General features: G+C 39.5%; 2 protein-coding genes across 2 annotated transcripts; both read right to left on the bottom strand.

The window, feature by feature from the left end:
- Positions 31,022 to 42,947, bottom strand: TWISTNB (TWIST neighbor). Its single transcript, XM_005679024.3, is given in 5 exon segments — positions 31,022 to 32,762; positions 32,764 to 33,154; positions 34,589 to 34,797; positions 37,051 to 37,192; positions 42,672 to 42,947. Coding segments are annotated over 5 exon segments (1,080 nt in total). The 5' UTR covers positions 42,914 to 42,947; the 3' UTR covers positions 31,022 to 32,666.
- Positions 59,293 to 126,182, bottom strand: TMEM196 (transmembrane protein 196). The gene is made up of 4 exons (XM_005679025.3): positions 125,169 to 126,182; positions 68,156 to 68,212; positions 64,019 to 64,273; positions 59,293 to 59,831 (listed from the first exon to the last, which is right to left on the bottom strand). The coding sequence occupies exons 1-4, from the start codon at positions 125,313 to 125,315 to the stop codon at positions 59,772 to 59,774; spliced, it is 519 nt and encodes a 172-aa protein (XP_005679082.1). The 5' UTR covers positions 125,316 to 126,182; the 3' UTR covers positions 59,293 to 59,771.

Here is a 144,179-nt window from a genome sequence, read left to right as displayed (position 1 = left end):
GCGTGCACTTCCCCGGTCCAAGCCGCTCAGGTTTGGCGCTCAGGCAGCCCTCAGAGGCACAGATTCGGCTGGGACTGCGCTTTGTGCCCTTCCCAGGTCCGAGTAGCTCAGGAGTTTGGCGAGCACGATCGCCCCGGCTTGTCACCTTTTCCGCCGCTGCCGCTCAGCTCTCTGGGTGGACCGTTGGCGCACCCCGTGAGGCAGACTGTGACTGTCCAGCACCCCCAGAAGTCTTAGCAAAGGAGCCTGCTTGCAGTTAGGTACGTAAAGTCTCTCCGGGTCTGCAATTGCCCCTTTCCAGTCCTTACGGCTCTGGCTGCCTGTCCCCGGCGGGGGATGGTCTGCAGCCGGCTTTTCCCGTTCCGTCCTTTGTTCTGTGCTCGGTCCTGGCGGTGTCTTATGTTTGAGCTTTTCGCGTGGTAGCTATCCCACAGTCTGGTTTGCTAGCCCAAGTTAGATCGTTCTGGGTGCGCGTGGGGCGTTCCTGCCCGATTCTTACAAAGCTCTGCAGCCCGCGCCTCCCGCGCGTCCCTGCCCTGCCCCCACTTCCCAGTGGCGGATGCAGGCGTCTGTGCTGCTTTTCCGCTGGGGGAGTTACTGTTGGGCTTGTAATCTGTTGGTTTTAATTATTTATCTATTTTTCCTTCCTGTTATGTTGCCCTCTGTGTTTCCAAGGCTCGCCACAGACTCGGCAGGGAGAGTGTTTCCTGGTGTTTGGAAACCTCTCTTCTTAAAATTCCCTTCCCGGGATGGGCTTCCCTTCCCGGGACGGAGCTCCCTCCCCACCTCCTTTGTCTCCTTTTTCGTCTTTTATATTTTTCCCTACCTGTTTTTGAAGACAATGGTCTGCTTTTCTGGTTGCCTGATGTCCTCTGCCAGCCTACAGAAGTTGTTTTGTGAAGTTTGCTCGGCGTTGAAATGTTCTTTTGAGGAATTTGTGAGGGAGAAAGTGGTCTTCCCATCCTATTCCTCTGCCATCTTTCCCTCTCCCTCTCTCTTTTTAAGTTTTAAACCTATTATTCTTTTTTTTACATTTATTCCTTTTTTACTTTTCCTACTCTTTTCCCCTTGCAGTTAATCTTTAATGTATATAAATCTTTTTTATCTACCTACGTTTAACTTTGCGTACCTTTTCTTTCTCTCCTTTCCTCTCAACATATTTGTTAGTTTTATTTTCATTGCTCTATTCCTCAATTGGCACCTTGCTTTAGTTTTTTTTTTTTCCAGTTTGTGCTTTAATTAGTTTTGTTCAGGTAGGTATAATTTTTGGTTTCCTTTGTTCACCAGGTCAATCTATTATACTTTTTTTTTTTTTTGGACTGTTTTTATTTTGCTTATGGGTGTATATGTATATGTGTATATTCAGTCACACTTTCTATTGTTGTTATAAACCTCTGCCTCTACATTGGGCTGTTGCAGTTCTGTGTTTTCCTGTTTTTCCTTTTTTCTTTCTTCTTCCGTTTTGCTTCTTTTCTCTTTTTTATAATTTTAATTTTTTTAAACTTATTATATTTTTTCTAAATTTATTCCTTTGTTTGCTTTTCCCCTTGCAGTTAATTTTTAATGTATATAAATCTTCTTCATCCACCTCTGTTTAACTTTGCATATCTATTCTTTCTTTTCTTTCTTTCCTTTCCTCTCAAAGTATTTGTTAGTTTTCTTTTCATTCCTTGATTCCCGACTTGGTACCTTGGTTTAGTTTTGTTTTCCAGTTTGTGCTCAAGTTAGTTTTGTTATTAACTGGGAAATATAATTTTTTATTTCCTTTGTTCGCTGGGTCAATCTATGGTACTTTATTTTTGTTTGACTGTTTTCACTTGGCTCATGGGTGTTCCCTGATAGCTCAGTTGGTAAAGAATCCACCTGCAATGCAGGAGACCCTGGTTCGTGGGTTGGGAAGATCTGCTGGAGAATGGAAAACTCTACCCAAACCAGTATTCTGGCCTGGAGAATTCCATGGACTGTATAGATGCAAAAAGTTGGACAGGACTGAGCGACTTTCACTTTCATGTTTTGGGCTTCCCTGGTAGCTCAGACGGTAAAGAATCTACCTGCAATGTAGGAGATCATGGTATGATTCCTGGGTCAGGAAGATTCCCCTGGAGAAGGGATAGGCTACCCACCCCAGTATTCTTGAGCTTCCCTGGTGTTTCAGCTGGTAAAGAATCTGCCTGCAATGTGGAAGACCTGGGTTTGATCCCTGGGTTGGGAAGATCCCCTGGAGAAGGGAAAGGCTACCCATGCCAGTATTCTGGCCTGGAGAACTCCATGGACTGTATAGTTCATGGGGTCACAAAGAGTTAGACATGACTGAGCAACTTTTCACTTTTTACATGTGTATATATGTGTATGTGTATATTCCCTTATTTTAATTATTATTTGCCTGATTTTGTAACTGCCATTTGGGGTTCATCTTTTTTGTTTTTGTTTTTGGATATTTGTTTTAATCTCACTTAAAACATAACAAACCACTTGTGGAATATTTGTTCCTGACCAGAGGTCAAGCCCTGAGCCTTTAGAGTGGGAGCATTGGCTCCAAGACCCTAGACTACCAGAGAACTAACCCTAGGGAGTATCAAATAGGGAGAAATCCTACAAAGAAAACCACTTGAATACAAGACCTGACATCAGTCAACCACCAGTAGCACCCTGTGTAGCACCATGTAAACAACAAACAAACAAAAAAAAATACAAACCCAATCATCAGCAGACAGGATAACCACCTCACTCAGCCCTGCCCAGAGGAAAAGCAAACAAACAAACAAAACTCAGCACAAATCCCACACTATAGGAAGCTCACACAAACCACTTGACCAAACTTAGGAGGGCAGAAACCAAAAGAAAGAAAAAGAAATAAAAGGCATCCATATCAGAAAAGGAGAAAAGCTCTCACTGTTTGCAGATGATATGATACTGTACATACAAAACCCTAAAGATAGTATCAGAAAATTACTAGAGCTAATCAGTGAATTTAGCAAAGTTGCATGATATAAAATCAAAACAAAGAAATCATTTGCATTTTAATATACTAACAATGAAAAATCAGAAAGAGAAATTATGGAATCAATCCCATTCACCATTGCAACAAAAAAAAATTAAATCTCTAGGAATAAACTTACCTAAGGAGACAAAAGAACTGTACACAGAATATTATAATACACTTATGAAAGAATTCAAAGATGACATAAACATACCATCTTTGGAGAGATATTCCATGTTTCTGGGTAGGAAGAATCAATATTGTGAAAATAACTATACTACCAAACTCAATCTACAGATTCAATGCAATCCCTATCAAATTACCAATGGCATTTTTTCACAGAACTAGAATAAAAAATTTCACAATTCAGATGGAAATACAAAAGACGTCGAATAGCCAAAGCAGTCTTGAGAAAGAAGAATGGAGCTGGAGGAATCAACCTTCCTGACTTCAGATTATACTACAAATCTACAGTCATCAAAACAGTATGGTGCTCACACAAAAACAGAAATATAGACCAATGGAACAAGATAGAAAGCCCAGAAATAAACCTATGCACCTATGGGTACCTTATTTTTGACAAAGGAGGCAATAATATACAATGGGGCAAAGACAGCCTCTTCAATAAATGGTGCTGGGAAAACTGGACAACTGCATGTAAAAGAATGAAATTAGAACACTTCCTAACACCACACACAAAGGTAAACTCAGAATGGATTAAAGACCTAAATGTAAGGCCCAAAACTATAAAACACTTTAGAGGAAAACATAGAACACTTGAAAATAACATAAATCAAAGCAAGATCCTCTATGACCCTCCTCCTAGAGTAAGGAAATAAAAACAAAAGTAAACAAGTGGGATCTGATTAAACTTTAAAGCTTTTGAACAGCAAAGGAATCTATAAGCAGGGTGAAAAGACAACCCTCAGAATGGGAGAAAATAATAGCAAATGAAACTTCTGATAAAGGATTAATTTCCAAAATATACAAGCAGCTCATACCTCAGTATCAGAAAAACAAACAACCCAATCAAAAAGTGGAAAAAGACCTAAACAGACATTTTTCCAAAGAAGACATACAGCTGGCTAAAAAACACATGAAAAGATGCTCAACATCACTCATTATTAGAGAAATGCAAATCAAAACTACAATGAGTTATCACCTCACACCAATCAGAACAGCCCTCATCAAAAAGTCTATAAACAATAAATGCTGGAGATGGTGTGAGGAAAAGGGGACACTCTTGCCCTGTTGGTGGGAATGTAAATTGATACAGCCAGTATGGAAGATGGTATGGAGATTCCTTAAAAAACTAGGAATAAAGCCACCGTATGACCCCACAATCCCACTCCTGGACATATACCCTGAGGAAACCAAAACTGAAAGAGACACGTGTATCCCATTGCTCACTGCAGCACTATTTACAATAGCTAGAACACGGACGCAAACTAGATGTCCATTGACAGATGAATGGATAAAGAACTCATGGTACACATACACAATGGAATATTACTCAGCAATAAAAAGAAACTCATTTGAGTCAGTTCTAATGAGGTGGATGAACCTGGAACCTATTATACAGAGTGAAGGGAGTCAGAAAGAGAAAGATAAATACTGTATTCAAATGTATATGTATGGAATCTAGAAAAATGGGACTGAGGAATTTATTTACCAGGCAACAGTGTAGAAGCAGACATAGAGAACAGACTTATGGACTTGGGGAGAGGGGAGGAGAGGGTGAGCTGTATCAAAACAGTAACATGGGAACTTACATTACCATATGTAAAATAGATAGCCAACGGGAATTTGCTGTATGGCTTAGGAAACTCAAACAGGGGCTCTGTATCAACCTAGAGTGGTGGGATGGGAGGGAGTTTCAAAAGGAAGAAGATGTATGTATACCTATGGCTGATTCATATTGAGGTTTAATAGAAAAGAGCAAAATTCTGTAAAGCAAGTATCCTTCAATAAAAAAAATTAATTAAAAATTTTGAATGTAATGTAGTTTGAATATCTTAGAATATGAGGTATTGAAATATTTTTATATAATCATTCATTTTGGGTGATTAGTATTTTTTCAGGGTTCCTTGCACATATATGTGAATACTCACCCAAAATATGCTTCTTGATGTAAGAATCTTCCTTGGTGATCTGGCCTGCAAGCAACCAAATTTGAAAGTCACTGGACTGTAACAAAATATGGTGGGATAGAGGATTAACAGGAACTTCCTTTAGTGTCCTAAAGACATTGTGTTTAGATTTCTTTCCTTTCTTGTTCATGATCTCATAAATATATAGTTAATTTTATTTACTAATACATTCTAATTTTAAATTCTAATTTATGGTCCTTTTTAATGGATGAATTACCTTGTATTTCCAATTGCTTACTAAGGCAAGAATTGGTAAAATATTTCATTTGTCCTGGTTTCTCCTTGAGTTAATAAGTACCAGAGGATATTTAATAATTACCTACAGCTATTGAGACTGCAGTTTATTAGCTATTGAAATCCTGGTTGCAAATTTATATTTGCTGATTTTGCTTCTATTCTTAATTATTGTTTCTTATGATATACTACAGACTGGTTCCAAATTGGAAAAGGAGTACATCAAGGCTGTATACTGTCACCCTACTTATTTAACTTATATGCAGAGTAAATCATGAGAAACGCTGAGCTGGAAGAAGCACGAGCTGGAATCAAGATTGCGGGGAGAAATATCAAGAACATCAGATAGGCAGATGACACCACCCTTATGGCAGAAAGTGAAGAGGAACTAAAAAGCCTCTTGATGAAAGTGAAAGTAGAGAGTGAAAAAGTTGGCTTAAAGCTCAACATTCAGAAAACGAAGATCATGGCATCTGGTCCCATCACTTCATGGGAAATAGATGGGGAAACAGTGGAAACAGTGTCAGACTTTATTTTTTGGGGCTCCAAAATCACTGCAGATGGTGACTGCAGCCACGAAATTAAAAGACGCTTACTCCTTGGGAGGAAAGTTATGAGCAACCTAGATAGCATATTGAAAAGCAGAGACGTTGCTTTGCCAACAAAGGTCCATCTAGTCAAGGCTATGGTTTTTCCAGTAGTCATGAATGGATGTGAGAGTTGGACTGTGAAGAAAGCTGAGCGCCGAAGAACTGATGCTTCTGAACTGTGGTGTTGGAGACTTTTGAGAGTCCCTTGGATTGCAAGGAGATCCAACCAGTCCATTCTAAAGGAGATCAGCCCTGGGTGTTCTTTAGAAGGAATGATGCTAAACCTGAAACTCCAGTACTTTGGCCACCTCATGCGAAGAGTTGGCTCATTGCAAAAGACTCTGATGCTGGGAGGGATTGGGGGCAGGAGGAAAAGGGGTCAACAGAGGATGAGATGGCTGGATGGCATCACTGACTTGATGAACGTGAGTGTGAGTGAACTCCGGGAGTTGGTGATGGACAGGGAGGCCTGGTGTGCTGCGATTCATGGGGATGCAAAGAGTCGGACATGACTGAGCAACTGAAATGAACTGAACTGATGATATACTAAATTTTTGCATTATAAAAACTTTCAAATAAGTTGAAGGCAAGTTACAAAATTAATATAAATGGGAACAAGTTTATCAGTCTAATGTCTGAGAAAAAGCATGTGGGCTTTAAGATGATCCAGTGTACAAATTATTTATTTGAAAATAGAGGAAAAACAATACCATGAGGTCATTTACTGCTGCCAAGTCAAATGTTTGAGAGAAAAAACAGTTTAGATCAAATATTTGAGCATTTTTTTAGTGTCTGTTATTTTTATTTAAAAAATTTTAGAGATAAAATTCATATAACTAAAATCATCATTTAAAATAATACAAATAAGTGAGTATTTTTGTATGTTCATATATTGTGTAACCACGATGTTGTCTAGAACATTTCCATTATCCCAAAGAGAAATTTCGCACCCTTTAGCTGTCAGTGGCAGTTGCTTCCTCTTCCGCATCCCGGCAACCACTAGGCTGCTTTCTGTCTCTGTGTTTTGCCTACTGGGAACATTTTGCATAACTGGGATCATACAGCAATACAGCTTTTTGTGTCTGGCTTCTTCCACTTAGTATAATGTTTTGAGGTTCATCCATGTTGTAGCCTGAATCAATGCATCATTCCTGTTAATGGCTGAACAATATTTTACTGTCTGAAGCACGACAGGCAGTGCATCAGAAAACACAGAGCAAAAAAAAAAAAAAAAATCAGGATGGTCTTATTGCAATTTCTAAAGATCTTATAATAAATGTGGACATTTATGATTTACAAATATTTCATTGTATGCATACACAACTCATCATTTGATAGACATCTGGATGGCTTCCACTTTTTGGCTATTGTGAATGGTGCTTCTGTTAGTATTCATGTACATTTTTGTATGGACATATGTTTTCACTTTTCTTGGCTGTATATATATATGTAAGAGTGGAATTGCAGGGACTTCGAGCAACTATGTTCCTCTGTCCATGAGATTTCCCAGGCAGGAATACTGGAGTGGGTGGCCATTTCCTTCTCCAGGGGATCTTCCTGACCCGGGGATCCAACCTGGGTTTCCTGCATTGCAGGTGGATTCATTTCTATCATACTTCCACATGTAAATGATATCATCTGATATTTTCTTCTTTCTGACTTAATTCACTTATCATGATAATCTCTAAGTCCCTCCATGTTTCTGCAGATGGAGTTACTTTATTATTTTTATTGCTGAGTAGTATTCTATTATATGTATACCACATCATCTTTATCCGTTCATCTGTCCATGGACACTTAGCTTGCTTCAATATCTTAGCTATTGTGAATGGTGCAGCAAAGACTGTTGGGGTGCAGGTGTCATTTACAGTTATAGCTTTCTCCAGATGTACATTCAGGAGTGGGATTTCTGGATTGTATGGTATCTGTGTTTTTAGGTTGAGGAACCTCCACAGTGGCTGTTACCAGTTTATATTCCCCCAAGTGGCATAGGAAGGTTCCCTTTTCTCCAGACCCTCTCCACCATTGACTATTTATAGCCTTTCTGATGATGTTCACTCCGAGTGGTGGGAGGTGATCCCTCATTTAGTTTTGATTTGCAATTATCTAATAGTGTGCTATGGTGAGGAACTTTGTATGTGCATTTTCCGCAAACAATCTGAGTAAAATATACCCTGTTGAAATTGGCTTCTTGAAAGCCTACCCTGTTTCCAGGTTCTGTCCAATTACCTACCCCAGGGCTTTTCTTAAAGGCAGATGTCATTTACAGCCCCTCAGGCCTCGTCAACATTGTTTCCATAAGCACTGGTTTTAAAATTGTTGTTATGGGAAATGGCCACAGGGAGCAGACTTCATTTCCAACTCTTAATCCAGCACCACAGCCTTCCTGAAAGCCTGGTTCCTAGATTGTCAGTGAGAGTGGAATATGCATAACATCCAAGGGCTTGTGTACTGTGCCTTCCTCCCCAATACTATCACCGCCCCAAAGCAGTCTCCCCACACAACAAAGCCCTGTAGATCTGCAACGCTGAAGGTGCTGTCTTCCACACATGCAGGACTCTCAGGAAACAGGCTGGAGCTAGGCACCACGTCATCTGGACAGGTGAAGACCAAGTGACTCTTCACATCTTCCATCCCAAAGGTCCTGCATTGTTTGGTTGCAAGAGGGTTGGTATAGACCTGGACAGTTGAAGTGGGTTTGGAGGTTGTGGTTTCATCCCGAGGGGAAAAACACTACAGTTCAGCAGGCGGTCAACAGACTGTTTCAAAATTGGGAAAGGAGTACGTCAAGGCTGTTTATTGTCAGCCTGCTTATTTAACTTATATGCAGAGTAAATCTTGAAAAATGCCAGACTGGATGAAGCACAAGCTGGAGATTGCCAGGAGAAATATAAATAACCTCAGATATGCAGATGACACCACCCTTATGGCAGAAAAACAAAGAGTAACTTAAAGAGTCTCTTGTTGAATGTAAAAGGGGAAAGTGAAAAAGCTGGCTTAAAATTCAACATTCAAAAAACTAAGATCATGGCATCTGGTCCCATTACTTCATGGCAAATATATGGGGAAACAGTGGAAACACTGACAGACTTAATTTTCTTGGGCTCCAAAATCACTGCAGATGGCGACTGCAGCCATGAAATTGAAAGATGCTCCTTGGAAGGAAAGCTATGACCAACCTAGACAGCATATTAAAAAGCAGAGACATTCCTTTCCCAGCAAAGGTCCATATAGTCAAAGCTATGGTTTTTCCAGCAGTCATGTACGGATGTGAGAGTTGGAACATAAAGAAGGCTGAGCGCTGAAGAATTGGTGCTTACAAACTGTGGTATTGGAGAAGACTCTAGAGTCCCTTGGAAATCAACCCTGAATAGTCATTGGAAGTACTGATGCTGACGCTCCAGTACTTTGGCCACCTGATGTGAGGAGCCGACTCATTAGGAAAGACCCTGATGCTGGAAAAGATTGAAGGCAGGAGAATAAGGGGATGACAGAGTGTGAGACGGTTGGATGGGATGGCATCACCGACTCAATGGACGTGAGTTTGAGCAAGCTCTGAGAGATGGCAAAGTACAGGGAAGCCTGGTGTGCTGCAGTCCCTGGGGTCGCAAACAGTCAGACACAACTGAGTGACTGAACACAACAACAGTGGTGTCTCATCTGTTGTATAACCTTCTCAACTCCCTCAAGCCCAAGACAATCCAGACTTAAGCCCCAAGGTTCCTCAGGCTCCAGGGATGTAACAGGAGCCCAGGTCATCGAGGTCTGAAGGGAATATAACAGTTATTTAAATTTAATTGGCAAATTCATGTTTAATTGTATTGGAGAACACTTGATTTCCAGTGTTGAGTTTGTCATAGGTGTCTAGCAATTTAATTCAGGCATATATAGATAAATATCAAGTCTTTCCTGGGGGCTTTGCCCCAGTAGGGTTTTACAGGGTGTTGACTTCAGTTCCCTGTGCTAGATGGTAGGTCCTTGTTGATGATCTAGGCTCATATATTGAAGACTGCACGTGTTAATCCCGCGCATGCTGCGTGCTAGATTGCTTCAGTCCTGCCTATCTCTGTGCAACTCTTTGGACTGTAGCCCACCAGGCTCTTCTGTCAGTGGGATTCTCTAGGCAAGAATACTAGAGTGGGTCACCATGCCTTCCTCCAGACATCTTCTCCACCCAGATTTAACTGGTATCTCTTACGTCTCCTGCACTGGCGGGCGGGGTCTTTACCACTAGCACCACCTGTTAACCCCAAGGTCTGTATTTAACCCTTCTTCCCAGTGTGACCCCTTCCATAATACTAAGTGACTTTTCTTAGTCTGTATCTGTCTTGGAAACAAGTCCTTGTATATCACTGTTTAAAACTGTACCTACTACTGATATTATATGATATTTGATTCCTCTGTCTGAATTATTTCACGTACTATCATCATGGCTAGGTCCTCCTTTGCTGCTGAAAATGGCATAATTTCATACTTTGGGATGGCTGAGTAACATTCCCTTGAATATGTGTACCACATCCTCTTTTTTCTTTCATAACTCCAGGGACATTTTGGTTGCTTCTGTGTCTTGGCTCCTGGAAGCAGAGCTTCAAAGAAAGCTGGGTGCATGTATATTTTCCAAATACTGTTTGATCTGAATGCACACTCCAGTGTGGGAATGCTGGATCATAGCATCTTTAGGTTTTTAAGAAAGCTCCATGCTGTGCTCCACAGTAACTGTTAGCTGTCTGCATTCCCAGCACTGCAGGAGGAGGGGTCCTGTTTTGCAGGCCCTCTGCAGCACTGACTAGACTTTTTGATGATGGCCATTCTGGTGGATGGAAGGTGATACACCTCATAGTTTTCATTTCCTTTTACTAAGAATGTGCAATATGAGCACTTTTTGTATGTGCATTTTTTTCTTTTTAAACAGTGTGAGTAAAATTTACCTGCTGAAATTGGCTTCTTAAAAGCCTGCCCAGTTTCAAATTCTTATTTGATTACTCACCCCAGGCTGTTTAGGGATGGCAGGAGTCACCTATACCCATGAACTCGGATTTTACACTTGTTACAAGCAACAGCCACCAGGCAGCAGCATTTCTGTATGCCACACACTGGTTTCTGGGCAAGGAAGCTGAGTGCAAGTGCTGTTCCTGAGTTGTCAATGGGCAAGGGTTGTGCCAGAACAGACACCCATTGGCTTGTATTTCAATACTTCTTCCTGATCATTCTTCACTTCCCCACCCCAGACAAATCCCAAGCCCTCCAAAACTGCCCTTCTAGGGTGCTGTCATCGCAAGTGGGGTGACTCTGGGAAGGAGGCTGGTGGTATGAATCCCAACAATAGGAGATGTGCAGATTCGATGCCTTTTTAAGGTATTTTAGCCCAAGGGGACATCCTCCTTGGTGTTCAGTAGGCTTGCTGCAGCTGTGCAGGGCCAGCCCAGATCTGGAGAATGAGGTTTGATCCAGAGAGGACACACTTCAGGGCCAAAGGAGGCTCATCTGCTGGCACTTCCTTCTCAACTCCCTCAGATGCAGGATGATCTAGCCAGGATGATCAGGCTCCAAGGCTGCTCAGGCTCCAGGTTTGTGACAGCACCCCGGGTGACCGAGGTCTGAGGTGAATACAGCAGTTATTTCATTTTATCTGTCAAATTATTTTTTTTTTAATTTTATTTTTGACTATGGTTGATGTCCAAGGTCGAGTTTGTTACACGTGTCCAGCAACTTGATTCTGGTATATATAGATGAATATCCATTCTTTATTGGGGGCTTTGTCCCTATAGCATTTTACATAACATTTTACAACACAGCTTCCCCAGTGGCTCAGTGGAAAAGAATCCGCCTGGCTATGCAGGGGACACAGCAGATGTGGGCTCAATCCCTGGGTCAGGAAGATCCCCTGGAACAGGAAATGGCAACCCACTCCAGTATTCTTGCCTGGAAAATGCCATGAACAGAGGATCCTGGTGGGCTACAGTCCATGGGGTCACAGAGAGTTGGACACGACTAAGCAACTGAGCAGCATCGTGTTGAGTCAGGTTCCCTCTGCTATATACTACTGCTACTACTAAGTCGCTTCAGTCGTGTCCGACTCTGTGCGACCCCATAGACAGCAGCCCACCAGGCTCCCCCGTCCCTGGGATTCTCCAGGCAACAACACTGGAGTGGGTTGCCATTTCCTTCTCCAATGCATGAAAGTGAAAAGTCAAAGTGAAGTCGGTCAGTCGTGTCCGACTCTTAGCGACCCCATGGACTGCAGCCCACCAGGCTCCTCCACCTATGGGATTTCCCAGGCAAGAGTACTGGAGTGGGGTGCCACTGCCTTCTCCCTCTGCTATATAATAGGTCCTAAATGGCAATCCACCCCAGTACTCTTGCCTGGAGAATCCCATGGACGGAGGAGCTTGGTGGGCTGCAGTCCACGGGTCGCAAAGAGTCGGACACGACTGAGCGACTTCACTCACTTTTCACATTGATGCTCTAGGTTTCTGATAAAGAGTGTATATGTTAATCTCAGCTTCCTGATCTAACTCTTCCTCATGATGTGACCCCTTCTGTAGCCCTAAGTGACTTTTCAAAGTCTGTGAATCTATTTCCTCTTTGGAAATGAGTTCCTTTCTGGCACTTTTTAGATTCCACCCATCAGTGACACTATACGATATGTGTCCTCCTCTGTCTGACTTAATTCACCTGCTATGATCATGGCGAGGTCCGTCTTTGTTGCTGCAAATGGCTTTGGTCCCTTCTGTTTGGTGGCTGAGGAACATTCCTTTGCTTATGTGTACCACACCCACTTTTCCCTTTCATCTCTCCAAGAACTTTCTGGTTGCCTACAAGTTTGGCTTTAAAATGGTGCTGCAGTGAAGGTTGGGGTTCACGTGCCTTCTCCAACTACAGTTGGATCCGGATGTAGCCCAAGGCTGGGTCACAGGATAGCTACATCTTCAGGATTTTAAGGAACCTCCATTCTGTGCTCCTCAGTGTCTGTAGCAATTTCCATTCCCTGCACTGGCAGAGGAGGGTTCCCTTTTCTGAGGCCCTCTCCAGCGTTGACTGTTTGTAGACTTTTTGATGATGGTCACTGTGGTGGGTGGAAGGGAATACATCTCATAGATTTCTTTTTCCTGTCTGTAATAATGTACGATATGAGGAAACATGTATGTGCGGTTTTTGTTTTGAAGAGTGGGAGTAAAATGTACCTGCTAAAACTGTCTTGTTGAAAGCCTGACCTTTTCCAATTCTCATGCAATTACTGCCCCCTCCCCCAGGACATTTCCTGAGGGCAGGAGATTTTACAGTCCACAGGCCTTGTGAGTTTTAAGCGTCCCTGAACCCTCCTAGTTTTATAGTTGTTACACAACATGGCCACAAGGCGGCAGCATTTCTTTGTGCCTCACTGTTTCTTCAGGAACCACAGAGGAGTGTAAGTGCCGCTCCTGGGCTGTAACTGGACATGGGACGTGAGTTTGTTTGCTTTTAGGAATTGAGTTACTTTCTGGCACATTTTAGATTCCACCTATCAGTGCTACTATAAATTTATCTTCCTCTATCTGACCTAATTCAAATGGCATTGTTTCATGGTTTTGATGGCTGACTAACCTGCCATTGCATATGTGCGCCACATCTACTTTTTCCTTTCAACTCTCCAAACCATTCTGGTTGCTTCCAAGTCTTGGATCTTGGAAACTGTGCTACAGAAGGTCTGGGTACATGTGTCGTCTCCAGCAGTAGTCTGATCTGGATGTGGCCCTAGTGTGGGAATCCTGGGTCATAGGATATCTGCGTCTTCAGGGCTTTAAGGAACTTCCATGCTGCGCTCCGCAGTGTCTGCAGTAACTTCCGTTCCCAGCACTGCTGGGGGAGGATTCCCTTTTCTGAAGGCCCTCTCCATCCCTGACTGTTTGCAGACTTTTTGATGATGGCCATTGTGATGGGTGGAAGGGCATATGTCTCATTGTAGATTTCATTTTCCTTTCTCTGATAATGTACAATATGAAGAATTTTGCATGTGCATTATTTGTTTTTGAAGAGTGTGTGTAAAATGTACCTGATGAAACGGCTTTCTGAAGGCCTGCTTGTTTTCATATTCTTATTCGATTTTCACCCCAAAATTGTTTCTTGAGGGCAGGAGTCATTTACAGTCCCTAGGGCGTTGTGAATGCAATGGCACCCCACTCGAGTACTCTTGCCTGGAAAATCCCATGGATGGAGGAGCCTGGTGGGCTGCAGTCCATGGGGTCGCTAAGAGTCGGACACAACTGAGCGACTTCACTTTGACTTTTCACTTTCATGCATTGGAGAAGGAAATGGCAACCCACCCCAGTGTTCTTGCCTAGAGAATCCCAGGGACGAGGGAGCCTGGTGGGCTGCCGTCTATGGGGTCGCACAGAGTCGGACACGACTGAAGTGACTTAGCAGCAGCAGCGTGTTGTGAGTGTAAAGTTCCTTTGAGCCCTAGTTTTAGAGTTGTTACACAAAATGGCTACAAGGCGGCAGCATTTCTGTGTGCCCCACTCTGGCTCTTGGGGCAACCAAGCTGAGTGCAAGTCCTGTTCTTGGGTTGTAAATGGTTGTGGAATGTGCCGGAACAGACTCCTGGGGCTTGTGCCTCATTGCTTCTTCATCATTCTTCACTTCCCCACCTTAAACAAATCCCAAGCCCTCCAAGTCCTTCCTGGGATGCTGTTATCTGCAAGTGGGGTGACTCTAAGGAAGGAGGATGAAAGTAAGCGCCCTAGCACCGCAAGATGCACAAGCCCTATGACTGTTCAAAGGCCTTCCAGCCCAGAGTGTCCACCCTCCTTAGTGCACTAGGCCTGCAGTAGCTGGACGGGGACAGCCAGGTTCTCGAGAATGTGGTTTCATCCAGAGGGAACAAACCCTTCAGGTCCAGTGGGGGACCATCAGCTGGCACGTCGTTCACAGCTCACTCATCCCAGGAGATTTCAGCCGTGGGCTTCGAGACTGCTCAGGCTCCAGTTTGCAACAAGAGCTTGGGTCACTGAGAGAAGAGGGTGATATAGCTGTTCTTTCATTTTATTTGAAAAATTAATGTTTATTTTCTCATGGCATATAGATGATTTCCAATGTTGAGTTTGTTGCAGGGATCCAGCAACTTGGTTCAGGTATATATAGATGAATAGCCAATCTTTCTCGGGAGCTTTGCCCCTGTAAGATTTTACAGTGTTGAGTAGGGTCCCCTGTGCTATACACTGGGTCCTTGTTGATGGTGTAGGTTCATATACCGAACAGTGCATATGTTAATCCCAGTGTCCTCACTGAAGCCTTCCTCCTGATATGGCCTCTTTTGTAATACAAAGTGGCTTCTCATTGTCTGAGATTGTTTTTATTTTGGAAATGAGTTCCCTTGTGTCACTACCTGGATTCAGGTTATCAGTGATCCTGTATTTCTCTTCTCCTGTCTGACTTACTTCCCTTAGTATGATCATGGCTAGGTCCTTTTGTCTTGCTGCAAATGACATCATTTTATGCTTTTTGATGGCTGAGTAACATTCCCTCCAATACGTGTGCCTCATTTTCCTTTCATCTCTCCGTGGACATTCTGGTTGTTTCCATATCTTGGCTCTTAGAAACAGTGCTTCAGTGAAGGTTGGGGTGCATATGTCCTTATCACTATTGTTTGATCTGGACGTGTGCCCACGAGTGGGATTTCTGGATCACAGGGTAATGCATCTTCAGGTTTTTAAGGAACCTCCATGCTCAACTCCAGCTGGCTGTTAGCAATTCCTTGACCAGCACCTGCACGGGACGGTTTCCTTCTCTGTAGCACTGACTGTTTCTATGCTTTTTGATTATGACCACTGTGATGGGTGGAGGATGCTATATCTCGTAGATTTCATTCTCCATTCTATAAAATGTATGATAAGAGTATCTTTATAGGAAGGTTCTTGTTTTTAAAGAGTGTGAGTAAAAGGTACCTTCTGAAATGATTTTGTGAACGTCTGTCTGTTTTCAATCTCTTATTCCATTCCCCAGCCTATGGCTGTTTCCTGAGGGCAGAGGTCATTTACAGCTCCCCGGGCCCTGTGAGTGTTAATTTCTTCTGAGCCTGTTTTACAGTTGTTTTTACATGAAACAGCCAGAAAGCAGCAGCATTTCTGTATGCCCCACTCTGGTTCTTTGGGCAACAAAGCTAGGTGCAATTCCTGTTCCTGGGCTGTAAATGGGCATGGTATGTGCCAGAATAGGCCCATGGACTTGTGTCTCAATACTTCTTCCCCATCATTCTTCCCTTTCCCACTGGAAAAAAGTCTCAAGCCCTCCATATCTGCCCTAACTAGGGTGCTCTCATCTGCAAGTGTAGTTCAGCCTCTAAGTCACATCCCACTCAATGTGACCTAATGAACTACAGCACACCAGGCTTGCCTGTCCTTCATTTCTCTCCCAGAGTTTGCTCAAGCTTCTGTCCGTTGAGTCAGTGTTGCCATCCAACCGTCTTATTCTCTGTTACCTGCTTCTCCTCCCGCCTTCAATCTTTCCCCAGCATCAGGGTCTTTTCCAGTGAGTCAGCTCCTCACATCAGGTGGCCAAACTATTGGACCTTCAGCTTCAGCATCAGTCCTTCCAGTGAATATCCATGGTTGATTTTCTTTAGGATGAACTGGTTTGATTTCCTTGCAGTCCAAAGGACTCTCAAGAGTCTTCTCCAGCACCACAATTCAAAAGCATCAGTTCTTCAGCACTCAGCCTTCTTTATGGTCCAAATCTCACAACTGTACATGACTACTGGAAAAACCATAGATTTGACTATATGGACATTTGTCTGCAATGTGATGTCTCTGCTTTCTAATATGCCACCTAAGTTTGCCATAGCTTTCCTTCCAAGAAACAAGCATCTTTTAATTTGATGACTGCAGTCACTATAGTGATTTTGGAGCAAAGGAAAGTAAAATCTGTCCCTGCTTCCACTTTTTCCCCTTCTATTTGCCACAAAGTGATGGGACGGATGCCATGATCTTAGTTTTCTGAATGCTGAGTTTTAGGCCAGCTATTTCACTCTCCTCTATCACCCTCATAAAGAGGCTCTTTGCCTTCTGCCATTAGCGTTGCATCAGCTGCATACCTGAGGTTGTTATTTCTCCCAGCAGTCTTGATTATAGCTGGTGAGTCATCCAGCCTGGCATTTTGCATGATGTTCTCTGCATATAAGTTAAATTAGCAGAGTGACAATATACAGCCTTGATATACTGCTTTCTGAATTTTGAACCAGTACATGTTCTATGTTCGATTCTAACTGTTGCTTCTTATCCTGTATTCAGGTTTCTCAGGAGACAGGTAAGGTGGTCTGGTATTCTAATCTCTTTAAGAATTTTCCATAGTTTGTTGTGATCCAAACAGAGGCTTTAGCATAGTCAGTGAAGCAGAAATAGATATATTTTTGGAATTCTCTTGCTTTTCTATGATCCAGCAGATGTTGGCTCTTTGATCTCTGGTTCCTCTGCCTTTTATAAATCAAGCTTAGCTTATATATTTGCAAGTTCTGGGTTCAGTCTTGAGGCTAGCCTGAAATATTTTGAACATTACCTTGTTGGCATGTGAGATGAGTGCAGTTGTGCAGTAGTTTGAGCATTCTTTGGCATTGCGTTTCTTTGGGATTGTAATGAAAACTGACCTTTTCCAGTCTTGTGCCACTGCTGAGTTTTCCAAATTTGCTGGCATATTGAGTGCAACACTTTAACATCATCATCTTTTAGGATTTTAAATAGATCACCTGGAATTCCATTACCTGAACTAGCTTTATTCATAGTGATGCTTCCTAAGGCCCAGTTGACTTCGCACTCCAAGATGTCTGGCTCTAGGTGACTGACCACACCATTGTGGTTATCTGGGACATTAAGACCTTTTTTGTACAGATCTTCTGTGTATTCTTGCCACCTCTTCTTAGTCTCTTCTGCTTCTGTTGGGTTCTTGAACCCTGTTTATCCTTTATTGTGCATATCTTTATATGAAATGTTCCCTTGGTATCTCTAATTTTCTTGAAGAGGTCTCTAGTCTTTCTAATTCTATTCTTTTCCTCTCTTTCTCTGCATTGCTCACTTAAGGCTCTCTTACCTCTCCTTGCTATTCTCAGAAACTCTGCATTAGTTGGGTGTATCCTTCCCTTTCTCCTTTGGCCTTTTGCTTCTCCTCTCTTCTCAACTATTTGTGAGGCCCTCCTCAGACAACAACTTTGCCTTGCATTTGTTTTTCTTGAGGTTTTGGTCACTGCCTCCTGTACAATGTTATGAATGTCTGTCCATTGTTCTTCAAGCACTCTGTCTACCAGATCTAATCCCTTGAGTCTCTTCATCACCTCCACTATATAATCATAAGGGGTTTGATCTAGGTCATATCTGAATGGTCTCATGGTTTTCCCTACTTTTTTCAATTTAAGCCTGAATTTTGCAATAAGGAGATCATGTTTGAGCCACAGTCAGCTCCAAGTCTTATTTTTGTGACTGTATAGAGCTTCTTCACTCTCCTCTTTCACTTTCATCAAGAGGCTTTTTAGTTCCTCTTCACTTTCTGCCATAAGGGTGGTGTCATCTGCATATCTGAGGTTATCGATATTTCTCCCAGCAATCTTGATTCCAGCTTGTGCTTTCTCCAGCCCAGCGTTTCTCATAATATAGTCTGCATATAAATTAAATAAGCAGGGTGACAATATGCAGCCTTGACGTATTCCTCTTCCTGTTTGGAACCAGTCTGTTGTTCCATGTTCAGTTCTAACTGTTGCTTCCTGACCTGCATATAGGTTTCTCAAGAGGCAGGTCAGGTGGTCTGGTATTCCCATCTCCTTCAGAATTTTCCACAGTTTATTGTGATCCACACAGTCAAAGGCTTTGGCATAGTCAATAAAGCAGAAATAGATGTTTTTCTGGAACTCTCTGGGTTGTTTGATCATCTTACGGATGTTGGCAATTTGATCTCTGGTTCTTCTGCCTTTTCTAAAACTGGCTTGAACATCTGGAAGTTCATGGTTCACGTACTGCTGAAGCCTGGCTTGAAGAATTTTGAGCATTAATTTACTAGCATGTGAGACTAAAAAGTTTCTTGATGAAAGTGAAAGAGGAGACTGAAAAAGTTGGCTTAAAGCTCAACATTCAGAAAACGAAGATCATGGCATCCGGCCCCATCACTTCATGGGAAATAGATGGGGAAACAGTGGAAACAGTGTCAGACTTTTGGGCTCCAAAATCACTGCAGATGGTGACTGCAGCCATGAAATTAAAAGATGCTTGCTCCTTGGAAGGAAAGTTATGACCAACCTAGATAGCATATTCAAAAGTAGAGACATTGCTTTGCCAACAAAGGTCCATCTAGTCAAGGCGATGGTTTTTCCAGTGGTCATGTATGGATGTGAGAGTTGAACTGTGAAGAAAGCTAAGCGCCAAAGAATTTATGCTTTTGAACTGTGGTGTTGGAGAAGACTCCTGAGAGTCCCTTGGACTGCAATGAGATCCAACCAGCCCATTCTAAAGGAGATCAGTCCTGGGTGTTCTTTGGAAGGAATGATGCTAAAGCTGAAACTCCAGTACTTTGGCCACCTCATGCGAAGAGTTGACTCATTGGAAAAGACTCTGATGCTGGGAGGGATTGGGGGCAAGAGGAGAAGGGGACAACAGAGGATGAGATGGCTGGATGGCATTACTGACTTGATGGACATGAGTTTGAGTGAACTCCAGGAGTTGGTGATGGACAGGGAGGCCTGGCGTGCTGCAGTTCATGGGGTATCAAAGAGTAGGACACGACTGAGCGACTGAACTGAACTGAACTGAACTGAGAGGTTCTCCATCTTTGGCTGTAAAGAATATAATCGATCTGATTTTGGTATTGACCATCTGGTTATGTCCATGTGTAGAGTCATCTCTTGTGTTGCTGGAAGAGGGTTTGACTGCTATGACCATTGCGTACGCTTGGCAACACTTTGTTAGCCTTTGCCCTGCTTCATTTTGTACTCCAAGGCCAAAGTTGCCTATTACCCCAGGTATTTCTTGACTTCCTACTTTTGCATCCAATCCAAGATGATGAAAAGAACATCTTTTTTTGGTGTTAGTTCTAGGAGGTCTTGTAGGTCTTCATAGGATCATTCAACTTCAGCTTCTTCAGCATTCATGGTTGGGGCATTGATTTGGATTACTGTGATATTGAATGATTTGCCCTGGAAACCAATGGAGATCATTCTGTTCTTTTTGAGATTGTACCCAAGTACTGCATAGCAACCCACTCCAATATTCTTGCCTGGAAAATCCCTTGGACAGAGGTGCCTGGCAGGCTACAGTCCATGGGGTTGCAAGAGTTGGACACAACTTAGAGAGCAAACCACCACTGCATTTCAGTCTTTTGTTGACTATGAGGGCTATTCCATGTCTTCTAAGGGATTCTTGCCCACAGTAGTAGATATAATGGTCATCTGAATTAAATTCACCCACAGCCATACATTTAAGTCCACTGATTCGTAAAATGTCAGTGTTCCCCTTGCCATCTCTTGCTTGACCACTTCCAATTTACCTTGATTCATGGACCTAACATTCCAGGTTCCTATGCAGTATTGTCCTTTATAACATTGGAGTTTACTCTTACCACCAGATACATCCACAACTGGGCTTCATTTTCGTTTTGGCTCGACCTCTTCACTCCGTCTAGAGCTATTTCTCTGATCTTCCCCAGTAGCATTTGGACACATGCTGACCTGGGGGGTCACCTTGCAGTGTCATATCCTTTTGCCTTTTAATACTGTGCGTGGGCTTTTTGAGGCAAGAATACTGAAATGGTTTGTCATTCCCTTCTCCAGTGGACGTTTTGTCAGGTGGGGCAACTCTAAAAATCAGGTCTAGAGGTAAGCACCCCAGCCCTGGGAGACATGCAGATATGATGACTTTTCACAGGTCCTCCAGCCCAAAAGGAACCCCTTCTTGTGAGCACTAGGCTTGCTGGAGCTCTGCAGGGATGGCCAGGGTCTAGAGAATGCAGTTGGTCCATAGGAGTCAGACACTCCAGGTCCTGTGGGGGCCCACCTGCTGGCACATCTTATTAGCTCCCTCATCCCCATGACAATCAGCTATGGGGCCCAAGGCTCCAGTTTGCAAGAGGAGTCCCAGTCACTGAGCGCAGAAGGGAATATAGCAGTTATTTCATTTGAAAAATTAATGTTTGTTTTCTATTAGTGTATAGCAGACTTCCAGTGTTGAGTTTGTTACAGGTGCCCAGCTACTTGATTCAGGCGTGTGTAGATGAATATCCAGTCTTTATGGGAGCTTTACCTCTATAGGGTTTTACAGAGTGTTTAGTAGGTTTCCTATGCTATACAGAAGGTCAATTTTGATGCTCTAGTTTTCTGTATTGAAGAATGTATATGTAAATTGCAGCATCCTGAGTTAACCATTTCTCCTGATGTTACCCCTTCTGTAACACTAAGTGGCTCTTCTAAATCTGAGTCTCTTACCATTCTGGAGATGAGTTCCTTTGTGTCCCTTTTATTTTCCACCTAAAATCTGTGTTACTTTTTAGATTCTACTTATCAATGATATTGCATATTTGTCTTCTTCTTTCTTACTTCATCTAATACAATCATGGCTAAGTCCTTCTTTGTTCCTGCAAATGGAATCACTTGCTTCTTTTTGATGGCTGAGTTACATTCCCTTCAATATTCCCTTCAAAAAGTGTACCTCGTTTCCTCTCGTCTTTCCCTGGACATTCTGGTTTCTTCCATGTCTTGGCTCTTGGAAACGGTGACACAGGTTTGTGTACATGTGTCTTCTCCAACAACAGTCTGACTTGGATGTGGCCCTAGTGTGGGACCGCTGGGTCATAGGCTATCTGCATCTTCAGGGCTTTAAGGACCCTCCAGCTGTGCTCCACAGTGTCTGCAGTGACTTCTATTCTCAGTACTGCTGGCGGAGGGTTCCCTTTTCTGAATTTCATTGACTGTTTGTTGACCTTTTGATGGTGGCCATCGTGATGTGTGAGGGTGATACGCTGAAAATTTCATTTTCATTTCTCTAATAGCATGTGATATGAGGCTCTTTGTATATGTGGTTTTTTGTATTTTAAAGAGCGTGTATACAATATACCTGCTGAAACTGATGACTGGAAAGCTTGCCTGATTTCAAATCCGTATTAAGTCACCCACTCCAAGGTTATTTCTTGAAGGCAGGAGTCCTTTACGGGCTGCTGGGCCTCGTGAGTCTGAAGCACACCTGAACACCAGTCTTGCAGCTGCTGTTACATGAACGGCCATAAGGCAGCAGCATTTGTATGTCCCACTCTGGTTTTGAGGGCAAAAGGCCGACTAAAAGTTGTTTTCTTGGGTTGTAAGTGGGCATGGAATGTGCCAGAACAGACACCTGTAGGCTTGTCTCGATATTTCTTTCCCATCTTTCTTCACTCCTCCACCCTAGACAAGTCCCAGGCAGCCCTCCACCTCAGTCGTGCCTGGGTTGCTGTCATCTGCAGGTAGGGCGACGCTGAGGAAGGAGACTGGAAGTAAGCACCCCAGCGTCGGGTGGTCTGCAGGATCCCGTGACTTTTCAAGGATCTTCCAGCCGAAAGGGAACGCCCCCTGCTCATGTGCACAACACTTGCAGGAGCTGTGCAGGGGCAGCCAGGCTCTCGAGACTGTGGTTTGATCTAGGGGGGGACAGACGCTTCAGGTCCAGTGGGGACCATCTGCTGCCGCATCCTTCTCAGCTCATCCCGCAGACGACCCAGACGTGGTCCCCAAGGCTGCTCAGTCTCCAGCTTTGCAACAGGAGCCCTGGCCACCAGGAGCATAGGGAATATAGCAGTTATTTTATTTTAGTTGGAAAATTAATGTTTATTTTCTATTGGTGTATAGTTGAATTTCAGTGCTGAATTTGTTGCAGGTGTTCAGCAACTTGATTCAGGTATATATAGATGAATATCCAGTCTTTTCAAGAGCTTTGCCCCATAAGCGTTTACAGAGTGTTGAGTAGCTTTCCTTGTGCTTAATGATGCTCTAGGTTTATGTATTGAAGAATGTGTATGTTAATCCCAGCATCCTGATCTAACTTCTCTTGATGTGACCCAGTCTGTAGCCCTAAGTGACTTTTCAAAGTTTGTGAATCTGTTTCCTCTTTGAAAATGAGTTCCTTTCTGGCACTTTTTAGATTCCACCTATCAGTGATACTGTACGATATGTGTCTTCCTCTGTCTGACTTAATTCACCTTCTATTTTCATGGCTAGGTCCTTCTGCTGCTGCTGCTGCTAAGTTGCTTCAGTCGTGTCCGACTCTGTGTGATCCCATCAACAGCAGCCCACCAGGCTCCTCCATCCCTGGGACTCTCCAGGCAAGAACACTGGAGTGGGGTGCCATTGCCTTCTCCAGTGCATGAAAGTGAAAAGTGAAAGGGAAGTCGATCAGTCGTGTCCAACCCTTAGCACGGACTGCGGCCCACCAGGCTCCCCCATCCCTGGGATTCTCCAGGCGAGAGTGCTGGAGTGGGGTGCCATCGCCTTCTCCGCTAGGTCCTTCTATGCTGCTGCAAAGGGCAGTTCCCTTCTGTTTGGCGGCTGAGGAACATTCCCTTCCTTATGTGCGCCTCATCTACTTTTCCCTTTCATCTCTCCAAGAACTTTCCATGTCTTGGCTTGGAAACAGTGCTGCAGTGAAGGTTGGGGTTCACGTGCCTTCTCCAACTACAGTTTGATCCGGATGTAGCCCTAGTGTGGGATCACTGGGTCACAGGATAGCTGCATCTTCAGGATTTTAAGGAACGTGCATTCTGTGCTCCTCAGTGTCTGTAGCAATTTCCTTTCCCCACACTGGCAGAGGAGGGTTCCCTTTTCTCCAGGCCCTCTCCAGCACTGTCTGTTTAGACTTTTTGATGATCACTGTGGTGGGTGGAAGGGGATCTATCTCACTGCAGATTTCATTTTCCTTTTTCTAATAATGTGCAATTGAGGAAATGTGTATCTGCACTATTTGTTTTTAGAGCATGTGTAAAATGTACCTGGGAGAAGGCAATGGCACCCCGCTCCAGTACTCTTGCCTAGAAAATCCCATGGATGGAGGAGTCTGGTAGACTGCGGTCCATGGGGTCACTAAGAGTCGGAGACGACTGAGCAACTTCCCTTTCACTTTTCACTTTCATGCACTGGAGAAGGACATGGCAACCCACTCCAGTATTGTTGCCTGGAGAATCCCAGGGACGGGGGAGCCTGGTGGGCTGCCATCTATGGCGTCGCACAGAGTCGGACACGACGGAAGCGACTCAGCAGCAGCAAAATGTACCTGCTGAAATGGCTTCTGGTAGGCCTGCCTGTTTTCAAATTCTTTTCGATTACTCACCCCAAAGCTATTTCTTGAAGGCAGCAGTGGTTTACATTCCCTAGGGCCTTGTGTGTATAAAATTCCTCTGAAAGTGAAAGTCTCTCAGTTCAGTTCAGTCGCTCAGTCATGTCCGACTCTTTGCGACCCTACGAACCACAACAGGCCAGGCCTCCCTTTCCATCACCAACTCCAGGTGTTTACCCAAACTCATGTCCATTGAGTCAGTGATGCCATCCAAGCATCTCATCCTCTGTCGTCCCCTTCTCCTCCTGCCCTCAATCTTTCCCAGCATCAAGGTCTTTTCAAATGAGTCAGCTCGTCACATGAGGTGGCCAAAGTACTGGAGTTTTAGCTTCAGCATCAGTCCTTCCAATGAACACCCAGGATTGATCTCCTTTAGAATGGACTGGTTGGATCTCCTTGCAGTCCAAGGGACTCTTAAGAGTCTTCTCCAACACTACAGTTCAAAAGCATCAGTTCTTCCATGCTCAGCTTTCTTCACAGTCCAACTCTCACACTCATACATAACTACTGGAAAAACCATAGCCTTGACTAGATGGACTTGGTTGGCAAAGTAATGTCTCTGCTTTTCAATCTGCTATCTAGGTTGGTTATAACTTTCCTTCCAAGGAGTAAGCATCTTTTAATTTCATGGCTGCAGTCAACATCTGCAGTGATTTTGGAGACCAAAGTCAGCCACTCTTTCCCCATGTATTTGCCGTGAAGAGATGGGACCAGATGCCATGATCTTCGTTTTCTGAATGTTGAGCTTTAAACCAACTTTTTCACTCTCCTCTTTAACTTTCTTCAAGAGGCTTTTGAGTTCCTCTTCACTTTCTGCCATAAGGGTGGTGTCATCTGCATATCTGAGGCTATTCATATTTCTCCCAGCAATCTAGATTCCAGCTTGTGCTTCTTCCAGCCCAGTGTTTCTCATGATGTACTCTGCATAGAAGTTAAATAAGCAGGGTGACAATATAGAGCCTTGACATACTCCTTTTCCTATTTGGAACCAGTCTGTTGTTCCATGTCCAGTTCTAACTGTTGCTTCCTGACCTGCATATAGGTTTCTCAAGACACAGGTCAGGTGGTCTGGTATTCCCATCTCTTTCAGAATTTTCCACAGTTGATTGTGATCCACACAGTCAAAGGCTTTGACATAGTCCATAAAGCAGAAATAGATGTTTTTCTGGAACTCTCTTGCTTTTTTTTGATGATCCAGCAGATGTTGGCAATTTGATCTCTGGTTCTTCTGCCTTTTCTGAAACCAGCTTGAACATCTGGAAGTTCACGGTTCACATATTACTGAAGCCTGGCTTGGAGAATTTTGAGCATTACTTTACTAATGTGTGAGATGACTGCAATTGTGCAGTAGTTTGAGCATTCTTTGGCATGGCCTTTCTTTGGGATTGGAATGAAAACTGACCTTTTCCAGTCCTCTCAGCTGTGTTCAACTGTTTGTGACCCCACGGACTATACAGTCCATGGAGTTCTCCAGGCCAGAATACTGGAGTGCGTAGCCTTTCCCTTCTCCAGGGGATCTTCCCAACCCAGGAATCAAACCCAGGTATCCTGCATTGCAGGAGGACTATTTACCAGCTGGGCCACAAGGAAAGCCCAATAATACTGGAGTGGGCAATCTATCCCTTCTCTGACCCAGGAATCAAACCAGGGTCTCCTGCATTGCAGGCGGATTCTTGATTCCCTGAGCTATCAGGGAAGCCCGAAATTCCTCTGAACCCCAGTTGAAGAGTTGTTGTTACACAGAATGACCACCAGGCAGCAGCATTTCTGTATGCCCCACTCTGATTCTTGGGGCAACAAAGCTGAGTGCAAGTCCTGTGCCTGGATTGTAGATGGGTATGGAATCTGCCAGAACAGATACCCAGGGCTTGTGTCTCATTATTTCTTCATCATTCTTCACTTCCCCACCCCAAACAAATCCCAGGTCCTCCAGATCAGCCCTCTCTTGGGTGCTGTCATCTGCAAGCGGGTCGAATCTGAGGCAGGAGGCTGGAGGTAAGCACTGCAGCACTGGGAGGCCTGCAGGATCCCGTGACCCTTCACGTCTTCCAGCCCGTAGTGTCCACCCTCCTTGTGTGCACTAGACTTGCTGTAGCTGTGCGGGAATGGCCAGGGTCTCGAGAATGCGATTTGATCCAGAGGGGACAAACGCTTCAGGTCCTGTGGGGGCCCATATGCTGGCACATCCTTCTCAATTCCCTCAGACTCAGGACAATCCAGCTGTGGGCTCCAAGGCTGCTTAGGCTCAGGATTTACGACAGTAGCCCAGGTCACCACGTGCAAAGGGGAATATAGCAGTTATTTCATTTTATTTGGAAAATTAATGTTTATTTTTTATTGGCGTATAGTTGACGCCCAGTGTTGAGTTTGTTGCAGGGGTCCAGCAACTTGTTTCAGGCATATTTAGGTGAATATCCAGTCTTTTGGGGAGCTTTGCAGCTAGAGGATTTTACAGAGGGTTGAGTAGGCTTCCCTGTGCTATACACTAGGTCCTTGTTGATGCTATAGGTTCGTATATTCAAGACTGCATAGTGCTCACTTCAGCAGCACATATACTAGGTAAGTGTGCTTATGTCAATCTTGGAAAAAGCGTGTGAAAGTGTCAGTTGCTCAGTCATGTCCCAGTTTTTGCAACTCCAAGAAAGATAGCCCACGAGGCTGCTCTGTCTATGGGATTCTCCAGGCAAGAATACTAGAGTGGGTTGCCATTTCCTCCTCCAGGGGATCTTCCCTACCCAGGGATTGAACCCAGGTCTCCTGCATTGCAGTTGGATTCTTTACTGTCTGCCCACCAGGGATGTCCATGTTAATCCCAGCATCCTGATTTAATCCTTCTTTACAGTGTGACTCCTTTTGTAAAACCAAGTGCCTTTTCAAAGTCTGAGATTCTGTGTGTGTTTTAGAAATGAGTTCCTTTGTGTCACTTTTTAGAATTAACTTCTCAGTGATCTCATATATTTGTCTTCCTCTGTCTGACTTACTTTCCCTAACATAATTATGGTTAGTCCCTTCTATGTTGCTGTAAATGGCATTACTTCCTACTTTTTGATGGCTGAGTAACATTCCCTTCAATATGTGTACCAAACCTTTTTCATCTCTCAATGAATATTCTGTTTTTTCCATAGTTTAGCTCTTGGAAACAATGCTGCAGTGAAGGCGGGCTGCGTATGTCTTTCCCAACCACAGTTTAGTCCGGATGCATGCCCAAGTGTGGCATTTCAGATCACGGATCTGCAGCTTCAAGTTTTTAAGGAAACTCCATACTCAAGTCCAGCTGGCTGTCAGCAATTTCCACTCCCAGCATCAGGGCAGGAGGATTCCCTTTTCTGCAGGCCTTCTGCAGCACTGACTGTAGACTTTTTGATGATGGCCGTTATGATGGGTGGAGGTGATACCCCTCATAGATTTCATTTTCCATTCTCTAATGTTTGATACCAGGATCTTTGTAGGTATGATTGTCTTTAAAGAGTGTGTATAAAATATGCTTGTCCCTTTTTGAATTCTTATTCGATTACCCACTCCAAGGCTATTTCTTGAGGGCAGGAGTCATTTACAGGTCCTCGCATCTTGAGAGCATGAAGTTCTTCTCAGACCATTTTACAGTTGTTGTTACACAGAATGGCCACTAGGCAGCAGCATTTCTGTGTGCCCCACTCTGGTTCTTAGGGCAACAAAGCTGAGTGCAAGTTCTGTTTCTGGGTTACAAATGGACGTGGAACGTAGCTGTGCACCGGTGGGAATGTATCTGGGCTTGCGACAGGAGCCCGGATCATAGACGGCAGAGGGGAATATAGCTGTTATTTTCACTTATTTGACAATTAACATTTATTTTCTATTGGGATATAGTCGATATCCAGTGTTGAGTTTATTACAAGTGTCCAGCAACTTGGTTCAGGTATTCATAGGTGAATATCCAGTCTGTATTAGGAGCTTTGCCCCTACAAGGTGTTATGCAATGTTGAATAGGGTCCCTGGTGCTATATACTAAGTACTTTTTGACGCTGTAGGTTCATATACTAAAGAGTTAATCTCAGGGTCCTCGTCGACCCCCTCCTCCTGATGTGACCTCTTTTGTAACACAAAGTGGCTTTTTAAAGTCTGAGATTCTGTTGCTGTGGAAATGAGTGCCTTTGTGTCACATTTTAGACTCCACCTAACATATGTGATCCCATATGACATTTCTCTTCCTCTCTGACTTACTTCCCCTAGTATCACCACGGCTAGGTCCTTCTGGGTTGCTGCAAATGGCATTCTATTTTTTTGGATGGCTGAGTAACATTCCTTTCAATATATGGGCGGTATCTTCTTTTTCATCTCTCCATGGACATTCTGATTGCTTCCCTGTCTTGGTTCTTGAAAACAGTACTGTAGTGTAGGTTGGGGTGGATGTCTTTTCCAACTATAGTTCGATCCGGATGTATGGCCAAGAGTAAGATTTCTGGATCACACAATATCTGCATCTTCAGATTTTTAGGGAACCTCCATGCGCAATTCCATATGGCTGTTGGCCATTTCCATTCCCACTCTGGCAGAGGATTCCCTTCGCTGCAGGCCCTCTGCAGCACTGACTGTTCGCAGACTTTTTGATGACCATCTGATGGGTAGAGGGGGATGTATCTCCTTGTAGGCTTCCTTTCCCTTTCTCTAATAATGTGTGACAAGGGGATCTTTGGATCTTTTTGGTTAAAGTGTTGTGAGTAAATTCACCTGCTGCAATTGGCTTCTTGAAAGGCTATCCGTTTTCTGATTCTTACTCAATTACCCATCCCAAGGCTGTTTCTTAAGGGCAAGAGTCATTTACATTCTCACTTTCACTTTTCACTTTCCTGCATTGGAGAAGGAAATGGCAACCCACTCCAGTGTTCTTGCCTGGAGAATCCCAGGGATGGGGGAGCCTGGTGAGCTGCCGTCTATGGGGTCGCACAGAGTCAGACACGACTGAAGCGACTCAGCAGCAGCAGCAGCAGGGCCTTCTGAGTGCAAAGCCCTAGTTTGAGAGTTGTTACACACAATGGCCACAAGGCGGCAGCGTTTCTATATGCCCCACTCTGCTTCTTGGTGCAGCAAAGTGAAGTGCAGGTCCTGTTCCTGCACTGTAAATGGGTGTGGAATATGTCAGGACACACACCCAGGGCTTGTGTCTCATTACTTCATCATTCTTCACTTCCTCACTCAAGGCAAATCCCAAGCCTTCCACACGTGTTCTGCCTGGAGTGGTATCATCTACGAATGAGTGACTAAGATGCTGGCGTAAGAACCCCAGCACGAGGAGGCATGGCTATCAGATGACTTTTCCAAGCTGTTCAGCACAGTTGCTCTCCCGAGTCCCTGTGTGCTGACTGTTTTAGTCATGGATAACCAGCCCTGGTATGGAGAGGGCTGCTTCTTCTAGAACGGACAAACACTAGAGGACCTTAGGGGCCTCATTTCTCCGTCATTGCCCTCAGCTCCCTCAGCCCCAGGAGGGTCCAGCCTTGACAGGCAAGGCTGTTCAAACTCCAGGAATGTGTCACCATCCCAGGTCACCGAGGCCTGAGGGGACTATGGTAGGCATTTCCTCCAGTTGTCAAATTTATGTGTATTTCGTGTTGGAGTACAGGTGATATACCATGTTTGTTGGAGGTGCACATCATCTTGATTTAGGTATATGTAGACGTACATATCCCCTCTGATCCTGATGCTTTGGCCATACAGGTTACTACAGTGTGTTGACGAGTAGAGTTCCCTGGGCTGTACAGGAGCTCCTTGCTGGTGACCTAGTTTTATATATGTAAGTGTGTATACGTTAAGGCCAACCTCCTGACATATTCCCTCCCCTGATGATGTCCCTTCTGTAACACTCAGTGGGTTTTTGAAGTCTGTTCTTCGTGCGTCCCTGCATCTCAATTGCTGATTCCACCTATCATCAGTGATACCGTGCGGTTTGTCTTTCTCTGCCTTACTTAGTTTAATCACTCAGTAACATTCCCTTGTATATAGGTATAGCAGCTCCTTTACCCACTCACAGATGTGGATGGACATCTAAGACGCTTCCCCATCTTGGGTATTGTGTATAAGACCGCCCTGAGCATGTTGCCTTTTCGATTTATGGTTTTCTCTGGGTATATGCCCGGTAGCGGGATTCCTGGGTCATACGGTAGTTTCGGTTTTTTAAGGAACCTCCATACTGTTCTCCACAGCAGCTGCACCAATTTAAATCCTTACCCACAGTGCAGGGGTTTTCTCTTTTCTCCACACTTTCTCAGCATTTATCATTTCTAGACTTCTTAATGATGACCTCTGTGAAGTGACACCTCACTGTCGTTCTGATTTGTACTCCATCTGTATGCTTTGTTTGGAAAAATGTCTACCAGGTTTTCTGCCCATATTTTGATTGTGTTGTTTGGCTTTTTTTCATATTGAGTTGTATGAAGTGTTTGTATGATGGGGGGTGTGACTGGGGTTGTGGGAAGCATAGCTCTAAATACATTTCAAACTTCTATTTCCAGTGATTATAAGGAACTGAAGCGAGGGTAAGAGGTTTAGGCTAGGCTAGAGGATTTTAATAAGCAAATTCCAAGACAGAAAAGGAAAAACCTAGATTAGTGTAGCATGTAAGAAATGTTTTGAAGGATATGTGGATGATACCATAATCAGAGGTTTCCGTATCAGGTAAAATCTGTCACTGTTAGAGGCAAAAGCAAATGACCGGTTCTGCTCCTATCATTGTGAAAAACCATGGATAAATTTAGTTTCAAGTTCAGCATACTTTTTTCTTAAAAAATGTAAAAATAATATGTAGGAATTTATTTTGGTAAGCCAGGATGTATTTTGCTATGAATAGCATTAATTTAACAGCTTGCTTGGCCATTACCATCAGGAATTTAGAACTGTTTCACTAAACGTTAACTTTTAATATTAAGTCAGACATTATAAATCTTTTTCAAATCATCCTTCAAACCAGTGCTCTACAAAACAAAGACAATACAGGCCTCAGATACAATTTTTAAATTAAAAAGCAAAAACCGAAAAAGCCAATTGAATATTTATTTACTCCACTATACCAAAATATTATAGTCTCACCAATATACAAAACTGAGGTATTCTGCACTCTTTCTTTGTACGCCTTCACAGTCTGATGTGTGTTTTATACTGACACCTCATCTCAAACCTCATCTCAATCTGGACTAGCTTCATTGTGAGGACTAAATATCCACATGAACTTACTGGTAAGGAAGGACACCGGCGCAGCCCTTCTCACTGTCTGGCACATGTGTTTACAGACAAACGCCACGAACGACTCTCCCACTCCATCCTCTGTTGGCGCAGGCAGGAAACAGTAAGGGTGGTACTGCGTCTGACATGAGATAAATGGCAACTGAAAGGGGCCACCATGCATCACAGCAGTGGGAAGACAGAACCTTCTTTTTCCTTTTAGAACTTTCCAGAATGAGTCATTCTCTGTCTTACTTGCATTGTACATGCGCATCTGCTCCTCCTGTGACACTCCACGAGGGAAGGAACCATTCCTGCCTTGTTTGCCATTATACCCCCGACCTTAGGAGAATGACGGTCTACTACGCGTAACACAAGTACACTGAATTTTGCTGAATGAATGAACACAACCTTGCACTGATTATCAGGCCACACTCACCTGTCAGTTCCTTCTTCAGTGTTTTCCAATAGTTAAGACATATTCCACACTTTCTCAGTGAAAGCAGTGTATAGCTGTTTTCCTAATAGTTTCTAGTAGCTTAACTCAAGTTATGAAAAATAGGGAAATTCCCCACTAGTCAGAATCACCTTTATCCTGTCTTCATCAAACTCTTCCTCCAACACACAACCAGAGCAGAATGGTTGAGACAGAAAGAAAAGAGAACACCACACACGCACAGAGAAGGAAAGAACAGTCAGCACTGTTTCCTAACTCATGATCCACAGGTAGGGCTACGGTTCAAAGAGGGCAGTTTCTAAAGAGCTCTGAAAACTGCAGAAATACCTCTGACACACCATCCCAAGGTAAACAACAAAACTACTGCAGCAGCCATGATTAAAACAAACAAACAAAAAACCTAAAACTGGTAAATGACTTAAATTTTAAACAAAACCTAATGACATGGCATGTAACATTATGACTAAATTCAAAACTTATAACCACCACCCCCCAAGCTCAAAACTCATTCTTTATGATATACATGATATCACTGCATTACACAAGCCCTTTTGTTAGTCTCAGGACTGCGGAGACCATTTTATTTAGAACGTGTCCACTGGAAGCATGAGAGAATGAAGGCAGTTCTTACCTTTCTATTCTGTATACAAGAAGTGGCACTTTAATAATACTGGTATTTTCCAAATTAATTTTAGTACCAAAAACTCAACTAATCAAAATGTTCCCTGTTATGCAAAATACTGCAATACAAAACATTTCTTAATTTAAACTTTCGTCATCTACTGTGTATAAATCTTTAACAAACCAAATCGTATTTAAAACGCACAAAAGAAAGTTACTTCTCCCTTTTCTTTTTAGGTGCACGTTCCACAAGTGGCGTAGACTCAGCCTCCTCACGCTTTCTTTTCTTTTTCTTCTTTGTGTGGTCACTCTGGTAACCACTGGAGTCACTGCCTTGGTAGACAGGCTCTTGGTCCTGATCTTCCTGGTGCTTCCTTTTCTTCTTCTTCTTCTTCTTCGGCGGCTCTTCCTCCCAGAGGCCATTCACACTGTTACTAACGTGCAGGTCTGTCTCGTCCTTCATGGTAGCATCTGCAAGTTCTGCTGGCTCAGTGCTACCGCCTTGCACTTCACATGGCTCTAGGTCTTTCTTCTTTTTCTTCTTCTTCTTTGGAGGTTTTTCGACAGGCTCATCCACGCCAGTTTCTGGTGCTTCTTCAGGAACTGCAGAGCACTTGGTTTGTAAACTGTAAGAATCAGAAAAATTCATAGAGCATTAAGCAAAAATAAAAGAACTAAGTAAGATCAAGAATACTCCAACATGGTAAGGTCTTTCTAAATTATGACAGTAGCACAAAATAACATGACTGTCACAGAACATTGGTAGTCTTAGAAATGTTAAATTTTTTGTTTTCCGAGTATTTTTCCCAGATGTTTCACACATAAAAATGACATAAAAGTTTTGTCAAAACAGGGTTTCTGAATTTTAATATGGTTCAGAAAATGCTGAACCCTAAACATCACCACCCAGCCATATTAGCCAAACCAGTAACATCTGATAGGGAGAAAACATACTTCTGGTATTTATCAAAATGTTGGAGTTCCCCATCTACTATCCCAATCCTTGTTCCATTGTTTTTCTTAAACTACACTGAAGCAGTATTAGATTCCCAGGTGGCGCTAGTTGTAAAGAATCTGCCTGCCAATGCAGGAGACTGGAAGCGACATAGGTTTGACCCCTGGGTCGGGAAGCTCCCCTGGAGGAGGGCATGGCAACCCACTCCAGGATTCTTGTCTGGAGAACCACACGGGCAGAGGAGTTTCATGGGCCAGTCTGTGGGGTTGCAAAGAGTTGACATGACCGAGTGAGCACTCATGAAGCAGTATTATGCTGCAAAGCTCTGAGTATTTTATATAAGTAAATAAAGATCAGTGAAGTAGGTCTCTATAGAACTGCTGTCCCTTGAATTAGCAACAGCCACATAGAACTATTTAAATTTAAGTAATTTCAATAAGGTAACGTTAAAAACCCACTTCCTCAGTGACATACTAGTCACACATTTCAATTCCTCAAGAGTGAAGCTACTATACTGCACGCATACAGCATACTTCTATCATTACAGAAAGTTCTTTTGGTCAGCTGCTCTAAAACTTCAGTCCACATTCTCATTTCTTAGCAACTTTTTCTAGATTCTGCCTTGATAACAGAGGAAGTATGACCCCTCAACTAGGCCCTGCCATGAAACCAGGGTCAGGATCAGAGTATTTCCTAAAAGAACTCCAAACAAGAAAAATATAGAAATTAAATGATCTACCTGGTATAATGACAATAATCAAATAATTTTTGTTTCCAACTGTGTAAAAACAAAACACTGTTAATATCATTAAGCTTCTAGTAGTCTCAAGTTCAAGGATTAACTTTAAAAAAAAAAAGATTAACAACAACATGACAATACTTTGAAAAATTGAATTATTACAATGTAGACCACTTAGATGCAAAGCTTTAGAATGTTCAGTGCACTGTCATAACACTTAAGATTCGTATTTACATTGACTCTGTGGTTTGGAAGTACAAATAGTCTAATATATTAACTTTTAAAAGAGGGACTCATGTTTCTAAATTCAGAATTAAGTAGAAATGATTAAGTATCAAAATGGTAATAATGTGCTTAGGAACTGACCTAGTGATACTTAGTTTTCCCCGAATGCAGAATACTCCAGCAGCATCTGAGTCTAAACGAAACACTTCAAATTCTAGTTCATCACCCACGTTTATCTGCAGCGTCTGCCACTGGTCAGCTGGCATCTGCTCAGGTTTAGGGATGGAGGCATTGAAGCACCTATGGACCAAGCAGCCAATGTGGCTCGAGGACACTTTATTAACTGTTCCCTGAGAAGAGGGAAAAAATGAGTATTACATTAAGAAGAGCGCCAAAAAGATGAAACGAACCTTACAATCTTTAAACTGATCCTCATAGAAAATACCAAAATAATGGTATGATGTGATATCAAAAAAGCTGATCTTCTTTTGAAGCTTACCACATGTCACACTAAAATATCAATTTAGGAACACGAGAATTTTTTAGAAAGCTCCCCTTGAGCATGGCTATTTTAACTAAAGCTTAACGTTATTAGAAGCTTTAAAAAAGTAAAATAACAATACATTCTATATGATTTTAAGGTTAAAATTTCCAAGTTTCCTATTCCCTTAAGAATCAACAAATATAAACTAGATGAATGAAAACCTGAAGCTTTTTTAAAAATCACCTTTTGAATTACAGAACTGTAAATAACATATATACACACAATGTGGTTTAATATCATCAGCACCTCCTTCCACGTGTGACAGAGTAAAACCTGTCTGTCATCATAAGGAGTCTGGAGTTCAGAATGGTACCTTCCAGGTGGTCCATACAAACTGGTACATCTATACAATGGAATATTATTCTGCAACAAAAATAAGCTATCAAGAAAAAGACATGGAGGAACCTTAAACATATAGTGCCAAGTGAAAGAAACCAATCTGGAAAAGTTACATACTCTATGATTCCACTATATGCTATTCTGGAAAAGGCAAAACTATGGAGACAATAAAAAAAAAGTAGTTGCCATGGTTTCCAGGGGAGAGAGGGAGCAATGAATAGGCAGACCACACAGGATTTTTAGAGCAGTGACCAATTCTTCCACAGGACTACTATAATGTTGGATCCATGTCATTCTACCTTTGTCAAAACCCACAGAAGGTACAATAGAAACAGGGAACCCTACTATAAACCATGGACTGTACTTAATGTATCACTGGCTCAACAATTAAAATGCACCACATCTTATCAATAAGAGAAACATTATGTGTGGTTTTTTGGGGGTGGGTAGAGTGAGATGTATATAAGAACATTATACTTTCCATTCAATTTTTCTCTAAAACTGCTGTAAAAGACAAAGTTTATCAATTAAATACTCAATGAGGAAAGGAAAAACTATCAAAATTTTAGAATCGTATAGAATAATATCTTCACAACCAAGAGGGAGCCAAGTTTCTTTGGTGGGATCTAGAAAGCAGTAAGTATGAGAGTATAATATGATAAATTAGAGAAAAGTACCAATACAAGATAGCAGCAATGCCTCTGAAATGAAAAGACCAGTAACCTAAAACAGTGTTGCACATACATGGACATAGATGCCAAAAGGCCCACGAAGACGCTCAACATGGCTGACTCCTAGAAAAATGCACAGACGCCAATGCGACTGTCACTGCACAGATATCAGAACAGCCTCACCACCAAGTCCACAAACAATAAATGCCGGAGAGCACATGGAGGAAAGGGAGCCCTCCTCCACTGTCGCTGGGAATAAAAACTGGTGCAACCACTATGGAGAACAGTAGGGAGGTTCCTTAAAAAATTAAAAACAGAGTCCCATATGATCCAGCAATTCCACTCCTGGGCATATATCTAGAAAAGACAAAACTCTACTTGAAAGAGAGACATGCTTCCAATATTCACAGTAGCACAGTCACCAAGACATGGAAGCAACTGAAGTGCCCATCCACAGACGAATGGATAAGGATGTGTTATATGTGCTGAATACACTCAGCCATGAAATGCCATTGACAGCCACGTGCCTGGACCTAGAGATGATCATCCTAAGTGAAGTTAAGTGAGACAGAGAAGAGCAGAGAAACACATGATATCACTTATATGTGGAATTTAAAACCACGACACAAATAAACTTATTTATAGAACAGAAATAGATCCACAAAGGACAAACTTATGGTTACCAAAGGGGAAGGGGAGAGGGGATAAATTAGGAGGTTAGGATTAACAGAATAACAACAGGGATCTACTGTGTGGCACAGGAACTATACTCAGTATCTTGTAATAATCTATAACAGAAAAGAATTTGAAATACATATATATACACACGTGCCTAAACTGAATCACTTTCCAGTTGAAACAGAACAATGCAAACCAACTACACTTCAATAAAAATTAAAAGCCTAAACTGAAAAGTTTTCTTTAAAAATGACTTTTAGTTACCTGAAATAACAATCCTTGTAAAATCCCAAAGTGCACAGTCTCTTAAATTTTTCCAAATTACATAATTTAATAATTGTACAAAGAACTATAGGAAAAAAGATACATACCATAAGTTTTTGCCCTGGTTCAGGGCAGAAAATAACAAAATCTGCTTCAATGTTAAGATGAATGTGTCCTTGATCATCATAAATATCTCCTAATTCACCCACTACTTTGATGTTATCATAAGCAATGGGTACACCTAAAAGGCTATTAAAAAAAAAGGAAAGGAAAATGTTATTTATCCTCTTTTAAACTAGGCCACTATACAGATTCCAAGTCCAGAAAGTATACATCTCCTAATATAATCACACCCATGGTGAAAATATATACATATACAATAATATATGATTAGCCTGTAACAACTTTAGTGGTTCAATTTCACCCAAGGGTTCCAAAATAATGGCTAACTTAAAAATAATTATTCAAGGTAAATACCCAGAAACAAAATGTCCATTATACAAGAGCAATAAGTTGATCCTTCTTCCCTATTTGCTATCCATTTGAATTCTAGTTATGCTAGAATGGGAGGTAAAAAATGAGACTTAGTAAGAAAAATGTTGTTATGTGACTATTACTGAACCACGGCAATTTTGGTATTACCCACCATTACTGAATATCTGTACTAGAGGGCATGTAGCAGGAGTGTTAGGATTCAAATCGAAGCCCTGAATTGTTAAAGCCAATAACTTGATGGAGAAAAATCCCCGAACTGCAACTGTTGCTAGTGTAAAGTGAGGTCGTGTCCGACTCTTTGTGACCCCATGGACTGGAGCCTACCAGGCTCCTCTGTCCATGGGATTTTCCAGGCAAGAGTACTGGAGTGGGGTGCCATCTCCTTCTCCAGGGGATCTTCCCGACCCAGGGATCGAACCCGGGTCTCCCGCGTTGTAGACAGATGCTTTACCGTCTAAGCCAAGGAAGTAAGAAATAACAATTAGATTAGCTTTCGAGAACTGACTCTGACACTGTAATCCGGAGCGTGACAGTCAGGATTAGGGGGCACTACTATTTCCAAAGACAGGGAGGCCTGCTGTGCTGCAGTCCATGGGCCCGCAGGGAGTCTGACACGACTGAGGGACTGGACAACGACTATTTCCAAATGCCATTTCCAAGTTATTAAAAATTATAACTAGTTAAGGAGGCTGAGCTGGTGGCTTCACTGCCACAGCCATTACCTGTTTCAGCAAGCTTCCCTGGCTCCCCAGGCAAGGCTGAAGCCACGCTGCCTCTACTCCTACAGGACTCTCAGGAAAGCGTGCACCTAAGCCACTTCAGTCATGTCGGACTCTGCGGCCCCATGGACAGTAGCCTCCCAGGCCTACAACAGTCTGTCCCTGGGATTCTCCAGGCAAGAATACCGGACGGGGTTGCCATACACTCCTCCAGGGCATCTGTCCTGACCCAGGGGTCACACTTGCATCTCTGTCTACTGCACTGGCAGGTGGGTTCTTTACCACTAGCGCCACCTGGGAACCCTGAGAAAGCTTATCGCTGTTCTTATTTATCTTTGCTTATATGTTTGGATTCTAGAGAGGACTCTTAGGTCTTTGAGAGCAGAGAACAGTTTTGGTGAACTCAAACTTCTAGAATGGTTCACACAGAATAAATGAAAGACTTTATACCTAGGAGCAGTTGTTTTAAAACAGCCAGGAGTCACTAGAATGCAACTTAATTATCCAATTAGGAAATCCATGCTGCTGCTGCTGCTGCTGCTAAGTCGCTTCAGTCGTGTCTGACTCTGTGCGACCCCACAGACGGCAGCCCACCAGGCTCCCCCATCCCTGGGATTCTCCAGGCAAGAACACTGGAGTGGGTTGCCATTTCCTTCTCCAATGCATGAAAGTGAAAAGTGAAAGTGAAGTCGCTCAGTCGCGTCCGACTCTTAGCGACCCCATGGACTGCAGCCTATCAGGCTCCTCCACCCACGGGATTTTCCAGGCAAGAGTACTGGAGTGGGGTGCCATCGCCTTCTCCGAGGAAATCCATAAACACTGAGATTTAGTCCAGAAAGGCTTTCTTTGAATTACTAATTTCTGCATGTAGCTTTCCTAAACAGGAACTATACATCACTAAGACAATATTAGAAGCCCATAAAACAGAGAGCAAGGAGGGGTTAAAAATAACTGCCATATCAGACAAAAAACAAAAACAAGACTTTGTTTCCCCAAATCAGTTTCCAGTGGGGGAATACTGCTGTCCCCGTTGGTGGCATTTGGGAGTTTGTGGGATAAATCATAGTTGTCATACCTGTGAAGGCCAGGGATGGGAGACATTCTGCCATATAAAAACAGCCCTACACAATGAAAAACTGTCCCCGGGTCTGCATGATTTAAATGAGTGGACAAGCCTCATTTTATAAATATTTATAAATAATTGATTATAGTACCTAACTTAATGTGTATACGTATGAACATAAAATGATCTTTGCATGGTTTCAATGTCAATTAAAATTTTCAGGAATATAACTAATATATAAATTCAAGAGTAGATTGTTTTGTGTGGCACTTTACTGAGAATTGCACATGATTTCAGAGGAGCATTTTACCACCACAGACACTGTATGTGATGTGAGTTGTCAGCTTAAAACCCCTGCATCACTCTACATTTGCAACTAATACTTTCACACGGATTCAAGGTATTGCTTCAGGAGGCATCTAATTACTTTATTCCTTCTGAGTAGCCATGCTTGAGCGTTATCACACTGAAATACATTTTATTGTATTCGAGTTCTAAATGAAATTTTTTTTTTTCCCAATTGTGTTGGTAGATCATATTGGGTTGACCAGAAGGTCCATTTGGGTTTTTCTGTAATATTTTACATACAGAAAAACCCAAATGAATCTTGTGGCCAATCCAATATTATCTTTAATCTCAGTACAGTAAAGCATGTTTCAAGAGAATGAATGGAGTTCTGCAGGGTTCAGAACTGCTACCTATGGCTTGTGTGAATTTTGGGCAGCAACTCATTGCATAAAATATAGTAAAAATTATCAGAGAGACAGATACCTCAACATTACATCTTTTCCTCTTTTGCTTTTCTGAAACCATCCTAAGTATGTTTCCAGGCAGAGTGGTAGCCTCACTTGAGATATTGAGAGAACAATCATATCAAGTTTAAGGGATCAGCAGATTGCACGCACACTTAAGACTTTTATATATTATACATGAGAATAAAGGGCCTCTGTACTGAAGATGGAGAAGGAAATGGCAACCCACTCCAGTATTCTTGCCTGGAGAATCCCATGGACAGAGGAACCTGGCAGGCTACAGTCCATGGGGTCACAAGAGTCGGACACAACTTAGCAACTAAACTACCACCTATACTGAAAAAGTTGAGTCAACACTGACTCTTCATGGAAACTGGTAGTTCATTTGTTCTTTGAGACATTTTAAATTAATAAACTGGAACTACTGGGAGGGAACGTATTTGCCATTTTCAAATAACTCAAGAGCTGTCATTAATGACCTCTTAAAGATAGAAATTTTAATGTGATTTTTAGAAACTACTTTCTCTAAGCAGATTTTTCAAAACTGAAATGTGATCATCTTTTAAAAAATTGTCACTGGGGAAAAGAAGGTGGACAATCTGTCAAATAGGGCTGCTGCTGAGATGACTAATGTAAGAGCCATTCTCAACTCTTTCCTTTCCTCATTTCTTAACCTGAGAAGCAGGTCCTCTCTGATGGTACAGGATGGCCCCAAAGTCTGGAAACAAACTATATATGATAAATGGTTGATCAGTATTACAATTATTGATATGTTCAAATGTTTTGTCCCTCATTATTAATCGATGGTACCCCTTTTGCATAGAATAAACTGGAGTTTTCAGCACACCCCAAAAATAATGGGGTAAGGTGGGCAGTTCAGATTTGTTCAGAGTGCAATTGAGGCCACAGGGCCACACTATCCCAATTCTGTTACAGAAATTATCATTATCCAATCAGCTCTTCATCTTTCTGGGGGTAATGGCTCCTATTCCCCTAGCCTGTCAAGTGGAACCATTAACTGGTTACGGATCAAAGATTTGTTTATGTTTCCAGATTTTATGACTACTTTCCATATCCTTAAATCTCCCAAATGCAAACTCTCATCAATTTTCTCTACACTTTGTAACAGTCTCTTAATTATAAACATGTTCTCCATGCTTACTGCCTCACCCTCCTTAAACCACCACCAAACTCTATCAAGTGGTTTCTTAAACTACAAATCTGATTATATCCCAGAGATACCACTGTCTCAAGAGTATGTCTAGTGTTTTCTGAATTGGAGGCTACCTAGAGGTAGCGACTGAGCGACTTCCCTTTCACTTTTCACTTTCATGCATTGAAGAAGGAGATGGCAACCCACTCTGGTGTTCCTGCCTGGAGAATCCCAGGGACGGTGGAGCCTGGTGGGCTTCGGTCTCTGGGGTCGCACAGAGTCAGAAAAGACTGAAGCAACTTAGCAGCTGAGGATGAAGCGGTAACCCAGTTTCCGGCTTAAGCACACAGAAAAACAAGCAAAAAACCCAAAACACCTGGCAAAGGCAGGAAAGAAAGAGCAAAATACATCCTCTGAATTATCCTCCACCCCATCTCTGATCCACTCAACCCCTAACTGCCCAGCTTTTCAGCTGTACCCAATGTTTTTCTCCTGATATATAAACTTTAGTTATAAAGTGCTCACAATTATCTGGTCAAAGTATTCTATTTCACAACCAGTATCCATTTGTTTATGCCACTCTTTTTGCCCAGAATGCTACTATCTCAGAAGTACCCTCCTCCTATCAAGTTGTTCTCAAAGGTCCTAAGATCCAATTCACCACTCGTGACTATAACTTAATTTGTCAGATTTTAACATTTCATTGGATTTATCTGGACTACATCTCTTTTACTAGCGCTTATAGCTCCTGAAATAAGGGTCTTGTTTGTTTCTTTGGTTTTATTCCCCAATTCTCTAGTATTCAAAATAGACCCACAAGTGAAAGTGTGTGCAGGTGCTTGGAGGAAGCTGTAAATTCTAAATTCTTAATCTGTGTAGGGTTCAGGATCCCTTGAGAAACTGCCCAAGTCATTTTCCAATATCTTACTTTAAATGTACTAGGTGTTTTCTTCAACTTCAAAAGCATCAGGCTTTCCTATTCTTAAAAAGGAAACACGGTTAATAGTATTTCTTCATCCCTGATCAGGTCCAGGAGAAAAAAACCATGGGAAAGAACCAGGGTCAAAACAAAACCAACCTTAGTGGTTTATAAATAATTAAACGAAGTATTAACGCTTCGCGTATAGTTTTCCATATAGTGAGAATGTTTTTAACTATTGCATTCCAAACTTTCATCTTAAAATGAGAAAACACAGAACTAGCCGGTCTCCAGACCCCTGGTCTATTTTTACCTTTACCTGTCTTGCAGCGAGCTTCTTTACCCCCTCCGCTGACACAATTCCTGTCACCTTAACGTTTTCTTTCCTGTCTACGAAACGGACTCGGCACAGATCTTGACCAGGGAGGCACTAGTCTCCCGAGGTGGACTGCGACTCCAGAATGCCCCGCGGCTAAACTCGCGGTAGCTGGTGCGACCTCGCTCTGTTGCCACTAAACGTCCCCCTGCTGCCCCGTCCCATGCCCCAAAGGAGCGACAGGCAACGTTAAGATTATTAACGTTAACATTATGTCCGCTCTGGGAACAAAAAATGTAAGAGACCAGTACCTCTCGGAATAGCGCAGGAGCTCTGCATTGAGCTGTTCTCGAATACCGGTGCGTTTCTTGTTAAGATAGCGCGGCGATAAGGCGATGTGTCTTCGGTGCGGCCCCGCCACCAGGCAGGAGTAGCGGCTATTCACAAGCGCACAAGCAGCCGCGTACGTAGGTAATTCTAGGCAAGGCAAGACGCCGGCCGGCCCTTCTGAGGCCGCCTTCGGCCGCGGAGCCACTGAGCAACCCTCAGCCATGAGGCTAGCTAGGTTTCCCACGGCGCGCACTAATGACGCAGTCAATAACCGCCTATCCGGACGCCGCCTTTTACGTCATCCACCAGCTACCACGCCCCTAGGAAGTTTCCTCTCCCGGGGCTGCAGTATTCAGTTCTTACCAGCAGGGGGCAACCGTTCCCCCACAACTTGAACCACCGTGAAGCTAGGAACCTGTGGTTAAGGATTGAGCATTCTTTAACCATCACCTCATCTCTTCAGGGAGCACAGCCTATGTTTTAGCTAACGCCCTCAATAGATTTAGAATGTAGATTTAATAAGGGTTCACACTGATCATATCCAGTAGTGAGGTGGTTTGGTAGATTTACAAGGTTAGACTGTGCAATTATAAATTAAAAAATATTTATGGAATGTATTTCCTGCAGAGAATCCAATCCTAAAAAACAATCCAGATGTCTCTAATGCAACCCTTCTGAAAACGAACCCTCCGTCTCTCTCCAGATCAGTTTCTCTCCTCATTCTGTAATCACTAATTCGGGAAATGATACATACCCCTCTTTCCAAAGGGCTCTGTCCAGCTGTCATCTTTGGGGCCTCTCTGGTACCTTCAAACATCACACAAGCCCAAACACCTGTGGGACCCAAAGCTGAAACGTCCCTCTGTTCGGACATTTCTCTCAGTCCGTGCTTCCAAAACTACAGAGTTGCGTGCGGAAGCTTTGTTTCATGGCCAAGAATTGCAACCAGATCTCTGAAACACAAATACGACCATGACTTGCCTTGTTTAAAGCCCCACACAGGCGCCTCATTTTCCAGCGGATAACCCAAACTCCTTAATCTGGCTAATAAATTACCAAGCCATTTTATGATTTGCACCCAGCATTTTCATTACCCACTCCTCACTTTACACACTCAGCTAGCCACACCCACGTTCAGTGACCCACTTTCAACCCATCTCTGCCCCTCCCCACACCTCTCTCATCCTTTCCCCTCCTCCCCCTCTTCCTCTCCTGCTCTTCAGTCTGACGCTGCTCCTTCTATCTGGGAATAGGGTAGCTTCTCTCACTGGGGAAGTTTCAGCCTAGGTTTTACATTCGTTTCCTCTGCATAGCTTGTTGTTGTGTTGCTAACCACATGGACTGTAGCCCTTCAGGCTCCTCTGTCCATGGGATTTCCCAGGTAAGAATACTGGAGTGGGGTGCCATTCCCTTCTCCAGGGAATCTTCCCAACTTTCAAACCCAGGGATCAAACTGGAGTCGCCGGCATTGGCAGGAGATTCCTTTACCACTGAGCCACCAGGGAAACAGCAACACCCCACCCCACTCCACCCCCGCCCCCTGCAGAGTTTGCTACCACAGTTCTCTTCCCCACCTAAAGATAAGGTAGCTCTCCATCTTTGTAAATTACCACCTTCAAGCTCTTGTTTTATGTTAATTTTATGTTAATTGCCTGGCCTTCTTCCCGTGCCTTCCATAGACCGCAGCTCACTAAGATTGGGACCCTGATATCAGTCTAGTTCACCACTGCAGCCCCCTTATGACTCAAAAAAAAAAAAAAAAAAAGAAAGAAAGAAAGAAAATTCATACTTTATGGCAAGACAAGAAAAATTTAAACGGAAGAATGTTCTCTGCTGGTTTGGGCTCCCCCCCTCCCCTTTAGTGTGTATTGCGCATGCCCAGTAACCAGACCTCCGTAGGAGATAACCTTCCACCGTAATCCTGTAAGGGGCCACGATGACTCCTCACTCACTCTGAAAGTGCGTATCTGGACTGTATAAACTGTCAGTGCATCATTTGATGTATAACCCTTTGTCTCAAAAACGTATAGTATGTAATTGTGCTTTGCCCTCAGCAGGGAGACCACTCCTCATGCTGTGGGATCCAGCGTCGCAAAACACAACGGAGTACAGTTTATTACGCCAGTGAGTCCAAGGGGAATCAGTTCCCAACAAGGACCCTGATGTTTCTGATGGGCCCAGTTTTATACAGCCCCCCACCCTGCCCACGTGACTGGTTACTTGTTAGCAACCTCTTTGTTGTATATGACTGAGTTTTACAACAAGTAGGTGCTAGGAGAACACACAATTAAGGTTAAAGAGGGAGGAACAATGATTATGCATCAAAGGGGGATGTCTCCATGGTGAATCTAACGAGGGGCAGACTGACTTCAACTGCAATCTCCGTTCGCCATCTGTAGGGAAGGAAGTCTCGAGGAGACCTGGTTTTCACTAGCAACAGTTTCCTCACTCCTGGGCAGGGTTCAGGCCCAGCTCACATCCTGTCTGTAAGATGCATGACAGGCTTCAAGATGGAGTCTCTCCTGCTTTCCTCACACTGGCCCCAACACTCAGAGCTTTCTGAAAGGTGTCTCCCAGGTTTATAAACCTCAAATTGGCCTGAAAAAAAATTTCCATTTCTTCTTTAGATTGACTATAATTTCTTGTCGACACCATGCATGAAAGAATGTATAAATGCATAAACAAATGAGTAAAATAACAGGTGATGAAGAGCTTACAGACTAAGTGATGAAACATGCATCTAATACATGTTTATGCCTAGATCCTAAGTGCCAAGAGAACTGTATATCAATTAGTGGTATGACACCCTCCCATGTGCCCTAGGTACTGTGAAAATGTCTAATCTCTCTATACCTGTTTTCCACTTGTAAAATCAGTATACTATAGACATTATAGAAGGTTTAAATAAGGTAAATAAAAAGCATTTTCTTTAGTACTTTTTAACTGACTCCAAATTTAGCGTGAGATGAGAATGGGATAAAACTGCTCCCAAAGCCTAATGGTAAATATGTTACATTTGCAAATGATTACCTTGCCTTTACCTTGATTTGTTGCAAAGCCCTGTAGCCTCCCTGTGTTAGACTCTGTAGTCCAGTATTCTCAACCTGGCAGAACCTTAAAATCCCCTGATACCTAGGGGGCATTCCAGAGCAACTTGGTCAAAACCTCTCTTGGAAGTGAAGATGTATCTAGATCTGCTGCTGCTGCTGCTGCTGCTAAGTCGCTTCAGTCGTGTCCGACTCTGTGTGACCCCATAGACGGCAGCCCACTAGGCTCTGCCGTCCCTGGGATTCTCCAGGCAAGAATACTGGAGTGGGTTGCCATTTCCTTCTCCATCTGCAGATGATAAAACATGAATAAAAGCAATTTTTCCAAACACAATTTACTGAAACAACAATAACAACAACCAAACACCCCCCCAAAACAAACAAAAATAAAACCAGTTGGACATCAGAACAATTAAGTCAAAACAAAACTTACCTGAAATCAACTACTCTGGTAATGATTTTACACAAATGTAAAATATGAAGTAATTTTGTAACTCTTTCGATGTTTAAAGGCAATTTTCTTGTTTGACTTTGAAAATTTTTTTAGTTTTTAGTCTCCTAAATCTGCTTTGACTGTTTATCCACATGTGTCATGATTTCAAGGGATAAAAGCATGTAAATGTTGACCATCATGGAGTGACTTTCCCAGATTAACCTGTTCTACCCACCACCCAAGGAAAGAAAAAAAACAAGTACCATGAGATCCCTCCTGTCGTTGAAGATTTTGGTTATTACACTTCAGTTCAGTTCAGTCGCTCAGTCGTGTCCGACTCTTTGCGACCCCATGAATCGCAGCACGCCAGGCCTCCCTGTCCATCACCAACTCCCGGAGTTCACATAGACTCACGTCCATTGAGTCGGTGATGCCATCCAGCCATCTCAACCTCTGTCGTCGCCTTTTCCTCCTGCCCCCAATCCCTCCCAGCATCAGTCTTTTCCAGTGAGTCAACTCTTCGCATGAGGTGGCCAAAGGTTTGTACTGTAAAGGTATGGAATGTTGTGCGGATTAAAGGAGATAATGACAGTGCAGTACTAAGCACAAAAAGTGTTTATACTAAGTGATTCTTTCTTGAGTCCTTGACTGACGCTTCAGTTTAATATGTTTGATTCAGTTTCATTAAGATTGTAAAGTTGAACATGGGAGCAGAAGCTTATGATATTTTTGAATGAATAGCAATGCAAAGCCCAGCACTAAAGAGGAACTAAAGACTGGAAAATGCCTTGGCTCCACTGCTAGGAATATATATATACATATATATATATAGGTGTTAGCATGATTAATTTCAGCTCCTCTTCAATATACTGCCATTGTAAGCAATCTAACACATAAACATTTGATTCAAGGTTAGCAATTAAAGATTTAAATATATCCTCTTAAAATAAAAAATCTATTGATAAAATTCACTCTAGATATGAACTATGTATACTGAAATGACAAATTTATAATTTCACTTTGTTAATAGGAAAAATTAAAATAGTTTCAGTATAGATTAGCTGTTTGAAATAAATGTGTTCAACTTGGTAAACAGTTTTATTTTAGTTGTTAAATAAATTGTGAAATACATTACTTAGGGAAAATACATGTATAAAGTCACATATAAATTTACCTAATGGTTTTTGGGAAGGAAGATACAAAACCCCCAAATCTGAACACAGTATATACCAACCATGCAGACTACTTGTAATTCACAAATGTGTCAGCAGATGGCAATCATGAGCTTTAAGTTTATAAAGTTTTGCTTTAGCCCAAAATACTGTAAGTTCAGTTCAGTCGCTCAGTGTCCGACTCTTTGCGACTCCATGAATCGCAGCTCGCCCGGCCTCCCTGTTCATCAGCATTTCCCGGAGTTCACTCAGACTCACGTCCATCGAATCCGTGATGCCATCCAGCCATCTCATCCTCTGTCGTCGCCTTCCCCTCCTGCCCCCAGTCCCTCCCAGCATCAGAGTCTTTTCCAATGAGTCAACTCTTCACATGAGGTGGCCAAAGTATTGGAGTTTCAGCTTCAGCATCAGTCCTTCCCATGAATATTCAGGACTGATTTCCTTTAGGACGGACTGGTTGGATCTCCTTGCAGTCCAAGGAACTCTCAAGAGTCTTCTCCAACACCACAGTTTAAAAGCAACAATTCTTCGGCGCTCAGCCTTCTTCACAGTCCAACTCTCACATCCATACATGACCACAAGAAAAACCATAGCCTTGATGAGACAGACCTAGTCGGCAAAGTAATGCCTCTGCTTTTGAATATGCTATCTAGGTTGGTCATAACTTTTCTTCCAAGGGGTAAGCGTCTTTTAATTTCATGGCTGCAGTCACCATCTGCAGTGATTCTGGAGCCCAAAAAAATAAAGTCTGACACTGTTTCCAGTGTTTCCCCATCTATTTCCCATGAAGTGATGGGACCGGATGCCATGATCTTCGTTTTCTGAATATTGAGCTTTAGGCCAACTTTTTCGCTCTCCTCTTTCACTTCCATCAAGAGGCTTTTTAGCTCCTCTTCACTTTCTGCCATAACAGTGGTGTCATTTGCATATCTGAGGTTATTGATATTTCTCCCAGCAATCTTGATTCCAGCTTGTGTTTCTTCTAGTCCAGCGTTTCTCATGATGTACTCTGCATATAAGTTAAAAAGCAGGGTGACAGTATACAGCCTTGACGTACTCCTTTTCCTATTTGGAACCAGTCTGTTGTTCCATGTCCAGCTCTAACTGTTGCTTCCTGACCTGCATACAGATTTCTCAAGAGGCAGGTCAGGTGGTCTGGTATTCCCATCTCTTTCAGAATTTTCCACAGTTTATTGTGATCCACACAGTCAAAGGCTTTGGCATAGTCAATAAAGCAGGAATAGATGTTTTTCTGGAACTCTCTTGCTTTTTCCATGATCCAGCGGATGTTGGCAATTTGATCTCTGGTTCCTCTGCCTTTTCTAAAACCAGCTTGAACATCAGGAAGTTCACGGTTCACGTATTGCTGAAGCCTGGCTTGGAAAATTTTTAGCATTACTTTACTAGCATGTGAGATGAGTGCACTTGTGCGGTAGTTTGAGCATTCTTTGGTATTGCCTTTCTTTGGAATTGGAATGAAAACTGACCTTGTCCAGTCCTGTGGCCACTGCTGAGTTTTCCAAATTTGCTGGCATATTGAGTGCAGCACTTTCACAGCATCATCTTTCAGGATTTGAAACAACTCAATTGGAATTCCATCACCTCCACTAGCTTTGTTCGTAGTGATGCTTTCTAAGCCCCACTTGACTTCACATTCCAAGATGTCTGGTTCTAGATTAGTGATCATATCATCATGACTATCTGGGTTGTGAAGATCTTTTTTGTACAGTTCTTCTGTGTATTCTTGCCACCTCTTCTTAATATCTTCTGCTTATGTTAGGCCCATACCATTTCTGTCCTTTATCAAGCCCATCTTTGCATGAAATGTTCCCTTTGTATGTCTAATTTTCTTGAAGAGATCTCTAGTCTTTCCCAATCTGTTGTTTTCCTCTATTTCTTTGCATTGATTGCTGAAGAAGGCTTTCTTATCTCTTCTTGCTATTTTTGGAACTCTGCATTTAGATGCCTATATCTTTCCTTTTTTCCTTTGCTTTTCGCCTCTCTTCTCTTCACAGCTATTTGTAAGGCCTCCCCAGCCATTTTGCTTGTTTGTATTTCTTTTCCATGGGGATGATCTTGATTCGTGTCTTCTGCACAATGTCACGAACTTCATTCCATAGTTCATCAGGCACTCTAAGGAGATACCCCTCATCCAAGGTAAGGAGCAGTGGCTGTGCTTTGCTGGAGCAGCCGTGAAGAGATACCCCCACGCCCAAGGTAAGAGAAACCCAAGTAAGATGGTAGGTGTTACAAGACACACTGAAACCTTACTCACAGAAAACTAGTCAATCTAATCACACTAGGACCACAGCCTTGTCTAACTCAATGAAACCAAGCCATGCCTGCGGGGCAACCCAAGACAGGCAGGTCATGGTGGAGAGGTCTGACAGAACGTGGTCCACTGGAGAAGGGAATGGCAAGCCACTTTAGTATTCTTGCCTTGAGAACCCCATGAACAGTATGAAAAGGCAATATGATAGGATACCAAAAGAGGAACTCCCCAGGTCATTAGGTGCCCAATATGCTACTGGAGATCAGAGGCGAAATCACTACAGAAAGAACGAAGGGATGGAGCCAAAGCAAAAACAATACCCAGTTGTGGACGTGACTGGTGATAGAAGCAAGATCCAATACTGTAAAGAGCAATATTGCATAGGAACCTGGAATGTCAGGTCCATGAATCAAGGCAAATTGGAAGTGGTCAAACAAGAGATGGCAAGGGTGAATTTCGACATTCTAGGAATCAGCGAACTAAAATGGACTGGAATGGGTGAATTTAACTCAGATGACCATTATATCTACTACTTTGGGCAGGAATCCCTCAGAAGAAATGGAGTAGCCATCATGGTCAACAAAAGAGTCCAAAATGCAGTACTTGGATGCATTCTCAAAAACGACACAATGATCTCTGTTCGTCTCCAAGGCAAACCATTCAATATCACAGTTTTCCAAGTCTATGCCCCAACCAGTAACACTGAAGAAGCTGGAGTTGAACGGTTCTATGAAGACCTACAAGACCTTTTAGAACTAACACCCAAGAAAGATGTCCTTTTTCATTATAGGGGACTGGAATGCCAAAGTAGGAAGTCGAGAAACACCTGGAGTAACAGGCAAATTTGGCCTTGGAATGTGGAATGAAGCAGGGCAAAGACTAATAGAGTTTTGCCAAGAAAATGCACTGGTCATAGCAAACATCCTCTTCCAACAACACAAGAGAAAACTCTACACATGGACATCACCAGATGGTCAACTCTGAAATCAGATTGATTATATTCTATGCAACCGAAGATGGAGAAGCTCTATACAGTCAACAAAAACAAGACCAGGAGCTGACTGTGGCTCAGATCATGAACTCCTTATTACCAAATTCAAACTCAAATTGAAGAAAATAGGGAAAACCACTAGACCATTCAGGTATGACCTAAATCAAAGTACTGTAGGAATGGCAAAAACCAAGGCAACTATTTATCGACAGCTGGTTTTTACGTGTAATCCTTCAATAAAGGATGTAAGGTCAAGTTTTGACTCTGAAAGCGCTTCCTACTGGCTTCTTAGATTGTTGAACTAACAAATGCACACTCTGCTTGCAGTGAAGAAAAAGAAATAAAGCACGTTTCATTACTTTTTAATTGAATATAATAGATTTTATATTTTGCAAGCTATAGCTGTTACTGAAATACATAGAAATGCAGTGACTCAAATACATCTGCCTAAAAGGTAAGACCTGACTGTTTTAATGAGGTTACATTTTATTGGTGGCCCTCAAAGTCAGGTCCCTGGCCCAGCAACAGCTCCATCCCCTGAGAGGTAGATGTGCAGGTTCTTAGGCCACACCCAGGCCTAAGTAAAATCACAATTCTGGGATGAAGCCCAGGTGATCAAATACCTGCTGGAGTATGAGAACCAAAGCTTCTAAAGCACTTGAAATACAGAAGAGAGGCTCTGAATTTATGACTTTAGTTCAGGTGTAACTGATGTAAATACAGTAATAATCAATCATGTAGTTGATTATTTCTTTCTTATTATTTAGTGCTTAAACACAGTTCTTTCAAATAAAGAACATGACTCAGAAGGTTAGAAGCCATGACTTAATTTCCAAGCATTTCTTACACTAAAAGAATTGCGGTTTATGTTCCCCTTTGCGTTATACTGAAAGGGATAACATTATGGTACATTTTGCATTACAACCTAATGAAACAAATACAAACTAAGTCAAGACAGGATTATTTCCCAGGAGTGGAGCACAATCTTCATGAAGGAAAATAATTTTCTACAAAACATGTATTATTCTTATTTGCATCAATACATGTGTATGTTCTATTTTCTCTAAGGCAAAGCCAAATTTTCCTGCAATTTTGTCACTGAGATAAGAGTCATTTTAAATTAACAACAAATATACCCAGGCCCAATTTTTTTTAAAAAGAGAAGATATACAAAATTTTTTATCAATGTGATAATTTTATCCTAAATACTACTATCACTGCTATGTTTCAATTCTCTTACTATTTGAATTTTTATTAATTCAAAATTTATCAAAGAATACATAAACTACCCTTCCATGAAAAATCAGCGTTTACTCAACTACTTCAGTACAGAGACAACTTTTTTCTCATCTGTAATATATAAACACAGTTTTAATAAATAGACTATTTATAAATCATATTAGGTGCTTATGAGGGTAATAACAAGAGCAAAAATCATAAGGATTCATTGTATTTTCACTCTCTAGAAAATGTAATTATTTGTGTCTGACTTTTGTGGTAACAGATATAATAGTGTTGACACATTGTGATCTTTATGCTTAGTCTCCTGGCCATAGTCCACACATTCTGACTATTATCTAGGGACGTGTGTGTGAGAATTTCCTCTCTATATACATATGTGTAATATGTATTGTGTACTTGTTTAAATGTGAACTTTAAAATATGGACTTGGGTAAAATGATAAAATCATATCAATCTTTTAGCTTCACCTACCTGAGGTTGCAAGTATCTATCTGGGTATCTATCAGTCATTACCAGGAAGGCTAGATGAAACATTCTAGTTGAAAAGGATTGGCTTAATTAATTCAGGGCATGCATTTGTGCATGTGGGTGTACATGTGTAGCTGTGCGTGCTGGTGACCATTGGGAAGAGGTCAAGAAGGTATCAGAATGGCTGGGTTACCTACTGAGGATTTGGTGCCTTCTTTATATAATTTACTACCCTTTGATGAAAAGGAGAGTCAGTATTTCTCTTAAGGCTCTATTTCCTTCTTAATTAGATGTTACTGTGACAGTTTCAACACCCCTCTTTCAAGGCTTTCAAATCTGAGGAATCTGGCCAATAAAATTAATCATGGTGATTGCAAGGGTGTCCATGGAAATTGTCTATTTCCATCTGTCTTTAGCTCCCTGCAGAACATAAAGAAAACAGTTTCCCTCTCTGTTTTTTGAGTGGCACCTTAAAGCTGTAGTTTAATAAAGAACTTGCTGGCTGCAGAGTTTGTGTAGGTGAGAACTTGCAGATCTTAGACATTAAATATATTCCAAAGAACATGGTGTGGAAGTTTGAGAGTAGAATGTAGATAAAATGAAATTTAAACATGGTGGATTTTAATATAGAATATACTCTCAAGTCATTACACAAAGTGCATACTAATGGATCATATTCTCCACTTCCTCTTATGACTACAAGATGCTCTTGATACTTTTGTGCTCTTTGCAAATTATTAAAGTAGTAAATTCATCTTTATCCAGTGACAAAGTGGACTTTCCCACTTGTGAAAAAATGCCTAACAGTGTGCAGAATTTACAAAAGAAGATAGTACATAAAAGCCACATTTGTCAGTAAAATAAAACTCTGGAACTCCAAAATTCATGCTGAAATGGGTATTTTTGGGTAAGGAGGATAAAGGACTTACTGAAAGCAACTCTCTCCCCTTGTGTCTCACTTTCCCTTGACATTGCTTGTCGTGATTCCTATTGCCATGCACATATTGACTTTGGAATGAAACTTGCTGATAGTGTTAGCTCTGCTTGAATAAAACTTCTTTGATATTTTTTGGTGCAGATGAGTAGGCCAAACTAGACACTGAAAAAGAAAAACAAAGTACAAGAAATGAACAGAACTAACATATAAAAGCAGACTTTTGTTTAGTTTCAAATTAGTTTTCTTTATAGACTACTGGTCCAATGCCCTTATGAAGCTTGGGGATGGTGGGGTGGAACAGAAATGATCTCACCTTGGTTTCTCACTTACAGCTAGCTCCCAGCCTGTCTCCATTGACCACCTAGATTTTTCAACCTTTTTACATTCAAAGTATAGAGAACTCAAGCTTTCCTTTTATTTACATGAGATCCTTCCTCTGAATTCCTGTCTTCAGTTTGAGCACATGCTTGTTTGCCAGGAACCTAGTTTGTTGAAGTCCTGTTTGCTGAGAGTGAAGTCAAAGCTTGACAACCAGAGAGAGAGTCTCAGGGCCTAGTGCAGGAGCCAGAAACTGAAATCACCACAGAGCAGATACTTGGATGGAAATCAGAAGCAGCAGAACAGGTCAAGGGGAGTGGTTCATATGGGGTGGACTTGTGGTTTGGATTTTAGACCTAAGTGTATGTAAGTTGCATGATTTGGTTGAATGACTAAGATTCATGGGTATAGCCAGATATGATCTCACCTTTCAGGTGAAATATTGATGTCTTCCCACCTTTTCTTTATTTTAAATAGAATAAATACTACTAGTACAATAGAGGAATATTCACATTTATAGCTAGTGGACAGTATAATAGCCCTTCAGAAATACTGCACCACCACAGGTTTTACTCACAGATAGCAAGATGCTAACATCGCCTATTAGGACTTGAAAACTTTCCTGCAATTTGTTGTACTATAAAGGACACAGCACCTTTCTTTCATTCTTTTCTATTTTTCTCAGATATTTATGTGAAAGTATTAATATACTTAGGACAGAAAAAAGATATGTCCCAATCATAAAATCTTTGGGGATGGTGATGGGGGCAGTGGACCTCTAGCAGCCTGGAGGGAGCACTTCGAGTCTATTGAAGGGAATAAGATTCAGTGTTACCTCTTTCCTTGGCTGACTGACCATTACGGACAGAGTGAGGGACAGCGTTGGCTGATCCAGCCACCCACGGAAGAAACTGTGGCTCTTCTTTCCTGGGCAGTAAGCTTGGAGGGCCCAAGGGATTTCTTCCAGCCCCAGCTCCAGATGTTGTTGAAGGACGATTGAGGTCCTGTGTCTTAGTGAGTAGGTGGGGACCAATATCCTAAGAATAAAGTAATCAACAAGAGACAATGCAAATTTGCAAGATTTAGGGTTTTTCTGTGAAGCTCCCAGAGTCTCTCTAGCAATTTTTAGTACCACAATACATTTTGGCTGGGGATGCGGGGTCGGGGGGTGGGGGGAGGCGCAGGGTTTGCTACACCTTGTGTGGGAACAGAAGCAGAGTCTTTGGATGTTAAGGTAGGAAAACCTTTGAAATCACTGTCTTCAGCTCATGAAAAGGAAAGTGAAAAATGTTCCTAGTTTTAAAGATTCCCAATTAAATGAATGTGACCTACCTATAATTAGTTGATGCAGATAATTCTAAACTATAAAATAGTGCAACACATTTTTTTTAGATCTAGAATTTGACTTTTCACAATATATTTCTTGGGAAATACATCCCTAATAAGAGATTATGTATTCAGTAAATAATTTTCCTGGCAAAAAGAGTTTTAAAAAATACTTTACTAGGTATCCACATTTCCAGCAATTTCTGAATTAGTTTCCTCTGCTATGAGTAACTGACAACCTGTGATTTATGGACTTGGAATAATTGAATTTCTTGGCTGTCAGATACATTGAGTAAGAAATATTACATATGTTTCCAGAAAAATGATTTAAGGGAGAAAAGAGTGAAGTGATGCCAAGTTCTGAAACTGTATTTGGAAACTGTGTTCTAACCAAATGGTACTTAAGATGCTCTCTCTAAGTTTCTGAAATGTGTTTGCTAAATAATGCTTGAAAATGCAGTTCTAATCATGCTGCTTTCCAGCTAAGTCAATGAAACCAGTGGAGAGCAACTTATTGTTCTCACCTTCTCAAGCCCATGAAATGCAGAATTTGTCAGTGACACATGGTGAGGAGCTGAGTCAATTTCTTCAAGAACAGGAGTTACACAATATCTTATTTTATCTGTCAAATATAAAATATTGACTGATTTAGTGGAATCATTGCAGGAACAGATTTTTTTAAAACGTTACATCTCTACCACAACTTCTCAACTTTACTGTGTGTTTGACTTACACTGGATTTTGGCTAGTTTTGTCCAGTCTTTGACTTTAACCAGTTCATCAACTTCAGATTTCATGGAGTGTTTACCAACCCTTGTCACAATCTATTGTAATGATAATTGGCTGACTAGGGAAGAAATTTTTAGGTACTGAGGGTGAGGACCAGTTCTCTGAGTGCTTTTGACTAACTCAGTCCAATAGGAATTTCTGAGATGATGGAAATATTCTGTAACTGTGGTCCATATGTAGCTGTTCAGCACTTGGACCATGACTAGCTCATCTGAGAAACTGAGTATTTGATTTTAACTAATTTATATTTAAATTTAAATACTCATGTGGATAGGATTGTGGCTACCGTATCAGACAATACAGTAGACCTTAGAACAGTGCATTTATGACGCTGGGCAATTCAAGTCTACACTTGTGGGTAGCACTAACATTGGTTGGGATCATATTCATGGGTGTTCCGCAGTGGTTCTAAATTAGGGGGTAATACTTCCCTAATTTGGGGCTTCCCTGGTAGCTCAGGGGGTAAAGCGTCTGCCCGCAATGCGGGAGACCCGGGTTCAATCCCTGGGTCGGGAAGACCCCCGGAGAAGGAAATGGCACCCCTCTCCAGTATTCTTGCCTGGAGAATCCCATGGACAGAGGAGCCTGGTAGGCTACAGACCATTGGGTCACAAAGAGTGGAACACGACTGAGCGACTTCACTTTCATTTCCCTAATTTAGAGAGGTGTAAATTTGTTAGGATATTTGTTATTGTTACAACTGAAGTGTCCTCCTGGCATTTAGTGGGTGGTGGCCTGAGATGCTTAATGCCTTGAAATGTATAATACAGTCTGCACCATGAATTACTGCTGCTGCTGCTGCTAATTCGCTTCAGTCATGTCCGACTCTGTGCAACTCCAAAGACGGCAGCCCACCACGCTCCCCCATCCCTGGGACTGTCCAGGCAAGAACACTGGAGTGGGTTGCCATTGCCTTCTCCGACAATGAACTACTGTCCACCCCGAATGCCAGTAGGAACCAATGTGAAAAATCCAAATAGGTCAGCCAAGTTCTCTAAATATTTCAGCTGAGGGATTCATTTGTGAGATCTGCAATCTCAGTGCTGCTGCTGCTGCTACGTCACTTCAGTCGTGTCCGACTCTGTGCGACCCCATGGACGGCAGCCCACCAGGCTCCCCCGTCCCTGGCATTCTCCAGGCAACAACACTGGAGTGGGTTGCCATTTCCTTCTCCAATGCAGAAAAGTGAAAAGTGAAAGTGAAGTCGCTCAGTCATGTCCAACTCTTAGTGACCCCATGGACTGCAGCCCACCAGGCTCCTCCATCCATGGGATTTTCCAGGCAAGAGTACTGGAGTGGGGTGCCACTGCCTTCTCCAAATCTCAGTGCTATCTATAGTTAATTCTATCTCCTACGATCTGTATCATATTTCCTCCTGCCTCCTCAAGGTTCTTTTATCATGCTAATTTTGTTCTGTATCCTCAACCACTTCCTGTCTATATTTGGACATACTTTAATCTTTCCAAATTATGTCAACTAGGAAAAACTAAATACCATTTCTTAATTTCATGTCCTCTAGCTGGGACTATCTCTGCCTCATTCACAGCATCCTGTCTCCTGCCAGTCTGAGAACTATACATTTACTCATCTAGCTATAGGGAGAGGAGAAGGCAATGGCACCCCACTCCAGTACTCTTGCCTGGAAAATCCCATGGATGGAGGAGCCTGGTGGGCTGCTGTCTATGGGGTCTCACAGAGTCGGATGTGACTGAAGCGAGGTAGCAGCAGCAGCAGCTATAGGGAGAAGGGACTATTTCTTGTATTGTGATGGAAAGAATGTTCACACCATATGTAAGTTTCAAAACACACCATTTATTACACAGACAAATCAATAGAGTTATCATACCATGTTCCACTTCTAAACAACTGTATATATGTATGTGTAGGGACACACACACATATGTCGAAAATTTTTAAACAGAGTTCACTTCTTTTATGCTTATAATTACTGGACCTTTTAGTATCTAGTCTCTATGGCACACTACCATATTAGTGTCACATTTTATTTTTCTAATTTAGTATCACATTACTTTTTCCCAAGGGCAGGCTCATACTAAAACTGTAGTCACTTAAAATATTCTAGTTCAAAGTTTTTTGAAAATTTAATTTTCAAATACTTGACAAATGTCTTTCTAACTTCCCCTACTCATCTCAAAAAGAATCACTGCACATCCCAAATAAATGATTCTAAATAACTGAGTCCTGAAAATGTTGGACTAAATATTAAAATAATTAAAGATCTATCTATACTTGGTTAAATACATTGTAGACTACTTGGATAACTGTGATGATGGCACCTCTTCTTAACTCTATGTCAAAGCAGTCATGTGCCTGCTTTTGTCCTTTATGGGTGATTTCTTTATTATTTCAAAAGGCATTAAAACATCTTACTGATATATTATAACTCTGTACTGTGCAAACATGTCTACAAAGAAATGCCACCTAAAATGAGAGTTGGTAGTTATTCTTTCAGTACAAAACCACATCCTTGCATAAATTCAGTAGAACCGTATATACACAAATACCTGTATTATATAATTCAGATTTTCAGTGTTTAAAAATCATTCATAATTATGGCATCAAATAAACAGAAGTGAATTGCCACAAGTTATATTCTCATAAATATTTTCAAAGACCATGCTGTTTTCTCTCCAATATATAGTATCATAGGTTAATATTTTAACATTCCTTTATGGAAGTGAAGGACTGAGTCTAGCTATTTAAACATAAGCCTATCTTTTAGCTTCCTTCTACAGAGATCTCTTTCAGGTTCTTTAAGTATAGGCATTCTTGAGAATGATCTGTCTGTATTTTTCCATGTGAATTGTAAAACAAAACAAAAATCCTAAATTAAATTCTAACAAAGTTAACTGTAACTTCATCTTTTGGGCATACATCATTTGTCCTTTTATATAATTTAAATTGGGCTATAATGTATTTGAAATATAAGTGTCATGAATAATTGCAAGTAATTCTATCTATATTTATAAACATGGAAGTATCTGAATTAAAGCTGTTATGTTTATAAATCAATAATAATTGTTCTTACATAAATACCAAAATAATAGATTGCCAAATAATTAAGCAATTTGTCTTGATACTATTCAGACCACTTCACCCCATAAATTTCAGCCACAGTGGTATTTACACATAACAGACATAATAAAAGAAATAAAACTAAGAAAATTTAGTTGAAATTAAATGTGACTCTGTGGGCACAGAAAAGTCAAAAAACCACTTTTCCATTTCTATGGGAATAGAATCTTGATAATACTCCCACAGCATCACAATTTCTTTTCTACTACATATTTACATCCATGAATGTTATAAATATGCGCTATATATATTTTCTATATTTACAAATATACACATACACACAAACACACTTTATTCTTAGGCTCATTCACAAACATGCATGTCAATCTGCACAGTATAATCAAAAGATACTTCTTTCCTTAAGTGATATTCATTTATAACTCTTTGCTCTTTTGTGCAAAAATATCATACAGATTAATATTCTCTCTCTCTAAAAAAACCCTCTTTTTTATGTTTTATGTTTTGTTAATTTACAAGAAAATTATGAAACATAGTTCATTCACAAATTGAAAATAATTACAATGTTTTTACAACAAGGCATTGCTGAGGTTTTAAATTGTGGCATTCTTTGAAGCCATCGTCTTTCAGAACAAAGACATTGGTAAGTTATTGTTATTTCTTGATATCTGCACTTTTTAATTACTTATATGAAATATGTCATTACAAGTCTAACATTCATGCTAGTCAAATAGTGTTTGTGTAGAATATGAATCTTTCTATTTTATCTATTTTTTTTTTCCTGGAAAGTCTTTTATAGAATGGTTGGGAAAGTTGATTGAAATTACTGTATTAGAATATTTCTGGAAAGTTTTTCACCAGTAAGAAAAACAAAAAAAGCTGAAGAAATAAAGTGAGGCAAAATTGAAGAAGAAGAATTTCAGCAAGTACTTAGGAGAGATACCAGCAAATGCAAGAGCTATTTTAACTTATCTCCTAGTCCTTTGGTATTTCTTTGCCTCATGAAAAATGTTCAATTCTTTAAAATATTGATTATACTCTTCCATTAAATATCAGCTGTGGTCCTCCATTGCTCATGTTGTCTGTCATTTCCTGTTAGGAAAATAAAATTAATTAAAATTCACTTTCAGAATAAGACATTAATTTGGTTAATTTGTTTACAAAACAGAAATTTCAAGCCATTGAAAAACTTTCTGAGTTTGGGGGAAGGATAAGGATTAATATTGCTGATTTTGAGAAAATGAAATTTCAAGCCATCTTGGAACCCACGAAAATGCTGAAGTGGCAGTCTCTTAGACCAAAATCTTCTACCCACAACAAGAGTTTACTTTCTCCTCAGTCCCCTCAGTTTCCCTTACCATTCCTCATCTCTGTTTTGGAAAGACCTCGCGTAGATAAAAGATGCTTAAATACCCAAGTTTTTCCAGTGTATAGGTTTGTCTGTTGAGCATATCAACAAAATGCCAACAGATGCCAAGGGGTTACCTTTACTGTGTAGAAAACTCTGTGGCCTTTTCTGGAGAACTAAAAAAGGCAACAGAAGTACTGCCTGTCTGTAACTGAGCAACACTGATAATTCACAGTGGGACATACTGCTTTTCACGGCATTGTCACTCATACACTGAAACAACAAACTGTAAAAGCTCTTAACATGTTTTTTAAGAGATCAATTACTCACTAGTTAAAAAGGAAAGCTACATGAGAAGGCAACAGGAATTTTAGTAAAAACGATGAACTTACTCAAGTTTCATTTGTAATTTTAGAAAATATATTAATTTAAGAAAAATTCAGATGCTTTGAATTCATACGTTTTGTTGAACATTAAACTCTTCCCTATACAATGAAAGGTAATAAGGAGATGTGAGGCCCATTCACACTTATAATGGTTAGTGGATCATTTTATAAATAGTACTTAGGCAGAACTATCTAAAAATAGATGAAAATATTCCACGCTTGAACAAGCCTATTTGCAAAAGTGCTGTAACAAAGACTCCAATAAAAAGAGGTTTTCTCAATGATCTCAAGCCTATCAGGTATGTCTAATGTCTGTGTCTGGGTAAAAAAAAAAAAGAAAGTAATGTGTTTGCTTTTGTAAACTTTAGAAATTCTTCCAAATCTTTATTTCAAAAATGAAAAGATATCTATGCCTCATTTTTATTCTCTTTTTGAAAATTCAGTACAGGAGAGAGAAAGTAAAATAAAGATGTTGACTTCTTGTCTTTGGTGGTTCTGGAAGTAGCTTAGGAGAGTCAGGGAGGAACTGGAAGGCAGGAATGGGTTTGGTTTTGGAACTATGCTTTTGAAAACTTTGGTGTCTTTTAGAACATCAGGTAGAGCGTCATCCAAAAAAATTCTGAGAAAGAAGACAATATACAAAGAAGACCCTTCCTCTTCTCACATCAAGACCCATCCCCGTGTAAAGTGCCCGGCCCCTTACAGGCCGTAGGGGTTGTCTTATAAGTGGGTATCCATTATATGTACCCTGATTAAGTGCTGAGGAATTGCCTGAAGCCTAAAAACTTAAACCAGTTTAGGGTTAAGTCTCCGATAGAAAGTGAAGTTCTTTTGGTGCCAACAGTCTGCCTTTATGCCTGGCAGTGGCTCAGTCTCACTGAGAGGCCGGCTTTTGCTAGAGATATGCTCACAGAAGTAGGTCTACAAAAACACTGGGGTTACTGGGATGAGGTTTAGTTTATTGATGAGATACCCGATTTGAAGTTCATTTTAGAACTCACTATTGGTGGCAAGAAAAATGGAACTGTCTCTCCAAAATGATCTTTAACAAAACCTACTCATCCACCTGTAGCTCTTCCTTCTAGTAGGACAAAAACTATTTTCTAAGGAATTTATAGAAGTAGGATTCTTAGATGCCTTTTCCTCTCCTAAAATAGGTTTGCATTCAAAAAGTGTCTTAAAAATAATAAAAACTTAATCTAAGGTATAATAATTTATTGCAGGATTAAGGAAAAAAAATCAGTTTTTAAAAATCTTACAGAAAAAATTTTCTTAACTAAATTCACCCTAATATGGACACAGTGAAATCACTGATAGGAAAAACAGTTAAAATTGGTTTTTAAATGGACGAGTATCTTCAGTTTATTTGCAAATAGGCATGTCCACTTTGGCAAAAGATTGTATTTTAAATCTGGCAGGATTAAATGACTGTTGGCAAATGGATATACTTTCTGCAGTTGGGCCACATTATCTGTGTAACTTCTTATATTTCTTATTATAGTATTTAACCAAAGCAAGAATGGTAACTATTTAAAGAAATTTAAAATATATAAAATAAATATGAACTGTCTTATACCAAGTAAGTTCACAGGAAGAAAGCTTCTACACATAAGGTTAATTGTGTTAGTGTCAAACTTAGGTTATCTACCCATGCGGCTTTGGCATGAGAGCGATACAAAGTTTGCCTTTATCAGACACATCTATTATTAAAAGCAAAACTCTAGTCTGTGAACGATGATACGGAGTCAGTCATGACGTGGCAGAGAATAAAGAAGTCATGAATCATCCAAGCAGAAGTGTGTTTGGATGCTTACAGGCAGGCTGAATATTTTAAATACTCAGCCAACTTGCACGTTGCAAGACTCTGCCATGTTGGTTTATGTCAGGCCCTCAAAGTAGCTCTCACAGAAGCAGTACTTTGAGGAGCAATATCACAGCATCAGTCCAGACTGATCTGCTGGCATCATGGCTTCCTTGAAGAGGCAGTGCTTCCTGCAGTGACATTACAACATGGTAACTCCCTAGAAATCAGCGTACCTTGTAGGTAACTCTGGTGTCGGGGGCACCACCGGGCAGCTGGGCAAGTCGGTTATTTCAATAGCCCTCAATCTCTAATGTAAATATAACAATCATACAATAAATATTGCACAAACATACATACAAAAACCTAAATCACACTAGTATAAAAATAGACACACACAAGAACCATTATCCAAATACATAATGATCACATCTTTTTAACAATCCATTACATTACCAGTCCTGCTCTTTGTACTATGAACTCTTTTTGATGGACACATGTAGAGCTGTTGAAAACTGCCTTCTTGGAACGTTTCAAGAGCATCTATCCTCCTTATTTGAGTGTATAGATTGTATATGAAAGGGAAACACATAAACTACAGAGTATTTTTTTCCTCTAAAATCACACTATAATTGTATAGTGTGTAGTATACAAGCAGTAGTAGTATGCAAGCAGTTGTATACTACCTGTAACTCTTGCTACTCTTCCTTCTATTCTGTTGTTATGCAGTTTTATTTCCATGATATCCAGTAAAATATGACGTGGCCATTAGCTTAGTGAGTTTATTTTACAGTTGTTCTATCCTTTCCTTAACAGATACCATAAGCAGGAACGGAATTAAGAAATATGGGCCAAATGTAGAAGAAATACACCGCGTGTGCATACTCAGTCATGTCGGACTCTCTGTGACCTCATGGGCTGTAGCCCACCCGGCTCCTTTTTCCATGGGATTTCCCAGGCAAGAATACTGGAGTGGGCTGTCATTTCCTACTCCAGGGGATCTCCCTGACGCAGGGATCAAACCTGTGTCTCCTGCATTGGCAGGTGGGTTCTTTACCACTGAGCCCCCTGGAAAGCCTCAGAAGAAACACACACAGCTCATTGTACCATTTGTCCTTTGATGCAATAATTATAACTCCTTGTTTGAATGAGTTTCATGAAACAGCGATGCGGGGGATACAACAGTTATAAAACAGTTATTTGAATGTTCATATACAGGCAAAGCTACCCAAATATGCATGAAATTTAGACGAGAGTTAAATGAAGCTTTATGTGTGTTATAATATCTGCACTGATAGGCAGGGCTTTTTGTTGCCTTATTACAAGATCCCTTTATGCTTGCAAACCTAATTTACATAATCAAATGCATCTACTTACAGGCACAAGGGGTAAGTTAGAAAGGAAAACTCACTGGATTTTGAAATCTGGCATTATTCAGAGTGGTTTTAGTTTATGTTTTTCCTCAGTACAATACATAAAAATCCATATCTATAAGACATTCCATACTTTATGAGTTCTATTTTAGGAGCTTGTTTTTACCTAGAGGCTACAAAATTATGTTGAAAACAGGTGTACCCAGAATTACAGGGAAAAAATAATAAACTCCTATTCTTAATCCAACAGGGCCAAACTTTTACAAAATCCAATACCTCAAGTTCTCATCTAAAGCTGCAAGTTGATCACCTAGATGTGACTGCAGTCTTCATCACGTGCTAGCAGTGAGAGGAAAAAGTACAAAACTCACTTTCTCAGCCATTTCATGAGAGTGATGCAGAGAATGCTCCCTTTCTGAGAACATCCTCCTCTGTTCATAGCTGGCTAGTCGACACGTGAGCCACGAAGAGAGGGTGCAACCTCCGATCCCAATGCACGCGAGAGACATGGAGGCGAGATGCAGCGGGTAGAGGGAAGAGGTCTTCTTCGTCACTGCCCGGAGGAACTGAAAATTCAGGATGCCCCCAATGAGCCCGCAGATGCAGCAGGCGGAAAAGAGGATCATCTGGTGAGAAAAAGAGGGGCCGGGGGGTTAAAGTGGAGGAGGTGAAGCTGATGAGCACACACTGCACATTAGGGATGGCTGAGCTACGATGAAGAGAAGGCGCTCTCGATGCTTCTTGGAGCACAGAGGCCATCTTTTCGCCCGGCTTCTCTGCACTCTGACTCAGTGGAGAGGGCCCGCCCTGCAGTGTCTCAGGAATTCATAGCCAACTATATAAAGGCCAGGGATACAGCTTATGAAAATTCTGAAGTAAGTAAAGTTTGTCTGATAGTAGATTCAGATTTAAATAATATTTGATATCTATAGTGTGCCGCTATGCCAGGAATGTGAATAGGTAGAATCTCAATTAACCTACCCACGAATCCTGAGAGGTAAGGTACATTTGGAAAATGAATGGTAAGCAGTTAACACTGTAGTTCAGGGACTGAAAATCCACATTTTCAGACTCAAAATCCAAACATCTTCTCACTGAATTGTTATTAGTTCCACTTAGCTTCAAAACTTTGTACTCCTCTAACTGTGTGAGCTTAGGGAAGTTAGTTAACTCCTTTTTTTTTTTTTTATTTATAAGAATTTGATTGGTTTAGTATCTGTTTTCTCAACAGGCAAATTAGGGAGCCCCCCCTCTCTGAACTGGCTCTTTATTTTTCAAATCTTGTTACTCTGTGACACCACCCAGAAGATATAACAAAATACTGTTTGGTGGATTGCTATGGAGAAACGCAGGATGTGGCTTTGCTTTTGATCCTACTCTTGGTTTGCTCTGGGTCTCTATTAATAGAGCTTGGGGGATTTTATTCAACTTAAATATCGCAGGATCCCTGGCAGAATCAAGCAAAATGCCTTCTGTGTAGTAAATGTTCTGTGCATATTTAATAAATTCAATTGAATATTTTAATAGCTTTAATGGCTTTATTATGTAATTTTTATCTGGGTTCAATCCTCCTATGGGCTTTCATGACATTTTTCAGTGTGATGCTAATTTAACAACCAACCCTATTTCCATCTTTCTCTGGGATACAGTCTCTATTCTGGTCACCTCCCTGGTCTCTCAATAGAGCTTGTTCATTCCTGCCTCAGTGATATTTTCATTTCCTGGAAACTATTTTGCTTCTTGCTTGGCTCCTTAAATGGAAGACTAACTCTTACTTCCTCAGAAAACATTCCTGGACATCTCCTCTGGCATAAGTCCACAGGGCAAACAACTATATAACTTTAGTATTTAATTTTAGTTCATTATATATTATTTTCTGTCGATAGTTAGTTGAATTTAGCAGTTACTGAGCACCTAGCGTCTATTAGGCCATGAGTGAGGCAGCAGCTGTCATTACAAGAAAGAACAGCTCATAGTTGTTCCTCTTGAGTACGCTGCCGTCCAGTCTAAGAGAAGATCCAACATTACAACATGGTATGTCAAATATTAAGAAAGAAGGATGAAAGGCTGCCCTTGGAGCAGGGAGGAGGGGAATTCAGCCCAGTCGGGGGTTTCAGACAAAGCTTCCTTGACAACTTATCATCTAGGCCAAGTGCACGTAGTTCCCAGCAAAGGGTAAGACCATGGATGTGTGATATAGCATGATGGGCAGAAAGAACTACTAGTTTGTTTTGTTTCTCTAACTTAATTCAGCATTTCTGATTGTGTCAGTCTTATAGTACTTATCACCAAAACTGAAAACCTAGTGATGGATAAGTATAATCTTTTAATAATTGATTAAATACAACACTAAATGTCAATTACCAAACAAACGAATCATCCTCAGTGGGAAACTGTAGCTCACAATTTCAAATAGAATCAATCAGTTCTATTTCCTTTTGAAGTATATTCAAATGGCATGCTGTTACCTGGGAATATATTTTGGTGTTTACTCATTCTCAGAAAATATGCAAAGATATTACATCCTAGCCTTTTAATAATTACTGTTAATTAATAAAACAAACAACAAATGTAAAGGATTATTACAGGAAAACACTATCTCTCCTGTTATTGCCATTAATTCCTTAAGGACATACTTCATTAACAAATACAGATAAAACATTTTTACTCAAGAATTAAAATGTTAAAATCTGTACCAAGTTTTTAACCATCTACTATTTTCAGTCTTACCAGACTAGAGATATGTCGAGTGAAGAAAGTCTCACACAATTTGATTAAAGTGTGGGGAATCTTTGACAGTTAATGTCTTCTATGGAAACCCCAGATGGTACAGGAAGATAAAGTAGATGGTAATTTCTAAAAAACTCAGATCTTATAATTTTTTTTTATAACTCAGAATTAGAAAAACAGAAGATCTATTTTAAAAAATGACACACCTGTTTTTCAAAAAACAAACAAACAAAATAAAACAACTTCCTTTTTCTTCTACTATGAATTGAGTGCTTGTGTCCCTCCAGGATTTACTACACTGAAGCCCAATCCCTAGTATTAAACAGTATTTGGAGGCAGGACCTTTGGGAGATAATTAAGTCAAGACAGTGGAGCTTCAGGAACCAGGTCCATGTTTTTCTAAGAGATTCTAGAGAGCTCTGTTCCAGGAGAACACAGCCAGAAACGTGTAGCCCAGAAGAGAGTCTTAGAACCCAACTGTGCTGGCACCTTCACCTGAGACTTCCAGCCTCCAGAACTGTGAGGAATGAATTTCTGCTCTTTGTGAGCCTCCCAATCCATGGTGCTTTGTCAGAGCAGGCCAGGCTGACCTATGTGTCTCTCCCCCGTGCTCCCCACCCCCACCACTTTAAAGGGCTTCCCTTTCCTTCCCCCCCTTTCTTTCCTTCTTTCTTTTGTTCCTTCTCTCCTTCCTTCCTTTCTTTCATTTTGTTTTATCCATGTTCCAAGAAATCGTTAGTATATAGCCATGGAGAGACTTGATAGAGAAAAAATGTAGAAAGTAAGAAAACCAAGGGAAAGAGTGATGGGGGAATCACAAATGCAAATTACAACCTCCAAAAAAATGTCTATTTAAACATTTCCTTAAAATAATTTTTAAAAATCACACCTCACATTTCTGAAGCAATGGGGGCTTCATCCTTTTTGTTGCAATAGGTACCCTCACTAAGAGAACTATGATTAGAAAAAGGAGTTGAATAAAGGACTGCATAGTCCCCCTTCCCTGGCCTTCTCCTTTTTTTAGTCTCAAAGACCACTTTCTGGGGTCCATGTACAATAGTAATGTTGCCAACTTATAAAGGCCTATGTTATTTCCTATTGTCCTCAATAAAATAAACGACTTTTTTTCTACTTTCTAATTCTCAAAAAAATGTCATGAAAGACAGGGGGGATCCATACTTTAGCATGCTGGAATCCTTCTCTAGTCTACATCAGAGTTAACTGGGAGCACCCCTCAAGACACAAGACAGTACCATAAAACTTCTGAGAATGCTGACATTCACATTCATAGTCATAAGATAAAATTAAATTTAAAAAATCTTTGGGAATTAACTGCAACTATAACAACACAGCTGTTTTGCTGCTTTGCACAATGAACTTCACAGTCAAAGCCAGCAATCTTTAGGCTCACTTCCATATCTAAACAGTTAAATTTCCCATGAATTCAAGCTCTGTCTTTTTTAGCTCGATGAAGGATTCCTGTGTCTGGAAGTCTACAAATGAAAAGTGGAGACTTCCATCCACAGCAGTCATTAAGGGTTGCAGATTCATGTATTTAAAGAGTATATCAAAGCTTTTCTTTCTCTTTTGTCAACAGTCTGTAATAATCTTGATGGTTTTCTTTGAAAAGAAAAAAAGTCAGGATTTATTTGTCAGTCTTCTTTTTATCTTAAGTGAGTAACATTCAGGATATGAAAGTTGGCTAGTCATTATTTCCCTTTCTGAGTTCTTACATTTCAAACAGTTCAGTGCACAACACAAACATGGCAAAAACTTACGACAAGTCCAGATTTTTTTTTGGCGCACAATATTCCGCATATGCCACAAAGAAGAAACTGAAAAGGAAAAGAAGAATAATTATTTCACATCCCAAGATAAGAGGACTTCCAGTTTTCAGCTTATAGTTCACTCATTCACTTGTTTCAAGGAAGCTTGAAAATTTTACATTCCCATCAAAAGCTGAAAAGAAAAATACCTCATTCTAGAATAGTAATGGATAAAAATGCAAATGCTAATGGAAGTTTTGTGCAAAGTTGATATAGGTGATTGTGGGATTTAAGAAAAACCAGAATCTGCTTTACCCCCAGGCAAAATGATGAAGTAGGTGAGTTTAGAGTTTCGTTCCTCCTGTCTGCTTTCACTGTCTTCTTATCCCTTTCTGTTTTCTCAGGGAAAAGGTGAGATGGTACATTCATTCATACTAAGTTATGAGAAATCAGTGGGCTGTGCTATAGGAAGCGAATGTATCACACATAAAAGGACAAGGCCCCGGACAGGAGATATTTTTCTATAGAAATATTCTTTGTACATCTTAAACTATGTCCGGTAAAATATCTGCCTCCTCATTCTAACAGAAATACTGTCCTTGTGGATATGTCAGAAGAACACAGGGGATGAAGCTGTCAGTGGGATGTAATTTCTTGTAAATAAGCACATTGATGACATAATTGCTTTGCAAAAGCAGCTGCATCAAATAGTCTACCAGTGACACACTAGTATACATTTGGGTTATCAGAAAGTGGTAAACTGCCTAGTTCATAGAGAAACGTTTAGGGCCATTTGTGCATACTTTTGCTGGAAGTAAACCATAGAAGTAAAACAATACATTCATTAATAAATAATAAGGGCTTTCAGATTAGCAAAGGAAACAATGAATATGGTTACGCTTGTCGTCATTTGATTTTTCTTTTAAATGTTATTATTTCAAGTCGGAACTGAGAATATAAGTGGTTTTAACTGAGTTTAAACTGTTAAACTCTGAACATATTTTAAAATATATACATCAAAATACTCTAAGGATTATCTGAAATATGTGATATGTTAAACACCAACAAAATTTGATGAAAAATAATTGGTAAGAAAAATTTACCTTTGCAGAGAAATTTCCATGCAAGAGAACAAAATGATTATAAAGCAGGCAAAGATGCAGCAAAATAGTTAGATCAGGTAACACAAGGATATGTAAGAATTTGGTATATAACTAAACACAGCAGCAAAGTCACAGACCAAAATAGAAAATACAAATACTAATACATAAAACTATAATTTTGATAGTAAAAGATACTTTATTCTGTGCCTTTGCTCTCAAAGGCACAAAATAAACTGGGATTATATTCAGAAAGCATATAATAGGCAAAGGGTCATCATACTATATAAATAAAGCTAATAAAATAATTTTAATTCCATTAAACCATGAACCAAAAGAAAGTCACAACTTTATAAACATCGCATACTTGCAGAATTTTCAGAAGCCTTCTAAAGCAAATTCTGAGTAACAATTTCTAACCTCCTCTACGTTCTAGGTCTTGATGATCTTGTCCTCACATGGACCCTTTCTTACTGATCTCATCTCTGACCTTTAAAGGTTATGCTCAAGTCATTCCAGTTTGGACCAATTCTGTTCCTCTCAGTGGTTCCAAGCTTCCAATTAGAGCTTCAGATGTCCTACGTCTGCTCCCCTGACTAACCCATTATTACCCTGAAAGTCCATCAAGGAGAACTCATTCTTGAAATAATTTGAAAGCAGTGTAGTTTTGTGTTCCTTTGATCTTTTTGAAATCTATAAACATTGCCCATGATTTATCCACAGCAAAGCCCAAGGGGACCTCGGGACCCTAAGCAGAGCTCAACCTAACTCTCCATTCACTGGGTTGGGACAATTTAAGTGCAATAAAATTGCTTCTTCCTAGTGTACCTCTAAGAAACAGAAGGTCAGATTTGGGAGGGAGAAGATAGAGAAGGAAGGGAATCCAACAATGTTTCTCCACTCTCTTGCAGGCCTGCAGCGTAAATACTGCTGGTAGAGAATCCAAAATCCACTCTCCTTAGAGGAAACTGTAACCTGAGCTGAAACTCCAGTACTTTGGCCACCTCATGCGAAGAGTTGACTCATTGGAAAAGACTCTGATGCTGGGAGGGACTGGGGGCAGGAGGAGAAGGGGACGACAGAGGATGAGATGGCTTCATGGCATCACTGACTCGATGAACGTGAGTCTGAGTGAACTCCGGGAGTTGGTGATGGACAGGGAGGCCTGGCGTGCTGCGATTCATGGGGTCGCAAAGAGTTGGACACGACTGAGTGACTGAACTGAACTGAATGGGAAGGAAAATAGATCATGCAACTCTGAGGCGGGTTTAAGGGACCCTGGCTTAGGTTTAGCCATCACAGGTTATAGAAAAGAGTAGAAGAACAAAAAGCAGTGAATAGTGTTTTCTTTTATTGGCTAGCTTTATTCCAAGTCATAGCACCAGAAAGGATCTTAACAGATGACTTAATTGAGCCCTTGCAGTCTGCACATAAGAAATGAGAGGTCCAGATAGGTTTAGTCATTTACTCAGGGTCACACATCAAGGTCACAAATCGCACATAAAATCAAAGGCTTGATTAAGTGCCTGAAGTGAAGTGACGTGAAGTGAAGTCGCTCAGTCGTGTCGGCTCTTTGCGACCCCATGGACTGTAGCCTACTATGCTCCTCCATCCATGGGATGTTCCAGGCAAGAGTACTGGAGTGGGTTGCCATTTCCTTCTCCAGAGGATCTTCATGACCCAGGGATCGAACCCAGGTCTCCTGCACTGTAGGCAGACGGTTTACCATCTGAGCCACCAGGGAAGTCCTGATTAAGTGTCTAAGTTAACTTATTTCTCATAATGCAATGGGAAGTGAAAGTGAGTCACTCAGTCATGTCCGACTCTTTGCAACACCATGGACTATAGCCCACCAGGCTTCTCTGTCCATGGAATTCTCCAGGCAAGAATACTGGAGTGGGTAGTCATTTCCTTCTCCAAGGGATCTTCTTGATCCAGGGATGTAACCCAGGTCTCCTGCATTGCAGACGGATTCTTTGCAGCTGAGCCACCAGGGAAGCCATGTAATATAAAGGGAATGCTTTTCAAAAGGACTTTTCAGTGTTAGTGAGACTACATTACACTAGAAGATCTAACCAGAAGCATTCAATGACACCTCACATCTATAACTGCACTCTTTACCCTTGCCGTTTGTTAATTTTTATTGTAATAAAAATAATTATAAGATTAGCTGATTGTACCACAGTCTAAAATTAAGTGTACCTTACTATATAAAGAGTCTAATATTTTAAGGTACTATTTTTAGTCCACATAACTTTATCCAGGATGCAAAACATTGACCTATATTGTAGAAATTATAAAACAAGTGAAAAACGGATTAGTTTTTTAAAAAAGAAAAACTGATGGTTGGATATTTGTGTCTATATCATATCTACATCCTGAATTAGATATATAATTTTACATGAGAATATATAATTTTATTTCTGAGAAGTTAGGCTGTTTAAATCCAGGGAGAATTATTTGCTTTGTTCTTACTAGGAAGTTATGTAAATGAAGCAATCTAATGGTAGGACATCAAGGGCAACTATGTAATAAAACTTGTTGTCCTCCAAGTGAAATTTGTTTGATTTCAATTAAGATTAAATTCAGTAGATAACTAAGGCTGTGAATCATTGTAGGATGAAATGGAGCTGTTATGCAATAACATTTGAGTGATTTTCTTAATGAAGGTCCATGGAGCCTTCTGCTATTGCTTAGGATGTAGAAACGCTAAAGAAGTACTGGTTTAACAGTAAGAAAAAGTGAGTAAACTGCAGACTGAGAACTTTTCCGTAAGTGAGCAGGAGTGATGGAAAGCTGAGGGTGAGGCACTGACAAGGGTGAGAAGTTCAGGTGACCACACCCCTCCATTAATGGAATCTGAAAGCATGCACCAAAGACAGTCATTGTAACAGTGAGATCAGTTCCTCATCAGAATGGCTCCACTTTCCACAGTAACATCCTAAAAGAAGATATTAAGATAAAATACAAGATTTTGAAAGAGTATCTTTTGAAATTGTGCCGAACATTCAGCCAATCTCTCATTTACAAAAGAGATTACAAAAAAAGAGATGCTCATCAGGGCAAAAGAACTGTGGTAGGCTGAATAATGGATACATACATCCTAATCTCCACCATCCATAATGTTTCCTTATAGGCACAAAAGCCTTGTGCAGATGTGATTAAACTAAAAAAATTCTAAAGATGAGAGGATTATTGTGGATTATTCAAGAAGGTGTTAAATATAATCACAAGGTCCCTTAAGAGGAACACAAGAAGGTCCAAAGAAAATTATCTGAAGATGCAGAGACACAGATACTTGAAGAGGCTACACTGCTGCCTTTGAAGGTGAAGGAAGAGAGCCATGAGGCAAAGGATGTGGATGGACTCTGTGATGGAAAGGGCAAGGAAATGGGATTCTCTCCTGGAACCTATAGAAAGAGTGTAGCCCTGTAGGCCCATTTTAGACTTCTATCCTCCAGCATTGCGAGAAAATAAAGTTCTGTTATTTTAAGTCACTAAGTTTATGGTAATTTGTTCTAGCAGCAAGAGAAAACTAATATAGGCTCCAAAGCATTATTTCATCTCACAGTCTCAAAAGAATTAGACACTTTGAAAGAACTAGAAGCTGTTCTTAGGAAAAACAAACAGAGAAAGACATGAGTTAAGAGAGAAATACAGAGCAAGAGCACAAAATAAAGCAAAACAGTAAAATTTTTAAATAGAAACTATTGATTAGAAATGGAAACAGTGAGAAACTTCATTTTTGGGGGCTCCAAAATCACTGCAGATGGTGACTGCAGCCATGAAACTAAAAGACACTTGCTCCTTGGAAGAAAAACTATGACCAACCTAGACAGCATATTAAAAAGCAGAGACATTACTTTGCTGACAAAGGTCCATCTAGTCAAGCTATGGTTTTTCCAGTAGTCATGTATGGATGTGAGAATTGGACCATAAGGAAAGCTGAGCACCGAAGAATTTATGCTTTTGAATTGTGGTGTTGGAGAAGACTCTTGCAAGTCCCTTGGACTGCAAGGAGATTAAACCAGTCCATCCTAAAGGAAATCAGTCCTGAATATTCATTGGAAGGATTGATGCTGAAGCTGAACCTCCAATACTTTGGCCATCTGATGCAAAGAACTGATTCATTGGAAAAGACCCTGATGCTGGGAAAGATTGAAGGCAGGAGGAAAGGGGACGACAGAGGATAAGATGGTTGGATGGCATCACCGACTTGATGGATATGAGTTTGAGTAAACTCCAGGAGTTGGTGATGGACAGGGAAGCCTGATATGTTGCAGTCCATGGGGTCACAAAGAGTTGGACATGACTGAGTGACTGACCTGAACTAATTGATTAGAAAAATTAATATCTCTTTAGAATGAATATGCCAGATGATGCTGGCATGAGAGATAGCAGGTTGGAGACAAAGAAGATGTATGTAAAATATTCTAAGATTCTTGTATCATTTAGCAGAGTAATAGAAGAGCTAATGTGCTAGATATTAATGAAAAAGTTCAAGTTTAAATGTGTGCATTAAAAAGTCAAAGACTGGAAAATAAAAACAGAAAAAATACAGCAACAACAATAAAGATTGAACCAACAGATACCAGGGAAGTTTGAAAAAGGTAAGGCAATAAAGTGATAGTAAAACGATAAAATAAGTTGCTGTAAATAATTTCACTGATGTAAGCAATCAGAACATATGTGAATGTGCTCGATTTCTCTAATAATAGGGAAAATAGAGGGAAACACTCTGCTAGGTAAAGAAGAGATATGTTAAACCTTCACTAAAATGAATGAAAACCTCTTTCCTTACTGGTTTTCTCTCTCTCTCTCAGCCTTGACCTAGAACTAGTTAATGACTTCCTTATTACTATTTCTTTTTGTCCAAGAAAGATTATTTTGATGAAGGACTAAGAGTTAAAAAGGCTACTGTCGAATTTCTATTTAAATTTTGTAATAGAAAATTGGGAACCACAGTTGTCATGGGAGCACATAAAGCAGTGGTTCTATCGGCTGGCTAGGAGAAGCAAGTGCTGGGCAGATGGGATTACGAAAGACAGTGGGCCAATCATAGTTTAAGACCATTTTTAAAAATTTTTTCTCATGTAACATTTAACCCATCAAGTGAATTAATTTTCACTGAAATTCACTAACCATTAACGAAGATACATTCAAAAATAGAAATGGTTACTTTTTTTCTGCTTCAAGATAATGAGATGAACCATAAATTGAACTTAATGGTTTGGTAACAGTCAGTGATTTATACAGTTTCATCAAAATTAGGTTCTTTAAAACATGCAGAAAAACAGAACACACACAAAAATGTTGAGAAATTGATTCAAAGAAACCTATCTCTAATAAAAAGGGTATATTTCTCCCTGTATCTGGGTTAAAAAATGGATGATTTGTTACCTCCAGTTCTTGAATATTTTCGCTCTACTTCAATCATCTGTTAAAGAATAATAACTGAAGTTTCTAAAAGGATTACTTTGTAGTTTAGCTCACAAAATGCTAGTATGCCACAGTGGTTCATATTCTTCTTGAGACTGTGCCAATATGACTTTGACCTTCTTATATGACACCAGGCTAGACTCCTAAGGATGTCCTCTCTGTCACGGGCTTCTTTTCCTTTGGGATCATCCCATTTCTTTAGTGAGTCCAATACCAATTACGTGTTGAATGAAGAAAGTTTATCAGGTTGGAAAGCCTGTCTGAAAGCAGAGACTCCCAAACCTGGCTGCGTATTAACTTTTACAATTCCTGCTACCTTGACTAAGTAAGGACCAGACTGGGCTGGGACTCGGGCATCAGCATTTCAAATCTTCCCAGATAACTCTAAAGTGCTTTCATGGTCTGGAACTACATGTGAGGTGTGTACCTGTGCTTTGCCGGTAGGCCTACTCATCTTAGAGCTCTTCAGTGGAGCACTGATATTCTTCTTAATCACTTTCCGTGAAATACCAACAAATATGAGGCCAAGAAAATGCTCTTCAAGGGAGAAAGGCAAAGTCCTCGTTTGTAACGTAAGTTCAGAGTGTCAGGGCTGTTTGCTTTCCCGTGGTTCTTAGAAACAGAGACATTATTTCATGATGTTTAAGCTTATTCTCCTCAGCGCCTTCATCATTGCTAAAAGATGTTTCTGTTAGGCTCCTAATCGTCCCTACATTTTCTGTGTTTTGTTTTAGTTAACTAGATCTAGAATTGGGCCTGATAACACTATTATCTGGAAGAATCTGACTGATTTTGTGTCAGGAATTAAGAAAATAGGCATCATAAAGACTTTGATACAAATAATGATCATTTTTAATGATCGTTGTAAAAAATATTGGGAGGAAATATGTTGAAATAAGAATATGATAAACAAAAACAAACAAGCAACTGAATTAACACTTGGGCAAAATATCTGAACAGACATCTGTCCAAAGAAGATCTAAGGACGGTATGTATGAAAGATATTCAGTGTCATTTGTCATTAAAAAAATCATGAATTTAAACAGCAATGAAATGCCACTATGTAGCTATTAGAATAGCTAAACAAACAAACAGAAACAAAACTGGAAATACTAGTTGTTGGTAGTGTGGAAAAACAGAAATTTTCATTCATTGCTTAATAAGTGTGGAAAATGATACAGCTACTTTGAAAGATCTAATGGCAGCTCTTACAAAGCTAAACATAGTCTTTACATGTGATCCAGCAATTGTACTTTAGGTATTTAATCATCTAATTTGCAACTTTATAGCATTGGTTCATCAATTATAAAAACTGGAAGCACCCAAGATGTCCTTCAATAGGTGAATGGATAAGCCAGATACATCCATGCAATGAAATACTATTCAGTGATAAAAATAAATGAGGGATCAACATACTCAAAGACATGTATGAAATTTAAATGTATATTGCTAAATGAAAAACCCAATCTAAAAAGACTGCATACTGTATGATTCCAATTATATGAAATTCTTAAAAAAGTAAATAATAGAGCTACTGAAAAGTTCAGTAGTTTCCAGGGTCTGGGAGAAGGTAGAGGAAGTTGAATCAGTAACTAGGGGATATTTTTAAGGCAACATTGTGATTATGGTTACAAGATACTACACATTTGTCAAAACACATAGAACTGCATAGCACAAAGAATAAACCTTAATGTATGCAATTAAAAAATCACTTAGAGGCTCATGAAATCACAAGATGGAATGCAGAATATGACAAAGCAATCTACTATGTAACACATTTATGAAATCGTTTCACTGAAGGAAGTAAAAAGATACTGACATGAGTAACTTTGGAAATGAATGGAGTCTATAACCTAAAGGCAAAATAAACTGTATGTAAGCATCATGGTCTGTTTGACAAAGTGGCTTCCTATAAGGTTACTGGTTAATAATTCTGATCCTACTAAAATGGAACAGTGAATTAAATGGATGAGGGATGGTGGGAAGTAGGTTTCTTAGTATTGGAGTGAGAGTTTACTTATAACCACGGGGAACAGCCTAGAATGATCTATATGGTAATGGATTAGAGTTGTAGATATTCAGCTTAGTATATATAAAGATGGTTGCATAAAAGAACTATTTATAGCTCTGTTTATATACACATTAGTATTAGCTTTCTTGCTCTGTCAACTGAGAGGGCCTAGATGCAATGATACTAGTAGCAAGAAACGCAATCACTCAGCTCTTGGTTTCTAAAACTGTTCTCCAGTAAAAGGAATCATAAATCCTTAGAGATATGTCTGTCCTTGGAATGCGACAGGGAAAATATGATACCAGCCAGAAGCATGCTATTGTGTCAGAAAGTATGGAAGTGCTCAAAAAACAAACCAAAACCCACATTAATTGAGGTCCGTCAGAGGGATGCAGAAGCCAGCTGAAAGAGCACCCAGTGATTAAAGCTGGAACAATCTGAGCTGCACAATAAAGTAATATTGGAATGTGAACAGTGAGTAGAATAAATACTCATGGGGCCCTATTGATGGACATAAATGATGGATAAATAAGTAAATACATAAATAACTATGGAGAAGAGACAAATTTATGCAGAAAAATTCCAAATATTTTATGTAGCTACTTAACTCTCAGAGAGGTGTGGTCTACATATAAAGACTTCCTTCCAAAGAGGGTCATATGAAAAAGGGGTTAGAGGAGTCACTTAGAGGAGAGATTTTACAAATACTTTGGCCACCTGATGCAAAGAGTTGACTCATTTGAAAAGAGCCTTATGCTGGGCAAGATTGAAGGCAGGAGGAGAAGGGGATAACAGAGGATGAGATGGTTGGATGGCATCACTGACTCAACGGACATGGGTTTGGGTGGACTCCGGCAGTTGGTGATGGACAGGGAGGCCTGGCGTGCTGTGATTCATGGGGTAGCAAACAGTCGGATACGACTGAACTGACTGACTGACTGACTGACCTCAGCCAGGTGACCATGGTCGACACCAAAAGCAATAAATCGTGTAGAGAGTATGTGTCACTGATATGATGTGATGAAAACAGCAAGAATACCTAGTGTCACTTTTCTTGAATATTGGAATGGAGCTACTATACAACATAATTAGTTAATAGAAAGGGATTTAAGGTATTACAGTTGGAAAAAAGGAGATAAAACTATCATTGTTTGCAGACAGTATGATTAACACATGAAATTTTCAAGAGAATTAGCTAACATTAATTACAAAAAATAAGATGATTTAGTAAAGTAGTAAGGCACAAATCAATATATTGAAACTATACACATGTTATTTCATGTATACAAATAACATCCTACTGGAATCTGTAAGGGAAGAAATCCCATTTTCATTAAGAAACAGTAAAATTCTTAAAAATACATTTATAATCAAGTATTAACTGATAAAGATAATCCCTAAGAACATTAATAAATAATAGACTATTTTTATAAATGGAAAAATACATGATCTTGGATGAAAAGTTTTAACCTAAAAATTATGCTTATACTTCATAATATAATTAGTAAATTTAACATAATTCAATAAAAACAACAAAAATATCCATTTTTAATTGGAAACATGATGTTAAAATTAATGTAAAAGAATAAATACCTAAATTTTGTCAGTAAAACTCTGGCAAAGATGAGAAATGAGGGCACATGTTGACATCAAATATCAAAACATATTATAAAGCCTCAATAATTAATACCGAATGACACTGACACATGAGTAGAAAAATTGAACAATAGAATTATAAAGCCAAGAGACAGAATATATATGAAATATACTATGTAATAAAATGGTATCTCTAAACATTTATGAGAAACAGACATCTGTGTATCCATCTGGAAAAATAAATGAAACTAGATATATACTTTATATCATATAACAGGGTAGTTGCCTAATGTCAGTTCAGTTCAGTCACTCAGTTGTGTTCGACTCTTTGCGACCCCATGGACTGCAGCACGCCTAATGTACTGAAACTAACAGCCTAATGTACTTAAATTTAAAACAAAATCATAAAAAAGTAGAAGAAAGTATAATCTTTTATTATTTTGAAGTTACAAAGATCTTTTAATTATGGTTTAAGTTCATGAAATGAAAGACTGATTTGCTCAAAAATTAAAGCAAGAAAATAAGCAAAAAAATTGCTGCATGGCAGAAAATTGTCATGAACAAGTTCAAAATGACAAACTGGGGAAAATATTTGCAATTTATAAACAAAAGACTAATCTCCCTAAAATAAAATGAACTCCTGGAAATCAGCAAGGAAAAGGCTAGCAATCTGACAGAAAAATAGGCAAAGGATGTGAACAGATAATTCCCTGAAATACAAATGACGACTAAACTTGAAAATGCTCAACTTCATCAATAGTGAGACAAATGTAATTTCAGATGAAATCAGATACATTTTTTTCATCTATCAAATTGGCAGGAATCCTAAAACTTAATAACTATGGCAAGGATATGGGGAACCAAATTGTCATATATTGCTTGTGGGAATATAAATTGATTTGGCTTCCGCTAAGAGGAATTTAGCAAAGATTATTAAAATTACATATATATGCATACACATATTCACACACACATACACATATACCAGGGCTTCCCTGGTAGTACAGCTGGTAAAAAATCCACCAGGAGATCCCTGGTTCAATTCCTGGCTTGGGAAGATCCCATGCAGAAGGGATAGGCTACCCACTGCAGTATTCTTGGGCTTCCGTGGTGGCTCAGACAGTAAAGAATCCACGCAGTGTGGGAGACCTGGGTTTGATCCCTGGGTTGGAAAGATCCCCTGGAGGAGGGCATGGCAACCCACTCCAGTATTCTTGCCTGGATAATCCTCATGGACAGAGGAGCTTGGCGGGTTATAGTCCATGGAGTCACAAAGAATCGGACATGACTGAGCGACTAAGCACACATATATACATGTACACGTATAGACATGCATATAAAACACTTGCATTAGGGCATGTTAAGTTGCTTCAGTCGTGCCCTACTCTGTGTGAACCCTATGGACTGTAGTCTGCCAGGCTCTTCTGTCCATGGGGTTCTCTAGGCAAGTATACTGGAGTGGGTTGACATGCCCTTGTCCAATATAATACACACACACACACACACACACACACACATATATATACATACGTGCATGTAGTATACACATAGACACATATATACATGCATATATATATATATATATATATATATACACACATATACATAATTTGCCCCGTAACCTGCATTTAAGAATTTATCCAACTGTTATGGCTGCAAGTGTACAAAACAATCTAGTGTCAAATTATTTATTCTATAAGTGTTAGTAATGATACAAGAGGAGCAATCTCAACTGTTAGTAGAGAATTGATTAAATTCAGCTGGAATGACTCAAAGTTCCAGGCTCCTTATGAGTATTAAAAAAAAAAAAAAAACTAACAGAACTCCCCAGTCTATGTGTTTTCAGAAAGTATATTGGAAAGGAGGATGGCAGCACATATTCTGAAGTCAAGGAGCTGTGCTAGTATCTCTTCAGTCACAACACTAAGGCCATCATCTTGCCTGCTTTTACACAAGGATGCTTTTGCATGTTGAACTGAGTTTGGAACCTGCCACAGTCAGAGCTTTCAGGCACAGATCCAGAAATGCCACAGAGCAGTTTACAAGGATTTAGTTCAGTCCTTTTGAAATAAATGAAACCTATCATGGAGAACTGTGATTGAAGGCTGGATGTAGTTTTATTCTCAGTTAAATATGATGAATCAAACCACTGTGTATTAAAGTAAATACAGCTTCACCCTCAATGACCACCATATCTCATCTTTATTTAGGGAAAGGTTTTGTAGTTCTACTTAATCATAATAGTAGATGAAATAATATTTGTATTTTTAAAAGCATTTTGATATCTCTTAATCCTCTAGAAAAATAGTGGATTGAAACAGGGAATTTTGCTCCATAATGGGCAAGTCAATGAAGAAAAGAAATAACACAGCAGAAAAACAGCTTTGAACCTCATATTACTACAAAAATGGAATTGGATGTATTATTTCATTTGCCATTATGGGTACTCTTAGAGTGAGTGAGTGAAAGTCACTCAGTCGTACCTGACTCTTTGCAACCCAATGGTCTCTGCAGTCCATGGAATCCTCTAGGCCACAGTACTGGAGTGGGTAGCCTTTCCCTTCTCCAGGGGATCTTCCCAACTCAGAGATTGAACCCAGGTCTCCCACACTGCAGGCAGATTCTTTACCAGCTGAGCCATCAGGGAAGCAAAAAAATACTAGAATGGGTTGCCATCCCGTCCTCCAGGGGATCTTCTCAACCCAGGATCATCTATTTTTATATTTGACTTTGCCAGCTCCTCAGACAAAGCTGTGCTATTGAAATAAATTTTCTAGATGACATAATGGAATTTCAAACTGAATGAATGAATTAGTATGGATGTATGAATGTATTTACAGTATGCTGAGGAGGGGCAAAAATTTAGCCAATTCCAAGATGTAGAACCCTATAAAAAGCATGAAAAGGCAAAAAGATATGGAACTGAAAGATGAACTCCCCACGTCAGTAGGTTTCCAATATGCTACTGGCGAAAAGCAGAGAAATAACTCCAGAAGGAATGAAGAGGCTGAGCCAAAGTGGAAACACCCAGTTGCGGATGTATCTGGTGGTGAAAGTAAAGTCTGATGCTGTAAAGAACAATACTGCACAGGAACTTGGAATGTTAGGTCCTTGAATCAGGATAAACAGGCAGTATTCAAACAGGAGATGGCAAGAGTGAGCATCACATTTTATGAATCACTGAACTAAAATGGACTGGAATGGGTGAATTTAATTCAGATGATCTATATATCTACTACTGTGTGGGTAATACATTTCTCCCTTGGGAAAAATGAATTAGTGGGCATAGTCAAGGAAAGAGTCCAAAATGCAGTTCTTGGGTGCAATCTCAAAAATGACAGTGATCTTGGTTCATTTTCAAGGCTAACCATTCGGTATCACAGTAATCCAAGTCAATGCCCCAACCACTAATGCCTAAGAATTTGAATGGTTCTATGAAGACCTACAAGACCTTCTAGAACTAACACCCAGAAAAGACGTCCTTTTCATCACAGGGGACTGGAATGCAAAAGTAACAAATCAAAAGATATCTGGAGTAGCAGGCAAGTTTGGGTTTAGTGTACAAAATGAAGAAGGGCAAAGGCGAACAGTTTTGCCAATAGCACATACTGGTCATAGCAAACACCCTTTTCTGATAACACAAGAGACTACTCTACACATGGACATCACCAGATGGTCAATACTGAAATCAGACTGATTATATTTGCAGCTGAAGATGGAGAAACTTTATACAGTCAGCAAAAACAAGACCGGGAGCTGACTGTGGCTCAGATCATGAACTACTTATTGCAAAATTCAGACTTAAATTGAAGAACATAGGGAAAACCATTAGGCCTTTTCATATGACCTTAATCAAATCCTTTGTGATTATATAGTGGAAGTGAAAAATAGACTCAAGGGATTAGATCTGAGACAGAGTACATGAAAACTATGGATAGAGGTTCTTGACACTGTACAGGAGGCAGTGATCAAAACCATCCCTAGGAAAAATAAATGCAAAAAGGAAAAATGGTTGTCTGAGAGGCCTTAAAATAGCTGAGAAAAGGAGAGAAACTAAGGCAAAGGAGAAAAGGAAAGATAAACCCATTTGAATACAGAGTTCCAAAGAAGAGCTAGGAGAGATAAGAAAGCCTTCCTAAGTGAACAATGCATAAAAATATAGGAAAATAATAGAATGGGAGAGACTAGAGATCTCTTCAAGAAAATTAGACATACCAAGGGAACATTTCATGCAAGGGTGGGCACAGTAAAGGACAAAAATGGTATGGACCTAATAGAAGCAGAAGATACTAAGAAGAGGTGGCAAGAATACACAGAAGAACTATACAAAAAAGATCTTAATGACCGAGATGACCATGATGGTGTGATTACTCACCAAGACCCTGACATCTCAGAGTGTGAAGTCAAGTGGGCTTTATGAAGAATCACTATGAACAAAGCTAGTGGAGGTGATGGAATTCTAGTTGAGCTATTTTAAGTCCTAAAAGTTGATGCTGTTAAAGTGTTGCACTCAATATGCCAGCGAGTGTGGAAAACTGGGCAGTGGCCACAAGACTGGAAAAGATAAGTTTTCATTCCAATCCCAAAGAAGGGCAATGCCAAAGAATGTTCAAACTACTACACAGTTGCACTCATTTCACATGCTAGCAAAGTAATGCTCAATATCTCCAGGCCAGGCTTCAACAGTACATGAACTGAGAATTTCTAGATGTTCAAGCTAGATTTAGAAAAGGCAGAGGAACCAGAGATCAAATTGCCAACATCCGCTGGATCATTGAAAAAGCAAGAGAATTTCAGAAAAACATCAACTTCTGTTTCACTGACTACACAAAAGCCTTTGACTGTGTGGATCACAACAAACTGTGGAAAATTCTTAAAGAGATGGGAATACCAGATTACCTTACCTGCCTACTGAGAAATCTGTATGCAGGTCAAGAAGCAACAGTTAGAACTGGACATGGAACAACAGACTGGTTCCAAATAGGGAAAGGAGCATGCCAAGCTGTATATTGTCACCCTACTTATTTAACTTATATGCAGAGCACATCATGCAAAATGCCGGGCTGGATGAAGCACAAGCTGAAATCAAGATTGCTGGGAGAAATATCAATAGCCTCAGATATGCAGATGACACCAGCCTTATGGCAGAAAGTGAAGAGGAACTAAGACCTCTTGATGAAGGTGAAAGAGGAGAGTGAAAAAGCTGGTTTTAAACTCATCATTCAAAATACACACACTGTGGCATCTGGTTCCATCACTTCATGGCATATAGATGGGGATAAAATGGAAATCGTGATAAACTTTATTTTCTTGGGTTGGAAAATCACCGCAGATGGCTACTGCAGCCATGAAATTAAAATATTCTTGCTCCTTGGAAGAAAAGCTATGACAAACCTAGACAGTGTACTTAAATGCAGACATTACTTTGCTGACCATCATCTGTCTAGTCAAAGTTATGGCTTTTCCAGTGGTCATGTATGGATGGGGAGGTTGGACTAAAGAAAACTGAGCAAGAAGAATTGATGCTTTTGAACTGTGGTATTGGAGAAGACTCTTGGGAGTCCCTTCGACGGCAAGGAGATTAAACCAGTACATCCTAAAGGAAATCAGTCCTGAATATTCATTGGAAGGACTGAAGCTGAAGCTGAAACTCCAGTACTTTGGCCATTTGATGCGAAGAATCAACTAATTAGAAAAGAGACCCTGATGCTGGGAAAGATTAAAGGTAGGAGGAGAAGGGGATGACAGAGGATGAGACGGTTGGATGGCATCACCAAGTCAATGGACATGAATTTGAAGAAGCTCCAGGAGATGGTGAAAGACAGGGATGCCTGGCGTGCTGCAGTCCATGGTGTCACAAAGAGTCAGACACAAGGGAGCAACAGAACAACATCAACAACTGCAAGATGTATAACTGGGTGCAATTAGTTTTTTACTGAATAAATTCCAATTAAACTTATAATTTATTTCCAATTAAATTTATTTCAAAATACTCATGTTTGATCAGATTAGGTTAATTCTCTAAAAAAATAATTTAGATGTGTGGACTTTTTAAATGTCACAACTTAGCTTTGTGGGTTTCAAAAATTTCCTTATCAAGCCTCAGATGATCTAGAGATGTCAGTATAAGTAGACCTTGCTACAAAAATAAAAATAAGAAACTAAACAGCAAAATACCCTGGAACTGAGTGATAATTACCAGAAGATTCTTTTTAAAGATGATAAGGTGCTTCTGGAATGAAAAAATGTTGTGTTCTTTAAAAATGTTTGATTAATTTTTAATTGCATGATAATTTATGTATAACATTACATGAATTTGTACTTTTGGTTCTGTAAGAGAGAAATAGATTTAGGAAAGTTACCAATGAGTGTATATCTTAGCTGTTGATTCATTTTCTCCCAGAACACCAAGCTTGGCTTCAGTATAGACCCAGAACAGTTTTTTCCCCTTTGGTGAATTTAGAATCTGGACAGTGCCTCAGTACTTTCACGTGAATGCTACTATCCATATCCAATGATTTGATCAATAGTAAACTATTCTGAGTGATGATGGTCTAATCTCAACTTTCAGTTCAGTTCAGTTGCTCAGTCATGTCCGACTCTTTGAGACCCCGTGAATTGCAGCACGCCAGGCCTCCCTGTCCATGACCAACTCCGGGAGTTCACCCAAACTCATGTGCATTGAGTCGGTGATGCCATCCAGCCATCTCATCCTCTGTTGTCCCCTTCTCCTCCTGCCCCCAATCCTTCCCAGCATCAGAGTCTTTTCCAATGAGTCAACTCTTCACATGAGGTGGCCAAAGTACTGGAGTTTTAGCTTCAGCATCAGTCCTTCCAATGAACACCCAGGACAGATCTCCTTTAGGATGGGCTGGTTGGATCTCCTTGCAGTGCAAGGGACTCTCAAGAGTCTTCTCCAATGCCACAGTTCAAAAACATCAATTCTTCAGTGATCAGCTCTCTTCACAGTCCAACTCTCACATTGATACATGACTACTGGAAAAACCATAGCCTTGACTAGATGGACCTTTGTTGGCAAAGTAATATCTCTGCTTTTTAATATGCTCTCTAGGTTGGTCATAACTTTCCTTCCAAGGAGTAAGTATCTTTTAATTTCATGGCTACAATCACCATCTGCAGTGATTTTGGAGCCCAAAAATAAAGTCTGACACTGTTTCCACTGTTTCCCCATCTATTTCCCATGAAGTGATGGGACCAGATGGCATGATCTTCATTTTCTGAATGTTGGGCTTTAAGCCAACTTTTTGACTCTTCTCTTTCACTTTCATCAAGAGGTTTTTTAGTTCCTCTTCACTTTTTGCCATAAAGGTGGTATCATCTGCATATATGAAGTTATTGATATTTCTCCTGGCAATCTTGATTCCAGCTTGTGCTTCTTCCAGCCCAGCGTTTCTCATGATGTACTCTGCATAGAAGTTAAATAAGCAGGGTGACAATATACAGCCTTGACGGACTCCTTTTCCTATTTGGAACCAGTCAGTTGTTCCATGTCCAGCTCTAACTGTTGCTTCCTGACCTGCATACAGGTTTCTCAAGAGGCATGTCGAGGTTCTGGTATTCCTGTCTCTTTCAGAATTTTCCACAGTTTATAGTGATACACACAGTCAAAGGCTTTGGCATAGTCAATAAAGCAGAAATAGATATTTTTCTGGAACTCTCTTGCTTTTTTGATGATCCAACAGATGTTGGCAATTTGACCTCTGGTTCCTCTGCCTTTTCTAAAACCAACTTGAACATCTGTAAGTTCACAGTTCATGTATTGCTAAAGCCTGGCTTGGAGAATTTTGAGCATGACTTTACTAGCATGTGAGATGAGTGCAATTGTGCAGTAGTTTGAGCATTCTTTGGCATTCCCTTTCTTTGGGATTGGAATGAAAACTGACCGTTTCCAGTCCTGTGGCCACTGCTGAGTTTTCCAAATTTGCTGGCATATTGAGTGCAGCACTTTCACAGAAGCAGTATATTAAGAAGAGGTGGCAAGAATACACAGAAGAACTGTATAAAAAAGATGTTCACAACCAAGATAATCACAATGGTGTGATCACTCACCTAGAGCCAGACATCCTAGAATGGGAAGTCAAGCGGCCCTTAGAAATCATCACCACGAACAAAGCTAGTGGAGGTGATGAAATTCCAATTGAGCTATTTAAATCTCCCCTTTAACTATCCTTTAATCTTAATGGACTCTATCTCAATCCCATTCAGAAATTTTCTCCTAGAAGAAGTACAGACACTTATCAGTCAGTCAAGATCAAATAATGAAAAACAATCAAAGGACATCACAGAAAGCTTCAGGACTTCAAATGATAAGAACACAATTTTTTAAACCATCAACAGGTCAATTGCTCTGTTATTCTGTGGTTAAGCCATCAGGTACTATACCAGGCAAGCCAAGCATGTCTGAAAGCAGAGATTCTAAAACTTAAAGAGTATCTCACTTTCCGATTAGAAGCAATAGGCCATCTTGAAATGCCTATGACTAAAGGTATGTAATTAGCAAGACTATCTTTTTGTGTTTCTTTTGGGGAAAAGAGAATACAATGGCAGGCAGAGTAGGATCCCTAAAATCAGCTTCATCAAACCTTAGGGCTTATCATATTCAAAATAATCTTGACTTTATGTACTCTACTACAAAAGGTCTTTGTAAAGATCTCACTCAAAGTAAAGGGAGCACTCCCCAGTTAAGGACATATGTTTCACATAAAAGTCTCATCTGAAAATGTATCTATCTAGCTTGAAGTAACAAGTTTTCCCCAAACACTGTTTGGATTTAGGCACTATATAAAGCTGCTCACATCACACCCTTTTTCTTCTCCAAGGACAGTCTTTGAGAATATGCTTTTGGCTGTCTTAACAACTGGACACCCTTTAGCCCAAATGACCTGAGTTACAAAGCACTGGCAAGAATTTTCCCAAGAATTTTCCCAAGAATAAGAACCGTAAACCATTTTTATCATAATAACATGGATATACTTGTTATAAATACAGTCATGAGCCCCTCGTGAATTAAATTTTGGTGGTATAGGATTTAAAAAATCCATATCTTGGGTAAATTCCAAGGTAACTGTTAACCCTTCCTATACTTTGAGAACCTTAGCTGTAAAATCAAAAGAATGGTTTAACTCCCTAGTTTGGCTTAGATGAGCAGATCCAACCAGGAGCTGGCCAGCTGTGGAACCTAGTGCAGGAGTGACAGCCCTGAGGGGAGCAGGAACGGATGTCTAATAGCAGACTCTGAAGACTGCCTAGGCTTATAAGGTAGAGCAAGCTGCTTCCAGCTGACAGAAGAATTCTAGCGAGGGTAAGAGTGTCTTGTCCATACATATCATCAGCCACTGGGAGAGGAAGGTGATGTTGCTTTCTCTAGAGCCTATTGTAGATACTTTATGCCTTTGCATGAAAAGCTTGAAGTGGTTTATCTTTGCAAGATTCATTGTTCCCATCAAGAAATGGTGGTATATTTGGGCTTGTAAGGTCTTTTAAGCTTTCTCCCCCGCCCCGTGTTGCCCTTAAAGATGAATCATTTCTAGTGATCAGAACACTTAGACTGAAGCGAAGGTGGGGCTATCAGTATTCCACAAAGAGCCTCAAAGAAATGACGGAATTGCTTCTCTACAGGGCATTAACAAAAGGGAAGTTTTTCTTGCCCAACTTCCTCTGTTCACCTGTTTGTCTGTTTCCCTCTCTCTTTTAAGAGAGTCTGGAGCAGTTGATTAATCTTGCGCAATAAACACAGAGAATGTTATTCCACTCTGTGGTTCAGTATTATAGTTTATATTACTTAGCCACGCATTCTGTTTGCCACAGTTCTCATAATGAATATTTGGGATCAATTAGGAAATTACAATTTTATTCCTCAATATATTTATGCCAGAATGTTTCAGTATACATAAAAGGACTATGAACTTTGCAAGCCTGGAAAGAGTGAACTAAAATAAGGTGTTTTCATAAACCATGGGTAACCAATGAGTTGCAAAGCACTATCAATAAGTTGCTATTAATGAGTTCAGAAGGTGAAGTGTCCCTTATCTCCACACACCTATTTAGTTAACTTCAAACAGGTTTTAAATGACGGCAATCATGCATTACATCTTTCCTATACCTGGTTCAGTTTGATTCCCAGAGAGCCCTAAAACCTTGACAAGGTAAATAGGGAGACTTGTACATCAATTGTACAGCAATTCTCATAAAAGGTCATTAGGAAACTTATAAAATTGATAAAATTATACATTTTTCATTGCCTTAAAAATTTTAAGTACAAGATCACATAAGAACATGATTCAGGTTGTTCAGGGATTCTGGAAAATGAATCTGGAGAGTGAGGTTTTTGAAGACCACAATTTGGAAGGAATCATTGTAATTGAAGTGTAATATGGTAGAGAAGATTTATTAACTTAAGCTAATAGAAAACTCAGGGAAGATGCCGAGTTTCTGAATGGTTTCTGAATAGTTCTGAATTGTGGTTTCTGAGCTTCATTGATTTATGCTATAAATGGGATGGCTTTCAGCTTTCTCTGGATAAAGAAGACTATCATAAAATAATTTTGAATTATTTTAATTCAAGTCATCCACTGATTCATTTCTTTATTACTCAGCAAGTTTATTATGCCAGCAGTGGCAGGGACACTTACATGTCTTTGTGGTATTATGATACCACTGTGAATAAAAATATAACCTAAACTCTCAATACAGCCAGACAACCAGGTAACGGCTCTTCAAGTAGCAGAAAAGCTAAGCCTGATAGATTTGCTATTTCCTGGAGTTAAGGTATGCTTTTACTGAAAACCCCACAAAGATTACAGGAAGAAATAATAATGTGGCAAAAGAAATAATTTTGGAGCACTAAAACAAATGGGTTATAGGCTTTGGAGAAGATACTAAATGCTGCACTGCCCATCAATAGCCTTCAGCTCAAAGACCAAGCCTTACTGGAAGACAGTTTCCAAGCAGATGAACCTTTACCCTCATCATCCAGTCTCTTTATTTTGATTCCTGTTAGAGAACCCCAAATGGAAACAGTTTCTTAAGTATTCTGTTGGTATAAATCCTCAAATTTCCACAGTTTACTTTTTCAGAAGTTTGCAACACTTACTATTTGGGTTCTCTCTCCCAGTATTTCTGGGAAGGCTGAAAAAACTCCTTAATATTTCCATTTTGTGGATAGAGGAATAAGATGCCAAAAAAAAAAAATTGTACAGGAAGTCAGTGGCAGAAGTTCAATGAAAACTGAAAATTGGGGTACCCAAATCATCTCTTCTTGTACACTCCACCCCATTTCACATTTGCTTCGAGTATATTAGAAACACCTTGTCAAAACAGACAAGTCATAAAATGTTCCCAGGGGAAAGTTTTTAAAGAGAAATCTCCATGATAGGGAGGACAGCTATACAAATATGACTACCACTTCAGCTTTACCCCTCTCCTTGAAATTTCTTCTCTTTCCCTCAAAGGCACTTAGCTTGAGGTTTCCAGCTGTATCTCCAGCCCAGTTGTAAACAAACCCTAGCATAAAACAAATTCCTTTGTATTTTATCCCCTCAACACAACTAAAATAAGCTGACGTTTTCAAAGGAACTTGATAAAAAAAAAGAAAACAAAGGGATACAAGAGCAAAATTAGCAAAGAAATTATAAGATGCATGGAAACGGCCCACTTGTTTGTACATAACTCATTTAATATGTAGGCTGGGTTCCATCCCACATCCTGTTTGAAGGACCCCATACTGATGATTCCAAAAGCAGATCCAGTCTTAGGAGACAAAGGGCCAGAGGCCACTTCTGTGGTCATCTGCTCCCAATTGAAATCATCCTTTGGATTACTCTGTGAATTGATTTAATAAAAATGATGACTCTTTTGCATTTCATTTGATTCTAGTCAGAGTTTTTACAAATCAGATAACTCAGAGGATCTTAATTTTTATTTCTTTTAAACTGCTGAGACCATTAAAATCCCCATCCATGACATTGCATGGTTGTTGAAAGGTAAGCTACACAGAACAGGTACCTTCTTACTGTAGGATATGCATATTTATACGGTGAAGCTAGTACTATTCAAAATTCTGACCTTTAGTCTCTCTGGGAGATGACCATAGCCTAAAATGTTGCCTATTATTTTTAGATTTCAATTCTAGAGCCAGGAATAATGGATATGAGTTAATATGGATGGAGATTTCCATGCATTACCAGGAAATATTTTCTAATGAACAGACCTGTCCACAGAGTAAGCTTAGGCTTCCTCATAACATTAATGAGGTCCCTCTAGAAATGTTTGGTGGAGTGACTGTACGACCACCTCTTGGGTTGCAGAGAACTAGTGGGTACAGCGAGTTTGAAGTAGGATTCTAAGAAACGTAGTGACATTTTAGGTGAGAGAAATATACTGCATGGCTAGATGGTCAAAGTTTAAAGAACTGGAGCTCAGTGACAAACATGTGACACCATGCTGTCTTTAAGGAAAGAGAAGACATTTAGTCTCCTCAGTGCCTTGACCTATTTATTGTCATAAGTTACTGAAGACAATGTATAAACTGACTGATTACTTGAGGTTACTGAATTAGAATGCCAGACAAACATTTACTGTAACTGGAAAAACAGCCATGCTATTTTTACCATTTTATTTAAGCTTAATAATAGAGGACTATGGTTTCTAGTGTATAAAATTATAATTGGCATCAAATAGGGATTTTCTATCTTAGGCCACTTTCTTAAACATTACTAAAACCTCCTATCCATTAATATCTGTCCAAAAATGTAACAGAAGTCAGCAGGAAGGACAGACCACCAGATCTAGACTGAAAGAATATTTCTGCATCCCTGTATTTTCACCCTTGTTCTCTTTGAAAGTGTTAGGCAGGCAGTCAAGTCCGACTCTTTGTGATCCCATGGAGTGTAGCCCACCAGGCACCTCTGTCCATGGGATTTTCAAGGTAAGAATACTGGAGTGGGTTGTCATTTCCTTCTCCAGGGGATCTTCCAAACTGACCCAGGGATAGAACCCACATCCCTTATGTCTCCTGCATTGGCAGGTGAGTTCCTTACTACTAGTACCATCTGGGAAACCCTTTATCTTCTTAACCGAAAACTTTTTAGGTCTGGGTTGAATTATATTATTACTAGCTGTCATGACAATAAACATTTATTTAGGATTAGGGAAAGGAGATAGTACAGGATAATACTATACTACAATGTAGTGTAGTGTGGTGTTAGTTGCTCAGTTGTGTCTGACTCTTTGGGATGCCATGGACTGTAGCCCCCCAGGCTTTTCTGTCCATGGAATTGTCCACGCAACAATAACTGGAGTGGGTTGCCATTCCCTTCTCCAGGGGATCTTCCCAACCAAGGGCTCAAAGTCAGGACTCCTGCATTGCAGGAAAATTTTTTTACCATCTGAGCTGCCAGGGAAGCCCATAAATGTTGTATATAGTCATACAATTATAATCTACTATAACAGTCATAGTAAAAAAAAGAACTGGTCATCATTTATTGAGCACTGGAGGATATCAGTCCCTAGGCTAAACATTTCACATATATATCATGTAATCGAATCCTCATAGTCAATTAAGAAAACAGATCCTATGACCAATTTTTTTTTCACATCATATATCTGGTAAGTGGCAAAGCTCAAGTATCCATCTTTCTGAACTACAGTAGGATTTTTCCATCATGATATTATCCCAACTCTCAGTGTTCATTGTATTTATATTTCTTTTTTCTTTCTGTATTGGAGAAAGCTCCTGGGACAGACAGCAAAATAAGCCTTAAGTTTTCTCTTTGAACAGAAAGATACTTTGGTAGTGTGGTAATATAAATCAAAGACAGATGAGCATCTAATGAAGATCAGGTTCTGGGTGGTTATTATGCAATAGGAAGGGATGAAATAAATTCAGGTCCACGGTTAATTACTAAATTGTGATAAGGAAGCTTTTCCCCCTAAAGGCTATTGGAGCCTTATCTTTGAACAAATATTTTCCTACCACTTGGTGGCAGCAGCTACCAATTAATTTACAGGATTGTTTTTCAATTTACAACAGAAATACTGGTCTTTAGCTGGGAGTGACCTTTTTCCTTTTTTTTTTTTTAACTTTCTCCCTTCAATTAATTAACCTTCTCATGGAATGAATTTATTTCTATCAGTTATTCTCCGATGTAGCTTTATGATAATTATAATGATATCTTGGACATTATTTGGATGTCCTTCTGCCTTCCTAAAAGTCCTTTGATTTCCCTTTAGAATAAAGACTATACATAATTACTACATAGAGAAATTTCCTCTGTTCAGCCTTATAGTTTTCAAGGTACTTATTGTGTAGCTGACCAAAACAGGATGATGACAGAGCTAGGTAAGAATAGATAGGAGGTTTCATCAAAACATAAGTGGAAGGAAACTTATTAATACAAACATTGACTTATTAACTTATTCACATTGGTTTAGAGTAATAAAGAAATATTAAACATGTTTTAGTTCACAAAACCAGTCTATTTTACATAAGAAGAACCTGAAGTTGAGAAAAATATGTGATCTTTTCCAAGCTATGTTTGGATGGTATATAAAGTTAACGAATGGCAGAAATGTATAAAATGTATGTGCTGTGCTTAGTCACTCAGTCGTGTGTGACTCTTTGTGACCCCCTGAACTGCAGCCCACCATGCTCCTCTGACCATGGAATTCTCCAGGCAAGAATACTGCAGTGGGTTGCCATGCCCTCCTCCAGGGGATCTTTCTGACCTAGAACTGAACCCAGGTCTTCTGCGTTGCCAGAACCGGGAGCCGCTATGTCATGCACACTCTCCACTGTCTCATGCTGACTCTGGTAACAGTACAAGCATGTCTAAGGAAAGAAGCAGTTATGAAAGACTTTTACGTTTCAAGATTAAAAAGAAAAGTCAAAATTCTAAGGATGCTTAATTCTCTGATGTAGAGACAAGAAGATATCAGTTTATTTGTTAAAGAAGACATTTTGAAGTCAGGTAGAAAGTTGGAATGCTCTACTAAGATCTCCAAAGAAGGCTTCAGCAATACATGAACCGTGAACTTCCTGATGTTCAAGGTGGTTTTAGAAAAGGCAGAGGAACCAGAGATCAAATTGCTAACATCCATTGGATCATCAAAAAAAGCAAGAGAGTTCCAGAAAAACATCTATTTCTGCTTTATTGACTATGCCAAAGCCTTTGACTGTGTGGATCACAATAAACTGTGGAAAATTCTGAAAGAGATGGGAATACCAGACCACCTAACATGCCTCTTGAGAAATCTGTATGCAGGTCAGGAAGCAACAGTTAGAACTGGACATGGAACAACTGACTGGTTCCAAATCGGGAAAGAAGTATGTCAAAGCTGTATATTGTAACCCTGCTTATTTAACTTATATGCAGAGTGCATCATGAGAAATGTTGGGCTGGATGAAGCACAAGCTGGAATCAAGGTTGCCAGGAGAAATATCAATAACCTCAGATATGCAGATGACACCACCCTTATGGCAGAAAGTGAAGATTCGTGATGAAAGTGAAAGAGGAGAGTGAAAAAGTTGGCTTAACGCTCAACATTCAAAAACCTAAGATCATGGCATCTGGTCCCATCACTTCATGGCAAATAGATGGGGAAACAGTTGAAATAGCGATGGACTTTATTTTTTGGGGGGCTCCAAAATCACTGCAGATGGTGACTGCAACCATGAAATTAAAAGACTCTTACTCCTTGGAGGAAAAGTTATGACCAAACTAGACAGTATATTAAAAAGCAGAGACATTACTTTGCCAACAGATGTCTGTCTAGTCAAGGCTATGGTTTTTCCAGTAGTCATGTATGAATGTGATGGGTGGACTATAAAGAAAGCTGAGCACCGAAGAATTAATGCTTTTGAACTGTGGTGTTGGAGAAGACTCTTGGGAGTCCCTTGGACTGCAAGGAGATCTAACCAGTCCATCCTAAAGGAAATCAGTCCTGACTATTCATTGCAAGGATTGATGCTGAAGCTGAAACTCCAATCCTTTGGAGTCCCACCCATCAACAGAAAATTGGATTAAAGATTTATTGAGCATGGCTGTGCCCACCAGAGCAAGAAGACCCTGGTTTCCCCTAAGCCTTTGACTCATTTGAAAAGACCCAGATGCTGGTTAAGATTGAGGGAAGGGGGAGAAGGGGACAACAGAGGATGAGATGGTTGGTTGGTATCACTGACTCAATGGACATGAGTCTGAGTAAACTCTGGGAGTTGGTGATGGACAGGGAGGCCTGGCATGCTCCAGTCCATGGGGTCACAAAGAGTCGGACATGACTAAGGGACTGAACTGAACTGAAAGCAAATATATTTTAGGAGGTATAGATAATATTAGTCTTAGGTAAATGTATGAAACCATCTGGAAGCAGAACACTGGACCAAAGAACTGAACTTTAGTCTTTAAAACTGTGTTTACTTTGCATAGGTTATAACATTATTTTAAGTTTAACAAACAGTGGAAAGCAAAAAATTTATGCACATTGCTTATATTACAAACATTATTATTTTCATACGAAGGTAAGGCAATATGTCACAATACAAGCAGTGAATAATCTCTGAGTGGGCTTCCCTTGTCACTTAGTTGGTAAAGAATCCGCCTACAATGCAGGATACATGAATTCAGTTCCGGGGTTGGAAAGATCCCCTGGAGAAGGAAATGGCAACCCACTCCAGTATTCTTGCCTGGAGAATCCCATGGACTTTAGCCTGCCAGGCTCCTCTGTCCATGGGGTTGCAAGAGTGGGATAAGACTTAGCCGCTAAACCACTACCACCGATCTCTGAGTGGTGGGATCTTTGGTGATTTCAACGTTAGTTTTCCTCTTCTGCATTTTCCCGATTCTCTACAGCGTGTGTGTGCTCAGTCGTGTCCGACTCTGCAACCCCCTGGACTGTAGCCTGCCAGGCTCCTCTGTCCATGGGATTTCCCAGGCAAGGACACTGGAGTGGGTTGCCGTCTCCTTCTCCAGGGGATCTTCCCGACCCAGAAATTGAACCTGTGTCTCCTGCATCTCTTGCATTGTCTGGCAGATTCTTTACAACGGCACCACCTGGGAAGCCCCTCTGTACAGTAAAGTCATACAAAACAATATAATACTTTAGCATTTAGAGGAATTAATGAACAGGAAAAAGATGGAAAATAAGATGGGAGAGCCTCTTAAAGACAGAGAAAGATCTACTGATAAAGTGTAATACAGCTCAGTTCAGTCGCTCAGTTGTGTCCGACTCTTGTGACCCCATGGACTGCAGCACTCCAGGCCTCCCTGTCCATCACCAACTCCCAGAGTTTACTCAAACTCATGTCCATCGAGTCGGTGATGCCCATCCAATCATCTCATCCTCTGTTGTCCCCTTCTCCTCCCACCTTCAATCTTTCCCAGCATCCGGGTCTTTTCAAATAAGTCAGTTCTTCGCATCAGGTGGCCAAAGTATTGGAGCTTCACTTCAGCATCAGTCCTTGCAGTGAATATTGAGGACTGATTTCCTTTAGGATGGACTGGTTACGGAAGAAGTAGTCAAAGCATTTCCCTCCTTGACTTTAAGTCCCCACCAACTGAATGATATATTTGAATTAGGTCACAAAATCCTGAAGGGCATCAATTTAAATTCCCAGTTACAACTTAGGTGGGTTCTACATGCAAAAAGAAAAAAAACTTAGAACCCATATAGGAAAACACCATTTTATTGTTATATATATATATATATATATATTAGAACCCTTGGTGACAATCCAGAACAGTACTTAGCATCCTGGAGAGCTCTGTTTCTGGTGAAAAGAGGTCATGGCGTTTTGTGAGCCTTGTGTTCCTGAACAGCTCCTCCAGATCTTCTCTTGTTTATCTTCCTGCTTCCAAGTAAACAATGCTCACAAACAGTCCTCCTATTTACTGGGTCTAAACTCAATCTGTTGCTCTGAAACATAGGATGTTAGTGAATCATTCGGACATAACATGCCCAACCAACATAATTCTAGTATTTGCATCCCTTGCTTGACAAAAGTGTTTACAGTTTTGGATCAATCTGTTCCATCAAGAATCAGCCTTTTTCATCATTAAGTGACTCAACTTGTCAGAGAGTTCTTTCTTTCAGTAAGCCTGAGGGCTTTATTTCTGTGGTATCTTCCCACTATCCACATATTAAGACAAAGACCCCATTAACTCTGTTTCCTCTAGGGGCAAACAAGCTCTGGCTCCTCAGCCCTGCTCCTGGTCACTCTCTCCTGAATGTTCTGAACACTCTCTCCAGAATGTTCCTTCTCTGATAGCAATGGAACTGCCTAAGAAACAATCAGTATATTGGCAGATCTTATTTTATCCAGGAGAGGATTTCTTTCCAGCAGATTTTCAGATCACTGGTGTCTCTCATTATTATTAGGCGGTACTGCTGGCATAAGTACTTTTTAAGGAGGCTGCCATTACCACCATTACCCCCATCATTGTTTGGCCTGGGGCCAAAGTACAGGGAGGGAACACAGTCCCACCCATCAACAGAAAATTGGATTAAAGATTTATTGAGCATGGCCATGCCCACCAGAGCAAGAAGACCCTGGTTTCCCCTAAGCCAGTCCCTCGCATCAGGAAGCTTCCACAAGCCTCTTCTCATCCATCAGAGGGCAGAAAGAATGAAAACCACAATCACAGAAAACTAACCAAACTTATCACATGGATCACAGCCTTGTCTAACTCAGTGAAACTATGAGCCACGCTGCATAGGGCCCCCCAAGATGAACGGGACACGGTGGAGAGTTCTGACAAAACATGGTCCACTGAAGAAGGGAATGGCAAACCACTTCAATATGCTTGCCTTGAGAATGCCAAGACCAGGATGAAAAGGCAAAAAGGTATGACACAGAAATATGAACTCCCCAGGTCGGTAGGTGCCCAATATGCCACTGAATAAGAGTGGAGAAACAGCTACGGAAGGAATGAAGAAGCCGAGCCAAAGTAAAAGCAACACCCAGTTGTGGAGGTATCTGGTGATGGAAGTAAAGTCCACTGCTGTAAAGAACAATATTGCATAGGAACCTGGAATGTTAGGTGCATGAACCACGGTAAATTGGAAGCGGTCAACCAGGAGATGGTGAGTGAATATCGACATTTTAGGAAGCAGTGAACTAAAATGGAGTAGAATAGGCGAATTTAATTCAGATGACAATTATATCTACTACTGTGGGCAAAAATCTCTTACAAGAAATGGAGTAACCCTTGTAGTCAACAAAAGCATCTGAAATGCAGTACTTGGGTGGAATCTCAAAAACAACAGAATGATCTCCGTCTGTTTCCAGAATGATCTGTTTGTTTCCATTCAATATCACAGTAATCCAAGTCTATGCCCCAACCACTAAAGTCAAAGAAGCTGAAGTTGAATGGGTTCTATGAAAACCTACAAGACCTTCTAGAACTAAGAGCAAAGAAAGATGTTCTTTCATCATAGGGGACTGAAATGCAATAATAGCAAGTCAAGAGCTACCTGGAGTAACAGGCAGGTTTGCCCTTGGAGTAAAACATGAACCAGGGCAAAGGCTAACAAGAGTTTTGCCAAGAGAATGCACTGGTCATAGAAAACACCCTCTTCCAACAACACAAGAGACAACTTACACATGGACATCACCAGATGGTCAACACTGAAATCAGATTGATTATATTCTTTGCAGTCAAAGATGGAGAAGCTCTATACAGTCAGCAAAAACAAGACTGGGAGCTGACTGTGGCTCAGATCATGAACTCCTTATTGCCAAATTCAGACTTAAGTTGAGGAAAGTAGGGAAAACCACTAGGTCATTTGGGTATGACCTAAATCAAATCCCTTATGATTATACAGTAGAAGTGGCAAATAGATTCAAGGAATCAGATGTGATAGATTGCCTGAAGAACTATGGGTGGAGGTTTGTAACACTGTACAGGTGATGGTGATCAAAACCATCCTTAAGAAAAAGAAATGCTAAAAGGCAAAATGGTTGTCTGAGGAGGCTTTACAAATAGATGAGAAAAAAAGAGAAGTGAAAGGCAAAGGAAAAAATGAAAAATAAACCCATTTGAATGTAGAGTTACAAAGAAGAGCTTGGAGAGATAAGAAAGCCTTCCTCAGTGCGCAATGCAAAGAAATAGAGGAAAACAATAGAATGGGAAAGACTAGAGATCTCTTCAAGAAAATTAGAGATACCAAGGGAACATTTCATGCAAGGATGGACACAGTAAAGGACAGAAATGGTATGGACGTAACAGAAGCAGAAGATATTGAGAAGAGGTGGCAAGAATACATAGAAGGACTATACGAAGCAGATCTTAATGACTCAGATAATCACAATGGTGTGATCACTCACCTAGAGCCAGACATCTTTGAGTGCAAAGTCAAGTGGGCCTTAGGAAGCATCGCTACAAACAAAGCTAGTGGAGGTGATGGAATTCCATTTGAGCTATTTTAAATCTTAAAAGATGATGCTGTGAAAATGCTGCACTCAATATGCCAGCAAATGTGGAAAAGGTCAGTTTTCATTCCAGTCCCAAAGAAGAGCAATGCCAAAGAATGTTCAAACTACTGCACAGGTGCATGCTTTCACATGTTAGCAAGGTAATACTCACTATTCTCCAAGCCAGGCACATGCCTTTCACATGTTAGCAAAGTAATACTATTCTCCAAGCCAGGCTTCAACAATACTGAATGGATAACTTCCAAATGTTCAAGCTGGATTTAGAAAAGGCAGAGGAACCAGATATCAAATTGCCAACATCTATTGGATCATAGAAAAAGGAAGAGAATTCCAGAAAAAACATCTACTTCTGCTTCATTGACTACACAAAAGCCTTTGACAGTGTGGATCACATCACATTTTGGAAAACTCTTAGAGAGATGGGAATACAATATTACTTTGGCCTCCTAAGAAACCTACATGCAGATCAACATTTAGAACTGGACATGGAACAACAGACTGGTTCCAAATTGGGAAAGGAGTACATCAAGGCTGTAAATTCTCACTCTGCTTATTTAACTTACATGCAGAATACATCATGCAATATGCTAGGCTGTAGGAAGTATAAGCTGGAATCAAGATTGCCAGGAGAAATATCAATAGCTTCTGATATGCAATTATCACCAGCTTTATGGCAGAAATGGAAGAGGAACTAAGACCTCTTGATGAAGATGAAAGAGGAGAGTAAAAAAGCTGGCTGAAAACTCAATATACAAAAACCAAAGATCATGACATCCAGTCCCATTACTTCATGGCAAATAGATGGGAAAACAATGGAAACAGTGACAGACTTTATTTTCTTGGGCTTCAAAATCACTGCAGATTATGACTGCAAACATGAAATTAAAGGCTGCTCTTGGAAGGAAAGCTCTGACAAACCTAGACAACATATTGAAAAGCAGGGCATTATTTTGCCAACAAAGGTGCGTCTAGTCAAAGCTACAGCTTTTCCAGTAGTCATGTATGGATGTGAGAGTTGGGCCAAAAAGAAAACTGAGCACCAAAGAATTGATGCTTTTGAACTGTTTTGTTAGAGAAGATTCTTGAGAGTGCCTTGAACTGCAAGGAGATCAAACCAATCAATTCTAAAGGAAATCAATCCTGAATATTCATTGGAAGGACTGATGCTGAAGCTGAAGCTCTGATACTTTGGCCACCTGATGCGAAGTGTCGACTCATTAGAAAAGACCCCAATGCTGGGGAAGATTGAAGGCGGGAGGAGATGGGGATGACAGAGGACAAGATAGTTGCATGGTATCACTAACTCAATGGACATGAATTTAAGCAAACTCCTGGAGATGGTGAGGCATGGGGAAGCCTGGAGTGCAGTCCATGGGGTCACAAAGAGTCAGGCAGGACTGAGTGGCTGAACAACAACAGCAAAGGTGTCGCTAGTCGTAAGGAACCTGCCTGCCAATGCAGGAGATGTAAGAGATGAGGGTTCGATCCCTGGGTTGGGGAGATCCCCTGGAGGAGGGCATGGCAACCCATTCCAGTATTTTTGCCTGTAAGATCCTCATAGACAGAGGAGCCTGGGGGGCTTCTGTCTGGTCCATAAGTTTACCCTACCTATTGTTATTTGTATTGCAGAATAATTAACATTTAGCAATCTTAACTGGATGGAAATTTGCTGTTGGGTGATAGATACTTCCGGCCTTCTTTGTCTATTCCAGGCCATTCTGCACTCAAACAGGATAACAGATGAAAACACATGGGGTCTTCAATGCTTGTCTCTGCTCAGTCTGTCTGCCTCTCTGCGACCCCATGGAATGCAGTCCACCAGGCTCCTCTGTCCATGGAATTTTCCTGGCAAGAATACTGGAGTGGGCTGCCATTTCCTTCTCCTGGGAATACTCTTGACCCAGGGATCAAACCCACGTCTCCAGTGTCTCCTGCTTTGGCAGGCAGATTCTTTACCTCTGAGCTACCTGGGAATCCTTACAATGTTTTGAAGTTTTTAAACAAACACTACCCATAATCCAATAATTTTAAAGTTTTATACTTTACACAGCTCAATAAAAGTAACATTAATCTCTCAGAAGTAAAGTGGGGCTTCCACAATTTATCACCAAGATACAGCTTCAGAAGCTCTGAGGGAGAAATGTGTCTTATGCTCTTTTTAAATATTTGGAAGATGGCAATGACGACCCTGTATGCAAGACAGGCAAAAAGACACAGATGTGTATACCGGACTTTTGGACTCAGAGGGAGAGTGAGAGGGTGGGATGATTTGGGAGAATGGGAATTCTAACATGTATACTGTCATGTAAGAATTGAATCGCCAATCCATGTCTGACGTAGGGTGCAGCTTGCTTGGGGCTGGTGCATGGGGATGACCCAGAGAGATGTTGTGGGGAGGGAGGTGGGAGGGGGGTTCATGTTTGGGAACGCATGTAAGAATTAAAGATTTTAAAATTTAAAAAAAAAATAAAAAAAATAAAAAAAATAAAAAAAAAATAAATATTTGTTGTAGAGGTTATAATTTCCCAATGCTCATTTCCTTGAATAGTGTTTTGTTTCCAAAAGTGTCTGTGAGAACTAACTGTAATACTTGGGAGAAATTGAGGGAAATTGTGAAAAATGGAATGCAATTTTAAGTTTGATTTCTGGAGGAAAAAAATAAGAACATCTAATTTGAGGAAAAAGATATCATGGTTATTATTATTATTTTTAATGTGAAGAATTAGGGAAATGCAGGTTTCATGGTTTCTCTGTTAAATGACATGAAGAAGAAACACAAATATCGGAAGAAAAAATAATCTAGTTCTCTTGACAAGACAGCATGATGGCTGTGTGTCAGCTCACAGGAGAGAATTACAAGTGGAAGAAAGGTATCCGCAATGCCTTTTCAAGCTGAACTGCCAGCCACCCTGAGGCACTGTTGGAGCTGTGTTTATGTTTCAGGACATTCCTCATTCTAGGACATGGTTAACCAATGGGTGCTCTTCACTAAGGTCTGGGGTCTAGAACCAGTGCTGCTTTATATAGCCAGAGCTTGGAAGAAACGGGTGAAGTAGTGTTAAGGGTACAGACTCTGGAGTCAGGAAAACATGGGTTTTAAACCTGGTTATGCCACATGTTAGTGGGACTTATAGCAACTACCTTAACTCTGAATCTCAATTCCCCATCTGTAAAATTGATGGGCTTCCCAGGTGGCAGAGCAGTAAAGAAACCACCTGCAATGTCAGAGACACAGGAGATCTGGGTTCAGTCCCTGGGTTGGGAAGATTCCCCTGTAGGAAGAATTGGCAACCCACTCCAGTATTCTTGCCTGGAGAACCCCATGGACAGAGGAGCCTAATGGGCTACAATCCACGTGGTCACAAAGAGTTGGACATGACTGAGTGACTAAGCATGCACACACATTAATAAAATGGATACACTACTACAGATATCCTCATCTTGCTGCTGCTAAGTCACTTCAGTCATGTCCGACTCTGTGTGACCCCACAGACAGCCGCCCATGAGGCTCCCCCGTCCCTGGGATTCTCCAGGCAAGAACACAGGAGTGGGTTCCCATTTCCTTCTCCAATGCAGAAAAGTGAAAAGTGAGAGTGAAGCCACTCAGTCGTGTCCGACTCTTAGTGACCCCATGGACTGCAGCCCACCAGGCTCCTCCATCCATGGGATTTTCCAGGCAAGAGTACTCGAGTGGGTTGCCATTGCCTTCTCCAATCCTCATCTTACAGTGGTTTTAAAATAATTAATGAGATAATGCTTATGGTGTGTTTGGTGCTTAGTGTACTTTCTAATACCCAATAAACCAGAAGCAATTGGAGGTATTCATAATTGTTAAAATTATAGTACTTCTGAGTATTATAATTGATGAGTATAGTCCAGTGTCTGAATTCCTGATAGGAACTATTAAAAAAATTATACATCAATTCTTTGATATTATTTTATCATAAAATCTTGTCTTATGCCAAAACTGTATGTATATTTGCCCCTTTATGGATGTGGGTTCAGTTCAGTTCAGTTGTTCAGTCGTGTCTGACTCTTTGCAATCCCACGGACTGCAGCACTCCAGGCTTCCCTGTCCATCACCAACTCCCAGAGTTTACTCAAACTCATGTCCATTGAGTCAGTGATGCCATCCAACCATCTCTGTTGTCCCCTTCTCCTCCCACCTTCAATCTTCCCCAGCATCTGGATCTTTTTCAGTGAGTCAGTTCTTCGCAGCAGGTGGCCAAGTATTGGAGCTTCAGCTTCAGCATCAGTCCTTCCAATTAATATTCAGGACTGGTCTCCTTTAGGATTGACTGGTTGGATCTCCTTGCAGTCCAAGGGACTCCCAAGAGTCTTCTCCAACACCACAGTTTAAAAGCATCAATTTTTTGGTGCTCAGCTTTCTTTATAGTCCAACTCTCACATCCATACATGACTACTGGAAAAACCATAGCTTTAACTAGATGGACCTTTGTTGGCAAAGTAATATCTCTGCTTTTTAATATGCTGTCTAGGTTGGTCATAACTTTTCTTCCAAGGAGCAAGCATCTTTTAATTTCATCATTGCAGTCACCATCTGCAGTGATTTTGGAGCTCAAAAAAATAAAGTCTGTCAGTGTTTCCATTGTTTCCTCATCTATTTGCCATGAAGTGATGGGACCAGATGCCATGATCTTAGTTTTCTGAATGTTGAGTTTCAGCCAACTTTTTCACTTTCATCAAGAGACTCTTTAGTTCTTCTTTGCTTTCTGCCATAAGGGTGGTGTCATTTGCATATCTGAGGTTATTGATATTTTTCTTGGCAATCTTGATTTCAGCTTGTGCTTCCTCCAACCCAGCCTTTCTCATGATGCCCTCTGCATATAAGTTAAATAAACACAGTGACAATATACAGCTTTGACATACTCCTTTCCCGATTTGGAACCAGTCTGTTGTTCCATGTCCAGTTCTAACTACTGCTTCCTGACCTGCATACAGATTTCTCAAGAGATAGGTCAGGTGGTCTGTTATTCCCATCTCTTTAAGAATTTTCCACAGTTTGTTGTGAGCCACCCAGTAGAAGACTTTGGCATAGTCAATAAAACAGAAGTAGATGTTTTTCTGGAACTTTCTTGCTTTTTCAATGATCCAAAGGATGTTGGCCATCCTCTGCCTTTTATAAATCCAGCTTGAACATGTGCAAGTTCATGGTTCATGTACTGCTGAAGCCTGGCTTGGAGAATTTTGAGCATTACTTTGCTAGTGTGTGAGATGAGTGCAATTGTGTGGTAGTTTGAGCATTCTTAGGCATTGCCTTTCTTTGGGATTGGAATGAAAACACATCAAATCAGTATGTACTCAGGGCACTATTATTCTCTCAGAGTTCTAGTCCTGATATGCTGAGCTGCAATGAACAACACTTCAGAGTTTGTCAGTGGACTACATTCTAGTAAGTAATTATCAAAAGTACTAATTTCTATTTGATGCAAGGGCAGTATCCTAAGTGTTGCCAACAATATCCCCTTCTGAACATGATGTATTGAAATAAAATGTCATGTGTAAAGTGGGCTCATGTTCCAAGAGACCAGAGAATAACTTATGATGTTGGTCATCATGAACGCTTCATCTGTTCTTCACTCAGCTTACAATCATTGTGCAATTCAGTGTGCTCACAACCAGATACATGGACATCAATGAAAGAGATTCAGCAGAGATACTCACAAAATGAGTCTTCAGTCTGCTTTCATTCATCACTTTACTATTTCTATCACTCTTAATACTATTCTTTAAAACTCAGAGGCACTTCTGATTTTCCCTCCTTCCCCTATCACTTTTATCAAATCAATGACCATGTGCTATTAATTCTACATTCACAATGAACCTCTGATTTTGTTCAGGCCCTTCCCATCCTCCCCTGGATTATCTAAGAGCTTTCCGGAGAGTCCCTTTGCCTTCTGTTTCTCCGGTGTCATCTGAAGTTCTTTCTAAGCATGATTTTTAGTACCTCACACTTTTTTTTTTTTCCTTCCCACTAGAGGAAGCCACTCTCCATGAAATTCTCACCCTGTCATGAGGGCCCAGATGGATAGTTCCAACCTAATTTGTGAGCTGATCTCCTACTGATATCCTAACAACCAAAGCAGACTTAATAATCCCTGGGAACTCTCAGTTTATAGTTTTTGCCTGTATTTACATCTCTGCTAACAAAATTTTCTCATTCTTACCTATACTCCAAGGTCCATCTCTAATCACAGCAGTTGTGATTCCATCTTCTTTCCCCCTGAATTCTCATAGTTACTTTATGTACCTCTTTTCATGGTCATTATTATATTTCTCTTATATTATACGTTTGTTATATATATCACTAGACAGTAAGCTCTTCAAGGAAGAGACTATTTTTTATTCTGGTTTATAACTACCACCAGCACCTTACTAGAAAAGACCCTGATGCTGGGAAAGATTAAAGGAAGGAGGAGAAGGGGACGATAGAGGATAAGATGGTTGGAGGAAATCATCAATTCAATGGATATGAGTTTGAGCAAACTCTGGGATATAGGGAAGGCCAGGGAAGCCTAGCGTGCTGCAGTCCATGGGGTCACAACTGAACATCAACAAAGTACCTTACTCCCACCAGAAACCTGGCATGGGACCTGGTTTATATTACACACATACTAAATTTTTGGAATGGAAGAGCAAGGTGCTTGACCAAAGTGCTTAACAATCAGTGTGTGCTCGGTCATTTCAGCCAGGTCTGACTCTTTTTAAGACCCCATAGACCACAGCCTCAAAGATCCCTCTGTCCATGGGATTCTCCAGGCAAAAATACTGGAGTGGGTTGCCATGTCCTCCTTGAGGGGATTTTCCTGAGACAGGGATAGAAACTGTACCTCCTGCATTGCAGGTGGATTCTTTACCACTGAGCCATTGGGGAAGCCAAGTCAGTAAGTTCTTAGTAATTATGTGTTGTATAAATAAAGTAGTCCATATAGCTTTACTCCCACACGTCACTAAAATTGCCCATTCAAAGATTATCAGGGCCACTTAACTGGTCATTCCTTCATTTTTAAAATGGTCTCTCCTCACTGGGCTCCATGACATTGAATTCACCAGCTGTCCTCTTACTTTTAAGCACCTCTTTTTAATGCTCCTTAGGGGCCTCGTAGGCTGCAGTCCATGGGGTCGCTAAGAGTAGGACACGACTGAGCTACTTCACTTTCACTTTTCACTTTCATGCATTGGAGAAGGAAATGGCAACCCACTCCAGTGTTCTTGCCTGGAGAATCCCAGGGACGGGGGAGCCTGGAGGGCTGCTGTCTATGGGGTCGCACAGAGTCGGACATGACTGACGTGACTTAGCAGCAGCAGCAGCACGGCATTGCTTATTATGTGTGGTGGTAGAAAGCTGCTATTTTGCTCTTCAGAATGTATTTATCCACCTTCCGGCAATTACACTTCATTTTTCTGCGAGAATACCATCCATCCCTCACTGTTAGGCATGTGCTTCTCATCCCCTACAGACCTGTGATCCAGGTTTAACAAATTAGCAGGTTCTGTCCTCTTGTCACAGTGATTGCTTAGATGTGACCACAAGATACAAGTAAGGTCAACTGAGAAAAAGAGAATGAAGTTTAGACATTTTGTTTCATCAGCCAGGAAGCAGACCATCTTTTCTACTGGCCTACATCTGATGATATGACCTGAGAACTACTGGGGGCCACAATGTGAAAACTAAGAATGATGACAACTAGAAGAACTAGGTGCCAAGGTGTCTCATGAAAATGCTTTACACTCAGAATGTCCTAATCATCTTCCCCTGAAAATACTGTGAGACCATGAGCGTATTCTCATGAAAGCTTCACCCTGTCATCTTCACCCTGAAAATGTTTTTCTCTTCCAATATTTCTCACTTCTGGAAATAGCACAGACATGCACTCAGCTCTCATTCTTGACATCTGGGAAGGCCTTACTGACACCTCCTTCCTACCTTCATGTACCACGAGTCAGTGAGCCACACTTTTTTTTTTTTTTTGTCTCCAGAATATACTTCTACTCTCTTTCAAACCACTATTGTCTCTCGTCAGTATTACAGCAAAAACTTTTAAATTGTCTTTTTCACCTTGCCTTCATAAATCCACTCGTGTCTGAACTTGTTTCTTTCACATTTCACATCGGTTAATGCTATCACATTGCCTTTTTAAGTAAAAAAAAAAAATTCTTTATATAGTTTACAAAGTGTTTCATGATCTGCCTTCTTCTACAGTGTCAACCTTCACTGGTATCTCTCTTAACTTCTTGGAATTTATCAGATCCCTTCCCACTCAAGGAAACGGCTTGAAATATGCTATTTCCTTAGCCTGAAATCAGGCCATTCTTCTCAGACTGGCTGAAGACTATTCCTGATTTAAATATTACCTAACTGCTTAAATTAGTACTTCATGGAAAGATTCCTGAATTTTCTGGATTCAGTTCCCATGAAGGTCTGATGGCATCCTTCCTTTGTAGCCCTGTAATTAAATACTTATTTCTATATTTATTTGTTTACTGTCTGTCTCCCTACTGTAGACTGTAAGTGTCCTCTAGGCAGGGACCTTATCTTCTTGCTCTTCACTGTATTTTGAGGATATAACACAAAGTCTATTGTAAACTGATGCATGCGTATTTCATGAATAAATGACTTAACAAAGCACAACTTGTCTAAACTTAATTTTGTTTTCTTGCCTTCCACATATGCCTCCATTTTTGCTTTCCAGATCTCAGGGAAACTCACTCATTCTCTTCAACTCAAGCAGAAAAGAAGCCTTAATTTCCAATCTCTTCTACCCTCATTTTTTTATAACCTGCTTCCCACCAAGTTTTGTTATCATTTAACTCCATAAAGCTCACATATGCCCTTTTGATTTCCATTCCTATTGGTATTATCTTCATTTTGATTCCAAAATTTAACACAAAAGATTGTCATAATCCCCAGGCTTTAATTCTTCAAACTGCTTCTATGGTGATTCTTCCTAAAATACATCAATTCTTGTTGCTTCCTTCCTCAAAACCTTTAAAACGTTTTTAGTACCTGTCCATTTCTTTAAAACTGTAAGTTCACATCCTATAGTATAATACTGAGGTTTCTAACAGCTCAAGCCAACCTCTTTAGACTCTCTTCTTTCTGAACATTCTGGGCTCTGAAACCAACATCCTCTACCACCCTCAAGCTCTCCACAGACCATGTCTCCACCAACCTGAAATGCTTTTCTCTCCTCACCTCCCATCAAGCTCTCCCTACTTTATTTTTTCCCAGACGTTGCCACCAAAACACATCCTCGTTGAGGTCATCTGTCTCCCAGTTCACTGTTGTATTCACAGAATATTCATACTCTGCATTCTGTATTTATTTGGATGAGCAGGAGTCAGTTAGTTTAGAGATTAAGAATGACTGCTTTAGAATCAAGTTGGCTGGGTTTGCATCATGGCTTCATCATTTTCCAGCAGTGAGACTTTGAGAAAGTTATTTAAATAATTTGCCACAGTTTTCCCTTTAATTAGATACATAAGAGAATATACTTCATAGAATTGCTATAAATATTAGATAATATAATAGGGGTAATGCACTTAGATGAATATGTATTCAATATCTGTTATTGTTAATATTTACATACATTTTCCCACCAGCTATAAAGCCCCTGAATCCAGAGGCCAGATAATTATCTATCTTCAGATTCTCAGCAAAGCACTTCATTTAAAGTAAGACCAGTAATTATGTCAAGCTGATTTCCTGGGAAGCTCAAGGTCCTGTGTATATCTTAAAGCCCTATATTAGTATTAGCACAACTATCTCAGTAAGACCAGTTCTGTTCTTCTGTTAAAGGAACAAGTATTCAGCAAAGCAAGGAAAGAGGAGAGAAAATCATCAGAATTTCAAAATTTGAGAAATTAGTGAAAAATTATCAATAATATTGTAACTGTGACTCTAAACAGTAGAATACAGAAAGGAATTGAGTACAAACAAGCTGAAAAATTGCAGTGAACAATGAGCAGTAAACGATGCATTGTTATCAAAGCTTGCTCCTGAGAACTGTTTTCTGTATTCATGGGTTTAACAAGCTGTGAAAGTGTTAGTCGCTCAGTTGTTGTCCTACTCTTTGTGACCCCATGGACTATAGCCCGCCAGACTCCTCTCTCCACGGAATTCTCCAGGCAAGCATACTAGAGTGAGTAGCCATTCCTTTCTCCAGGTGATCTTCCTGAGGCAGAGATCAAACCCAGGTCTCCTGCATTGCATGAGGGTTCTTTATCACTGAGCCAGCAGGGAAGCTGTGGCCATCCATTATGGGGGGTCAGGGAAGCAGGGATGGTGTGCACTTCAGAACAGAAGCCCTAGGCTCTCATTCAGTCTTCCTTTGTCATTTAATTATATTAGGTGAGTCAACTGAATTCTCTGGGCTTCATCTTTAAAAGGAAAGAGTTTAATTGGATGGGCTTTGTGCTGTTCTCCCTGCTCAGACATTCTCTGATCAGTAATCTCAGCAACCTTGTTTTTCCTCCACTCATTTTAAGCAGACACTTCTCCAGTATTGACCGTATGTACCAGCATCTACCATGACACATATCACAGCTCTCTGACACTGAAAATACCATTTATAATAAACTTTCATTTATAATAAAAAGACATTCTCCATTCCTTCTATAAGAATGAGGAGACTAATATAACATGAATTAACAACATGTGGAATTAAGAGACAACCGACATGATAGTGCTTAGTCTTGACTGTGGCACATGGTAAGTGCCAATAAATATTTTCTTCTTTCGGAAAATTATTTTTTTTTAATATAAAGATCCATTATTTGTGAAGCCTTTCAATCCATCTATGTACTCCTAGCTAGGATCTAACAAAAATATTATATTCATGTCTGTTATAACACTGATGCACTGATCGTATTTTATGGTAATTATCCACTCTATATCTGTCATTCTAAAAGTTCTTGAACTCCTTCTTGAGTTCAAATGTTATGTTTTAATCTTTAAAACTTTAGCACTAAAACAGGACCTCACACATGCAAAAAATTCACTGAATATTTGTTGAATAGATAAATGAAGAAATGGATTTCAGGTTATTACATGAAGTGGGAAAAGCCTCTCTCCAAAAACATATTTAAAATCCCTTTAACAAAAAGTCACACAGAGTCTGATTTCACCATTTAAAAACCCGAGGCCAAAAGGCTTGTGTCATAGGAGCAGGCAATTTAAGTGTCCATTTTGGCTGTTTCTAGTATCTCTACCAGACAACTCAGCCAACTCAGCCTTCCCAATTCACTAATAACTCAAATTATCTTAAAGACTTTCCTCATCTATAGCTCATGTTTTAGGCAGACAAAGCATGAGCTTCTCTTGACCAGCTAATGACATTTTTTTTTAATTAGAAAAATGTATCTAGATGAGAGCTGTCTAATAGAAATCTAATGTAAGCCACAGATGTGGGTCGATACATAATTGCATTTTCTAATAGTAGCATTCCCTGGAGTAGGAAATGGCAACCCACTCCTGTATTCTTGCCTGGAGAATTCCAAGGACAGAGAAGCCTGGTGGGCTACAGTCCATGGGGTCACAAAGAGTCAGACATGACTGAGCACAATAGTCACATTAAAAAGGTAAAAATTTTAATGATTTAACTCAATATATTCATGCTATTATTTCTCCATGAAATCAAACTTCTAAGAAACTTGAGGTACTTCATGTTCTTTCATATACAGTCCTTGAAATCCAGTGCGTACTTTATACTTATTAATATATCTAAAGTCAGACTAGCTACATTTAAAGTTCTCAGTAGCAACATGCGGCTAGTAGCTGCTCTCTAAATCTAGAGAACACCGAATTCTTGCTATGGTCCCAAGTAAAAGAAAAACAAGTCCCCCTGCCCCCCGCCCTGCCCCACCCCATATATCACCCAGGTGATACAATAATTTCCTAAATTAGTTCATTTCCATATGTGAGAGCTCTAGAGACTCTTTGCTCTCTATTGGGCCACTTTTCCTGGTAACCCGTTGCATGATGTCTGCCAAACTTGAATCTTCAATGCAATAGATACTTTCAATTTATTATTTCATAAACTCCTAAGTAGCCCTCTAAGACACTATTTAGCTGAAAAGACATCAGCAAAAAATCACCAGTTAAAGTTGCATCTCTTTCTTCAAAAAAAACTGTTCCTTTGAGAAATTATTTTCTTCAACTACTAGTAATGGGGGGTATAAAGGTGACAGAAATTGCTAATATTTCATAATATTTTAATTTCTTAATGTCATACTAGAAAACACAGCTTATCCTATCACTAGTAAGTACACTGTACTATATTCACAGCCAAGGATATATTTACAAAAAAGAGCCCCCCTTTTTTTGTGTGTGTGTGTCCCTTTAAATGAATTTATCATTACAAAATACTTTGACAATTCTTACAACAGTGTTAGATCAAGACATTATATGTGTGTGTGCACACACACATATTGTTTCTAGCCACTTCAGGCAAACTGTGTACTAAATCTCAATTTCTATTTCTAGATGTTTGAATTAAAAAGAAAAGCCTCAGACAGAAAATATTAGAACTACAGGAGTTTGGCATTCCCTTTCCAAGGTCTTCAAATGTGTAAAGCTTGAAAAATGAGCAAATGAGTTTTGGATTTTGGTTTTAAAGTCTTCTTAAGAGCACTCTGCTTACTTACCTAAATTGATCACTAGCTTTTGTGGGTTTGGAAATGCTAGTAACTTCTAAAAATTAGCTTTGATTAATTTCCCAGTTACTTTGGAAAAGCACCAGGGAGAACACATTGCAATTTCTATGGAAAGCTGTTTCCCTGAAACTCCAAACTGGGAGGGAACTCCTGAAATCTGGTAAAGTAATTATTACATCTCCATGATAGCAGTGCCAGTGATTTGAGATCATTCCTGTTCAGTTTGGGGCAGTAGCCAGATAACTTTATTATCCTTTTGGCTGAACACTTATTTTAAGGAAACTTGATGTCTTGAGGTGTCTGTGGAAACAGTGTTAGACCAAGAATTAGATGACCCAACTCTTGTCCTGGTTCTACAGCTACCACCAGTGCTAACTCTGTGGGCTTCAGTTTAGTTACCTGTAAAATCATATGTTTGGGATAAATTATGTCCCTTTTCTGTTCATATAGTGACTTAATTATGATTCTCAACCAAGAGAAAGGCATTTTAATCATGTTATCAGAGTCAACCAGACTTTTGTTTATTCTTTACCTTTAGCTATTGACAGGTCTCAAATTAGAAAACACAGAAGCCATCAGAGAATCCTTTCTCCATTTGCCATTAGGTGTGACAAACTCTGAATCTTCACTCATATGATCTTGCCTTATTACAAGAAACAAAGATAAAACTTACCAACACGAAGCGTCCATTTTAGCTCTTAGTTCTATCACCCTTCATTTACTCAAAGTCTTTTTCTCTCCCTTTATATCTCTCTCATTCTACTCCATTATTCACATCAGCTTGCCAAAGTGTCCCCAAATCTTCCTTAAAAAATGAAAACCTCCTTCACTCCACGTCTTTTTACATTGATTGCTGTATCTCTCTACTCTATTTTCCCTTTACTGCCAAGCTTCTACACTTAACTCTTTCCATGTTCTTACTTCCTTTTCTCTCTCAGACTCCAGACTGGCTTCTAAACCCTCTGTTTCGACTTCATCAACTCTTGCTAAAATAAGTAACGACTTCCACATTTCAGTCCTCATCCTACAAGGAACCCCTCTCCTTTGGGCTTCTCTGATACCACACTCTCCTGGACTTCGACTTATTTTTTCTCATCACAGCTTCTCAGTCTCTTTTTTCTACTCCTGAATATTATGGTTAATTCTGAAGGTCCAGCTTCTGAATATAATAGTAATTGAAGGCATCGTTTTGGATGTTTCAACAAGTCATGTGGCTTTAAATACCTTTAAATGTATTTAATACATTTTTAGATTTCCAGCATTGATCTCTAGACCCATCTAATAGCCCACAGCATCTCCATTTAGATAACTCACAGGCCCCTTCAACATACAGTGGCATCTCATGAAACAAAATCTTGTTAACTCTGTACCTCAAGTATCTGTTCTTCTTCTGTTTTTATTTTATTCCTAAACTCTCATCCATGTAACCACTGTATCATACAGCCCAGTAGCCTCCTAAATAGACCAGTGACTTAATCTGTGACAAGAACTTGTCTGACTCCAAAATACTTTTTAAACTGCAGCCCCAAATGAGCTTCTTTAAATGCAAATATAATCTTGTCATTGTCCCACTTAAAATCTTTTGGTGGCTATTATAATTAGGAGAAAGTAAAACCATTGTATCACGTCTATAAAGCCTTAGGTGATTTTTACACCGTTTGTTTCTTCACCTCACCCGGAGCTTTCTATCTCCTCCTGCCCGTTGGTCATCCTCCAGACACCTGGCCTTCTTTCAGTTGCTCAAGCATATGAAACACTTTCTATCTCAGAATCTTTACACAAGATGTTCCCCCTGGTTGGGACAATGCTTTTTTCCTCTTCATCTGGGAAATACCTCATCATCCTTCAGAAATGTTGCTTCCTTAGAGATGCATTTTCTGATTCTCCCATTATTGATAACTGTTATAGTCTGCATAAGCCTATATTTCCCCCATTTACCAGGTACAAACTTCAATTGTTAATTTGTGCCTTATTTGTTCATTATCTATATTCCTTTTTATATTTTTAAATTATTTGTAATTGAAGGATAATTGCTTTACAATACTGTGTTGGTTTCTTCATACATCAACATGAATCAGCTACTGGTATGCATATGTCCTCTCCATCTTGAACCTCCTTCCTTCCTCCTACCCTTTCCCACCTCTCTAGGTTGTTACGGAGCCCCAATTTGAGTTCCCTGAGTCATACAGTAAAGTCCCATTGGCTTTCTATTTTTTATAAGGAAGTTCGTATATTTTCACGCTACTTTCTCCATTCATCCCACCGTCTCCTTCTTCATATTCCTTTTTAAATTAAGCTTCAGAAGATCAGGGACCGTTATAGTTTTATTAACTGCTAAGTTCTCAGAACCTAACTCAGAGCATAGAATGTTGTAACTGTGGAATCAATAGTTATTAACTAAATCTAATGGGGAAGTGAACTGAGGAAAAGAAGCATCTGGCTTATGAGAACAGGAACAGGAACTCGACTCTCCCGATTTTCCACAGCTCATTCCTATTCTTGACTCATCCTAACCCAGTGTGAACCTTGCAGCTCTCTGTCATTTACCTCAACATTGATTTGGCCCCATTTTCATAAGCCTAACCCCTGGGGGTCCTAGGACCTGACTGTGCTATCTGACAATTTGGTTTCCTGGACTTTTTCAGCCTTTATTAGATTTATAGATCCCATCAATGGCCTCTCTTTCCCCTTTCCCAGTTCTTTTGCATTTTTAGCAAAGTGTTCATTTTAAAAATAAATCACTTTTATACTTTCCTGTTTATATTTCTTTTTTTTTCCTTAGTCAATGGAAAACCCTGCTAATTATGCAGTGTTCTTTTTTCCCCTTAAGCTAGATCTAATTTCTTATTTTCCATCCCAAAACAGAACACTGAAATAAAGCAAGGCATTTTATATATATTGATCCATATACTATGTTTCTTCCACTCCAGGAAAATTTGAAACCTAAAAAAAACTTACAATTTAACTGAGAAAGGATAAATGTACATATTTTTTTCAATAGAACCATGAGCTCTCACAATTATAATCAACTTTATAGGAAATATCTAGAGGATAAAATGTACCAGAGATGTGTTGATGTGATGAGCAAGCAGTCCTCCATTAGCACAGGCCATCTTGGAGGCTTAGCAGATGGCATGGAATAAGAGGTAACCATAGCAAATAAAGAAATTAAACCAAAGCACTCAAGGGGGAAACGGAAGGAAAACCCTACAGTGGCAAATGCAGATGCACAAGCAGTGAAAGAAGCCTTTGCAAAGACTGTAACTGAATGAAACCAACATCACACAAGCGTGAATTTCAGAAGAAAGCATTAAACATAGCATGCCACTGACTGGCAAGTCAGGCTCCTCTAAACGAACCAAAGTCCAGAAATCTCAGAAACTTTCCAATGGCCTGGGACCCAGATCCTTCAGGGTGGAATTCTTTCTTCAGAAAGAATCAGCCTGGATTTTCAGAATGCCATTCATCCCTTCACTCCCCCACTCAGTTCCTGTGATTTAACCAATTATGCACTGTATTCTGTTACAATTATGCTTTGTGATAGTTTTTCTTTTCAAAAAATAATCTGTTGAATATTTTGAGTCTGCTAAGTAAATTAGGCTTTTTGATGTTTAAGCCATTTCTGCTCCCTAAGTAGCAAGGAAAATTTTAACTAAACTTGTACATTTTCATCAAGAAGAACTCTGAATCTGCAGTATATTTAAGTGACAATTGTCCAGCTAAATCTTAGGTACAGGGGCTCCAGAGGAATAAAGAGTAGAAGTTATGCTCTTCCTAAGAATTGTCAACACATGCACAAATATCCATCCAACGTGCCTGGCTGTTTTCAAAAGCCAGCCAGTTATGGAAATAGGAGGCAGCTGACAGAGGGTTCACAACATTTTGAATTGCCCCCAGATCAGGGCAAAAGAAGCCTGAATGTAGCTTATATTGCGTATCAGCAACAGTTATCAACTTCCTTCTAGGAATTACTTATTTTTTCATCTCCACTGCACATGTATGAGCCCCTGCATGGGTGCACGTGCGTGCACACACACACACACACACACACACACACACATTCTTTCTTCAAGTGATTTAGGTTTCTATCTTGCTCCTGTAACTGATTTCACTTTCTGATCTTAAGTCACTAAATCCTAAATCCTTTAGGTTCTTATACCTTAGGTGAAGAAACTCACCTGCTAATATAAGTGGATAACAAAAGCAGGTGGAATTCTTAGGCAACATAGAATATTGTAAATATAAACTGCTACTGCCATTATTTATGTCATCATTATTTTCATTAATTATTTTAATTCCTCAGAGTTATCCATGTAGGAAATTAACAGGCAGAAAAAAGTCATGAAAGAACTAAAAATTCCAATAACCCAGCAAAAACAATGAGAAAATCAAGAACACATCTGTATTTGGTAGAACAAACAAAAAACACACCTCTTTATCCCAATGTTGACCTAGATATTATTCCTGTGATCCTGGAATAAGCACACTAAATCACAACTGTTACTATACCTAAAACTAGGTATGAAAAGTACATGTTTTCTAAGACCGGGTATATGACCTAAATGTTACTTCGTTTTGAGTCCAAGGTCAATTTCATCAACAGTCTTACAATAAACTTCCCCTTTAGGAATGTGTGAAAACAGAATGTCTGTAATACACAACAGAAGCCACATACAGGAAATGAATTTTCCAGAAATATAGCAAAAGCATGTGGTCATTATTGTGGGACAGTCACAGTTACTGAATACCTAACATTTATCAAGCCCTTTATATAAATACCATATTTAATTTTTAGAAAACTCCATGAAATAGTTAGTAGGATTGCTATTTTATGGATGAGTTAGCTGACTGCTCAGTGAGATAATTTAACTCATTCAAACTTAAACAACTAGAAACTGCTAGAGCTAGAATTTGACCCCAAGTCTCAATACTTCTAAAACCTGTTTTCATTTATTTGTATCATGCCAATACTACCAATTATACAAATGAACTCTTATATGTCAGGCAGCTGTAAGAATAATTGAGCATAAGGAACTTATGATCTTACAAATCTACCATTAACAATAGGAGAGTCATTTGAAGTTGGAGTTCGGTTTGTGATGTAAGTTTTTCACTTCCCTCAAGTCTCAAAGAGGCTTTCCAGGTGGTGCTAGTGGTAAAGAACCAGTCTGCCAATGTAGGTAGATAAGAGATGTGGATTCGATCCCTGGGTCTGGAAGATTCCTAGAGAAGGAAATGGCTATCCATTCCAGTATTTTTGCCTGGAAGATTCCATGGACAGAGGAGGCTGGTGAGCAATAGTCCATGGGGTTGCAAAGAGTCAGACACAACTGAGTGACTAACACACACACACATCTCAAGATTCCTCTCAAGTCTTTTTTTTGATCCCACGTACACATCTGGGAACCAAGGGCTGGTGTTTTGCCTTGAAATTGAGCAGGAATGCATTGGCCTCAAGCCCACCAAATTCTAAAAAGTAGAACTTACAAAGTTGAGCTGGGAATCAAGAGCAGACAAATCTTGCGATTCTTTCAGGACCCTTTTGAAGCTGGCCACATCCTATTCAGGTCAGGTAGAGCTTCACTTCCCAGTTTTTCTTTGAACATATCTTTGCTCTCACAAGTTTGGTCTCCTCAATCCCCGCCCCCCCTCCCCCCCAACTCTCCATTTTACTGTCCCTTCCATGACTTGACACATGTTAATAACTTTGCTTAGCACATCATCTTCTTCCCTCTGCTGCTGGAAATCTGCCTGATCTACAAGGCCTGGGTAAAGTTCTTCCTCCATGAGGATGGATATCCTTGATTATTGATACCTCTCACTTTGAGTGTATTTAAACAAATATGTCATTTTGTGTCTTCCTGATTGGCCTTATAATATTTAATGATTATTTAAGATGCATTATTTAGCTTTATTTTTCAATGCTAAAGCTTAAGATTTATGGGTAGGAACAGTTTAATCTAGTATCTCACACTCTTTTGAGAACATGGAGTTGCACGGTTGATCAGGTGACTTTATCAGTCTCTTCTGGAAAACAAACAGTGATCAGGACTTGGCCTTTATACCGTCGTGCCTGGCTCATAGATTGAAGTTGGGAGCAAATAATGAGGTCAGGCCTCAGTGAATGACTTTCTCACTTCATGAAAATTTCCCATGTTTCACACGAAGAAATTTTCTCTATTGATTATGAAATAAGACTGCCCTGGCTTTAAATACTAACTCAGCTAATTAAATAATGGTGTACTCTAGTTAAGTTCTTTTTCCTATATAAATTTTACAAAACAAAACATTGTTTATGAAGTTGTTATTATTAGAAATAAAATATATATAAAAGCATATGGACCATAGTTAACTATTAATAAATCATGCCTAGTATTATTTCTACAGGACAAGTAGCTCTGTCCTCCACAGTAATATGCTTAACCACTAATTTATTTCTGTCTTATTTTTTCCCAGTATTTAGTGACAGATCAAGAACTCATGGAAGTTTCAATTGCTTCTTGAGTTGCATTACTGCTAAAAATCATGGTCACTAAATAACATGAGAGTTAGTTATGTTTTAAAGGCTATTGGGGTAGTTCAGGCAAAACCATACAAATTTCCAGGTTATTGAGTATCTTTGTCAGAAGTGTTACTCTGCATTTTTATTCTGACTTTATAACAATAACTTCTATTGTTTTACATATATGTTTTGAGGACTTCATGGTACAAAAGTAGTTATCATATCCCCCCTGTTTGACTTGCCTAATTTAGATAACTGTCTAATTTATCTGATTATCAAATATTTTCATCATAGAGCTTCCACTAACCTCTCCACCTCCAACAGAAAAACAGACAGAGACAAGTGTCTTACAATGGCAGCTGTTCTCCCATTCAGTTTTAAGCTGCATATCTACATGACTTTTCCAATGTAAATATTTTGGTATATTTTTGTCGTTGCTAATGTATAATGTATACCAGTTCAGTTCAGTTCAGACTCTCAGTCGTGTCCAACTCTTTGCGACCCCATGAATCGCAGCACACCAGGCCTCCCTGTCCATCACCAACTCCTGGAGTTCACTCAGACTCACGTCCATCGAGTCAGTGATGCCATCCAGCCATCTCATCCTCCGTCGTCCCCTTCTCCTCCTGCCCCCAATCCCTCCCAGCATCAGAGTCTTTTCCAATGAGTCAGCTCTTCGCATGAGGTGGCCAAAGTACTGGAGTTTCAGCTTTAGCATCATTCCTTCCAAAGAAATCCCAGGGCTGATCTCCTTCAGAATGGACTGGTTGGATCTCCTTGCAGTCCAAGGGACTCTCAAGAGTCTTCTCCAACACCACAGCTCAAAAGCATCAATTCTTTGGTGCTCAGCTTTCTTCACAGTCCAATTCTCACATCCATACATGACCACAGGAAAAACCATAGCCTTGACTAGACGGACCTTTGTTGGCAAAGTAATGTCTCTGCTTTTGAATATGCTATCTAGGTTGGTCATAACTTTCTTCCAAGCAGTAAGCATCTTTTAATTTAATGTATACAATGTAAGTCAAAAACTAACTAGATGCTATACATGAATATGCAGGGTCTGTAGCTCAGTTGGTAAAGAATCTGCCTGTTATGTAGGAGACCAGGTTCAATCCCTGAGTCAGGAAGATCTCCTGGAGAAGGAAATGGCAACCCAGTCCAGTATTCTTGCCTGGAAAGTCCTGTGGACAAGAGGAGCCTAGCAGGCTACAGTCCATGGGGTCACAAGAGTCAGACACAACTTAGTGACTAAACCAACCAACCAACAATACATGAAAAGAAAAACAAAAGCAAAAATGAGAGTCAAACTAGAGTTGGTTAAGGATGTTGGAGACATATTGAGAACCAGTGTATCACTAGTAGGTTATAGGTCCTGGTTGTCATGGAGCTGAATAGGGCAGTAGAAGTAAGGAGCAGCTAATGTTCACTGTGCAGTTACTTCTGGCCAGACTCAGTATTGACAGCTTTATAAGCATTGCCTTAGCTTCACAACAACTTCACAGTAACCCAATAATAGGTACTGTTATTTCTCTCCCTGACTTAGTGAAGAAGCATAAGTTATCCAGAGCCACAGTAATATAGAGTGAGATGTATGAATCCCATGTACCATTTATTATGAGTACAGTATACATACAGATTAGATCTGCATTCATGAGAAGGATTGCAAGGCTTTATACATCACAGAGCAAAGTAGCAGCATAACTTTTTTTTTCCTCTTTCTCTTTTTCTGCGAGAAAGATGCTCAATGAGTCTCTCTATACTATTACCTATTTATTCTTCCATTGTCCATGTACTTCAACAACTCTGTGCTCAGTCATGTCCAACTCTTGGCAACCCTATGGACTGTAGCCTGCTAGGCTCCTCTGTCCATGGTGTGTACACACACACCAAAATCTATTCTAGTTTTTACTGAATTTTAAAGACAGGCATTTCAGTTTGGATGGCTGGGTTATATCTCCCAACTACTACTATAATTAAGTATGATCTGAGGGCTGAGTGAATATTCAGGAAGGTTAAATTGCTTAGCTGTATTCAAAGCACATAATGTATGACCTGGCTAACAAGTCAATATAGAGATCTAACTTGAACATTTTATGCAAAAACATCCAAATTAAAGATATGACTATGTCTAGATCATGTTTGTATGAAGCAAACCGTCAACAAATAGGTGATTGATGCCATTATTATCATTTTTTCCCTAATATGTCTATGGCAAATTCTTCAAGACCACTTTTACCCTTGAATAAGGGCCAAAATCCTGAAACAGAATTTGTCATGTGTTCTGGATAGAAATTTCAATGCATGACTCTTACATATGGGTGAAATATTGACTAAAACAAACAAACAAAAACTATTGTCAGATATTGACAAAATTCACTGTTTTCCTCCCATCATGTCATTATCAATCAATGCCAGAAATAGGCATTTTACTTTTTTTTTTTTGACAGAGTATGGTTCCTTGAATAATAACTACATATTCCAACTGTTTAGCTTGTCTAACTTATCTAATTGCCACTTATTTAATTGCCCTGATTCCAGTAGATAACAAGTAGCACTTGAGAATAAGAGTATGACTCAGATAAAGAAAATATTCTTTACCTGGGCTCTAGATAGCCATGAAGGGGCCTTATTATACCCAGAAACTTGATATAAAAATTAGTCTGTATGTTCAAAAAACAATATGTATGCATGGAGAAATATCTGTGAGGTTGTACACTAAATTTATAATGTTGGCTAATTTTGATGATGTGGTAGGGAAGAGAACTTCAGTTTTGATTTTTTTTAACCCTTTGCAACAGGAATTATAAATTACTTATATAATTAAAATTAATTTAAAAATTGGATATAAATGTACAGTTGTAGTTTTTTTCTGAGGATAGGGCACTGTTTTCATCTCATGATAAATAATATGAGTCCTTTATGTTATATATTCTAACTTTGGAAAAAATGATGCATTATATAGCCAGAGACATACTAGCTTCAAATTTTGTACATTTGAAGTAACTGTTTGAGGGGTTTCTTTCACTTTGTCTTTTTTTTTTTTTTTTCCTTAAATGAACTGAATAGACTTAAATATTAGAAACAACATTTTGGAGCAACTATCATTTATATACAGCACTTCATTTCTTTTGCTCTGGTATGGATTAGGATGTACAGTAGGTGAATTTCAACACAATCTTACAGTTGGCTGAGTTGTTGCCATGGTGAATCAGGAATCCACAATCAGAAATCCACATACTAAGTATGTGACTTGACTAGGCTATAAGTTTCATTAAAATATCAGATTTTTGAAGCAGATAAAGTTATGGTGTACAAATTAAGAATGCTCCAGAAGAAATAAAATCACTCAAACTTTATGATTTTGTTAAGAAAATTGTGAATAGTTTAAAAGATTATTTTATATGTGGGGTAAAGGAGCTTAAGGAAAGTTCTTTTAGTACATCTATAGAATGAATATCAGATATACATGGATGGAATTTAGCATGGTATGTATAAAATAAAACTCTATCAGATGTTTTTCTGGACACCACCATTTGAATCTTTAGATTTCAAAATGCCAATTTAGAGCAACAAAATAAAATTTCCTTGGATCTGTGTACCACTGAATACGATCCATTCACATTATAGATGATGTACTGGAGACTGAGAAATTGATGATCCTACAGCCGCTTGGAGACACAGTCCTGTCTAACTCCCTGTCACTGTATCTTACACATCGATTATATTTCACATGCCTATGTCTTCTCCAAAGCAGTTTATTCAATGGTTCATTTATTGTTATCTAGTAGTAATGTGTTATTTCATGTTTTCAATGAGGTATCTATATAAACTACAACAAAGAATCAAGAAGAGGTCAAAATCCTATAAGGCACTTATAGCTTTCTTTTGCTATGAAATTACAGTTTAAATTTTTTTTCCTTCTAATTGCCCACATCTTTTAGACTGGTCCCAGGTGCCATAACAACCATTTACCTTATTATGAAATAGTGACTGGAAATAATCGTATAAACATCCATCTTATGGATTTTAAGCCCCTTTTCTTTGTACTGTTTTATTTTCAAGCCACTTAAAATTTTGGCCCAATAAGTTTTACAATAAACCAAAAATATCCAACAATAATTTAAGTCCAAATAATCAAAATAGTTGCCTAAATTCTTAGTGCATTTGATCCAGATTAAAAGCTTATGATGTTGAGGTCCATATATAATAAGCAATCCCTTCATAGTACAGTTTTATTTCTATTGGCTTCTAAAATTGAAAGCAAAATCTGGTAATAATGATATTTATGTATTGAAAAAAACTTCATGGCACCAATCAAAATACACTCTGATTATGGATTATGACCTGAAAAGTTAATAATTATACAATCCCATCTAGTGTTTATAAATAACATAAGATTTTTAATTCATATAATACCAAAGAGATGAATAGTTATCAGTCTGGTTTTCTACTGCATATTCCTGGGGTCTCTTTGGAAATTAAGAATTGTTAGTATTATTATTTTATTAAAACTATGAGGAAATAATCTGAGACTGGCACACAGCCTCTCATGGTCTGGTCCCTACCATTCTTTCCATCCTTATCTATCCCTCACACACCTAAGCCTCAGAAAAAGATAAGAGCTTATTCTTCCTGAAACACAACCCATCCTGTCTGTTTTTTGTTTTCAACCTTGCTGCCTAGAAGGTTTTCTTTCTGAGGCCTTCACTGCCATTCTGTGCACCCAAAACTAGCTATGTGCATTTACTCACTGCGTCCTACATATCAGACATTTTACTAAGAACATACCTTGTGCCGTCTAACAACCCTACTTAACAGAGTATAAGGAAACTTTGGCTAGTCAACCAGATAGTAAATGGCTAAAAGCTGACCTGCAATCTACACCCAGGCAGACTCCAGATTTCATACTATGATACATTCCTTCCAAGTTTCAATAAACTTTGAAGATCAAGAGAAAAATAATACTTCTTCCAAGGTTATTTCTTCTCTCCCCTGTATCTGTAACTCCTTGAAGTCAAACTCTAATTTCTCACCACTGGTAAAGGAAGTGACATATCCATCTTACTTCCTCAGCTTGGCATTCTGATTCATCTTAATAGTCTTTGTGTTAAACAGTAAAATGCTTTGCATGCGGCAAGCCCTCTATAAATATTGGTTACATGAATTCATAGTCAGAATTGTGATAATCCAGACTGTATCACAAATGACCTCTGAAAAATTATTTTAAAAATCAAGATAGCAAGACTATAATTTGATAAACAATGGTCAAATTTAGACATTTGTTTCTTTGCAAATGTGATTTATTGAATTTATAAAAGTTACCAACTCTTTTGGCACTCAAATTTCAAATCGGTTCATTCAATCACATGGATTTATTTTTAAACTTTTTTTTTTTTTACTGAATCAGACAATAGAATTTGAACCTATTATTTCAGAATCATAGGTGAATCTGGTTACTCTGCAAAGCAAAATGTTTAAAAAAGAAAGAAATATTTATGATAATGACTGTGCTTTACTATTTTGCTTTTCACTGAGCTGCTTCAATTTTTTTTTTGTACATACACATGTCAACTCATCTAGATAATTGGTAAATAGCCAAGAAAGAGAGAAAAAAAATTTAAAAAATTTTTTCTTAAATGACACCAAGCAAATGCAACCATCTTTTTATTCATGAAGGTAAACTGGATACTTAAATGGTATTTTGAGACAACCTACATTCGCTTACTCAATTTTCTAAACTTCAGAGGGAAATTAATTTGAAGACTATTTAAGTGTTCTTCCTCACAAGCCACCAAAAGATCACATTTTCTCCCGCTTGATTTAAATGTTGACATTACATTTCATTTTGAAAACTGGTAGAAGTTTTCAAGTTTATTTATGTTTAATCAAATAATAATGCGAACTACAACTCTCAAAATAATCACTACTACATATAAGATGTAAAATAACTAGCTTTAAGATTTGCCTTTTATTTAGTCTTTCATACTTATATTTAAAATAATACAGCAAAAGGTAATTATTTATGGTTGCTGGGACTTACTGAATTTAAAACAAGGATTCTTAGAAGAATCCAGCGTTAGAACTGAATACCATTTTTCTTTTAATTTCTGCAATTTAAAAACATTCTCCTCACTTAGAAAAGTAAAAGTATAAAAACTCATTTTCTAAAGCATAATTATGCCAGTTTAAAGAATGCTAGAACTTCACTTAAAAATGAATTGCTTCAGAATTACTCTTGAACTCATACATTATCATTTTTTTTCCTCAGATACCTAAAGCACAAATAACTAAGCCATGATTGTTAATTATACTAATTATCAGTGACAGAATAACATCTTATTAAATTATCTTACAAAATAGAATCAAGCTAAAGATCCAGAAGGATATGGATAGAAGAGCTATATAACTTAAAGGAGAAGAAAAACTGATTTGCACAAGTAGGTTCACACTAGGAATAGTGCTGAGTTATTCTATTGATCCTGGGTGGAAGGAGTGGGTCTTTAAGGTTTTCCTGGAGATTCACCCACAGTAAATAAATTCGAAGCTCCCTGGGTCTGCTGTCTGACCTAAAGAAAATTATGACATTTTCTCTGACCATTAGTTAGTCTTTAAGCTGAGTTATTCTTGAATCAGAATGTTGCTACATATCATTTGTTGTTTACCTTATTCCCTAGAACTTACGAAAGAGTTTTATAAAGGGAAAATTAAGAGCAGTGTTTTCTGGGATGAAATCCTCCTTTCATACTCATATCATATTTCTCTTTATGACATCTGTGTTGTCTTTAGTGTACTTTGGGCACTGTTACCGAGAAATAAATGCATAACTCTACCCTTGCTTGTTGGTGGTGTAAGAAAATGATGTAACACTTTCATTTTGATTTTCTTTGTAAAAGTATGGAGGCTGAGCCTGCCCTTGACAGGTGTGACCCCCGCCCCCACCCCCACCCCCACCCCCAATCAGCCCCACTGGGCAAGCTTTTGCAGATTCAGCCAGTGGAAACTGCCCTCCCCCAACTTTAAACAAAGCCATTTAATTTGGTGTCAAGTCAAGGTAAGCAAAAAAAAAATTACTAATAATTAAAGGACAACATACAGAGGCATAGCCTGCGACATGAACCTACACCCAAGCCAGAGGAGATTCATGATTTTCAACCCCAGGGAGGGAGTGACTAACGCGCGCGCACACTGACCATCACCGTAAAGAGGTAAAGAGAGAGTGAAATGGCTCAACGTACACACACCCCGCTCCATACCGGGGACGAGTCTCCAAGCTGCGGCTTGTGCTCTCGGAGGGCCAGGCTGAAGCTGACCGCCCCCACTGCCACGCTGGACGCCCCCAGCCCTATCTCCAGCACGGAGAGCACCAGGAGGCTCCCAATAATCTGGCCGCTGGTGCACATCCTTCTTCGGTCATCATTCCTTCCAGGTCAGAGAGGGAAGCCGACCATCCACCTTCTTCCTTCCACTCTCCTCCTTATCCCCTCTGCCCGCTACCAGACCCCCAAACTTTTTTTTCTTCACCAGAGAAGCATTATCCACAAGGACTGGATTTCCTGAACCGGAGACCCTCTTCCCTGACCGGGTCAGAAGCAGAGTTGCTCCACCCCTGGCACGTTCAGACAGGGATCATAGAAGGATTTTTCCCGGTCGGTGGTCGGAGTCCAGGAGAGGAGAGCACACTGGCAGAAAGGGCTTTCAATAAGGAGCCAGAAGCCTGGGGGAGCCAGGGAGCTGGGAGCCCTGCTCTGGAGTCGAGGCGCTGTCCAGAGTTCTGCCGCGTCCCAAGTCTCCGCAGGGAAATCCCGTTCTCTCCTCTGCTTCCGAGACCCTTTCAGGCTCCCTTTTCTTTCCCCTCAAGTACATGAGCTTTGCTTCCCCAGATCCTAAGCGGGACTGCTCAGAGCATCTCTCGTCCTCTCGCTGGGTCTCCTTTCCTTTGCTTTCGTGGTAACACGAAGTGCTTCTACGAGTCCCTCGGTCCCCAGGCTGAGCGGGCGGATGATATTCAGCACCACGCTCCTCACAGTTGCTGTGTCGCCAGAAAAAGCGACCTTGTCTGATGGCCTTTTCCTGTCTGGATTTCTTCTCCCTCGTCGTCGTCCTCTTTCTCTCCCCCTCTCTGGATCTGATTCTCTCTCATTGCAGTGACCTCATTGGGATTTAAGAGGTTGACGGAGGAGGGAAAAGCTTGATGTATTTGTGGGTGCAGGACCAATACTCTTGACTGACCCTTGCTCGGCCCCACTTGGGGACCCTTACCACAGAGATCCAAGCGATACCTTCCTTCGCACTCTCCCACCCACCCCCACCCCGCCCCGTTTGCTCCCTCCTGGGCTTCTGTCCAGATGGGAGGGGAGGTGATGCCTGCGTCAACACGGGGCTCGTTCTGTGTGAAACTTTCTTTTGCGTGTACACGGGGTGATATGGGAGCGCAGTGAATGAAGAAAGGCAGAGAGAGCAAAGGGGATGGAGAAGGTACAGACTCCTAAATTCAACAGGACTTCCAAAGGACCTTCACGGAGGAACTCCCCTCTCAAGAAGAGTTACTCCCCAGCATGTTTTAAGGAGCTGCCATGACCTGTTATCCTCCCTGTTGAACGTGGGGAAGATGCAGTTGGTTGGGGCCACACTTCTCCAGGGAAGTGGCAGTGGTTCCTCCTCAGCTGGCAGACCCAACTCTCTCTGAGCACGTTCTGGGTTGCATCACGAGACCACACGCCTGGGACCAGGCATTCTCACTCAAATTCAAGAGATGTGTACATTTAAGAACTAAATAGAAACAACATTATTTTTTTTTAAGAAAACAAAAACAAAAATCTGCCTCATTGCACACTTTATGATAGTTGGCACTCATCAGAATCCTTAGAGCAAGGGCCAGCCATGGTTCAGGTATTTTGGGTTTGTAATCGGATGCACATGGGACTCTAGAAGTCTGGGAATCACTGAGTCTGGGCTCAGTTTCACGTTCCTGATTTGGTTTCATGAAAAATCCCAAGGTATTCTATCAGGAAGATGCAAAGAGTGCGGAGTGGGGGATGATAAGTGTTTGTGGGTCATCTTTCTCAAAAACTGGTTTCTGGGGAATTTGGAAATGGCGTGAAGGAAAACAGAAGAAAAGAGGGCTGAGAACACACTGCACAAGATCAGGGAATCTCTGAATGCATGTAGACTAGAGCAGTAGTTACTTCTGATTAGAAGTTTTTTCCTCTTTTTTTTTTTAAACCCCAGTGCTGGGAACATTAAAGTTGAGTGATATACAGCCTATATAATAAGTGCCAGTTCTACATTTCTTAAATTTCAGAACTTGTTTCATTGTTTACATTCAACTGTACAGTATAATTTACTTTCCTTATGATATATTTATATTCCATTTTTAATGGAATCTTCTTCCCTTAAAAAAAGCAAGGAAGGAAGAATTATAAAGTATTAGAAACTTAATAAGTCTTAAAGAGTCTTCAGTTATTGTGGTATTTGGAAAAGAACTCAAGTAGTCTCAATAATCGGTGAATTTACTTTCCACCCCTTAAAACACTCAGTCCACTAACAATCATTCATATAGCTTTTTATTTTAGGGAAGAATAATTTATTTTATTTAAATCTTACAAAAGTCATTTAATGATCCAATTCATATACAGAAATAATGGAACATCTAGGTTCTCTTACTCTTTGTGTATCTTTAGTCATTACTTTCCTTTTTTCATTCTTCTCCATCAAAAAGAGAAATTTATAGTCATTGCTAAAATAGATTGGTTAATGCAGCCATATAAAAAGAAGTGTAACGTACAGGAAGGGAAATTAATTTTTAGAGGTAATGTTAGCAATGGATGAATTTCCCAGAGAGAAAGAAAGGGATATTATGTATTATGATTGAATTTTCATCTTTGAATGTAATAGGTAGAAATGTGTTTTCTTATAACCCCAAAGCCTAATCATATGTTTGAATATAACCAATTTTCATTTTTTGAAAGTCAAATATACATATATAATATCACTTATACATAGAATCTTTTTTAAGAAAGAGGTACAAATGAACTTATCTACAAAACAGAAATAGAGTCACAGATGTAGAAAATAAACATGCTTATCAGTAGGTAAGAGGTGAGAGGAATAAATTGGAAGATTGGGATTGACATATACATACTACTCTATATAAAATAGATAACTAATAAGGATCTACTGTATAGCACAGGGAACTCGACTCAGTACTCTGCAGTGGACAATATGGGGAAACAAATCTAAAAAAGAGTGGATATATGTATAGCTGATTCTCTTTGCTGTATACCTGAAACTGACACAACTGTAAATCAACTATATTCCAATAAAAATAAAGAAATAAATTAAATCCATCCTCACTTACATATGACTAACAAAAAGCCACCCCAAAATGGAAATATTTATAGAAATAAAATAAAAACAATCATCACCACAAATTACTGTTTTATATTTAAAAACATGAAGATCAATGTTATTAGAACTTTAAAAAAATCTTACATTACTTATTCTGGGAGACAAAATGTATTTTGCATGCCCTTTTAAATGTTGGAAAGATCTCCACCTCCAAGTAAATGCAGGACCATTACATTTTGCTCTTATTTGTGGAAATCATAGCAAAAAAATGGGTTCAGTCAGCATCCTCTCTCAAAATTATTTATCAGGGAAAGAATTATAGGAAAAACAATAAATCTAGAGAAAAACAAACAGACAAAAAATACATTGGTATCCTAACACCAGTGGCTCTACAATTGGAGATTTTAATTTTTCTTATGCTATGGTACACCAAAAAAGCTATTCATAAGGTCCACTGATACACATATGAAAGAAAGTGAAAGTGAAGTCACTCAGTCTTGTCTGACTCTTTGCGACCCCATGGACTGTAGCCTACCAGGTTGCTCCGTCCATGGGATTTTCCAGACAAGAATACTGGAGTGGGTTGCCATTTCCTTCTCTAGATCTCCCCAACCCAGGGATTGAACCCAGGTCTCCTGCATTGTAGGCAGATGCTTTACCATCTGAGCCACCAGAGACGTCTACATATATAGTATAGTATAGATATATATATAGTTCATTCAGTACTTATACTTCCTCAATAGGAGCAATAGTACAAAAACTCTCAAGTTTGCCACCTTCTGGTTCATATAGGGCACAATGAATATGAATTTTGCAACTCAAAATAATTCTTATTAAATTTACTAGCTAATCAGAAAAAATCCTCCATAATTGCTTTCTTTAAGGACCTAAGTCTGCCAATAAGTATTTAAGTATTCTGAGATGTTCACAGACCCATCTACCCAAATTAGATTTATCTGTCAGTTCAGTTGCTCAGTCATGTCCGACTCTTTGTGACCCTATGGACTGCAGTACTCCAGGCTTCCCTGTCTATCACCAACTCCCAGAGTTCACTTAAACTCATGTCCATTGAGTCAGTGATGTCATCCAACCATCTCATCCTCTGTCATCCCCTTCTCCTCTTGCCTTCAATCTTTCCCAGCATCAGGGTTTTCCCAGTGAGTCAGTTCTTCACATCAGGTGGCCAGAGAATAAGAGTTTCAGTTTCAGCATCAGTCCTTGGAATGAATATTCAGGACTGATTTCCTCTAGGGTGGACTAGTTGGATATCCTTACTGTCCAAGGGACTTTCAAATGTCTTCTCCAACACCACAGCTCAAAAGCATCAATTATTCGGCGCTCAGCTTTCTTTATAGTCCAACTCACATCCATACACAACTACTGGAAAAACCATACCTTTGACTAGATGGACCTTTGTTGGCAAAGTAATGTCTCTGCTTTTTAATAAGCTGTCTAGGTTTATAAATAAGTTAGATTTATACAATTGTTTTATTAAATTATAGTTAACATACAACATTATATTAGATTTAGGCAGACTACATAGTGACTTGACATTTATCTATATTATGAGTTGACTACCACAAATCTAGTAATCATCTTTCACCATACAAAGGTATTATACTATTATTGACTATATTCCCTGTGCCATATATAGAAATTTTAATACATGGATAAAGGAAAATCCAGGAGCTGGGAAATAAGTTCCACCTGTCTTAATATGGTCAAGTAAGTTGCTGAAATAATCAGTCTAGTCTTAATACAAGGTTAGTAAATGAAAAGGTCAAAATTTGAACTGATTAATTTTGAAAATTGGTTTAAAGTGTTCAAGCTATTATAAATTTTTCAGTTTTGTGATCTAAAGTCACAAAAGTTACAAGATCTTTGATCTAAAGATGAAAGATCTAAAAACTATAGTTTGTACTAATGTGATCTTAGACCTGTCCTGAGTGACCAAAGCAGTACATACGATTAAGAAAAATAAAAAATAAAAAATCACAAAATTATTACAAACCATTTAGCAGTTCTTAAAGTGCTACAAGCCTATATAATATTTCAATACTCTAGTCAGTGTGGCTAAAAGTAAAGACTTAGTTAGGATTTTACAGAGTAATTCTGCTTTAAAAGGGGAAAAAACTGGCGAGAGTTTTTTCCTTATTTAAAGCTCAAGAAGAGGTAATTAAACCTGAATTTATCTTCTGCCTTTTGTCTTCTAGTGTTAATATCTACTAGTAACTTCAGTGTTTATGAAAATTAGAGAAATTATAGTACTTAGCATTATATTTATCACAATTTTCCATTTATGTCTGAAATATCTTTTGATTATTACTGATTTTAAGCATGTATAAAACCTCAATTGCATATTTTATACTGATACCGACTTTTTAATAAAGAATGTGAGTATTTATACTCCTAACCTGTATGGAGTAATTGGTCCTGGGTTTAATCTCCTACCACATACATTTAAATAAACAGTGCACGAGAGACAGTGCAGAAGTGTAATCCCTGTGAGAAGACAAGCAAGGTTTTCTCTTGTGGTCTGTTTGACTACAGGCATCTAACAAGCTGTTTCACAAGAAGAGTATGAAGCAGAGCACAGTAATCTTAACAGAATTCATGGGACAAACAGCAGAGTTCTTGGAGGCTGAGGTCGCCAGTATTTTCAGGACAGAGTACTAGAGAAGAGGATGTTTCATAAAGAGATCCATAAATCTCCAAAAAGTGTTATATGGACATAAGTTGTAGAAGAATAGGTATGTAAAAATGAATTTAAGTAAAAATGACCAATTATTTTCTATATTTGATGTAAATGACAAACACATATATCCAAGAGGCTCAATAAACTGTAAATAGAATAAACACAACAAGGCATACCACAATCAAATTTCTGGAAAATAGTGGTAAGGATTAAAAATTAAAAGCAGGAAAAAGGATGGAAAAAGGATGCACTATATATAGAGAAAAAGAGGCAAGGATGCCAGGCTTCTCATCTAAAGTTTTCCAATCCAGATGACAAGTGAATGATAATTTAAAGTACTGAAACTTAAAAACAATAAAAAATCTATTAATCTAGAATCATATTCCCAGGAAAAATACCATAAAAAGTGAAAGAGAAACAGATTGTCAGAGCAACAAAAACTGAGACAATTTGCTTAGTAAATTTACTCAGTGAAGACATGAGATCTTCACTTTAATAAGTATTAAAAGAAATATTCTTCAAACAGAATTAAAATATATTAGAAGGAAACAGACCTACACAAACAAATGCTGAGCATCATAATGCAACACAGAAGAATAACCATGAACAGTATTTTTTCTCAGTTTTAGTCTCAAATAGAGTAAGAAATATGTACTGAAAACAGAGCTGCCATGCAAGAAACAGAGTCTGCAGTTCCAGCACAGCCAAAAGAAATTTACAGTGGAAACAAAGGATATAATGTTTACAGAAGAAAAACCACAGAATCTAGAATCTTTACAACTTAATATTCTTATCCTAGATATGATAAAAACATTATCCAAAATATGATGGACCCCCAAATAAATTTCTTTCTCTCAACAGAGAGAGGAAAAAACAAGTCTGACCAGAAAATGAAGCAGATGTTGAAACTAACAGATAAGGATTTTATGACAGTACTTACAATTATCTGCAATGAACTAAAAGAAAACATTTTTAAGCAATGAATATTTCAGTAGAGAAATAGGAATTCTTAGCAAAGGTAATATAAATTTAAATAAGGAAATTCTAGAAGTAAAAACTACAATATTTGAAATAAAACTGGAAGGACTAAGCTCAATGAACATGACAGAGAAGAGTAAGTTAGTTTGAATAAGGATAAATAAATATTAATAATTATAGTAAATGATGTAATAATAGTTATGGTAATTATAGTGATTAATAATTATAGTATTTAATACAATAGTTATAGTAGTGATTATAGTAAATAATACTTAAAGCAAATAATGATAATTATATACATAATACATTACAGTAAGTAAGACTTCCCTGGTAACTCAGCCAGTAAAGAATCTGCCTGCAATGTGGGAGACCTGGGTTGGGAAGGTCCCCTGGAAAAGGGAATGGCTATCCATTCCAGTATTCTTGCCTGGAGAATTCCATGGACAGAGGAAGCTGACAGGCTACAGTTCATGGAGTCGTGGAGTGTCAGACACAACTGAGCAACTTTCATTTTCATAAGTAATAGAAACTTTTAAAAATAAATGGTGGTAATCAACTTGCCTGACTTCAGGCTCTACTACAAAGCCACAGTCATCAAGACAGTATGGTACTGGCACAAAGACAGACATATAGATCAATGGAACAAAATAGAAAGCCCAGAGATAAATCCACACACATATGGACACCTTATCTTAAACAAAGGAGGCAAGAATATACAATGGAGTAAAGACAATCTCTTTAACAAGTGGTGCTGGGAAAACTGGTCAACCACTTGTAAAAGAATGAAACTGGATCACTTTCTAACACCCCACACAAAGATGAACTCAAAATGGATTAAAGATCTAAACGTAAGACCAGAAACTATAAAACTCCTAGAGGAGAACATAGGCAAAACACTCTCCGACATAAATCACACCAGGGTCCTCTATGATCCACCTTCCAGAATACTGGAAATAAAAGCAAAAATAAACAAATGGGATCTAATTAAAATTAAAAGCTTCTGCACAACAAAGGAAAATATAAGCAAGGTGAAAAGACAGCCTTCTGAATGGGAGAAAATAATAGCAAATGAAGCAACTGACAAACAACTAATCTCAAAAATATACAAGCAACTTCTGCAGCTCAATTCCAGAAAAACAAACGACCCAATCAAAAAATGGGCCAAAGAACTAAATAGACATTTCTCCAAAGAAGACATACAGATGGCTAACAAACACATGAAAAGATGCTCAATGTCACTCATTATTAGAGAAATGCAAATCAAGACCACAATGAGGTACCACTTCACACCAGTCAGAATGTCTGCGATCCAAAAATCTGCAAGCAATGGATGCTGGAGAGGGTGTGGAGAAAGGGGAACCCTCTTGCACTGTTGGTGGGAATGCAAACTAGTACAGCCACTATGGAGAACAATGTGGAGATTCCTTAAAAAATTGCAAACAGAACTGCCTCATGACCCAGCAATTCCACTGCTGGGCATACACACCAAGGAAACCAGAATAGAAAGAGACACGTGCATCCCAATGTTCATCGCAGCACTGTTTATAATAGCCAGGACATGGAAACAACCTAGATGTCCATCAGCAGATGAACGGATAAGAAAGCTGTGGTACATATACACAATGGAGTATTACTCAGCTATTAAAAAGAATGCATTTGAATCAGTTCTAATGAGATGGATGAAACTGGAGCTGATTATACAGAGTGAAGTAAGCCAGAAAGAAAAACACCAATACAGTATACTGACACATATATATGGAATTTAGAAAGATGGTAATGATGACCCTGTAGCCAAGACAGCAAAAGAGACACAGATGTGTAGAGTGGACTTTTGGACTCTGGGAGAGGGAGAGGGTGGGATTGAAACATCTATACTATCATGTAAGAAATGAATTGCCAGTCTATGTTCAATGCAGGATGCAGGATGCTTGGGGCTGGTGCACCGGGATGATCCAGAGGGATGATGTGGGGTGGAAGGTAGGAGGGGGTTTCATGTTTGGGAGCTCATGTACACCCGTGGCAGATTCATGTCAATGTATGCCAAAACAAATATAGTCTTGTAAAGTAAAATAAAGTAAAAATAAAAATTAAAAAAAAATAATAAATGGTGGTGCAGGACCTTGCTAAATGATAGCAAATTATAGCAAATGGTCAAAAACAGGTATAGCTGGACTAGAAGAAGGGGTAAGAGGATTGAACAGAAAAATCTTTCAAGACACAATGGCTAAAATTTTACAGTTACGAGAGGGAGAAAATCATATATTTGAGATGTTAAATCAATATGCAGAGAAAACATAAAAATGTTACCAACAAAGCACAAGGTGAAGTCAAAGAGCTGAAATCCAAAGATAAAGAGCATTTTAAAAGCAATAAGAGAAAAAAGTTATATGTATCAGAATCAGGAATAGACATAATAAAAGAATAAAACAGTTACATTAACAAATAGATTGTGGTAGTTAGCTTCTGACAATGATTCTCACAATGATTTCTGCTTACTAGTATTCCAATGCTTGTATATTCCACTCCCCTTGAATGTATACTCCCCTTCCCTAGACCTAGTGACTTACTTCTAACGAATAGAATTTGATAAAATAATGGGATGTCACCTCTGTGACAAGGTTTTAAAAGACTCTGACTACCACTTTATGATAATCTCTATTGCCTTCTCTGATTATAAATTTTTAAGAAAGCATACTGATACGTTGGGAGGCCCACAAGACAAGGAATTGAGGGCAGCCTCAGAGCAATGGTCAATGAGGAATTAACACTTTCAGTCCAACAACAGGAGGAGGGAATGAACCCTGCCAACAAAGTGAGTGATCTTGGAAGCTGATCCTTGACCACATACGTCTTGAGATGACAGCATACCTAGCCAATACCATGACCTCAAGAGAGGAACCACCTAAGATGTGTGCACATTTCTAATTTCCAGAACTGTGAGATAATAAGGCTGTTTCAAGCCATTGAGTTTTGGCATTGTTTTGTTTTTACAGAGCAATAGACTAATACAAAGGTATAACAATCATAAAAGTAAAAACTCCCAACAAGAGACTGCCAAATCATGAAAGACAAATGGATGGAATTTAAAAGATAAATGGAAAATTCTACCATATTTGGAGATTTTAAATACCCAGTTGATAGAACAATTTGAGGAAAAACTCAGCAAATACGTAGAAGAAATAAACAAAACTATCAACTGACTGTCCTAATCAATAAACCAGGGATAATAAAATCTGCTGAGATTTGTTCTACCATATAAAGAACCAGCTGCTTCACTATTGAAGTTCAGTGAAATGCAGTTCTCCCCAAGTTTTGCTGCCAGAATACAGTTTTCACACCTATTTCTGATTTTTCTTACTCTCTTAAACAACTTCTGAGTGTTCAGATATCTAATAATCATTTTGTTATGCATTCATTAACTGAGCAACTATCTACATAATTATTTCAGAGACAAACTGATGACAGCAAGCTATTAGGTTACATTAAAAAATACAAAAAGTAGGCTAGGACTTTCCTGGTGGTTCAGTGGTATAGAATCCACCTGCCAATGCAGGAGACTCCTTGGTCCAGGAAGCTCGCACATGCCACAGAGCAACTACCCCGATGGGCCACAAGTATTGAGCCTGCACTCGAGAGACTGGGAACCACAACTGAGCACGTGTGCTCCAACTACTGAAGCCTGCAAGCCCCAGCTGGAGGGTAGCCCTGGTTCACTGCAACTGGAGACAAGCCCATGCAGCAATGAAGACCCAACGCAGCCAGAAATTAAAAAATTGAATTTTTTTTATTTTATTGTCTGTGCTATTTTATTATTATTTTTTATCTGTGCTAGCACAGAATGATAGGTTTGATAGGACCATAAGAATCCCTCTTGTTAGATTACATCTATATTTAAATCCTTTCTACCACATTTCTGAACTCTTCTTAATTCTTCTGGTGACTAGGAACACATTGCATTAAAAAGTCTAAGTATTTTTTTCTATTTATATTTTTGTGATTTCCATCCATGGCACTCAGTTTTATCTTTTGGAAAACAGAGAACATGTAAAACATATTTTTGTTATTACAGGTGTTCAAATAGTTTACAATTTTCATGCCTTGTGAAAATTTGATCAACATTTACAGGAGAAATTTCTAAGTTCCTTAAAGATCATAGGAAGTGGTCCAGATCACTGATCCTGAGTCCTTTATTAAGTTGATTTTAGTTGGAGGATAATTGCTCTATAATGTTGTGTGAGTGTCTGCTTTACAGCAATATGAATTAGCTCTCAGTATACATATATCCCTCCCCTTTGAGCCTCCCTCCTTCTCCATCTATCCCACCTGTGTGGGTCATTGCAGAGCACCGAGCTGAGCTCCCTATGCTCTACAGCGGCGTCCCACTAGCCTCTGTTTTGAACGTGGCAGTGTGTAATACACACAGCAATACTTCTTTCTCGATGCATCGCTGCCTCCTTCCTTCAGGGTGTCTACAAGTCCGTTCTCTACCTATACTCGTGAGTCTTAACTTGTCCCTGTTTCTCTAGAGTAAAAACACTTATATCTATGTTAAAAAAAAAAAAAAACAGAAAAGAAAAGAAAAAACACAGGTGTGTTATAAGGGCTAAGTACTGAAGGATAATTATCTCTGTGATTCTGTATTTTTGTAAATGAGCCCTACAATGATTGTGGCCACTTTCTGATTGCATTCTGAATGATCAGTTCATACTTAATTTTCAAAGAATGAAAATCCCGGAATATTTTTCCTGTAGACTCTCCTGTTTCCCTAATCTTACACTTGTACAGTTGATTTTTTTTAACCTAAGGACAGGTTGATTTGTTTATCACTATCTAATTTCATCCTGTTAGCTCTGGCCCTTTCTTCTTTCCTGTAGAGATCATTTTGAACCCTCTGTCATCCCATGCATTAGTTATTCTTTCTAGTATTATGTATGTCATATCCGCAAGCAATGGGCCTATTCTGGCCTCATTTTTCTTGTTCTGAACAGTCCTAAAGATGCAATTTTTATTGTCTTTGGCATTTTTAACAAGGCTCTGCTCATTTATGTCTCTTGCTTCTGCATTTCCAGATTCCTGTCACTCGATTTATCATCATGTGTAAGATCCTTCTTTTAGCTTTTTGCATTTCCCTCAAAATACATGCCTATCTGAGTAGTTCCTGGGAAGACACAAGACTTAATAGTTTTTAATCTTTTTATTTTCCCCCAAATGAGGAATTTATAGTTATAATCACAATGTTGGTTTTAAGAGAATCCTGTCCAGTTCGGCTATCTTACAACCAGAGTATCTGACCAGTGCCTCATCTTATGTACTCTAGCGATTTGGGTGTATATTTTACTATATCAATGCTTGTTTGCTATATTTTGAGTTGATACTAACTTGTAAACATACTGAACAAATAAATAATAAATACCTGTTTAACAAATATGTGATAACTTAAAATAAAGAATTGATGAAGAACTGAGATAAAATGTTTTTTTTCCAAGATTATCTACTTCAACTTCTTCAACTACTTATAGTTAGTTATAAAAAAAATAATCTGATCATCATGGTGACTGCTGCCTCTCCTTGCTTCCTTCACTGATTCATTTAAGATAAAATCAAATAATTACTTGGGGAAAAAAGTGAAACATTTATGATAAAGTCTTCATCTTCACATATAAATACCCGTTTCAAATAGAAAAGAAAACAACCTGATTAAAAAGATCACAGTGTATGAACAGGCACTTTTCACACTAAAATGAAATACCACAAGTGGCTAGTTAACATCTTTACAAATGTTCAGACTCAATAGTAAACAAAATGTGCAAGGGGTCATTAATTCTCCTGTTAGACTGACAAAAATTTCTTTTAAAGTAGTAATTAATGTTACTGGGGTAAAGTTAAATGGTTAGTCTCATAAATACTATGGAGATAAAGATGGATACAATATTTTGAAAAGACATTTAATAATACATATTGAGTACTGGAAATGCTTATAAACTTTACCTCAGTGATAACCTTTGCATTTTTACTCTAATAAAAAACTCATTGATGATCAAAAAGATTTACATATAAGAATGTTAACAACAATATTGTAGAAAAAAGATAAATTAGCTTAATCTTTCAATTAAAAACTAATAATGAAATAAAGAATCATAAAATTATAAGAGAATAATTCATAGTGATTAAGATCATATATTAAAATCATACATTATTAAATAGCTATTAATATGATTTGAAGTATACTTTAAAATCATATAAGTAAACAAACCTAATTTTCTTTAAAAATATGAATATAAAAAACACTATAAGGAATTACACAATAATTTTATTAGTTCAGTTCAGTTGCTCAATCGTGTCCAACACTTTGCGACCCCATGGACTGCAGCAGGCCAGGCCTCCCTGTCCATCACCAACTCCCGGAGTTTACTTAAACTCACGTCCATTGAGTCGGTGATGCCATCCAGCCATCTCATCCTCTGTTGTCCCCTTCTCCTGCTGCCTTCAATTTTTCCCAGTATCAGGGTCTTTTCTTTTGTAAGCTTTCTTTTCTTTTTTTTTTCTTCTTTCTTTCTTTTATTTTATTTTACTTTACAAATAAATGAGTCAGTTCTTCGTATCAGGTGGCCGAAGTACTGCAGTTTCAGTTTCAGCATCAGTCCTTCCAATGAATATTCAAGACTGATTTCCTTTAGGATGGACTCATCAGATCTCTTTGCAATCCAGGGGACTCTCAAGAGTCTTCTCCAACACCACAGTTCAAAAGCATCAATTCTTTGGTGCTCAGCTTACTTTATAGTCCAACTCTCACATCCATACATGACTACTGGAAAAACCATAGCTTTGACTAGATGGATCTTTGTTGGAAAAATAATGTCTCTGTTTTTTTAATTAGTTTTATTAATTTTATTAGTACTCTAATGTTTTAGATGTTATGCTTTTCTCCTTTATGCTTTCTGTACTTTTTAGTTTGGGAACAAAAACTTGCATTAATTTTTAATCAGGAAAGCTATACAAATAAGAAATAGGAACTAAAAAGCACAGGAGCCTGTGATCACTTAACATGGGTAGGAAAATGCATGTGAATCTCAAAACCTCCAGAAGACATCATTTTGTGAAACTTCCACTTAGAAACTTAAGTTAAAAATGACAGTGTTTGGAAACTGAAGTCATGTTAAAAATTCCCAGCTTATGAAGCCAGGGGAATGAATTACAGATTTTAAAAAGATCTTTTTTTTAATCAGAAATTTTAAAGCTTGACAAAATGTATTCCTCAACCCTTAAGGGATTATAAGGGAAAATGGAAAATCCAATAATATGGAAGAGTTTATTCCTCCAGTGATAGACTTTAACTGTCGTAGATTATAGCTGCAGGCGTTGAATAAGCATAAAGTTTCTGAGATTGCAAAGGAAACTCTTTCTGCTCCATCAACACTATCTTTTCTCAGCAAAGATGCCAATTATTAGAGTAAACAAGGAAACACTGAAAGTTCTGTTCATTTCTCAGGCCATTTTGACCTGAATAAAATTAATATTTTATTTCCTGTATCTTCATTAAAAAAATCTTGAGGAATAAAGGTAGCCTTTACGTTTCCTTGCTAACTTAGGAATGGTTCTTAGTTCGGAACTCTGTACATAGCCAACAGTAAGTAAACATTTAGGTGTTACTGATTGGTGAGATAGTGACATTGGTATTGTTCATAACAAAAGAAAGCTTAAAGAAGTAGGTCAAACTTTATTTTGAGAGCCCTGAATTAGAAATATATTACACATTATTTTTCAAGGTTTGATTAATTTTTATTCTGAATTTTTCTAATTAGTTTACCATCCCCACACCCACATCAGATCTTGACTTGGGGTTCTATGTATGGGCTGAGATTCCAGAAACATTTTCTGAGCAAAAGGACAGGGTAGTACTTACTGATCCATGAGTTAATAGTTAAAGATGAACAATAGCTGATATTATGGAGTGCTGGGGGCAGGAGAAGAAGGGGACGACCGAGGATGAGATGGCTGGATGGCATCAGTGACTCGATGGACGAGAGTCTGAGTGAAATCCAGGAGTTGGTGATGGACAGGGAGGCCTGGCGTGCTGCAATTCATGGGGTCGCAACGAGTCGGACACGACTGAGCTACTGAACTGAACTGAACTGACCATGTACCAGGCACTATTTTAGCCACTGAGGGTATCCCATAAATAATACAGAATCATCTACCCTAAAACAGTTTACATTCTGTGTGGGACTTAACCAACCAAATCAACACATAATTATATAATTTCAGATAGTGAAAAATAAATTTAATTTCAGATAAATTAAGTCAAGTTATGGGAATGACATGATAAATGGGTAGTTTAGGTAGTCTTCCCAAGGTCACACATGACCAGAGATATAAAGTGAGCATGTGAACTCAAGAAAGAACTGGAGAAAAAGTATAGTAGACAAAGGGGAGAAAGGAGCATTAAGCATGAGAACAGCTAACATCTAGTGAGTTAGGGGGAAAAGTGGCTGGAAACGAAGTCGAAAAGATAGCCAGGGACTAGATTATTTAAGCCTGCCTGGCTGTGTGATATTTGCATTTCATTCTAAGTGGATAGATTGAGCATTCTTGGGAAAAGAAGTGACATAATATGATTTATATTTTAATAAAATCAGCTTCTTAATCTGCTGACTAGATACAATTCACTGAGGGATGGGGTAGAGATGGAAGCAGACTGGAATCTACTGAAATTATAAATAAAACCTTGAACTAGAAAGGTGGTGTTGGAGGTGGTAAGTACATTTTGACAATATAATACAAAGAAGAAATCTGAATTTTTTTTTAAAGTAGAACAGTCAGCTGCAATCTTATTTTATAGTGCTGGTCTGAGAAACTGAAACCAGGCCAAGGAATAAAAGAGGAGACAGTTAGGAAGAGTGACTCTTGTAAAACTGCCTAAGGCAGAGGTTGGTACTGGTATTTCACCACTTTGCAGCATGGTAAATGTATTACATATATGCCAGGAAGTATCTGTCTTCTCAGTCTTTAGAGTGCTTGTTAGGGTTGGGTGTTGGATAGAAATCCTTCCTCCGTTCGCGCATCACCTTCCATACCCACTGCTGGATACTTCCCACTGCTGAGTGAGTCTGCATTTGCTGCCGCAGCAGAATATTCAGTAAGTCCAGTACTTGCTGGTATGGCATGTGATAGTGAGCGTTGCAAAGGAGGAGCTCTGTCTTTTGGACATCTATTTAATTGGCCAGGTGCAAACATATTCCCTAGGAACACTTGCTTTAGGTACTAAGGATCAATGAAATACTACAAGGTGACAGTCAGGGAAAAGGAACGGCGGCAAGCGGAAGCTTTGAAGGGTGCAGTTTTAGGTCATAGTGTGTTCATGTTTATTGGAAAATTCCTTTGGTGGCACTTGTGCCCTTGTAGTGCCATATAAGCCAGTTGAAAGCAGTTTTACAATTACAGATAATTATTAGGAAATACTTGACATAAAAAAATCTACTTGAATTTGAGAAGCAGTCACATTACTGTAAGAAATTTCAAAAGTACACTTGCAAATTATAGAAATTAATGCAGAATTTTTACATTACAAATGTTATCATTTATGATCATTTATAGTAATGATTTAAAATTATCTCTTTTGTTTTATATCTAGTAGTTTATGCTTCTTAATCCCCGTCCCCTACTTTTCCTCCTGCCACCCCTCTCCCATCTGATAACTGCTAGTATGTTCTCTATGTCTGTGAATCTGATTCTATTTTGTTATACTCATTTGTTTTACTTTTTGGATTTTACAAATAAGTTAAAACAAACAATATTTATTTTTTCTCTGTCTGAATTCTTTCACTAAGCATAATACCCTCTTAGTACTATCCCTCTTACAAATAGCAAAATTTCATTCTTTTCTGGGGGGAGGTGTAATATTGCATTGTGTGTGTGTGTGTGTGTGTGTGTGTGTGTGTGTACACACAAATACATACATACCACATCTTCTTTATTCATTCATCTACTGATGAACACTTAGGTTGCTTCCATATATTGACTATTATAAATAATGCTGCTATAAACATTGGGGTGCATATATTTTCAATATATAAGATATAAAGATATATAGTATAGGGTTTATAGCCAATATTTTATGATAACTTTATATGGACTATTATCTGTAAAAATGCAGATCACTACGTTGTACACCTGAAACTAATATAATATTGTAAATCAACTTTACTTCAATAAAAATTAGAAGCACATAAAGATAAAACATACAATTATTATTAACTGCAGATGGTTATTGCAGCTATGAAATTAAGACGCTTATTCCTTGGAAGGAAAGTTATGACCAACCGAGATAGCATATTAAAAAAGCAGACATTACATTGCCAACAAAGGTCCATCTCGTCAAGGCTATGGTTTTTCCAGTAGTCATGAATGGATGTGAGAGTTGGGCTATAAACAAAGCTGAGTGCCAAAGAATTGATGCTTTTGAACTGTGGTGGTGGAGAAGACTCTTGAGAGTCCCTTGGACTGCAAGGAGATACAACTAGTCCATCCTAAAGGAGATCAGTCCTGAGTGTTCATTGGAAGGACTGATGTTGAAGCTGAAACTCCAATTCTTTGGCCACTTGATGTGAAGAGATGACTCATTTGAAAAGACCCTGATGCTGGGAAAGATTGAAGGCAAGAGAAGAAGGGGATGACAGAGGATGAAATGGTTGGATGGCATCACCGACTCAATGGACATGAGTTTGAGTTAAGTCCAGGAGTTGGTGATGGACAGGGAGGCCTGGCATGCTGTGGTCCATGGGGTCATGAAGAGTTGGACACAACTGAGCGACTGAACTGAACTGATCCAAATAAAGTTGTTTGTCAAGAAATTGAATTTTAGCAAAATTTTAATCAGGGATTATGCATACATGTCACGGAAAAAAATTTGGTACAATAGTATTTTCCATAAAATTTTTGTCAGATATCTAGAAATTTTATATAAATTCAAAATGTAATATTTTCTCGAACACTTTAAGTGGTTTTTAATCATAATTAAGCCATATAATAAGCATTCCATGGGGTTGCAAAGAGCTGGACATGACTGAACGACTGAACTGAAGCCATATAAATGAAATGCAATGAGTTTTAAAATAAATCTTATAGAGATGTCCCCAACTTCTCTAATTTTCTTCCAATGGGCCATACATCTTCCATAATTTTCTCTATGTGCCATGACTTGAAGAAGGTCTTGAAACTTAAGAATACTGGAAGGAATAGTTAGGAGCATGAAGCCAGTTCAGATATTCATGTCTATTCAGAGTAACTGAGAAATAATCTTGCCCTATTGCTCCTTAGGTACGTCAAGAAAGAATGAGAGGCAACTTCTATTTCTTCTCGCAAAAGAGCCAATTGATCTTAAGACTCCCTTTGCTCCAACAGAGCAAAGAGGCTTTGTTATGATAGTGGAGAGAACTGGAGAACCCATGAAAGGGTTGAAAAAAGACTGTGGAAGACTGGATTTGCCAAGGTGAATAAAGGAGGAGTGATTTCTGAGTTATGAAACCTGGGCCTTATGCTCATTAATGGGCCTGAGAGGTGGAAAGAGGCAGATCTGATGGAACTGTTATATACGACTGCTGGTACCGAGGCCTTGGAAATGTTGAAAAGTCCCTGTGGCTGAGAGAGGACTGGATGCTGTAAGTAGTCAAGGAATAGGCTTAAAACAGACCACATGGATTCAGACCACTTTTTACCCAGCCAAGGCTCAACAAGAAAGTTATACTTAACAAGACATGAATATTTTGTCAGTCCTCCCAGGGATGAATTATAGGTAGTCCTATTCTTGGAGCAAAGAAAAAAGTTAAATCAGTACATACAATGAAATATTAATATTTAGGGCTTTGGACATAACATTTATGAAACCCTTGGTTGGGAAGTGTTGATCTGGGTAATGACCTTCTCAGGGTGGAAGATGATGAATGAAGGACAAAATGATTTTTCAGTTTTCTGAATTGCGTATGGTCTCTTGAACTCTTACACAACAATTTTTGGAAAAAACAAAAATCTCTCCCTAGCCCTCCACCATAATGAGTGTTATTAGAAACTCTGGCAATAGTGATGAAAGTCAAAGTGTATGAATTAAAGTACATTGTGAATCTGCTGGAGGAAAAAAAAAATAAAGTACATTGGGATATTTCTTATATAAAAGCTTTGAGGAGAATGATCATACCTATTTATAAATCAGAAGGCAGCAAAAGAGTAAACTAAAGCTTCTTTTATGAGA

Source organism: Capra hircus, chromosome 4 (assembly GCF_001704415.2).
Source record: "Capra hircus breed San Clemente chromosome 4, ASM170441v1, whole genome shotgun sequence".
Classification (NCBI taxonomy): domain Eukaryota; kingdom Metazoa; phylum Chordata; class Mammalia; order Artiodactyla; family Bovidae; genus Capra; species Capra hircus.
Note: the sequence above shows the minus strand (reverse complement) of the source record. Positions and strands in the feature narration are given on the sequence as shown.

Excerpts from the sequence above, each read along its gene's own strand:
- TMEM196 (XM_005679025.3), bottom strand. The coding sequence starts at position 125,315 with ATGTGCACCAGCGGCCAGATTATTGGGAGCCTCCTGGTGCTCTCCGTG. Across the intron at positions 68,213-125,168 it reads AGCTTGGAGACTCGTCCCCG|TTTCTTCTTTGTGGCATATG; the intron begins GTATGGAGCGGG and ends TTTCCTTTTCAG. Across the intron at positions 64,274-68,155 it reads AAAAAAAATCTGGACTTGTC|ATGATCCTCTTTTCCGCCTG; the intron begins GTAAGTTTTTGC and ends TTTTCTCACCAG.